Raw genomic sequence first — 144,179 nt, forward strand, 5'->3', positions numbered from 1 at the left:
AAAGTTAAATAAAACATTAAAGTTTATAAACTACATTATAGTACATTAAGAAATTACATACAAAATACATGATGCAAGTCAGTAATTGATGTCTGGCTTAATAATAGAAGAGATTTAAAGTTTCAAAACGTCAAAATTTGGAGGTTTCAATGGGAGATGTTGAAGTTAGAATTTCAGAAGTTTTAAAATAACAAGTGGAGTTGGGCAACATTCAAATGCTGTTTGTGAATTAGTCCTTTTTGTACCTCAGTTAATGCAATCGTAGCTCTGTTATTGCATTTGCATTTGAATCAAGCGACAAGCAGAGCATACTAAGGATAGGCGGAAAACCTTCTCAAAATCTTTAATTTCTCTTTTAGGTGTTTTAACTTGAATGAACAAGTATCAAGCTTACTTTCGAATTCTCTGAGAATTGTTCAAGAGTTTACTTTTTGACAAGTTTCCTTTTAGTGTCAGGGATTCCAGAAGGAACTAAATGACAGATGTGCAGATGCAGGGGAATTATCATGTGAGAATGTCTGGTGAGGAAGTTGATGAAAGGGTTTCTGGGAAACCCGGATTGTCCAAAAGCAAAATGTCATTAGCATCAGTTTCAGTAGTCTGCAACAGGAAGGATGGTCTGTCCTCAAGGCATCTATAAATGTAAATTTTTATTTTCTTTTGGTTTAGTCTTAGATATAAATGGAAAGTTTTGACAGCTGTAATATGAAGTGAGATGTATTGAACTTACTGCACAAAATCAGGCCATTCAACCTACTCCGATGTGTATTTCTTTTACCATATGCTTTCTTGCACTCTGTTTACTTTGTCTATAGGAACAACTATCCTCTGTTCCTTCTCCCTACTGTACTTAACTAGTTTCTGTTAAATGTAACAATCCTCTTAATTTCAATAATTCAATATGGTAACAGAGTGCATAATCTCACCACTTCCTAGGCAAATAGGTTTCCCTTGTTGAATGCATGAGTGACTATCTTATACTGATAGGTTGTCTAAATCTTGCCTCTTCCACAAGTAGAAGCAGAAGATCATTTTAATGTCTCCACATGAGATGGGTTTGGATCAAGTCGAAAGTAAAATAGTAAAAATTTCAAACAGAACTCTAACATCCCACGCGCTGCACATGTTTTGATGGAGACAAGATGAAAAGGAGCCAGTCCCTCTAATTCTTCCGATGTTTTGCAGTCCTCTGAGATCCATGGACAACAGCAGCTTCTGGAACTGGAAGTCAATGCATCCACACACAGATCCTCTGAGCAGCACTGCATAATCTAGAGGAAACATTACATTCAATCCACCTTCAGCACATTGGTTTGATATTGGAACCTTTAAAGAGACTTTGGGCTGCATCAATTTTTTTTTGGCTAAGTGCACGTAGCATGAAGTATTTTGGAGGAATTCTTGACAGGAGATCCAACAAGAGTTCTTGCCAAATCTTACTGAACCTGCCTGCCTCATTAACTACCTAATCCACCCCAATGACATCCCTTCTGTCCAATTATAAACCCATTTTACCTCAAACAGTTCCCACAACTTGCCATTCAACAAATATCCATTAAAAGACCAGCATCCCTTAAGCCTGCAGCGTAATTAAAAGGAGGCTGTGCATCCAGAAAAGTGTATGCAATCTGACGATGCGCCTAAGCGACAGCGTAATAGCGCAGCAGCCAAAAAGCCACACAGCTCATAACCAACATGGCTGACACTCCCTCACATCATCATTCTCTGGATTAGGATGGTGCTGGAAAAGCACAGTAGGTCAGGCAGCATCCGAGAAGCAGAAAAAACAATGTTTCAGGCAAAAGCCCTTCATCAGCATTGGAGGCAGGGAATCTCCAGGGTGGAGAGATATTCTCTTCATTTCCAGCCTGCCCTTGATCTTTTCATTTCCAACTGCCGCTGAGACATGAACTGCCTCAACCTGTCTACCCCACTCCAACCTCTCACCCTCACAATGCGTGCAGCCCTCCACTCCCTCTGCTCCAATCCCAACCTCACCATCACATCACCTCTTAACATCATTCTCTGACCCTAATCACTGTCTGACCACCAAACCACTCAGTTTACTTGTCCTTAGCTACAACTTGTCTAAATGCCCTCTCTAAATCACTGCCATTTGTTCCCCAAAATCCACTGATTACACTCATCCTGTCACTGTCTCCCATATACCGGCAAGCAATTGGACAATTCCAAACATGAGTCTACTGACAGCTAACAAAGGAAGTTGAAGAGTGTGGTGCTGGATAAACTCAGCTAGTCAGGCAGCATCTGAGGAGAGCACTGGCTTCAGGTTGCCATGAGGGACTCTTCCCTCTCGACTGAGGTGTGGTGACCATCAGTTCAAAACACAATTCGTTCCCAAATAAGAGAGCAGCCTGCTAGGACTATGGGAGACTACTTGTTTTCCTCGGATACTGCCTGACTGGCTGTGCTTTTCCAGCATCACACTCTTTGACTCTGATCGCCAGCATCTGCAGTCCTCACTTTCTCCTAGCTAACAAAGGAACTCAAACAAAAAAAGAGAGGTTACAGTTTACCTTCACAGTGCAGGTTATATGCTGGCATGATGACCAATGAATGGTTTATATTCCATGATGGTCTTCTGCACTCTCATCTACTGCAATTGGATGTCAATCACTCACTGTCTGGCTAGTAGCACCCAATGCAGCTAAACTAAATCATCCATCAAGAGAGCTTCATCCAGCTCAGTATCCCCATCTTTCTCTTTGGATGACTGCTCCCACTTGGATGATGATTCCTCAGCATCTATCACATCATCTCTTTGCTAGCTCCAATTGTGAAGAGCACTACATGTCAAGATGGTGAGGTGTACTGAGTCCAGACTATATTGGAGTGCCCCATCAGGGTACTTCAAACTGCAACAACCCCATTAACTGCTCCACCAAGATCCTAGTCACAGTACGTGCACTAACCTGGTGAAGGAGCTGCACTGGCTAAGCGATTAACGCATTACATTGAAAAGGGAGTGCCACTGCACTTTGACCCCCTTGCCATCCCAGACTCACATCAACCATTCAACTCTTCATTGCATTCATTGAAAGTCTATTGTCAAGCTTAATTAACTTATAGTGCAATGATATTCCTTCATCCATTGGCACCCGCTGAAAGTTACACAGATTTCAGGAAATTTTTGGCAAGCATTCATCTCTTTTTAAGTAACTGCCATTAATTTTTGTAACATTGCGATGATAATATTATTTTAGGTAGTGCCAACATATGGTGCAATTTGCTTTTGACCAGTATTTGATGCCTAAGCACATTCACTTTGCATGCAATCTGAAGAACTGCTTGTAAATGAAATGTAGCTGGAATTTGTCAACCTATGCTCCACATATTTGTGCTTTTAGGTATGCTGATGTCCAGCAGATATGGATCCCGTGATTTCACCCATCAAACTGATGCAAACTCTGCCACCCTAGGCATTGTTCCAGTCAACTTCCAGTTGCAGTCAGCTTTGAGAGAATGGCAAGTGATGGCAGGGACCACCATCATTGGACACTGCCTCATTGTCAATTAAACCCTCAGAGTCTCCATGTCCCTTTTTACTTCTATTTACCCAGACAGCCTGTTTCCAAAAGTCCCAGTAACTGTTCCACTTGGTCCTTCTTTTGCTCTGTCAACAGCTCCTTTTAGTTCTATAGTCATACCAGACTCTATTTCTCTGTCTACAGATGCTGCCAGACTTGTTGAGTTTCTCCAGCAATTTCTCCTTTTATTTTTGACACACTTTCGCTCTTTGTTAATGTTTATTCCTCAAGAAATCAACTCCAAGGCTTTGTTCACGCTTTTTATATCTTGTGTTAACCTTTGTTAATCATTTATCTGTTCATTTGACCCATTTATTTTGGCTTGTAGCTCCTGGCCAAGGTATTTCCATAGAAGTGGATAGGGTTGGAATTGGTGTTGACGTATATGGAAGCTAGTTAAAAGATGATTGGAATTACCGTGTGTTCTAGGAATTTGAAGTAAAAATGGAAAATGCTGGAAAAGACCTGAGAAGAGGTAAATTAACTGACCAAAATGCTTCCAAGGAAGTACATTTAGATCAAAAACATATATTCTTTCCGACATAGTTAATAATGTGTTAATGGCTTTAATGTCCATAATCATAATCATACCAGTAAACAATTTCCATATTTCAGATGTTATCAGGTATTGTTTTAATGAATTCCAAATTATAATGCAGCAAACAGTTTTTTTCCCATTTTTTTCGGATCAGCATAAGTCCAATGCATACTCTGCTGGTTGCCACTTTGGGTAGGTCAGTGGCATGAGAAAGTGGATCATTCTTGTCAGATCATGTTCAACCCTGATTTGATACCAGCATTGTTGTTTATAAACATGCCGCACAAGCTAATGTCCTTTATTAAGCTTCCCTACTTGAACACATGTTCAGCAGCAGGTAGAAGCACCCTTGCCCCTCAATCCTGCGACCCTGAGATCTCAATCCTGAGATCATCAACAAGTTGCAAGTTAGTTACCGATTGACATCTACTCATTCTGCCGAATTTGTAAAGGTGCTTTGGTGGTTTGCAGTGCTCTTTGAAGCAGGGGAAGTTGAACACAAGAGGTGGTAAACATGGAGAAGGCCTTGCTTCTGAACTCAATAATCCTGGTCTCGCTACTTTTCTCACTTTTAGGTGCTGTGATTCCCCCTTGGTCTGTAATGAGAGATTGCGGTTCATAAATGCAGAGTTTTTTTTCTGACAGAGTGTGACATGCAGGTAAATACCCCTTTCTTGGCCACAGTCACAATGCCTTTATTCTGTGTTCGTCCACTGTGCTCTCACCGTCTGAGGTATCACATTACCTAGCTCATGATCTCTAATATGTAACCCAACCACATTCACCAAGCATGTGTCCTATGATAGCCATGCTGCAACACAGAACATCATAGATCATACTATATCATGGTCATACTGTATCTTGCACAATCATATTATCATGAGAGAACAATCCATGCCACTAAAGTTAGCGTTAGCAGCTCAGGAGCAGGAGGCAATGAAAGACGAAGAGCAGGAGAAAAGAAGGAGGTACCATGCAGAGCGTTTCATGATCTCTCATCCAATTACCATTCTATTGTCACAACGTCAATTACCCATTTCATGTCAGACACTCACTGTACCATCTGTCTGTCACTGACCATCACAATATACTGTGAGAGTCCAAACTTCATAATTTTAATAGCTGTTCACGGATTGAAAAATCAACAATAATTCTGTCTGGAAAAAACTGTTGAGGTACAAGGACAACTTGTTTTACAAGAATCCAAAGCAATTAATCATGCCTGGGAAAAGACCCAGCCAAAGCTACATAAACAAAACTGTTTTAATAAATGCTTGATAACTGACATCCTTATGCTACAAGGGCAAATTATTGCCCTTCAGAAGAATTTAAGGAGTTCATTGCAGGGAAGTCATGCCTTCAACAGATAGTCAGTGCCAATTGTGACTAGGAACAGGGAAGTTACTTATGATAAGAAGGCAAGCTGCAAACTTGCAATATAGTGGATGATGTCACACCATAAACTGAAGGACAGAAAATACAATAAGAATTGTACTCCAGGATCCTTCTGTAGCAGAACTCTGGAGAACAATAATGTACAAGGATCAAACTCTGGACACATCCAATGGAAGATGCAGTTGGTTGGAAACATAGCTAAATTCCACCATTAATTGAGTAATAGCTAAGTTGGGTCGTGATGCTTAATTTGTTTGCTTGACAGGTCTTATCTGGGTAGCTATATGCAATAAAGTTTAAATAACTTTTTCAGTATTTGATTGTATGTAAAATTAATTTTGCAATTAGCCAAATTAAAGATAGCTTGTGTTAACATACACACAACATCAAAGCTTGGAACTCTATTCCATAAATTGCAACTGATGTTCAGTTAAGGGCTGAAGTTGAGTTATTCTGTGTTTATGGAATGCTAGTTAGCCCATAACACAATGCACAAACTGCAGTTGCAAACCCCATTTGACTTCACCCAGCATTTTGTGAATTATCCAAAATATCCAAGATAACAGAATGACACAGAAGAAAGCCAGGCAGCCCATTGTGCCGTTTCTTCAAATGAGCATCACTGCCTTATGTCATTCCCCTGCTTTCTGTCCATACCTTTGGATGATTATATCCAAATAGTCATCCAATGCCCTCTTGAATACCCAGTTTAGTCCACCTGCACTACATCAGGCAGTGCATGCCACACCCTAACTACTCGCTGAGTGAAAAGGTTTTCTCTCACATTACCCTTCCTTCTTCTGCACATCATTTTAAATTGATAACACCTCAATCTGGTTTCTTTTATGAGTGGAAACAGCTTTTCCTGACTACTATCTCTTCTACTCTATCATGCCCTGCTCATGATCCTGAAAACCTCCTCTTGCCTTCTTCTCTTCAAGGAGAACGATCAAAACGTCTTCAATTTATCCTCATAACTGACGTTTCTCATTCTTAGAACCATTCCTGTAAATTGCTTCTGCACTCTATCCAATGTATTCTCATCTTTTCTCTAGTGTGGTGCCCATCACTGTACTCCAAATGAGGTCTAAGAAGTGTCTTATACAAGTTCAACATCACTGCCTTATTCTTGTCTTCCATGCCCCAATTAATAAAGCCGAGTACACTATATGCTTTGTAAACTGTTGTCTCCATTTTCTCTGCCACCTTCAGTTACCTATACATATGAGCACCCAGGTCCTCTACTTCTGCACTCCCTGCAGAATTGTATACTCAATTGATTATCTCCTTGTACGAAAAGCTAATATGAATCCAATTTGCAAAGATGTCTTGGATTCCATGGGCTTTTAATCAGTCTTTCCATTTATTTTGACTGCATTTGTCTTTATATTCTGTAATTCTCTTCAGATATAGTTGCATTTATAAACCTTTTTGGACATCTCTGGGAAGAGGTGGGACTTGTGCTCTGATGTTCTGGCCCAAAAACTGAGACACTATCACTACTCAAAAATGGAAAGTCACCACCATCTTCAGGGCCACTGGGAGGGCCTGTTGCCTTCCCTTGACTGGAGGTCTTCTCTCAAAAGATTACAAAACTCAAGGACCTTCTCCTGGGACAGACACACTGTCCTGTAATGTAGACTCTTGGTCATATCAAGATGTGTCATCTTGTGCCCTTGAAAGCTTTGCAGGTGGGTATTTCCCCAATACTTGGTGCCTGCCTGTCTGCCTTGGAGATAACTGACAGTGCTGCTTCTCAGTTTGTGCCTGTGTATGCTGTAGATGAAATGGGGTTGCTCCCATTACAGATAGCAAATGGTAAAAGCGCCTTTCTGAAAACTCAGGATGCGAAGATTAAAGGCATAAGGTGCCTTTTAGACAGACTTTTGAGGTGTTGGCTGTGCTTTCCAGGGAGACCTTTGTCCACTTGCTGATGGACATTACATTTGCTTGCGGGCTGTTTTTGGAGCTTCAAAACTTGCAGCAAAGGAGTAAAGTCAGTTATTTTTCTTCAATCACAACTACTTCCTGGCTGCCACATTTCTCTGTGACTTACAATAAAGATGTGGATTTATTGGAACCAGGAACCAAGCCAACAAAAGTGTGGAAATGGTTTACTGAAACTGAACCCTGACCCCTAATGAACTGGGGAAACCAATGTCAGTTGGAGCAATTGGCATTACACACAGGAATAAGGATATAAGTGGATTGTCCAAATGTTTTTCTCTCCATTATACTAGGTTGCAGGCTGCCCTTTATCATGCCATTGAATCATTTGATGCCATTACTAATTGCAGTTTGTAATATGAAGTCAGATAGTGATGAATTCTGCAGTTTGGTAGAAACTGTATGAACTGACTAGTAACAAGCAATGTAATGATAGTTACCAGCAAAGATCATTTTGTGAAAAACTCATCTGGATGTTAATCACCTGCTTTATTGTTGTGATTTCCGGGCATTTGCTCTGTATAATGCAAACAAAAGGGAAAAAATGATAATTTCAAATGGCTGCTTGCACTTTTCCAAAGTATTAACTTGGAATTGTTGACATGGTTTTGTTGGCCAAAGAGTTGGTTGTGGAGGTGTAGGACACATTTCAACAGATCTTTCACTGAGTATAAAAATAGTATGGTTACTGACAAACTCTTTGACGCAGTGATCTATTGCTGGCCACCAGGCTGCTTCACAGGATCTATGCTTCTATAAGACATAAGAAATAGAAACAGAATAGGCCATTCTGCCCTTCAAGCCTGTCCATCTTAACAACCGTGAGGGATATGTTTCATGGACAAGATGCAATTTGCATTGTGGTAGCATTTTCAAGGTAATTGCTTGAGATCCACATGTCACCAGATAATGCAAGTTAATTGTGTACTTTGTAATACAAGACCAAAATCTGCTCTATTACGCAAGGTCACTTTGCTTTCGGGTAGTAGCTTACTTTCTGCAGTACAGAGTCAGTAACTGATGCTGTCTATAATTCCTCTCATGTGGTCAGAGTAACAGTGGCTTACAAATTCACCATAATATGGAGTCTTTGAAGTCACAATTTGCTTTGCTGTCATTAACACTTTGCAGTAATAGCACAGCTAAGCATGTCAGCTATCAATTTCATGCAGCTGTGAGATATACGACCTGAAAGTTATACTAATGAAAACAATCAACCTGTAGATACATAAAGGTCAATGACCAGATTCTGACGTGGCCAACAGGGTAATCAGTGGATCATGAGAAGAGTGCACTTTCTATTGTAGAGTTGCGTGTGCAATGTTCGCAATGCAAATTAGTGTTTCCCATTGTCCAGTACAGCATTTGTGCTCAACTTATGACAATTGGGCATGATGCAGAAGTGATTGGTTGTTCACTTCCTTCAACGCAGTGACAACCAGTCACATTTCCTGATACATCTGTTGTGTCAGCCATTTCCACATGTGGGTTGGAATGCATGAGGACTGAGTGAAGATGCTATCATCATTGCCTTTAACATTTTATATTCTGTTTCCTGAGCAATTGTTCGTTTCCATTGTGCACCTTTGTGCAATACCTTCTGAAGACACTCCGTAATCTCTGGGTGTTTAACACTATTACTGCAGATGGTATTAATGGAAGTGAAGCATCATGGTGATTTTGCATTTGATTGTGACTTTTGGCTTAAAATCCAAAATGGCCTTATGAAAGAGAGGAAGAATTGGTTTTGAACTACAAATTATGCAATGAATTTGCCTTGCTTAATAACAACAGTATTCCATATAAAGACACTTTAGAGACATGTTGAGAGCACCAATGATGCCAGTCTCTCATGTTGTACTGGAATGGCTTTGATGTTGCTATCTGCGGGTTTTATTTGAGTTCCTGTCACTCTGTATCCTAGAAAGAGCGACTCAGGTGATGTAAATGTGCATTTGTCCTTTTGGACATCAAATTATGTTGTGCAAGTTAAGTGAGCACTGCTGATAATCAGTGATCAAGTTCGACTGTGTCCATTCTGCAAACATGAATTTGTCAAGTGCACAAGACTGAAGAAAATATCTAAATTCTGACAAAGATTCATATTTGAATCAAAGTTTTAACACTGTTCTTTTCTCTCCACCACTGCTGACAGACCTTATATTTATAACTCCATTTACAAGATCCCCAAATCAATCTGCTGATGACACCACTATTGTGGCTTGGATCTCAAACAATGATAAGACAGAATACAGGAAAGCGATTGCATGCTTATTGGCGTGGTGTGAAGACCACATTGTCTCCCTCAACATCAGCAAAATGAAGGAGGTGGTCATTGACTTCAGGAGGCGAGTGGAGGATGGATCAATGGGGCGGAGGTGGAAATCATTGAAAGTGGCAAGGCCCTGGGAATGATGATTGCCAACAATCTGTCCAGGTCCACACACATCGACGCAACAGTCAACAAAGCACAACGTCACTACTTTCTCAGCAGGCTTAGGAAGTTTGACATGTCCACAAGGACTCTTCCTAATTTTTACCATAGAAGACGCACTGTAGAAAGTATCCTATCTGGATGCATTAGAGTATGGTATGGCAACTGTGCCTCCCAGGACTGCAAGAAACTAAAAAGAATCATGAACTCAGCCCAGTCCATCACACAAACTAGCCTTCCAACCATTGACTCCATCTATACTTCTTGCTACTTTGGGAAAGCAACAGACATAATAAAATACCCCTCCTACCCCTTCACTGTCCTCCGTTGGGCAGAAGATAAATAAGTTTGAATGCATGTTCAAATAGCTTGTTCCTTGTTGTTATCAGACTTTCGAACAAATGTCTCAAATGTTAAATCTGATCTCTCTGCATCTTCTCTGTGGCAGTAACACTGCAATCTGCACTGTATGGTACAATCTGCCTGTTAAGCATGCAAAACAACACTTTTTATTGTATCTCAGTAATTGTGACAACAATAAATCAATCAATTCTGATTTTTACTAGCATTTTCTATTCTATTTTAGATTTTCAGCACCTGCAGTATGCTTAATTTTTTTTGAAGAAGTGACCATATCATCTATGCTAAGTGCCGAACGAGCACTTCATGAACTGAGACATTCATTCAAAAGTCTGATAACAACAAGGAACAAGGTACTTGTGCATGCATTCAAACTTATTTATCTTTTGCCCAATGGAGGACAGTGAAGGGTGTGAGGGGTATTTTATTATGTCCATTGCTTCCCCAAGGCAGCAAGAAGTATAGATGGAGTCAATGGATGGAAGGCTGGTTTGCGTGATGGACTGGGCTGAGTTCATGATTCTCTTTAGTTTCTTGCAGTCCTGGGAAGAGCAGTTGCCATACCATACTCTAATCCATCCAGATCGGATGTTTCCGTGGTGCACCTTCTATGGTAAAATGGGACATTCTGTGGTATTGAAACATTTATATTTAACAAAAAATATTGGTTTTGACTCTTCTTCGGCCTGAAGTATTTTTTGAAATATTTCAAATGTAGTCATATCTTCTGTCAGCTTTGCAAACAGTCACTTGCCCTCTCCTCCAAAACAATATACAAATATTATCTTGTTGTATATGACTGCTAATTTGAGATTTTCCGACTTTGTAGCAGACAAAAGAAAATTGCAAATGCTGGAATGGCAACCACCCGATGAAGGATCGGCGCTCTGAATGCTCGTGCTTCCAAATAAACCTGTTGGAGTACAACCTGGTTTTGTGTGATTTTTAACTTTGTCCAGCTCATTCCAACACCGGTCCTCCAGATCATGGAATCAAAAGTTGGAGAAGCAGGAGGCTGGAAGAACACAGCAAGCCAGGCAGCATCTGAAGGTGGACAAGTCAACGTTTCAGGTATAACCATTCTTCAGGACTGGAGGTGGGTGTAAGGGGGGCTGCAGATAAAGGGGGGGGGGGGGGGGGGGGGGGAGTGAGGGAGAGCAGTTGGTGGGGAGGTGAGGTGGACATAGGTAAACACAGTAGAGGGTATGATCTGGTCGGTTAAGGGGAGGAATGAATCCGGTTGGTGGCTGGAAGGAAGTGTCGATCAGAGGAATGGAAGGACAGGGGACACTGGGAAGGGAGTCAGGGGATGGGAAGGGAGGTTATTTGAAATTGAAGAATTCAGTGTTGAGTCCTCTGGGCTGTATGCTGCCTAGGTGGAAAATGAGGTGTTGTTCCACCAATTTGTGGTCTGATTTGCTGTGGCAAGTAAGTAGGTTTTGAACCCCAAAATCTAACAATCAAAAAGGAAAAGTAAATCAATCACCCTGCAAAGAAATGAAGGGTGCAGAAATTAGTAAATTTTAACTTGACTCTATCATGCTTGATGCCAAATGTTTTGTAACTCCTAATCATATACCACGTGCCCTTCCATCCTGCGTTTTAATCAATTGTGTTAAAAATACAGCCCCCAAGTCCCCTTCACCTGCTTACGTTGACAATATTATGGCATGGATAGTTTAATACTTTGGCCAATTGACGTGGTAATAGTTTTTGGTAGTTTGGTAGTTTGCCTTTAAGAGAATTCTCCTTTAAGGATTCCATAAAATTTTGTAACTCTGCCTGACAATTAGACTACTATGGATCTCCAAGCTGTACACACTCAGAAATCAATTCTTTGTTGCAAAGCTTGTTTCTTAAATTTAATGTCTTTTTTGATGTAAATAAATTACCCAGCAGACTTACTCAATCCCTGCTAAGTGACTGATTATTAGACCATTATCATTAACATGACATGGTGGCACTGATGGGATAATATTGTGGTGATGAGCCCTCACATTTGAACAGTCAGTAAAGCACATAGTTAACCATATTAAAACATGATAAAGTGTATGAAACAACCTTCAATATCCACCCATTACAGCAATAGAAAGTATAGAAAACAGAGTTCACTGATAAACAGACAAATCCCTATCAAGGGGCCAATTTAAATCTCTCTTGAGAGAAAGTGATCAGGATATGTGATGGATCAATAGCAAGCAATTGAAAGTCAAAGGCATATTACCAGAATTTCCACCCAATAGTCTAGTTTAATTGAGGCACAACAGATCTCCTCCAGAATTTATAATGTTTAAACATCATTCAGAGGTATAGTTTCAAGATTCGTTTGTGTTCAATGCAGTAAAACAAGCCATCAAGTTTTATTTAGTAATTTGGAACAAAGGTCTATAAAGACATAATGTGTCAGGATTAGCAACTGAAGAGCTAAAAGATCCCCAGCAGATATGAACCACATAAGAAGACCAATTCAAAGCCAAATTAAGCTCCTGTATTCAACTATAATTTATGTAAGCCTACAGAATCCATAAACATTTCATGACCAGATGCAGGGAAAAGTGTTAATGTGTCATTAGTCATTGTCAGTGGGGGCTGTCATCAGTTGGGATGTACCAGAACAGTAAGTCAAGGGCATCATCCACGATCAGTCCAGAGGCTTAGACATGATCAATCAGCGCTCAGGGGAGTCAGAATTAGGGGGTCCATACCTCTACAGTCCAGAGAGCGGGCCACAGTCAGTCCTGCAGGTTCAGTTCAAACTGTCTGGGCATCCCTGGTAATTCAGGAGAGCTGCACACCAATCAGGTAGGGGACCAGTCATACATCAGTCATGACTGTTTGTCCAAGTCAGTCATTTGGGTGGACCACAGCCTGTCCTTGAGGTCATCTGAATGGACCTCAGTGAGGAGGGGTTATCAGGAGCTGCTGCTGCAGTAGAGAAATGAGGAAAGTCAATTCTGGGGATTGGAGACAGCATGCTGGGATGGAGAGAGAATAATAGTTGTGAAGGAGGAAACACAACATACAGGGGTGGGACAGGTGATAATGAATTAGAGGTCATGAGATACTGCAGGAGATGGATGTCATTGACAGTCAGTGGAGGGGAAGGGGCAGCGATGATGGGTTGTAAAATCCAGCCTTATGAATGCATCAGATTTTGTTCAGATAGCTTTAAAATATCTACCCCATACTTTCAGCTTCTAGCTTCCACCTCTTTCTACAGCTTTATTATTTTTCCTTAAATCTGACCACATCCTTAACTAAACAAGCACAGTGAGCACCAATAGTAAATAGCCACCAAATTAAATAAAAGAAATGAATAATTGAGCATGACACAGTGCAGTAAAGAGGTTACGCTACATCGTCAGGGGTGCACAGATGAGATGAAATTATTGGGTGAAATCTCATCTGCTGATTCATCTCAAAAAACTCATCCACTACGAGTGACAATGCAGGTTTCCTGGTCAACTGCCTAACTAGTCATTAATCAGTTTGCTGTTGTGGGATCTTGGCACTACATTGGTTGCAAAACAATAGTGAATAAACTTGTAAAGTCTTTTAGAACACAATACAATTGTGACAGGCACTACTTTTTTTGCTTATTAACATCCTTTCATTGAAAAATTTCAGATTTACAAATGTGATAACAGAGTCATAGAAAAAGCATCTAGATAGGCATATGAATAGGAAGTATTTAGAGGGATATGTGCCAAGTGCTGGTAAATGGGACTACATTAGGTTAGGATATCTGGTCGGCATGGATGAGTTGGACTGAAGAGTCTGTTTGTATGATAATTCCTGAAAAGATGGTCCTAAAATACAGAGGAGATTTGATAATTTTAAGAATAAAGTGAATTACTAAAACTAAATTTTTCAATTAATCTTTCATTCAGTATTTTCATTATACTATCCTTCAATATTAACCAAAATGATAGTTTTGATATGACTTCTAAAATACTCTGATGTATATTTAAATCATTAATATCTATTTAAAATACAAAGCTATGTGATTAAGTGCAATGTAAACAGCACTACTGCTCTACACAGAGAATAATCTAAGCTTTAGATTCCAGTGCCTTAATACAAAGACAGAGCTGGTTATGCCACAATAATAATTACACATATAGACAGCATTATCTAGGAGCTAGTGGCAGACAGGTAATATCACTTGACTAATAATCCAGAAACCCTAGGCTAATGTTCTCAGGATGTCACTCAAATATCACCAAACAGCGGCTAAAGAAATTTAAATTCAGTTCATGAAAACTCTAGAAATAAAAGCAAGTTTCCTTGTAATGAAAACCATGAAAATATCCTCCTGACCGTTTTTTTTTTTAAAAAAGCCTCTCATTCACTAGCATTTTTAAAGAAGGAAATGTGCCCATCATGTGACTTCAGATCCACAGTATTGTGGCCGATGCTGAAATGCTGTCTGAAAAAGCCTGGTACATTGTTCAGTTCTTGGGCAATTAGGGATAGGCAACAAGTGCTAGCCTTGCCAGTGATGCCCACATCCCATAAATAGTATTAATTGTGAATTTCAAGTGTGCACAACTGAAAATCGGGATATATTACTCATGGTATCTCCTGCAAACAGGCAAAAATCAGTGCTCTAATTTAGACCATGGAACTACATTCCTGGGTGCTTGATATTTTTCTAATGTGATTCTCTTTACCTAAGCTTTGCTTCTTTTAACACATGGTTGACAATATCAGTGAAGAATCTTACCACTTAAAGAAAATCTACATTTTCCACTGTGGAGTAGCATTCTCCTTAAATCACATTAGTTCTTCAAGCTCTCTCTATCCTCTTCATTAGCACTTCACATATTATTGAGAATTTATTGAATTTGTATTTATCTCGTCCTATAAGTCATTGATTATAGTACTACAGCCAATCGGATTGTCACTGTGCTCTTGACAATCACTTTAAGATCTGCACAGTCAGAAATGTTATGAAAAGATAAATGGAGTAATTTTTCAAGTCAGAGCCTTGCCCACTGGCAGTGTAAATCAGCAATTCATGGGGTAAACAGCTCATGTATTTTCAACAATTCATTTTATTGGTTCGCAAATTGCAGACAGTGCACCCCTGAATTTCCAATTGATGGAGGGTCTCCGACTCAAAAATGTACACCCAAACCAATGATAAAAATATTTGAATTATGAAATAGGACACATAAAAGCTAATTATCCTTTTAAATGGAACCTTTTCATGTCATAATACACCAGCTGTGTACTTCCAAAATAATTTCTTTGCCACATTCCAAGACGTTGTTGCTAAAATTTAGGTCAAGTTCTATTTTTAAAAGGTAAGCATTCAAAAAAAAAGGTATTTCCAGAACTTTTAGTACACAGTATTAAAACTGCAAATATCGCTGAAAGCTACTGTTCACATTACAGAACATGACATTAAATTGAACAAACTGGGATATACACAGAATTAAATTTAAAAGCTCATAACTTAGTATCATCTGAGTCAGAGGTGATAGATTTCATTTACAGAGTGAATCTAAAGCTGTTCAGGGTCAGTAGGATATGGACCATTTCAACTCTACAGCAAAGTCTGATGGAGTTGATTAATTTGTTGGAACTAAGCTTTGTCTTCTCCAGCTCGCTGAACAACTTCATTTCAGCTGATGAGTTCAAGTCAGGGTCAGAACAATCCGCATATCTGACAATTCAAGTAAATGGGAATTAATTTTATGAGTTAGTGCAAGGCAGCATAGTTAGAACTGAACAAAAAACTATTGTGTCAAACAAGCATCAAACTAAAATTCATGTAGCGTGTTGAAATACATACTTCATGGTTGCATTCTTCTCCGACACTCTATGAGTTGTGTGTTCACACAAATAAATATAGCTATTAATATATGGCCTGTCCTTCCAAAGCATTATGGTTAGGCTCACAAATAATTGAATCTCTGCCGATTATGATCTCACTAAATTAATAGACCTTTCTTCTGTGATGTGAATGAACAGTCTGGGCCTCCACAGCTGTGTGCTGAAAAATTAATGTCCAGTTCAACTTTTATGTTCAGATAATAGCAAACTAGAGTGCAGCACTGGGTTAGTTCTTCGATACCAGTGCACTAGGAAATGGGTAGAACTGATCTTAACAGAAACTGTCTTTCATGTGCCGACAGCATAGCTTAAGAGAAGCCCTTAGGGAACAAATTACCTTTGTAAATCACAATGCCCAGATTCTGGATTCCTCATGACTGCTCTTTCTTTTTCTCTCAGTAGTCGATCTCTGCAGAATGTGAATAATAAAGGTATACTTTGTCAACTTCAGAACACAGGAATAGTGCTGACTTAAGGCTCAAACATTTTCACTCAAATAACTTACAAAAGCTCACTGTTACTGCAGTAAACAAAAATGGAATGATCCATTAGGTTATTTGTCCTGAAATTCAGGTATTGCATCTCAATATATTCTGAATGTAGGAATATTTTTCACATAGGAAATCCTTCTGTAAAATTGCAAGAATTTCAAAAACTATTGAAAGGTACGATGCATTCTGGAGAGGGAATATCTGATTTGTCAACATTTTGAATTGTCTCAACACCCTTCTCAATATCCATCAAGGTTTGAGTCTTGTAACATAAGGAGAATGTTATTATGGCACTTGAATCACACTGATGTCAATAACAAATACAATAGCACAATATTTTGAGAGACAACTAATAGTGATATATCACTAATAAATACAAGGAAGATGTGTATAAGATACATGGACACTGTATTAATCTGTATATTACTAATACCATACAATATCATTTAAAGCAGATCTGCCTCCCCGCCCCCCCCCCCAACCCCCAACCAAAACTGCCTCCGTTCTACGTCATCGTTTGGCTCATTCAACATTTTATCAAGAAACTTAATCTCTTTGTTTCAGGTACTAAGGGATGCAAGCTGCAACAATTCAGAAGTACCCAGAGGTCTCTCTGGAATCTTCCTCCCCTTGCCTTCCCTCTGACTCCCCTTTCCTCAATCCACCCTTTGTCAGATACTTACCATACCTGCTCACCCTCCGCTCTCTGATGTTGAATACTGAGTACTCGGCAAAGTTTTATCTGTTTTATCTGGGTGGCTCAGAACTGCTGCCTCACAGCACCAAGGACCTGCGTTCAATTCCGCCCTTGTGTTGCACATCCCCTCTGTGTCTGCATGGGTTTCCTCCAGGTGCTGCAGTGGCCTCCAACAGTTCAAAGATGTGGGGAGTAGAGTAGAGTAGCTTTTTATTTGTCATTTTTACCATATACTACTGATACGGTAAAAATGAGACAGCATTCAAATTACCCATAGTGTCTAAGAATGGGTGGATTAGCCATGGTAAATTCAGAGTGACAGGTTAAGGGTAGGTGGGATGCTCTTTGGTGGTTGGTGTGGACTTGATAGGCTAAATGGCCTACTTCCACACTATTGGAATTCTATGTTTATGCCCTCCCTCATGAATATGGAGTACAATATAAATTGAACTTTTCTGCGTACATTTGTGGAATCAAGGGTTATGGAGATAAGGCAGGAACAGGATACGGATTAAAGATGATCAGCCATGATCATATTGAATGGTGGTGCAGGCTCGAATGGCCTACTCCTGCACCTATTGTCTATTGTCTATTTCTTTGGACAGGAGTCCTCTCCCAATTCTACAGACCCCATCACTCACCTTCAACATGATCCCTCCATTTGGACCACTCCGCCGGTTGCTTTGTTATACTCAACCTCTTGACTGAAAACTGTCGATCTGACATTGTTCACCTTAGTTACTCTGCTCCCCTACCCACTATAATGTCTCTCCCTCTGAAATTATTCAGATCCAATTCTAACTTTAACTCGAACATGCTGACAAGGGCGGTACCATTGTTGTCTACCTTGCAGAGGCTGACTGCCAGCTCTTGGCCACCTGGGTCTCATGGACCATGAGCCTACTATCGAACATCAAGCAGGTTGGGTAGCATCTGTGAAGATAAAGCAGAGTTAACAGTTTGAGTCAAGTGACCTGATAGTAGCTAGGCCTTTTTTCCTATTATGCACTCAAATTCCCAAACCAATTAGACAAGGGATATATCTAGATATATCTGGAGGAATGATACATCACTTTAAGTTTGTTTTGTTTTTTGTCTGTTAAGAATCGGGAAAATATAGTTTTAATTTCATCTTTGAGTTTGTAAATTTTAGTGGGAAATGTTAGATTTGTTTGTAACTACATTTTTTAATGATGATTTCTAGTTTTGGAGTAGAACTGGGAGTAAATAATGTAAAGCATTTGTTAAAACTCAACAAAGTTGGGCTGTTGCCTACCAAGAAGATATCCAATAACACTGGGGGAGAGAGAGAGAGAGATATAGATAGAAGCACATGGAAATTCTGTGACTTTGTTTGTGTGCATGGGTACGAGACAGGGAGAGTGAAGTACTAAGTTAATAAGGAGACAGGCTAGAAAACTGATAATCCACACATTTGGTCTGAAGGTGCTTAGAAGTGAGTGAGAGAAAAGCTCCAGAGACTAACCACAGCATGTCAGCTGAACAAAAGACTTTAGCATGGAGAAATTAATTGCTTTTACTGAGAGTTGTGTGTGTATAAAGTTTTTGATGAGGCTAAAAAGGGTTGAATCTATCTTGCTAATATTTGGAATGAACCTGTTTCAGATTGTCCTTGTTATTACATTTTGCAATAAAAGTATGCGTTCTTTTTGTGAAAAATACATTGGCAGCCTCTTGTGAGTATGTTCAGTGACTGACCTCCATGGTAAACAAAAAGAACAATGAAACGTATGATCTATCAAGCCAGTTGTCACTCTGGGGTCTGAATTGTCCAGTATTACAGTCAGCTGAGATCATAACATCAACATAATGGAAGCATTTGGTATAAAAATAAATTGCTGCAGAAGAAGGCTATTGTCCTTTATATTGGTTGAGTTAAAATATGTGAATAGATTAAAGTATGGAAAGACAAAAGAACCACCAAGCCTAAAACTTCCATCAGCCGTGTGCAATCTTCCCCATTATGGTTTGTTTTCATCTGCTTAATCACCTAAGAGACATTTTTGTAGAACAGGGTTCTGAAGAAGGGTCACTGGACCTGAAACATTAACTCTGATTTCTCTCCACTGAGATGTTCTAGCAGTTTATGTTTTATTTATAGTAATTTGCAGTTCAGAGACTACAATATAGATATGTCTGGTGTGGTTGTGACAACTTACTGATCTTCAAATTCAATTATATTTGATTGTATAAATTAAAAAGGGCCACATTTCAAAGTGCTCAACTTCATCCAACACTAAAACATTAGGCCTCTTATGAATGTTAGTAAGTGAAATAAAGGCTTGTTATGCCATCATTAAGTCACCCATTATTTGCAAGTGTACAATACATGGACTCCAACCAGCCAGCTCAGAGCCAGTCCCTAGAGAGTGAGGAGACTCTCCAAATCTCCTGTTTATATCTGTGAGCCAGGACTCACCAATTTGCCCTGTTTAACAACCCCAATAAAGGATCTATAATCATGTTTTCAGGCACTGGATACATCCTAGCTTGTGGCAGGTACCAAAAATGTAAGTGAATTTATTTTTAATTTCTGCAGATTCAGGAGTAGTGTAAAACTCTCGAGGTGTCTGTACTATTCCATCTACCATTTTTGGTCATGATCAGCATCCTTCATGCTATCATCCCCTTGAAGGAGTTGAGAGAAACTGTTACAATGGCAGGCTGTCTGAAACTGGATTCTTTTATCAGTGGAGTTTGACAGCTGTCAGCAGCTAACCCTGAATGTTTAGATGAGGCCTAAGGAGCAATATCTTGTGATTCTCAGTGCTCCATCTTTGATAGCCTGGTGCACACCAGTAGACCAGCATTCCACAGTTTGCATCCTGGTTCTTTCTGATTACTTTTTGATCACCTACAGCCAGGAAATCAGCAAATGGAGTTAATGGAGTTGAACAGTGCAGGGGACAAACAACGCATGCTGTGATGCGGCGGGGAAGTAATATGGATGAGATCTTTCAAACAAAAACATTTCAAAATAGACTTGTATAACATTTATTGAAAAAATTACCATTGAGGTAAGTTAAGGTCACCAAGAAATTCTTTAAATACAATGCCAATTATTGAAAGGTCGAACTTTACAATTCATAGATATTTGACCAAAAGATCCCTCCAAATCTCCGAGATAACTTTCCTTCAGGCTTGCCTTGAACACAAGTACATTTTCTATTTGACTAGAAAGCTAGCAGGGTGTTTTGTGTACATGAATGCAGTTCCTCACATTGCAATAGTTTTAAGTAAAAAGTTGCATTTCCTTTTGTGAGCATCCCTATAGTAAAAGCTCTTTAATACTTATTTTCTTATTACTCAATATGATTACCATTTAATTATTACAGTGGGTTAAATTTGACAGAAACAAAAACAGAAGTTGCTAGAGAAGCTCAGCAGGTCTGACAGCATCTGTGAAAAGAAATCAGAGTTAACATTTCAGGTCCAGTGACACTTTCTCAGAACTGAGAATTACCTCCATCTAAATCTTTTGTTCTGTACATCCTTGCTTACTATGATCTGCCTGTACCGCTTATAAACAAAGCTTTTCACTGTACTTCGGTACAAGTGACAATCAATCAATCAATGGAAACAGAGCATTAATTTTGTGCTTTCTGCTAATTAATCAGATTAAATTATTGGGTCATTTCCAGTAAATGGCTGGACACCTCAGCATGATGTCTAAATTCATGAGAAGTAATCAGTTAAACCGAGCCAGTGCTACTTTAAGGGAAGATGCTTTATAGTTGGAACAGGCACTGGAAGTCATTGTTTAACTCACTTTGACCAGGAAAGAATGTAATAATGGGACAACGTTGGAAAGAGTGGGCTCCAAGATTTTCAGATGTAGCTCTGAAGGCCTTAATTTAACAAGGTACACCCATCAATAAAGTGATGGAAAGAGTGTTTAGTAGTATTATCAAGTGATACACATATAATAATAACCTGCTCACTGATTTTGCCAGGACTACCCAGCTCCAGATCTCAATCTAACTATGGACAAAAGGACTAAATTGAAGTGAGGCATAAGGAACTGCCATTAACATTGAGGCAGCATATGACAGCAAGAAACCCTAGTAAAACTGAAATCAAAGGGTAAGTTCTCCACTGACTGCAGTCTTACTGAGCACAGAGAAAAATGGTTCTAGTTTTTGGAAGCCAACCAGCTCAGCTCCAGGAATTCCTCAGGTCGATAGCATCAGTCCAACCATAATCAATACCCTTCTGTCGAACTTGAAATCAGAAGTGAGAACCTTCATTGATGATTGTGCAGTGTTCAGTGCTGTTCCCAACCCCTCAAATAAAGAGAATTAAATTCTTTGCTTATACAGACCTGGTGAGAAGTGGCCTGTCTAACATTGCCTCCTGCATATGACATTTTCTTCCATTTTCTTCCTTTTTCCATTGCTCCTCCTCCTGTGCCTAAGCTGCTCACCGTATAGCTTGTGATAAGTATCATGCTCGCATGGTGGCAAATTTGTACAACATGGAGCAGACATCACAAGTTTTTGACACCCACTCTGCGGAGTACTTCGGAGCTTTTTCAGAGCAGACCCCACAGTGGAAGCATTGTTTCTGCATGTCAATGAAAGACTGTATCCCCTTTAGTGTGGATGCATGCTTTCCATTGTATGCATGTTGCTCACATTGGCAGGGGTTGTGGAACAGAATTATATGCCATGGCGTGAGCAGGTATTTCTTGTCACCAGTAAACCACTCTCCTCAGTTTAGTGGCTCAATAGCCAACTGCTGCAGAATAAAGGCATCAATACCTGTAGCTAGGATCCAAGGCATCCTATTTAGGAACAGGACAGCTGGATATAATGAGGAAGTGGAAACTAAACATGTGATACCTGGAAAGTCATGCACATGCAGTCAATGGCATTCTCCACCATGGTGAAGATTTCTGATGATGTCTTGTAAGAGAAAATGAGATATAGTCAGCTTCCCTTGAATTGATAATGTTAGTGGACTCCATCATGCAATAGTAAATAAGTAACGATACAGCACAAATATGTCCAGTTTCAATCTGAGACAACTGATGCATGTAAGTTCGTTGGTTCAATCGCCTTCACTACCACTGGCAAAATGGCACTTCACCTGCTCTGAGGCTACAGGTCCAGCTGCAGCAGGTTTCAGCCAGATTTCAGTGACAATATCTTTCGTGGAACTTAGACATCTCACACATTGTTTAACACTGAGGTTCAAGTTAAAAAGTAGCTCGCCAATTTCTTATCCCCAAAAACTTTGATTCCCTTGCCAACATGAATCAATCTCCATCTTAAAAATATTCAACAATCCTGTCTCCACTGCCTTCTGAGTCAGGGAATTCAAAGTCAAAAACACTTTAATCACATAATCTAATAATATCTTTATCATTTTATGCTTTATCCACTTTACTACTTACAGTACCACCCATCTTTTTGTCTTTGGGTTGATGGCTTTCTGTCCCATCAGCCAGAGCAACAATGAACTCTTCAGCCCCACGAGAGGTCATTGCAGGACATTACTTGCCACAAGCTGACTATGTGATCACTACCCATTATTAATATTCACTGTCTTATGCTAGTCAATCATTTTCTAACTAGATCAATAATTTACCTAGGCTTCAACTCTAACAGTCTCATATGAAGGTGGTTATCAAAAACTTCAGGAATTACACAAAAATAGCATCCATAAACATAATTGTTCATTACTTTAGCAACTCTTTTTTATAAAATCAATCATATTCTTCAAGGTCAAACCTTTCCAAATTTGTGTGGTTCACTCTGATCACCTAAAACATTTCAGGGTATTCAGTCACCTAATTAATGATAGAACTTCGGAAGTTTCCTAACAACAAAATGCTTAGCCAACAGATCTATAATTTTTCTCATTTTCCTCTCCCAAGATTCTTAAATAGCAGAGGGACTTATTCAATTTTCCCTCTGAAGAAGTGCTTCACGAATTGAGAACTTCGGCAGACAATAGCTAGGCCTTTCATGATGTTTTCACCTACTCCCTTTAAAACCTGGAGATTCCTGTCTCGGGGATTTGCCATTCTTGAAAACAATTATTTTGTACCTTACTGTTGTTTTGCATTCATTATTTTGCTGAGTTACTTCTCCAATTCAATGTTAGTTTGCTTGGAATGTCTAGCATGAGAACATCTTCACAAGCTGCATGTGCTGTCAAGATCATATAGTATGCTTTGATAATTTCTAGAAAAAGCTGATGAAGTTATCATCCCCCCATAAAAAGAGCTGAGTATAATATAACTGAGCAAGAAACTAAAAACATGGCTGCTACAAGTCATTTGATTATGTAACTACAGACATGGACATATGAAAACTCTGGTCTGGGAATTAGTCAGCTTCCTTGCTTCCTCATTGAGACTGTAAATTTGTCACGAACCAGAACAAAATCTAAGAATTACAGGTGAATGATGAACTGTCACGAAATTGCCAATGCTTTAAGTGAATCATGACTTGGTTTTTTGCATAGGGTACTGTGTAACAATGGTCATTTTAACTTGTCAGTTACAAATAATCGCTTAGTAGAATAAAACTCAAGTATTGCTGTAAAACATAAAGTGTGTCTTTATTTTCAGCAATACTGAAGATAAGAATGCTTTCAAAAAAAAGCAAAGAACAATTCCAGCTTTGTCCATTTGGAAGGAAACACTGTTCCAGGTAAAGAGAAAACATGAAAAAAAATGATAAAAAATGAGAAAAATCAAAAAGTGGTTATTGAAACAGCTGGTGATCTGCTCTACAATAATGAGACAGGTAAAAGTGCCACATTTACACAATCAAAGTAACAAACCTACATGTTCCCCAATATTTGCTATCCAAAGAAATGACCTGTACAAGCAGCTATTCAACTACAGAAGCCATCATAGTTCCAGGCTCTGATTTCAAATGTGAACATTTCCATTTCAGTAACAAGAAACTTAAGCAAGGCGCATCACAGAGACTTGTTGTGACGTTTCTCTTGTGAAGTTTCTCATTTTATCTTATCTGTATTGGTATTAATCTTGGAATCTGTCATTTCTTGTTAACAACTTCTTCCCCTTATTGCCAAAGAATCTTCAGTAATAACTTGCAGTAACCAAGCATTTAGCCTGTTTAAAAAGCTACAATATTTCTGGAGTACTGTGGGTTGAAACGTAACCTACAGTTCACTAACTATGTGGTGAATATATCCACTTGTTGTGACAATAATGACACAATGTAATTGTTCAAAATATCCACCTTTCCTTATTTTCTTTGACAATATAACAGTATCAGTTTTCAAGGGAAGCTCATTGATCCTGATGGATCACCTTTGTCTAATATTATTGCAGTAAAAATTGCATTGATTTTAATATCCCGTGACATCTTCTTTGAATATTCTCTTTCTAAAGCTTTTACTATCTGTTCCTTCTGAATTTCCAGTTCTTTTTGTCTGCCCCAATCTCTGAGGTCTGTGCTTTTTTTTTTGAATTTTTTTATGCTATTTACTTTAGTTTTATGTTGTCTCTTATTCCTTTGTCATCCATAACTGTCTTTTTTGTCAAATAGAGTCCTTGTCCCTTAAGGCTATAAACTGATTCTGTATGATATTAAGTTCTTTTTTTGAGCATCGCTCACTTATCTTCTGTCATTTTAACCATTAACAGATTTATCCTGTGTATAGTGTATAGTCTGTCTAAAGTCTCATCCCCTTGATGTCAGTCTTACTTCATTCTGGGAACTTAGTAGCTGTTTCATCTTTCCCTATAACAAACACTACATTGGTTCTGATCATATTATGGAGGAGGAAGTGAGGACTGCAGATGCTGGAGATCAGAGACAAAAAGTTGGCGCTGGAAACGCACAGCCGGTCAGGCAGCATCCAAGGAGCAGGAGAGCCAATGTTTCGGGCGTAAGCTCTTCATCAGAAATGTCTTGATGTGCAGGCTAGGTGAATTGGCCATGCTAAATTACCCATAGTGTTAGGCGCATGAGTCAGAGGGAAATGGGTCTGGGTGGGTTACTCTTTGGAGGGTCAGTGTGGGCTTGTTGGGCCGAAGAGCCTGCTTCCACACTGTAGGGCATCTAATCTAATCTCATCACTATTAGAGATTTGTCAATGCACCAATCAGCTGCAAATTAAACCTGGCTCATTATTCACTAGTAAATATAATATTGCACTCCCCTTTTTGTTTCCAGGTAATACTGCTACAAAAACATGCTCAACAAATTCACTACTTTCTGATATGTACTAGTCTGCTTATCCCAGTTTACATGAAAATTAAAATACCCATTAAACCTCTGTGCCTTTACTACATGCATGCCCTTTGCTCATTCTTCTGGCCATGCTGTATTCCAATCTGGAATTGGTTAAATAAGCCTCTGTGGTTTGAATTTGGTTTGTACAGAAATCTTGAAGTCAGGACTAAAGTCCTTTAGCAACTGCCACATACTACTCACTGTAAACAATTCTAAAAAGGCTACAATCAGATCAACCATGATCTTATTGCATGGAAAAGCAGGCTAAATGAGCCAAACTGCCTTTCTTGCTGCTCCTCTGCCTTGTGATCTTATTATCGAAGGAAAGCACTAAACACTTCTACAATTGTAGACACTGTCAGTCGAAATCAATCAGCAACTAAACTGGAATTGGTTGATGATGATCCTTTTAAATCATAATGTTGAGAGTTCCTTCTTGATACTGAATGTGCAGAGAGGAGATGAAGGCCTAGTGGTATTATTGCTAGACTATTAATCTAGAAACTTAGCTAATGTTCTGGGGACCTGCATTTGAATCCCACTGCAGGAGATGGTGGAATTTGTTTTTTTTAAATGTCTGGAATTAAGAATCTACTGATGACTATTGTTGATTGTTTGAAAAACCTATCTGGCTCACAAATGTCCTTCAAAAAAGGAAATCGGCCATCCTCACCCTATCTCGCTTACATGTGACTCCAAACCCACAGCAATATGGTTGATTCTCAACTGTCCACTGAAATGGCTTAGTATGCCACTCAGTTCAAGAGCAGCTAGAGACAGGCAGCGACTCCCACGAGTGAATTTAAAAAAATCAGCTATGCATGATTAAGAGACAGAATTAGCTGAAGCGTTGAGCACGAAATTAGTAGCATAGGCATTAAAATAATGTGACACAATGACTGACATCACGATTTGCTTACTCTACATAATCCTTGAAAGTGTTCACTCCATCTAACCTGATGTCCTCATCTATAAGGCCGCCAATGTAAAAGTGTGCAAGGTCTGTAGACACCCCTTATAGCACACAAAGAATGCACAGTATAAGATGACAAACCTTTTGGAAAGTTGAAATTCCAAGGTCAGTGATGCTTGCATTAATGTTAAGTACACTGAAACAAATACAAAAACAATAACAAATTCTTACTTTTGAATTTATGTCATGTCTCGTGTTGAAGTGTACGTACACCAAAATGTATCACTTAACATCCAACTCGATTGACATTGCAACTCAATTACTCTCAGAAATAATTTTGATTGTTCCTGAGATGTAACATATGAAACAAGTTGGGTTCTTAGAATGACTGTGCTGTTGTTGCTTTCAGGTGCGATACTTCTGTAGGTTTTAACAGCCATCAGCATTCTCTGATCTGTTCCACAAACACTGTTCCTTTTGAGCTTTTCTGCATCTCTAGGCACTGGTGCAATCTCATTCTTTTGTTACCTTGGAAATAAAAATGGTGCATTTATAAATTTTTAACATTGCATACTTTTTGTTGCTGATGTGTTCAGGCAAGTCACATCTGTGTCTGCACCTATGCATCTGAAGCAAGGAGGCTGACTGCCTCTATTTGTAAACAAGTGTAAAAACACAGATACATTAGTGTCACTTCCCAGCAAACTCAGTGTTAAGAAATGCCAAAGTGTATGTTCGACAAAACAGTTTGACACAGCAATAAGAGATCAATTATTTATCACAGCGTTTTATATAAAAAGTGATTTCTACATTTGCTGCTTTTAAAAGGGTAAGAAGATATATCTCTCGTCAACCTGCTGAGAAAAAAACTTGCTAAATGGCTGTATGTTTCAGCCAAAAGCTTTCAATGAAAACACTCAACTGCCAAGTAAATACTAAGATTCTAACCTGATTTGTTCTCATTTTTTATTTAATTCATATGAATGCTGCAGCTATAAAAAGCAAGTGAGTGTTGTGCAAAGTGGTGGCTGCCACCTTGTCATTGCTGTAGCAATGACACCTGACAGAATAGACTCATAAAACCAAATGGAGTCCTGTAACCTTCATCATAATGCCACAGCACTGAAAAGTGTGAGGCTGGTGACATCGACGGTGCACCAACAAAATGGATTTCTATTGATGAGTCTATCTCTGATCATAGTTCATGCCCCCTTTTCAGCACTGGCGTTAACATCACCTGCCTGATGTCAGACACTGCAATGATCACTGCCAGGAGACAGGCTGATGGTCCCAGGTCTCCTGTGCTGATGATGACTGCTTTGCTGATATGATCAACTGAATTCAATCTCTGTCACAGCTCGTTTCCATCCAGCCCTACCAATACTGCTGCTGTTCCGCCACATTTCAGCTCCATACACTTTTACTTTCATTTCAGGCTTTATCTCTATCTAAAATCACTCTCATACAAAGAATGCTACTAACACAATGATGTGGGTTAACAATTTTGCATTATAACATTCAAATATCTGGGGATGGCTAAGATGATTTTGGAGAGCTCTGGTATATTCTGAGATCTCTGTACTTGCACATTTACCAGTCTTTTCGGGAAGTCAAAGCTTATATTTGTCTTTTATGAAAATAAAACAAGCTAAACCACAAATGGACTAAAATCACATTTTCAGCTATATTCTATATTATGGCAAGAATGGGACAAAATCTAAATTAGCCAGTAATTTGCCATCTAATATGGACGGTCTAAAGTATTTTTTTGGTTCTAATGAAATAGCTTATTGCCTGAAAACATCGATATTGCTGCAATTTTCAGTTTTGAATCTCACATTTCTTCCAAGTAGCCATTCGAATTAATTTGGCATCAACAATAAAGTGATCATGCAGATTTGAAAACATAGCTGTCTCCTGGCTGTAAATAAATTCCATGAGTAAATGTAAAGTGCACACCATATGTAGTTATTTACTACGTTTTTTTTGCTATGCTTTAATGTGATGGGGACAGAAACATGTTAAAACTGGTGAACGATCAGGAATTAAGCCAAGATTGCTAATTATTCTTCTTCTTTCTCTAATAGGTTCTCTTAAAAGTTGGTGGCCACATTCCATTTTGAGGAATTGGTTGTTGAAGACTCTCAAAATGAAGCCTTCAAAGAAAGATGGAACAATTTTTAACTGGCTAAATTAAACTGATAGAGTAAGAATTGGCTGGTCTGCTCAGCTGGAGATAATGAAAAGGTGGAGCAAATAAAACCATTGGCTATATTACTAAACACAGAATTTGCTTTCATTGCTCTATTGCTTGGTTCATTGTTTTTTACTGGTAGAAGATGATTGCTGGAGAGTACAGCTAGAACTGATAATCAACTGTCTACCCTTCTAAATACCATCATATGTGCAAACAGTCCATCAGTCTTGGTCTAAAGCCTAAACAGTAAATCCTTGAAAAGCCCAAGTGTATTCCCAAGATATACATTTCATATTGCCTGGAAGTCAAAAATCCCTGAAATTTTAACTTTGTCACTTCTCTCTGTCGATGCTACTCCTAGTTCTCTGAATGTTTCCAGCAGTGTCTGTTTCAGTTTCCTTTTCCTATATCTTCAGTCTTCTATGTTTTGTTACAAAATTCTCAAGGCTCAACTGTTCTTAAAAAAATTACTGTGATACAAAGACTAATTGAAATTTAATAAAAAATACAACCATTCAAACAAATAGCAGAAGAAGACAGTTCAATCAACTTTTCGAACTTGTGTTGGCCATTTATAAATAAAAAATTTAGCAAACTCATGCACCAAGTGTAGAGCCCATCCTGAAGAGAACATGATTTGGAGAACAACGGAATAACCTCTTATCGTTGTTGTCAACTTTAATTCAAGCTTCTCTCAAGTTCTCATTAGGAACACAGCAAAACTATTATCCTTCTATTTCTGATTTTAAGACTCAAATGTTAAATTTTTATTTAAGTTCAGATGTTGCCTATTTGGAAATTAGCCTTTCAAGATCAGGAGATGTTACAAAATCAGGATGATTACAATTACTGCAGTGCTCAATTTCTGACAAATTTCCACTGTCTTGGGCTCGGTTAAAGTCTTTGGTTGTCACTTGAATGGTTACATGACCACAAGGTTATTTGAGAGACATGAAATAATCATTTGTTGCAGTCATTCTGATGAAGGGCTCATGCCTGAAACGTCGATTCTCCTACTCCTCAGATGCTGCCTGACCTGCTGTGCTTTTCCAGCACCACACTTTCAATTGTTGCAGTCATGTCCTGACTGAACAGGTCCTTCTGGTGAAGCTAATAAAATTCCACATAACAAATTCACCTCATTTTGGGTTAAAGTAATTGTATTATTTGTTGCTACTATAAAACATCTTAACTATGATGAAAATTGACATGCTGTTTTTCTAAAAGCTGTAGCAGAATTTGCATTGGTATATAGGCATATTCTGAAGACTCACTCTTCATCATGGATTTTCCATGGACAATAGGGCCTTACTGAAGCTGCGTGCAGCCTTCCCTCTTCTTTTAATCATGTTAACTCAGTGGATCTGTACCGCAAAACCCACCATTGTCAATAAAGAATATTCATAAAGAAAAAAATAATTAAGTACAATGCAGAAATTCTTTAATTCTGAAGTATCAACTGGTGGGAAAAAGAAACATACCAGGGCCTTTACAAGCTGTGATATTTACCTATAATATCTACAGACTATTTAAATGCTCAGTTGTTTACACATACATACAAAGTTGCTTCCCATCCATTTTCATTCAGTGTAATGTGTCAGTCATCAGCTATTCTACGAGCTGGGAAATAGTGTCATGTAGTTAATGAAGTTGCCCACCTGCTTCAAAGAAAAGCTTCAAATGTTGCCCACTCCAGATCAGACTGGATCAAGAGGTACCTTTGATGAGTGGAAATTCAAAGGAAATCAGTCCCATGCCAATTCCCAAGCCTCTACCATCCCAACTTCAAAGTCATAAATGTCACAAATTTTGTAATTCACCTCATTGAAGTGATTACAATATTTGTTTCTATTGTCACATATCTTAAAATGATGAAAATTCACAAACGGTTTTTCTAAATGATGCTTTAAAATCATACCATGCTTTGCGTGCATTCAAAATAATTCACAAAACTTGGTCCTTTGTTTGAGACCACATTGTAAGGTACAGAAACCAATGTCTTGTTTAAAAAAATGCTAAATGTTGTCCTTCAAAACAAATTCAGGAAAAATCGCACTAATCATCATTTTAGTAAAATAGTTATGTTTAAGATCATTTTTTAAAATCGTATTTTAATTTTAGGTCATGCCCAAAGATAACTTGTGTTTCCATTTTGCATTTGTGAGACAAGACTTTGTGCGTGGGAAATCATGTCTCACAAACATGATTGAGTTTTTTGTAGAAGGAACAACGAGGGTTAAAATAAAAGCAAATTACTGCGGATGCTGGAATCTGAAACCAAAAGACAAAATGCAGGAAAATCTCAGCAGGTCTGGCAACATCTGTTAGGAGAGAAAAGAGCTGATGTTTCGAATCTAACTGACCCTTTGTCAAAGCTTTGACAAAGGGTCAGTTAGACTTGAAACGTCAGCTCTTTTCTCTCCTTACAGATGCTGCCAGACCTGCTGAGATTTTCCAGCATTTTCTTTTTTTGTAACAACGAGGACTGATGAGGGCAAAGAGGTAGATGTGATCTATATGGACTTTAGTAAGGCATTTGTCAAGGTTCCTCATGGTGAGCAAGGTTCGATCTCATGGAATACAGGGAGAACTAGCCATTTGGATACAGAACTGGCTCAAAGGTAGAAGACAGAGGGTGGTGGTGGAGGGTTGTTTTTCAGACTGGAGGCCTGTGACCAGTGGAGTGCCACAAGGATCGGTGGTGAGTCCACTACTTTTTATCATTTATTTAAATGATTTGGATGTGAGAGGTATAGTTAGTAAGTTTGCAGATGACACCAAAATTGGAGGTGTAGTGCACAGTGAAGAAGGTTACTTCGGATTACAACGGGAACTTGTTCAGATGAGGCAATGGGCTGAGAAGTGGCAGACGGAGTTTAATTTAGATAAATGTGAAGTTCTGCACTTTGGGAAAGCAAATCTTAGCAGGACATACATACTTAATGGTAAGGTCCTAGAGAGGGTTGCTGAGCAAAGAGACATTGGAATGCAGGTTCATAGCTCCTTGAAAGTAGAGTCACAGGTAGATAGGATAGTGAAGAAGGTTTTTGGTATGCTTTCCTTTATTAGTCAGAGTATTGAGTGCAGGAGTTGGGAGGTCATGTTGCGACTGTACGGGACATTGGTTAGGCCGCTTTTCGCATGCAATTCTGGTCTCCTTCCTATCAGAAAGATGTTGTGAAACTTGATAGGGTGCAGAAACGATTTACAAGGATGTTGCCAGGGTTGGAGGATATGAGCTTTTGCGAGTGGTTGAATAGGCAAGGGCTGTTTTCCCTAGAGGGTCGGAGGCTGAGGGTGACCTTATGAATATTTATAAAATCATGAGGGACATGGATAGGGTAAACAGACAAGGTATTTTCCCTGGTGTCAGGGAGTCCAGAACTAGAGGGCATAGGTTTAGGGTGATAGGGGAAAGAAACAAGAGACCTAAGGGGCAGCTTTTTCACGCAGAGGGTGGGATGTGTATGGAATGAGCTGCCAGAGGAAGTGGTGGAGGCTAGTACAATTGCAACATTTAAAAGGCATCTGGATGGGTATATGAATAGGAAAGGGTTAGTGGGATATGGGCTTGGTGCTGGCAGATGGGACTAGATTGGGTTGGGATATCTGGTCAGCATGGACGAGTTGGACTGAAGGGTCTGTTTCCGTGCTGTACATCTCTATGACTCTAAGCAGAATTCAGTTGATGAGAACAATATTTTATATTGAACCAATTAACATACTTTCTGAGGCTTTACTGAGGCTTGGGCAGGTAAACAGTGCAAACCCCTAATAGTTGGCTCCTTTTATTATACATAATGTGTGGTCTGAAACACAGCAGATGACTGAGTCCAATTTCTTCAACTATGCCATGTGGTTCCCTCACCACCAGCAGAGCTGTATGACATTGTCTTAAACTGTATTCCCTGAAAGCAATGGAAAGAGCAGAAGTGTCATGTGCTTGACATTCAGGAAAAATATGTGCAAGTATTATTAAGGATACAAATATTAAACACACAACACTGGAGTGCAGATTAATGCTTAGGTGATAAACACATTCTCCTAGAAAATACATAGAGTATGGCTGTAAATAAAAGGGAAACATTTTATCTCAGTATAGCTACTGACAATGTGTGATGTTAGCTATGCTATAGTAATAGCAAATCACGTTGAATTGGAGCTTGAATTTTCAGGACTCCAATGTCAATTCTTACTCTCATCTGTTGTTTTTCACTCACAATAGTGTAGGTAACATTTTGCTATAAAGGCCATTTAGAAAATGACAAATTTAAATTCTAGGCAGCCCTCTGATTCTCTTTGATAACTCCATTTGTTGGGTTGTCCAATGGCTAATTTCTCAATGCAGATTTTGTGATCCAAATCTATAAACAAAATACTTGCACTTCAAACAGTCCTACACTATTTGCTGCTGTCTATCATATTGGTCCTGAACTCCAATGATATTTTACAATCATTACCTGGTGCTATGATGTTGTGACCATAACAGAGACATGGGTTTCTCAGGGGCAGGAATGGTTGCAGGATGTTCCAGGGTTTAGAGCATTTAAAAAGAATAGGGAGGGGGTGTAGCACTACTAATCAGAGAGGGTATCACAGCTACAGAAGCTTCCATTGTCGAGGAAGATCTGCCTACCCAGTCAGTATGGGTGGAAATTAGGAACAGCAAGGGAGCAGTCACCTCGTTAGGGGTTTACTACAGGCCCCCCAATAGCAGCAGGGAGATGGAAGAAAGCATAGGTTGGCAGATTTTGGAAAAGTGTAGATGTAGTAGAGTTGTTGTAATGGGTGACTTTAACTTTCCCAATATTGATTGGAGTTGAAACTTTATTGCTGGAACAGCACAGCAGGTCAGGCAGCATCCAGGGAACAGGAGATTCGACGTTTCGGGCACAGGCCCTTCTTGCCTGTGCCCGAAACGTCGAATCTCCTGTTCCCTGGATGCTGCCTGACCTGCTGTGCTGTTCCAGCAATAAAGTTTCAACTTTGATCTCCAGCATCTGCAGACCTCACTTTCTCCTCAATATTGATTGGAACCTCCTTCGAGCAGAAGATTTGAATGCAGCTGTTTTTGTAAGGTGTATTCAGGAGGGTTTCCTAACTCAGTACGTTGACAGGCTGACGAGGAGAGAGTGCATTCTAGACTTGGTGCTCAGAAATGAGCCGGGGCAGGTATCAGATCTTGTGGGAGAGCATTTTGGTGATAGTGACCACAATTGCCTCACATTCTACATAGCTATGGAGAAGGAGAGGATTAGGCAAAATGGGAGGATATTTAATTGGGGAAGAGGAAACTATGATGCAATTAGACATGAGTTAGGAATCATGGACTGGGAGCAATTGTTCCATGGTAAAGGAACTATAGGCATGTGGAGACTGTTTAAGGAACAATTGTTGCAAGTGATGAATAAATATGTCCCTCTAAGACAGGCAAGAAGGGGTAAGATAAAGGAACCTTGGATGACGAGAGCGGTGGAGCTTCTCGTCAAAAGGAAGAAGGTGGCTTACATAAGGTGGAGGAAGCTAGGGTCAAGCTCAGCTCTAGAGGATTACAGGCAGGCGAGGAAGGAGCTCAAAAATGGTCCGAGGAGAGCCAGGAGGGGGCACAAGAAAGGCTTGGCAGAGTGGATTAGGGAGAACACAAAGGCATTTTATGCTTATGTGAGGAATAAGAGAATGGTCAAAGAAAGAGTAGGGCCGATCAGGGATGGCATAGGGAACTTGTGTGTGGAGTCTGAGGAGGTAGGGAGTTTTTTGCTTCTGTCTTTATGAAAGAAATGAACTTTGTAATGAATGAAACCTTTGAAGAGCAGGTGTGCATGCTGGAATGGATAGTGATAGAGGAAGCTGATGTGCTGAAAATTTTGTCAAACATTAAAGATTGACAAGTCACCAGGCCCGGACCAGATTTGTCCTCGGCTGCTTTGGGAAACTAGAAATGCAATTGCTTCGCCACTTGCAAAAATCTTTGCAACCTCGCTCTCCACTGGAGCCGTACCTGAGGACTGGAGAGAGGCAAATGTAATTCCTCTCTTCACAAAAGGAAATAGGGAAATCCCCGGCAATTACAGACCAGTAAGTCTCATGTCTGTCGTCTGCAAGGTGTTAGAAAGGATTCTGAGGGATAGGATTTATGACCATCTAGAAGAGCATGGCTTGATTAAATGCAGTCAACACGGCTTTGTGAGGGGCAGGTCATGCCTCACAAACCTTATCGAGTTCTTTGAGGATGTGACTAGAAAAGTTGATGAGGGTCGAGCTGTGGATGTGGTGTATGTGGACTTCAGCAAGGCATTTGATAAGGTTCCCCATGGTAGGCTCATTCGGAAGGTCAGGAGGAATGGGATACAGGGGAACCTAGCTGTCTGGATACAGAATTGGCTGGCCAACAGAAGACAGTGACATACATGAGGATCAATGGTCGGCACAACATCGTGGGCTGATGGGCCTGTTCTGTGCTGTACTGTTCTATGTTCTATTAAAGCAGCATGCACAACATTCCAGGATTAGCAGAAAACTTTTTAAATTAGCTGGTCTTGATGAATGCAAGATAACAGTTATGGTAGAGTTGTACATTATACTACAGTAGCAAAAGGCTGAATAGTGCTGTGTTAACAATTCATTATCTACGCTGATAAGTAAGTTAACCTGGTAATAATGAATTGTACTATTTGGCATTTAAATACTTTAGCTATAAGCTAACATGGTGGTTTCACTAACATTGGAAAAAGGGACTAAAAGCAGATATCATTTATTTTAATACTACACCTACCATTCATATATTCCCTGAATTGCCCAACTCAGCTTTCAAGCAGGACTCAAAGTAGGAGACTAATGTTCCTGCTCAATGATGGCTGTTTCGTTAAAATGTTGAAATCAGGGCTCAATGCTGTAGAGCCCCAGATCAACCTTCAAATATGCTTGAGCAATGTGGCACTGAATGTATAAGTGCTTCACCAGGTCTTCTGAAAGAGACTACCACAGGCTGCCCTGAAAATGGAAACAACAAAAGAAAACGTGCTATTCATTTCATATTCAGGGGTAACTCAGTGGTCCCCACTTCCTAGATGACCTCTCCTCCAATTAGTGAGTATTTCCAGATAGACTCCACAAAACAGTCATCAGATTTTGTCCTCATAATTGGTGAGCACTGACAGAACAATACACTGCCTTACGGACCATCTGCAAGCAAAATATAAATCAGCCCCACTTCTAACATTTATGATGATCTTCACCTTGGGAAATCAGCAATATATTAAGTCTTTGACACCATTAAAGTTTTTCTTGCAAATTTATATTTTCCATTATTGTTACAGTGCAGCAAACCAGTCAAAGTCAATGATAAGATATTGAAAGTTTTGCTTGGACAATGTTAAGACTGTCTTTGAGACCAATAAAATAAAACAGCCAAACTCCCCTAATGACCACACTGGAAGAAATCAATGGACGAGATTTCACCTTTTACATTCCTTGCTGCATGACATCAATTCGAACATAAATTTACAAACAAGCTGTGTTCAGTAGTAACTGCTCTTTAAATATCCAATACAATAAAAGTAGGTCTCCCTGTTTTGCAGACATTCCCCTTCAGCATTTCTGGAATTAATTTTAGCTGCAAACTCCAACAAAATCCTATTCTTCCAGCTAGAGTTCTTCTAGTTTCATAGGTTAGCAAGTTACATCTGACAGGCATGACTGCCAATTTAGCACTCTCTGAGATCAACAAGTACAGTGTCTTCCAAACAATGCACCTTTCCAGATCCTTCACAGCTCTGCATTTGGAATGAATCTTCAAGATCATATTGTCAAGATACCCCATGACTGCCTTCCTTCGGTGTCCCCCAAACATTGCTCGACACAGCTGACTGTTTGAACTGTCCTGAGCATATAAAATAGGAGCAGAAGTAGACAATTTGACTGCTCAAGACTGTTCTGCAATTTAATAAAATTATGACTGATCACTTTGTCTTTCGAATTCTACATTCCCATAATTCCACACTCTACTCCCATTAACCTTTGATTTCCTTGCCAAATCAGAATCTATCCACTTCTGTCTTAAAAATATTTAATGACCCCACATACATCTGCTTCTGAGATAGTGTTTGAAAATCTCAAAACCCTCTGAGAGAAAATTAATCTTCATTGCTGTCCTGAAATAGGAACTCCTAATGTTAGAATAGAGATGTCTAATTCTGGACTCACCCACAAATGGAATCGTCCTTTCCAAAATCACCTTAACAAGGCTATTCAGGATCTTTTACACTTCAATTCAGTCACCCTCAGTCTTCGATTCTCTGGTGGATACCAACCTAGTCTGTCTAACCAATCCTCCTAAGACAAACTGCTCATTCGACTTATGCTACAGAAGGTAGAAAACCTCAATTATTCCTTCAAAGGGTGAGAAGTCAACACTTCAGTCACAAAACAGGCAGAAAACCCCAGCATGATGCATAAAGATATATGCTCCAAAGAAAGTAAAATAATACAGCTTTACTATAATACATATAATCCATACAGGTTTGTAAACAGGGACATGAAGATAAAATTGTTGTAGTGCAGAATTATCAAATCTTGGAAGCTGAAAATGTAGCAGCGATTTACTGCAAGATTAAATGTGCAAATACCAACATAGTGTAATCAGCATTTAGGTGCTGAAAATTTAAAACAGCTTTAAAAGAAAAATAGTAAATAATCTCACAAAGACAAACATGACAGAAAAAACAATGTTATCTTAAAGATCTAATATGAGAGATTGCTCATACAGAATTTAGGATTTGATGTCTTGCAAAAAACTTTTTAAAATGCAGAATAGCTTCAAAATTAAATACTAAATCTTAAGCTGAACAAGTAAATGCAATATTGCATACAATAGAACCTATCAACGGTGATTTTATAACTCAACAAAGTACAAGGTAACACACAAACACTGCTTAAGCAGTTCTTCAAACCTTTCCTAATCACTTTAACCTGAGAAGAAATATATTCGAAAGGGGAAAATAAACAGATGGTATCAACATTTAGGGAAACTGTACAGAATTTCATTAATAACAATAACAAATTTTTGGGAGACTGTGATTTTGAAACTTTGAAATCATAGGAGACAGAACCTTCTCTCAGAGGTAAATCAATCTTTATTGCACTGAGCAATTGAGGCTGAGTCAAGAATATTCAAAGTGGAGACAGATTTTTAATTAGTAATCAAGGCAGGAATATAGAGTCATAGAGTCATAGAGATGTACAGCATGGAAACAGACCCTTCGGTCCAACCATTCCATGCTGACCAGATATCCCAACCCAATCTAGTCACACCTGCCAGCACCCGGCCCATATCCCTCCAAACCCTTCCTATTCATATACCCATCCAAATGCCTCTTAAATGTCACAATTGTACCAGCCTCCACCACATCCTCTGGCAGCTCATTCCATACATGTACCACCCGCTGCGTGAAAAAGTTGCCCCTTAGGTCTCTTTTATATCTTTCCCCTCTCACCCTAAACCTATGCCCTCTAGTTCTGGACTCCCTGACCCCAGGGAAAAGACTTTGTCTATTTAACCTATCCATGCCCCTCATAATTTTGTAAGCCTCTATAACGTCACCTCTCAACCTCCAACACTTCAGGGAAAACAGCCGCAGCCTGTTCAGCCTCTCCCTGTAGCTCAGATCCTCCAACTCTGGCAACATCCTTGTAAATCTTTTCTGAACCCTTTCAAGTTTCACAACATCTTTCCGATAGGAAGGAGACCAGAATTGCATGCAATATTCCAACAGTAGCTTAACCAATGTCCTGTACAGCCGCAACATGATCTCCCAACTCCTGTACTCAATACTCTGACCAATAAAGGAAAGCATACCAAACACCTTCTTCACTATCATATCTACCTGCAATTCCACTTTCAAGGAGCTATGAACCTGCACTCCAAGGCCTCTTTCTTCAGCAATACTCCCTCGGACCTTACCATTAAGTGTACAAGTCCCGCTAAGATTTGCTTTCCCAAAATGCAGCACCTCGCATTTATCTGAATTAAACTCCATCTGCCACTTCTCAGCCCTTTGGCCCAACTGGTCCAGATCCTGTTGTAATCTGAGGTAACCCTCTTCGCTGTCACTATATCTCCAATTTTGGTGTCACCTGCAAACTCACTAACTGTACCTCTCATGCTCGCATCCAAATCATTTATGTAAATGACAAAAAGTAAGTTTAGGATTATCAGATCAGTCATGGAATGTCAGACAAAACTTGATGGACTGAATGGCCTCGTTCTGCTTCCTGAACTTATAGTCTTTTGGCACAGTCATCCAAGAGTCAGTGGACAAGTAGTGGTTCTTTATTGACAGTGTAGCTGGGGGATTTGAATGGAGGAAGCACAACAATCTTGTCTCATTGTGGAATAATCATCTGCTAATGTTTGACTGGGGAATATTCAGTGAAAGACCTTTTTTTCTACTTTTCTAATCAACATGTTCAGAAATGTTATTACACAGGTGTTGTTGAACCCATGCCTCTCAATCTAGGGATAGAGACACTGCCGTTGCTGATCGGATGTTCTGATCTGTTCTGATCGGATGAGGAATGTTGAATAAGATCCGATATTTTTAATCACCTCATTTGCCTGCAAGACAGATTGCTAATTCTTTTCAGTATTCAGCTTTATCACACTTCAATTTAAACAATTCAGTAGATCAAAAACAAAAGAGTCAATTACAAGTTTTCTTGAGTGAAAGGATAAGGAAAATGTGCTTACCAAAAGTAAGCAAAAGTGACAAAATACTGACATCAAACACTTAAGCCCAAACATGCATACACTCAAAACACACACACACACTCAAACACAGATACACGGTCAACCACACACATGCTCATACACACACACACACACACACAGTCTCAAAAACATACACACTCAAACACACGCACATTCAAAGATACACTCAAACAGACACGCACATGCTCAAATACACACAGTCAAATTCACACATACTCAAAGACAATGCTCAAAGACGCACACTCAATTTAACCCACAATAGACATACTTAACCAGGGACATGCTCAACCACACATACAAACTTAAACAGACACTTACATAAAACACACACACTAAGGAACAAACACACACACACTCAAATACACACAGTCAAATTCGGATTTAAAGTTATAAAGGGGAGCATGTCCAGTACAAGGAGGAAGGCCAAGAACTTAGAAACATAGAAATGTGGGAACAGGGGTCGGTCATTCAACTTCTCCAGCCGAGACCACCATTCAATGAGATTGTGGCTGATATATGGCTTAATTCGATACACCTGTCTTTGACCCCTATCCCTTAATACTTTGCTCAACAATTAAAAATGGTGACAAATTTAAATTAACAACTGATCCCATATCTACTACTGTTTGTGGAAGAGTTCCAAACATCTACTACCCTTTGTATGTAAATGTGCTTCCTAAATCTCTCCTGAATATTGTCACCAGAATTCTCAGACCATGCCCCTAGTTCTAGATTCCTCAACCAGTTGAAATAGTTTATCTTTTTCTACTCTGTCTTTTCCTGATAATATCCAGGAGACTTCGATGAGAACATGCCCTAATCTTCTAAATTCTAGAGAAAACTATATTCTCTCTTCCTAATTTTAAAACTTCAGTAATTTTTAGAATCCTTGAGATGTTAGGTTTATCCTGAGATCATGGTTGTTTAGTTGCTCCTCCAAAATTTGGAGATACTTTGAGTACTCAGTATAAGACATTTACCTGGTTTATTTTAATTGTCTTTTAAGAGGCAGAGACAAACCAGGAGAGAGAGAGAGTCTTCCAGCTTTGCTGTTGCAATTCCATCAATCTTCGGTCTGATTTGCCCAAAAGCTCTTGCCTGAAATGCAATTCATTTGCATATGCCCATCTTTACCTTTTCTTAAATAAAACAGCAAACTCCACAAGCAAATCTTCCATCCCAAAGATATGTGAACACTGCCTAGCAGCATCGGCAATAATTTATCAATGCAGAGAGAGTGAAAACATGTCAGCATCTCCAGGTTGAATGCAATGTTTCCTATCCAAAGAGCTGTGAATGTGTTAGCTAGCATCTCATTATTTTAAGTAGCAGAAGCATCTATCAACTGTCCCACCTCTCCCCCACTGAGGTTCAGGAGACTAGACAAGCCTATTAGATCCCAAGGGGTCAGAGGAGGAAGATGCCTCAGGCCCTTTGCATCCTGCAGCACATTGATAAATCATCATGCATCATTAGAGATAGTGCCACAACATAAAGTGCACAGTACATCAAAGTTGGAGGTTTTGAGGCACGTAGAGTTGGGTGTGACTTTGTCCCTATTGGACGATCGAGGGCATTCCATCTACCATGGCTCAACAGGATGGCAATGCAAGTCTTCAGGAGTCATGAAGCAGACAATTCTACCTGGTCAAGATATGTGTCCTCAAGTCAAAATTACCTGGGGCACTGTGAAATCATGGGATGAGGTTGGTTGAGATAATTAATATCCTGTGCTCCGCAATTTCTCAATGCTTTGAATTGAGCATCAGTGAATTGGCCAACCTCATAAAACATTATTAGCAGCATCAGTCTGAGTCGATGCAAGAGCAGGGTGCTGTGTGTGTAGAATACAGTCTTGAGCCTGAACTGATCATAAATGTTGCAAAAAGCATGAAGTGAGTGCCAGCTGCTCCCCAGCTGGTGACTCCTCTAGCAATTACAGAGTTCTGTAGAGGAACTGAGGTGCCAGCAGCTTGTGTTAAAGGGGCACACTCTTATGACCCACCTTCATCATTATCAATCTCCATGTCTGCTCTGATGGATCATCTCTTGAAATTTCACTGGGGGGGCAAAGGTGGCCCATATATTAATGTCAGGCCAGCAGCCTCAGCATGTGCACTTCTAACACTTGCATTATGTGGTTAATCTCCTTGAAAATCTCAATCTCGGTTAGGCACAGACAGAGAAGACCACAGAAGCAGTCGGTCTGCAGAGGAGGTGGTGGTGGTGAGGCAAAGGGATGCTGGACTAAGTTGAGAAGGAGATCATTTGAAGCAGCCGAAGGGTGGAGGAAACAAGAGACCTTGTATTGGGGTGGGTGACTTTGGAGTGAAGGTCAATGGGGTTGCAGGAATGAGGGGAGGCTGGCAGTGCTCAATCATGGAAGATCTCAGCCTATCACTTGGTTCCTGAATCTATCAAGTCTTCCAATCAATAAAGCAGCTTTATAATCATAATGAAAGTTTCAAGAACAGAAATTACTGGAGAAACTCAGCAGTTCAGGTAACATATGTGGAGAAAAATCAGAGTTATCATTTCAAGTCCAGTGGCCCTTCTGCAGAAATGTTGACACTGCTTTCTCTCCACAAACGCTGCCAGACCTGTACAGTTTCTCCAGCAATGTCTGTGTTTGGTTCAGATTTTCAGCATTCACAATCCTTTATTTTAGTTTAAAGCTTCACCCTGTCTCTTTGGAACACGTTGGCTGCCCAACCAACCTGCCACTTTAGTTAAACGCTAAAAATGAACAGGCAGAAGTTGGGTTTTTCAGACGTTAATCGAGATACAGGAAATTAAACTAATACAATGCAGAACATTACAGCGCAGTACAGGCACTTTATGGAACCGCTCACCAAATAGAAGAGATTAGACTTATAGAATATGGGGTATTACAGCACAGTACAGGCACTTTATGGAACCACTCAGCTAATAATGGACACTAGACTAATACAACATAGAACATTACAGTGCAGTACAGGACCTTTATGGAAATGCTTGGCTAATAAAGGAAGTAAGACTCATAGAACATGGAACATTACAGCGCAATACAGGCCCTTTATGGAACCGCTCGGCTAATACCGCAAGTTTGACAAATACAACATAGAATATTAGAGTGCTGTACAGACCGTCTATGGAACCACTCGCCTCATAAAGGAAGTTAGACTCATAGAACATGGGGCATTAGAGCGCAGTACAAGCCCTTTATGGAACCGCTCGGCTAATAACGGACACTAGAATAATACAACACAGAACATTCCAGTGCAGTACAGGCACTTTATGGAACCACTCGGCTAATACAGGAAATTACACTCATACAATACAGAACAATTTAGTGCAGTACAGGCCTTTGATGGAACCGCTCGGCTAATAAAGGAATTTAGAGTCATAGAACAAACAGCATTACAGTGCAGTACAGGCCCTTTGTGGAACCGCTCGCCTAATAGAGGAAGTTTGACTCAGAGAACATAAAACAATGCAAGCTCAGATGTTTCTTTCACATTTCAGTCAACCTTTTGGATCATCTCTCCATCCTTTTAATTTAGAAATTAACTGATTTGTCATAATCACATTATTGCTCAAATGAAATGACAAAATATTAGAAACTCATCCTTAGATTTACCACTAGTGCATTGGAGATATTCTATTGTGTATCATATGTTATTGATGCAATTTACATTTCAATTTGTCCCATTCTATATGGAAATTGTTTCTATGTAATTTAACACTTCCAAAAGGCAAAAAAGAATGCCAATCTTGAGTTCAAAACTTGTTTTTGATAAATGAAAAGGTTTGAAAGATCTGTGTGTTTAGCTATTACCATTTCAATCATTATCATGACATTGTTTTTCTTCTTAATCTTTCACAGCTATCTGTTAGATTCCATTCTGCTCCCTGAAAGACATGTCGATTGTTGTTCCTCAACATAAAAGGACTGGCTTTCATATTCAGCTTCTTGAAACCAAAAATAAAATCTTCTTTTCATTTTTTTGTGGCATAAGATTACATTTCTTTTAAAAAAAAAGTTATTGATCTTCCTTCCCACAAATATCAAAGGTTAAAATATCATTTAGGCTCTGTGAGCTAAAATAAACTATTTTAACCTTTTAAGTATTGTAAGCAGTACTTATAAATGCTCGATATGTGCTATGCTTCCATGTGACAAATGTATGTCTATTGTTAACTCAGTCCTGGGAGCAGCTTATTAAATTTTAATAATGTATATCATCTATCACATCCCTGTTGAATTATTTCTTATTCTTACAATGCTCTCAAGATTACAAATAAACAAAAAATTGTTTATGGAATGCACTTTCAAAATAATGGAACACTCTCGAAACTGAACTGGTCAGTGTGAAGCAGGTGGAAGTATAATGCCCAACAGTCTTATTTAATTTGAAAAACTGTTAATTGCAAGATGAAAATCACAGGAACAGTAAAGCAGCCTCCCTGAGGACACCCATCACTCCGGGTTTTACACGCGGTTATTCACAATGATTTGTGGCTTCTATTTGGTAACCAATCAGAAGGAAGAATGTCAAAGTAATCATAACGTTACAAAACATATTTACCCATAATTTACTAATTATTGCTCTATTTTCAGTCTGTCCCCCAATACCCAAAAGCAGGATAAAATGTACAAGAAAGTACAAAATGCACTTGATGAAATGAGGGGATGGAGAATCCAACAATTCCCTTCTTTTTCATTGTTTGATTTTTACTAATGGAGAATGTGAATCTGTTTGTAAAAATGCATGGATGAAACAATTGTCTACTCACATATGAAGATCAACATGCCAGAGTTGCTCGTTTTAGTCAGAGGGATATTGCAGAGGAAGCTGAAGTGTACATAGAAATGAGATTGAATTAATTGTACAAAAAGTAAGTTTCCTGTGCAGAAGGATATTCAAGCTTTGCGGATGCACATTAACCTCCAATACAAAAGCGGAGAACTAATTTCTTCTCAATCTGCATATTAAACTTCAGGGGACAAAAAGAAAAGGTAATGAACTTCGTGCAGATTAAGCTTTTTTCCTAGTTTTAATATTACATATAGATATAGCCCATATTTTCTCATTTTTTCCCAAAGTAATCTTGTTTATGTATAGGTTTATTTCTATTTTGAGAGAGCATATCCATTGTTGACTTCATCATGATATTTACCATGTCATGGCTTCAAATGAGGTGATATTTCCTGGATTATGAAATATCATTGACTTGATGGGGTGTTATGCTGTGGTTATTATAAATTCTATTTAATACGGCTAAAATACGAATTGCATTACTAATCAGAATGGGTTACCAACTGTAAAATTTGAACTTCTGGATTGCAACCTAAATCACCTTGCTCCTAATGGCTTGGACTTCTTTTTTAATGGTTTGCTATTGTTGTTACATATTCTATTATTAGTCACCAAACAAAGTTTCAACTGTACAAGCAAAATACTTTGGATGCTTGAAATCTAAAATAAAAACAGAAAATACTGGAGAAGGTCTGAAAACATCTGTGCAGAAAGACACTTAATGTTTTGAGCCCAATATCACTTTCCTTTAGAATGAAGAAGTCATATCAGATTCAAAACATTAACTCTGTTTCTTTCTCCGCAGTTGTTTTCAGAGCTGCTGAGTTTCTTCACATTTCCTGTTTTCATTACAAACTTTCAACAATACTCAATCATTAAGGAAGAGTGCACTTTTTGTCATTAAGTACCAAAACAATATTGTCAAGGAGATAAGCAAGTGCCTAAAGAGGCTTGTGATAGTAGAAGAAAAACAATAGGCAAATATGAGATCTTCATGTCCTTGAAACAAAATTGAAGAGAAGGATCTTCAATGAAATTAAAGCATACACATTAGGAACAGTGTAGGCCGTTTTGAACCTCAAGTCTGTTCTGCCATTTCAGAAGATCATGGCTGATTTGATTGTACCTCAATTCTATTTTCCTGTCTATTCACTATACCCTTGACAACAAATAATCTATACATCTCAGCTTTAAAAATAATCAGTCACTCAGTCTCTGATCCTCTCACGAGAAGAGATTTCCACAGACTAATAACATTCTGAGAGAAAACCTTACATTCACCTTAATTGACAGAACCCATACTTTTAAACCGTCTCCCCTAGTTCTGGACTCTGATGAAGGGATCATTTTAGCATCCACTCTGTCATGTCTTATATCATGAAATACATTACAAAACATCTGTACAGTCCAATGCAACATCTTTAACATAAATTGGCAAACATTTTGCAGAAATTAATTGAGGAATCAGAGACCCTGTGATTCCTATTAATACAAAATTGAATGCAAAGTGTGTGCTTATTTTAAAACAGAGAGATTGTATATGATGTAGTGTAGTCAAAAGTGTGGTGTGGCAAAAACACAGCATGTCAGGCAACATCCGAGTAGCAGGAGAAACGACGTTTCGGGCATAAGTAAAGAATGTAAAATTATTCCTTTTCTTTGGAACATGATGAGTATTATAAATATCTGAAATCAAGGCTAAATTCTGTTACTCCCATCACAAAAGTATGTCACACATTCCTTAATACTGAATATGTTTCACGACAGGGACAAATTAAATATCTTATGTAAAGCATTCACCTGCATGTGGAATTTCCATCACTATTTTCTGTCTATTAACTACTTATTTGTCTGTGCATAATTTTTGCATGCGCAATTTCATATGCTAAAACAAAAACAGTAATTAAATCCAGAAGCACACTGGATGCTATTTCATGCAGCTGTTTTGCACATGCTACTATCAGTTAAATGGGAGGAAAAAGAACAATGAAATGTAAGAATGATAAACAAAAGTGTACACAAAGCACATAAATGACTGATTGCAGTAAAAGAAAATGACCATTACAAATTTCCATTGCATTGATTTTAATAATTTTCCCTCCAAGCATATAAGGAATTGCATTGTAAGTTGAAAAAAAATGCTCGGCAAAAATGATGAAACGGTTTTGACGATTAATGCAATCATGATCATATTGCATTTCCAGAACTGTTAGAATAAGATTTATAAAATCTTCAATACTCCTTCTCTTCTCTTCCCTTCACTCACTAAAAACATATTTGGCCTTCAGTGGTCACACCAAATTAGATGTAATCAGTGAATTGTGGGTGAATATGTTCTGTCATTTATTTGAAACAATGCCTCCCTCCTCTTGACGGCCATGACTTCCTACTCTCTAAAACAGACGAGTAAGTCACATGGTGAGGTGCCAACCTCTAGGAGAAAGTGAGGACTGCAGATGCTGAAGATCAGAGACAAATACTGTGGTGCTGGAAAAACACAGCAGGTCAGGCAGCATCCGAGGAGCAGGAGAGTCGACGTTTCAAACATAAGCTCTTCATCAGGAATGTGTCGACGTTTTGAGCATAAGCTCTTCATCAGGATGACTCTCTTGCTCCTTGTATTCTGCCTGAGTGGCTGTGCTTTTCCGGCACCACACTTTTTGACTTTGAAGTACCAACCATGGTTAGGCTTCATCTACATCCTCATCCATCTGGCCATTTTTAACGCTGAGAAGAAGGGAAAATACAAGATGCTGAAGGAACCTGATAGGGTAAACTCAGAGAGCTTGTATCTCCAGGTGGGGGAGTCTAGAACACAGGGACACAATAACATGATAACTCTCCATGAACTAAGTAGACATTTTTCACTTAGAGGATTAGGACACTTTGGAATAGAAAGAACTGCAAATGCTGTAAATCAGAGACAAAGATAAAATTTGCTGGAAAAGCTCAGCAGATCTGGCAGCATCTGTGGAAAGAAATTAGAATTAACATTTTCAGGTTGCATGACTCTTCCTCAGAATACAGTGAGTTCTAAGGAAGGGTCACTCAAGCTGAAATGTTAACACTGATTTCTCTCCACACATGCTGCCAGATCTGCTGAGCTTTTCTAGTAATTTATATTTTTGTTGAGGATACTTTGGAATTCTGTATCCCTGAAGGGTTGTGATGCTCTTTGAGTTAAATGTGATGTGTGATTGTTACCTGGAAATTAGGAAACATTTATTGATATCCCTGATGAATTGCAGGAATGTTAACCTTTTACACATTCATAAAAAGCTGCATGTGGAATCATAGATTGAATAGAAGCGAGTCCTTTGACACTTTGAACCTATGGCAGCTATCTTCAAGAGCAATTTCTCTAGTCCCACTACCTTTTCCCACAGCCTGGCAAATTGCCAATTCCTTTCTCAAGGCCATGACTGAATCTGCCTCCAGCCTTCTTTCAGACAGTACTTTCCAGATTCTCATCACTTGCTGTATAATTGTTTTTTTTATATATGTTTCTTTTGGTACATTTGCCAATCACGTCACTCCTTCTGCACAGAGAACAGTTTCTCTTGATCTACTCTACCAGGCCCCTTCACGATTTAGAATAATCTATCAAATTTCTCCTCAATATTCTCCTATCTAAGGGAAACAGCCTTTGATTCTCTAATCTGTCCAAGCAACTAAAGTTTATCTTTGTGTGTATGGGAAATCATGTTTCACTAACCTGACAGAGTTTTTTGAAGAGGTGACAAAGATATTTAATGAAAGCAGAGCAGTAGGTATTGTCTGTATGGACTTCAGCAAGGCATTCCACAAGATTCTGCATGGTAGACGGGTTAATACAATTTGATCACATGGAATCCAGGGGAAGCTAGTCACCCAAAATCCATCCAAGATGGTGATGGCAGACCAGCAGCATTCAAACTCCTGCTCGCCCGCTACTTTCTTCCATTCATTTCTCTTTCATTTCATTTTCTTCTCTTTTTGCTGCTTTTCTTTCCTCTAGAGTTCTCTCTTACCATTTGCCCTTTGGGAACTCGGCTGTGGTGGAACCAGCAGCATCAGCGATGGCAATGAGTGTGGGCCCTGCAGTGAGAGAAGGCACTGGAGCATGGAGACTTTGATGTTGGTTGGCCCAGCGCAGGAATTGACCCAGAGGTGGTGGTACCGGCATCAACAGTGGCTCTGGTGTCAGCGCTGGTTCAAAGGGTTGACTTGCCTCTTTACAGGAAGGCTGTGGACTCTGATATTTCAACTGGTTCCAAGATGGCGGCAGTGTTAATGAGGTGGGCCCAGTGATGAGTGATGATACCAGAGCATGATGACTTTGACATTGGTGGGCCCAGCGCAGGCAATGAGGAGGTGCAGGACTCGAAGTGTTAGCATCGGTGGTGTCGAAGCAGCGATTATAGTGGTGGCAGTGCCATGGCATTGTTGGTCCAGCATAGGTGATGTTGGTGACACTGGCTCAAGTCTCATGGTAGTGATGATGAGGTTGATCTGAACATTTTCTTTTCCTGTCATTTCTGTTGTAAATTCAGCTCTAGTTTTTAATTCTAACCATTGCATTCCAAGATGGCGCTGGAGAGTGGCGACTCTATACACTTTGTACTGTACTCCTGTACTCTTGCACTCAAGTACATGTGATTATAAAATCCAGCCTAATCTAAAATTGGATGCAAAACTGGCTTGAAGTAGGCTACAGAGTGCAGTGGTAGACTGGTGTTCATTGGACTGGAGGCCTGTGCTACAAGGATCGGTGCTGAATCCATTGCTTTTCACCACTTGCATAAATGACTTGGATGGGAACATAGGAGGCACGGTTAATCAGTTTGCAAATGACAGCAAAATTAGTGTTGCACTGAACTGTGAAGAAGGTTATTTCAGAGTCCAATGAGATCTTGAGGAGATGGGCCAAGTAGAGTTGAATTTAGATAAATGTAAGGTGTTGAAATTTGGTAAGGTAAACCAGGACAGAACTTATACAGTTAATGATAGGGCCCTAGTGAGTGTTGCCGAACAAAGACCGAGGAGTGTAGATGCATAGTTCCTTGAACCTGGAGTGGCAGTTAGACAGGGTAGTGAAGAAGGTATATGGTGCACTGATCACTTGTTTGGTCAGTGCATTGGGTATACGAGTTGAGAGGTCATGTTGCATTTGTGCAGGACATTGGTGAGGCATTCGAAAAGTTTCAGAAAAGATTTACAAGGATGTTGCTGGTATTGGAGGGTTTGAACTTTAGGGAGGAAGCTGAATACGCTGGGGGGTTTTTCTCTGGAGTGTCAAAGGCTGAGGGGTGACCTTATGGAAGTTTATAAGACCATGAGGGACATGGATAGGGTAAATACTCTTTTTCCCAGAGTAAGGGAGTCCAAAACTAGAAGGCATAGGTTAAAGGTGAGAGGGGTAAGATTTAAAAAGGGCTTGAGGGGCTGCCGTTTCATGCAGTGTGTGGTGAATGTATGGAATGAGCTGCCAGAGGAAACGGTGGATTTGGGTACAATAACAAATTTAATGAGTAGGAATGATAAAGTAGGATATGGGTCAAATGCTGGAAAATGGAACAAGATCAATTTGGTTGGCACAGACAAGGTGGACTGAATGGTCTATTTCTGAGCTGTATGACTCTACCACTGAAACGATTCTCAGAAATCTTTTTTCATCCTTTTGAAAGTCATCACATCCTTTCTAAATTATGACGTTCAGAATTATACAATTAGGACTGAACCAGTATTTTTCTTGACAGTTTATTCCAATTTGCTTGCTTTTGTCCTCTTTGCAACTATTTATAAAAGCCAGTATTTTTTAAGGACATTCTCAACTCATGTTTTTATCTTCCAAGTTTGTGTGCATGTACCTCAGGTCTCTATGTTCCCACCCCTCCTGCATAACTGTATTATTCTAACCAAGATGAATCACTTCACAATTCTATGCATACAGCTTCATTTGTCATATGCACACCTAATCTACCGGGTTGTCTCTACCTTCTTGAGATCTATCATTCTCTGCAAGAAGGTTGTCATGAGATTCCACAGAGCTCAATGTTGGGGCCTTTATTTTTCCTGATATATATGAATTATTAAGACCTTAGTGCACAGGGGACAATTTTACAGTTTGTGGATGACACACAACCTGGGAGCATTGTGATGAGGACATTGTAGAACTTCTAAAAGGCCATTGACAATTGGTGGATTGACCAGATGAGGTTTGATGTGGAGAATTGTAAAGTGACAGGGAAAAGGTAGGAGACTGACACGAGGTTGAAATGTTCAGTGAGTTGGAACAGACCTGATGGGCTGAATGACCTCCTTTCACACCACAACAGTTCTGTAATTGTTCACTATACTTCCATATATAGCGTCATCCCAAAAGCATAAAATTGTGCCCCCTGCATTTAAATGTGATAAAGTATATAAAAAGACTCAGGGGTCCAATTACCAGCCTCCATAGAATTCCAGGACATACCTTCCTCCAGTATGAAAAATAAATTCACCATGATTTGCTATTTCCTGTTTTTAAAGTTGATTTGCATCCATGGTGACACTTTGCTGGCATTTATCAGACACTTTTGGAAATCCCAAAACATGATATCAACTTGACCAACCCTCTCCAAAGCATTGTCAAAAAGACAATAAATATAGTTAAATAAAGCTTGCTTTCAATAAATCCATACAACCTTTCCTTAATTAATCCAGTCTTGTTCAAATGACTCTTAATGCTCTGGATTAGTATTTCCAGCAGTATTCCCATCAGCAAGTTAAAACTGATTGGCCTATAATAACTTGGCTTATGCTTTTAAAGTTTCTGAAGAAGTTTTGTTTTTACATTCTTTCATGGCATGTGAGCAATACTGGCAAGGCTGTCATTTATTACAGTTCCCCTTTGGTAAAAAGTAAGGGTGAGCAGCTTTGCACATCCATTGATTCCATTTGGTGCAAGTACATCTCAGCGCTGTTAACAATAAAGTTTCTGGATTTTGAGTGAGTGGCAGTGAAGGAACAGCAATATTGTTTTATGTCAGGATGTGTGTGCCTTGGAGGGATACGTGCAGATGGTCTTTTTACTCGATGCTTTAGGCGAATAAGCCTACTGGCATAGTTAGACTTCTACTTAGAGTCTCTGGCCTGCGGGTGTCTACACATGTTTTTGCTAAACTATAAATTATCTATAAGACTATAAGACCATAAGACATAGGAGCGGAAGTAAGGCCATTCGGCCCATCAAGTCCACTCCGCCATTCAATCATGGCTGATGGGCATTTCAACTCCACTTACCCACATTCTCCCCGTAGCCCTTAATTCCTTGTGACATCAAGAATTTATCAATTTCTGCCTTGAAGACATTTAGCATCCCAGCCTCCACTGCACTCTGTGGCAATGAATTCCACAGGCCCACCACTCTCTGGCTGAAGAAATGTCTCCGCATCTCTGTTCTGAATTTACCCCCTCTAATTCTAAGGCTGTGTCCACGGGTCCTAGTCTCCTCGCCTAACGGAAACAATTTCCTAGCGTCCACCCTCTCCAAGCCATGTATTATCTTGTAAGTTTCTATTAGATCTCCCCTTAATCTTCTAAACTCCAATGAATACAATCCCAGGATCCTCAGCCGTTCCTCATATGTTAGACCTACCATTCCAGGGATCATCCGTGTGAATCTCCGCTGGACACGCTCCAGTGCCAGTATGTCCTTCCTGAGGTGTGGGGACCAAAACTGGACACAGTACTCCAAATGGGGCCTAACCAGAGCTTTATAAAGTCTCAGCAGCACAACAGTCCTTAATATTCCAACCCTCTTGAGATAATTGAAAACATTGCATTTGCTTTCTTAATCACGGACTCAACCTGCATGTTTACCTTTAGAGAATCCTCAACTAGCACTCCCAGATCCCTCTGTACTTTGGCTTTATGAATTTTCTCACCGTTTAGAAAGTAGTCCATGCTTGTATTCTTTTTTCCAAAGTGCAAGGCCTCGCATTTGCTCACATTGAATTCCATCAGTCTTTTCCTGGACCACTCTTCCAAACTGTCTAGATCCTTCTGCAGCCTCCCCACTTCCTCAGTACTACCTGCCTATCCACCTAACTTTGTATCATCGGCAAACTTCACTAGAATGCCCCCAGTCCCTTCATCCAGATCATTAATATATATAATGTGAACAGCTGCGGCCCCAACACTGAACCCTGCGGGACACCACTTGTCACCGGCTACCATTTCGAAAAAGAACCTTTTATCCCAACTCTCTGCCTTCTGTCAGACAGCCAATCCTCAATCCATACCAGTAGCTCACCTCGAAGACCATTGGCCCTCACCTTGTTCAGCAGCCTCCCGTGTGGCACCTTACCTTACTTGTCACCTCTTCAAAGAACTCCAACAGGTTTGTCAGGCACGACCTCCCCTTACTAAATCCATGTTGACTTGTTCCAATCCAACCCTGCTCTTCCAAGAATTTAGAAACCTCATCCTTAATGATGGATTCTAGAATTTTACCAACAACCGAGGTTAGGCTAATTGGCCTATAATTTTCCATCTTTTGTCTTGATCCTTTCTTGAACAAGGGGGTTACAACAGTGATCTTCCAATCATCCGGGACTTTCCCTAACCCCAGTGACTTTTGAAAGATCTCCACCAACGCCTCCGCTATTTCCTCAGCCACCTCCCTCAGAACTCTAGGATGTCGTCCATCAAGGCCAGGAGATTTATCAATTTTAAGACCTTTTAGCTTTTCTAGCACTTTCTCTTTTGTAATGGCAACCATACTCAACTCAGCCCCCTGACTCCCTTTAATTGTTGGGATATTTCTCATGTCTTCCACTGTGAAGACTGATGCAAAGTACTTACTAAGTTCTCCTGCTATTTCCTTATCTCCCATCACTAGGCTTCCAGCATCAGTTTGAAGTGGCCCAATGTCTACTTTTGCCTGTTGTTTGTTTCTTATGTATTGAAAGAAACTTTTACTATCATTTCTAATATTACTGACTAGCCTACCTTCATATTTGATCCTCTCCTTCCTTATTTCTCTCTTTGTTATCCTCTCTTTGTTTTTGTAGCCTTCCCAATCTTCTGTTTTCCCAGTGCTCTTGGCCACTTTATAGGATCTCTCTTTTTCTTTGATAGATTTCCTGACTTCCTTTGTCAGCCATGGCTGTCTAATCCCTCCCCGGATAATCTTTCTCTTCTTGGGGATGAACCTCTGTACAGAGTCCTCAATTTTACCTACAAACTCCTGCCATTTTTGCTCTACTGTCTTCCCTGCTAGGCTCTGCTTCCAGTCTATTTTTGTCAGTTCCTCTCTCATGCCCTCATAATTACCTTGATTTAACTGTAACACCATTACATCCGATTTAGCCTTCTCTCTTTCAAACTGCAGACTGAACTCTACCATATTATGATCGCTGCTTCCTAAGTGTTCCCTTACTTTAAGATTTTTTATAAAGTCTGGTTCATTACATAGCACTACGTCCAGAATAGCCTGCTCCCTTGTGGGCTCCATGACAAGCTGTTCCAAAAAGCCATCCTGTAAACATTCCATGAATTCCCTTTCTTTGGATCCACTGGCAACGTTATTTACCCAGTCCACCTGCATATTGAAGTCTCCCATGATCAACGTGACCTTGCCTTTCTGACATGCCTTCTCTATTTCCCGGTACATGTTGCGCCCCTCGCCCTGACCACTGTTAGGAGGTCTGTACATAACTCCCACTATGGTTTTTTTGCTTTTGTGGTTCCTCAATTCCACCACACAGACTCCACATCATCCGACGCTATGTCATTCAGTGCCATAGATTTAATTTTGTTCTATGAATAAAGTATATTCTGCCCACCTCCCTGACTTTTCGATAAGTTGAAAACCCTTAGATATTTAACTGCCAGTCCTGACCCCCCTGTAACCACGTCTCTGTGATGCCTACCACATCATAATCATTCACGATGATCTGTGCCATTAGTTCATCTGCTTTGTTACGAATGCTATGAGCATTCAGGTAAAGTGCCTTAATGCTAACTTTCTTATCATTAGAGATATTGGAAGTCATACGATGTCCTAAGTTATCCTTCCTTTTTGCTGCATTCACAGTCGGTCTCAAGTTTAAATCTGCCTGCACATATGCTATCCTGCCGCTTATCTTTCCATTTAATTCCATACTCCCTGTCGCTTTCACTTTCCCTTCCCCCCAACTCAGAAGTTTAAAGTCCTACTGACCACCCTATTTATCCTCTTCACTAGAACATTGGTACCTGATCGGTTCAGGTGGAGACCGTCCCAACGGTACAGATCCCCCCCGGTTCCAAAACTGATGCCAATGCCCCATGAAGTGGAATCCCTCTTTCCCACACCAATCCCTTAGCCACGTGTTTACTTCCCTAATTTTCTTATCCCTAAGCCAATTGGCACGTGGCTCGGGCAGTAATCCGGAGATTATGACCCTTGAGGACCTGTACTCCAATTTCCTTCCTAGTGCTCGATAATCCCCAAACAGGTCCTCCACCCTAGCTTTGCCTATGTTGTTAGTCCCAACGTGGACCACAACTGGATCCTCCCCCTCCCACTCCAATACCCTTTCAAGCCGGTCAGAGATGTCCCGCACCCTGGCACCGGGTAGGCAACACACCATGCGAGACTCCCGATCCGGCTTGCAAAGGATACTATCTGTCCCCCTAATTATAGAATCCCCTATAACAACTACTTGTCTTTTTGCTCACCCCTCTCGAATGGCCTTCTGCACCATGGTGCCGTGGTCAGCTGGCTCACCCTGTCTAGAGCCCTTTTCCTCATCTATAAGAACATCACAAAAAAATCCAGGTTAGACATTACAGAAAATGCAATTAAAAAAAATCACATTTCTCATTTGAATACGTTGCACTCTTCGGTGCGTCTATCTAAATCTAAGTTTGGAACATTAACTAAATATGACAAGAAATCATTTACTTTCTAATACAAGCCACATGAAGTTCTGTGAATTAATAAACTCAGAAAGCTTTTCTGAAAGGACTTAAATGGTGGCCTGCATATTTTTATTTTCCAAAAATATACTTTATTCATAAAACATCATAAAGTACATTACAAAACAATTCAATTAAATATTACCTAAAATGCAATTAAAGTATCATAATTCTCTGTTAAGGACTTTGAACTCTTAAATTCCTCAATCTAAATGGAACATTTTCTAAATTTGACCATGAACTATATGCATTTCCAAAAACGCTACAAGGAATTCTATAAGTTAACTGACTCTCAGCATGTTATGGCAGAAAGAGATTAGATGATGATATTTCCCCACTGCATCTTGGTAGTGGCTGCCCCAAGCTTTAGCGCCCCCCCCACTATATAGTCCGAGACCTCAGAATGTGCAAGTCGACCACACTCATTCAAGGACAACTCCTAAAGACAATGATCCACACATATGCAATTGGAGGCTGCTGTCAACTTATTCGAGAATAAGACTCTCCCACTCCTTCCTGTAGCAGTACTTATTAATGTATTTACATTATTGACCAGAGTCATTCAGATTTACAGCACAGAAAATGTAGTGGCACCAGGCAAAAACAATCACTTAACTAAGCACAGTGGCTCAATGGTTAGCACCACTGCCTCACAGCATTAGGGACCTGAACGTGATTTCACCCTCGGGAAACTGTACGTGTGGAGTTTGCACATCCTCCCTGCAGGGGTTTTGTCTCCATGCTCCGATTGCCTCCCACAGTCTAAAGATGTGCGGGTTAGATGGATTAGCCATGCAAAGTTGATCCAGGTATGTGCAGGTTAGGTGGATTACCATGGGACATGCAAGGTTACAGGGATGGGGTGGGTCTTTGATGAGCTGAATGGCCTGCTTCCACACTGGAGGGATTCTATTAGAATCCTATTTTCCAGCACTTTGCCAATAGATGTATACTTTGGCATCAAGAGTGAACCTTCAAATACTTCTTAAATATGATGGGGCCTGCCTCTACCCCCTCATAGGCTGCAAGTTTCAGATTTTCACCATCCTCTGAGTGAAAAAAAAGTTTCCTCACATCTTCTCCAAACCTTCTGCCTTTCACGTTAAATCAATTGATCCCTTCATCAAGGAGAAAAGTCACTACCTGTCTACTTTATCTATGGCCATCTCTATGTTATACACCACTCTCCAGTACTGTGGCTAAGACCCCTGTCTTTACATGCTGCTTCTAATATGATGTCTTCAGCTCTGTTGATATTAGAGTAACATTATCAGTTATTTCATCATTGCTTCCATATTCCACTACAGAGGAACCTTGATTGTCTGAATACCAATTATCCAAAAATCGGATTATCTGAAGGAGATCTCTAGGTCCCGATGGAAACATTACATCAAAGACAGTTTCCAACAATGATCGCGTCTTTTGTTTACAGTGATTAAACAGGCACTGTCTCCAAATGAGTGTCTGCCTGTCCTCTCACTGCCCATACTTTCCCTAGAGTTCTACACAATGGTGTACCCTAAAGCCCCCTTCCCCAGATTCTCTCCAACATTGTCCTGTACAGGGAAAAGGTGGAACCTGTCAAAAAGTTGCAGTAAAAAGTTGTGTGTATGGCTGTGTCAGTGTGTGTGCGCATGTATGCTATTTGGAGACTTACCCCCACAAAGGCAACAGCAGCAGTCTTGTTGTTGGTGTCCAGTCCAGCTGCCCCGGAGAGGGGGCAGGTGTGTATGGGATTGGGGAGTGGGCGGGCAGCGGTGTTGGATGGGGGCGAGGCAGGGGGGTGATGTTGGGGGCGGGAGGCGGTGGGGGGTATAGTTGAACGGGGTTGGGGAGGCGGGTGGCTGTTGTTGGGACCGGGGTTGGGGGCAAGGGGTGGGAGGGGGGCGGTGTTGGACAGGGTTGGTGGGGGGCAGGCAGGGAGTGGTGTTGGACCGGGGTTGGAGGCAGGGAGAGGTGGTGTTGGATGGGGGTGGTCAGCAGTTTTGGGGGCGGGGTCTTGCATGCTATGTGCTGGTGCTAGTCTTCTGAACAGTGAGCAGACTTTAAAAACTCCTAGACCCAGCAGAAAGGCATTTAATCAATTAACCAAATAATCAATTATCCGAACGAAATAGTGCCCGCCCATCACGTTCGGATAATCGAGGTTCCCCTGTATACTGCAGTGGTGATGTGCTCATGCTGCTGCTACACTTGCTCTTCTAAATGGCAGTGGTTGGGTATTTGGAAGTTGCTGTCAAAACAGCCAAGGTGAGTTACTGCAGAACAACTTGTAGATGGTACACACCACTGTCACTGTGCATCAGTGGTGGAGGGAGTAAACGTTGAAAGAGTTATATGGGTCCCCAACACATTTCTTAAACACTTTGTATGTGCTGACATGTAATCATTCAGAGTTCCCATAATTAACATAATCTTACACAGGTAGAATCATCGGCCAGAAATAAAGCAAAATAAAGTGAAGTTTTATTCTTTTTTGAAAAACTTTGTTTTTTTTATTTGATGTTGGCGTTGTTTTGCAGGTAAACATAAACGAAAGATTTTGCAAGGAGCTCCTCCAATGTGGAGACTGAAGGATTGCAAATATGACATCACTGTTTAAGAAAGGAGTAAAACATAACCCAGGAAACTACAGACCTGTCAGCTTAATGTCAACAGTGGGAAAATTGATGGAGGCCGTAACATACGATAAGGTAAATGTATACTTACAGCGAAATATGTTAATATTAGACAGTGAACATGGCTTTGCCAAAGGCATATCAGGTCACAAATTTGATTTGTGTTTGAATGGCAAATCAATGGATGAGGGCAATGTTGTGGATGTTATTTATTTGGACTTCAGAAAGTATTCGATATGGTACCAGTGGCAGGTTGGTTAGCAAATAAGAAATGTTTGACAGTGATGGGTCCTTGGCAGCATGAATTGGAAGTTGGCTAAAAGGCAGGAAACAGAGGGTATATATAGATGGGTATTTCTCAGATTAGAGTCAAATTAAAAGAGGTGTTGCCCCCAGGGATCAGCATTGGGACCCTTGCTTTTTCAAATTTATATAAACAATTTGCAGATGGGTATTGAGGGTAAAATCTCTAAATTTGCCATTGACACTAAGCTAGGGAGGACAAATGGGCAGACACCTGTCAGATGAGGTCGAGAAACACGAGGTAGTGCATTTTGGCAAGAAATACTGAAAGACAGTACAGGCTTAATGGTGCAACTTTGAGGGGAGTACAGGAGCAGATGGACCTCAGGGTCCACACGCATACTTCTCTGAAAGCTTCTATCCCTAGACCAAGTCTCAGACTCACCACTGCGGCTTCAGGCCTCAGGCTGCACTTGGCTCCAGGCCATGGACTGCATGCTGCTTCTCCAACCACAGAAAACTTCCCTCCTGCAGTTGCGTTGATAAGCTTACAGCTAAGTCTGCAGCAACACACCATGGAACAGAAAGGACCCATGATTATACAACAGCACATTCTAATCTTAACAACTCTCTGAATAAAGATGTTTCTTCTCATCTCACTGTCTGCAAGAGAGCTAGGAATCTTGAAATTGTGACCCTTAGTTACTGACATAATAACTGTGGAAACAAAATATCCTTCCTTATCCCTGTTAGGATAAAGGCAAGTTGCAACAGTTGTTAAGAAGGTTAATAGGATCATTGGATTTTTAGATAGAGGAATAGAGTATAAAAGTAAGGAAACAATGCTATATCTCTACAAATCATTGATCAGTCCACATTTGGAGTTGTGCATTCAGTCCTAACGTACCTCATTTAAGGAAGAATGTTAAAGCCTAAGAGAGAGTGCAAAGGAAATTTACTAAAATTATACCAGGAATGAGGGATTTTAGATACAAGAGAGATTGGAGACATTGGGCTTATTCTCCTTGGAGCAGAGAGAGTTAAGAGGTGGCTTTATTGAACTATTCAAAATTATGATCAATTTTGACAGGGTGAAGAAGAATATTCTATTTCCACTAATTGCTATGTCAGTAACTATGGGTCACAATTTCAAGGTTGTCAGCAAGCAAGCTTGGCATGAGATGAGAAGAAAGATCTTTACTCAAAGAGTTGTTAAGATTTGGAATGTGCTGCTGTGTAATCCTGGGTCTTTTCTGTTCCATGGTGTGTTGCTGCAGACTTAGCGGTGAGCCTATCAACACAGCTACAGGAGGGAAACAGTCTATGATTGGAAGAGCAGCATGCAGTGCATGGCCTGGAGCCATGAACATCCTGAGGCCTGAAGCATCGAGAAGCCTGAGGCCTGAAGCTGCAGTAGTGAGTCTGAAACAGAGTCTAGGAATTGGAGACTTTCAGTGAGATTCCGATTTAGGGAGGACAGGAAAGAGATGAGAGTCACACTAGGAGAGAAGACAATGGGAGTTGGATTGTGAAGGGGAACTGCAAGTAGGGATTCAACAGTAAGGAGACAATGATAATCAGGCTGCTGGATTGGTTTGTTAATATTTCTTTGATTTCACTTTTTAAAACAAAATCACCTTTTACCAAATTGCATTTAAGTCACTCTAGAAAGAAAAGCTTGCATTTCAGCACAAAATGCTGGTGAGGCAATAATGCTGGTGGCAATTTTTGGAATGCATGGGCCACAGATTCTTTTTGAGATTAAAAGTAGCAGAGTAAACTAGACAGAGTATGGGGGTTAAGAGACATGGGGAAAGGGTGAGAAAAAGCAAAAAAGGGATCGGAGAGGAAGCAGGAAATGGATAACAGTATGGAAGAGGAAGAGTGAGAGGGGGAAAAGGGATAGGGAAAGCAGCCTTTAGGAGGAGGAAACTCCAGGTTGAAAATCAAGTCACATCTGATCCCCACATTCATGACAAGGTCAGCTGGGATTGTACAATTCCCAAGCTTGGCCCATGTCATGTCTGGTGATCATAAACTGGGGCTGATTCTTTTTCTTTCTCTAAATCTGCTTCTTCATTATTAAGGTTTGCTGTGTGGCACTTTTTAATGGTCATGTCTATTAACTATTGATTGAAATTTTCAAATTACTGCTTTTGTATATTTACTGTATGGCAACTTTATCTTTGTGAAATTTCCCTCCCCCCTCTCCAACAAAGAGAAATATTGAAATGCTTCCACCCCTGATAGAGTGTCAGTCAAGTGGGCTGTTCGGTTTTTTCAGAAGGTGCTCAAAAGGTTCTTAGCATGGAAAGTTAAAGCACATGAGATTGGGGTCGAGTATTGACATGGATAGAGAACTGGCTGATAAACAGAAAGCAAAGAGTAGGAATAAATAAGTCATTTTCTGAATTGTAGCCAGCAACCAGTGGGGCAAGCAGGAATCAGTACTTGGACCCCAGCTAGTCAGAATATATATTAATGATTTAGGTGATGAAACTAAATGTAGTTATCTCCAAGTTTACAGATGACATAAAAGCTGAGTGCAATGGTGAACTGTGAGGAGATTCAGTGAGATTTGGAAAAATTGAGTGAGTGGCCAACTGCATGGCTGATGAAGTATAATGTGGATATATGAAAGGTTTTTACTTTGGTGGCAAAACCAGGAAGGCAGACAAATACTTGAATCCTGTGTGGACCAACTGGTGGAGGTATTCACTGACATCTTTAACCTCTCCCTCCCACAAGCTGAAGTCCTCATCTGCTTTAGGAACACCATCATCATCCTCATACCTAAGAAAGCATGTGCAATATGCCTTAAAGACTACTGCACAGAGACTCTGACGTCCATAATCATGAACTCCTTCCAGAGGCTAATCATGGCCCACATCAACCTAGTCTCCCTGCCCACCTCAATCCCCTACAATATGCCTGTCGATGTAACAGGTCCATGGTGGATGCCTTTTCCCTAGCTCTGCACTCATGCCTGGAACATCGGGACAACAAGGATACCTACATCAGACTCCTGCTCATCAACTACAGCTCTGCCTTCAACACCATTATCCCCTCCAGACTGACCTCAAAACTCTGAGACCTTGGTCTTGGCTCCGCCCTCTGCAACTGGATCCTCAGCTTCCAGACCCGCAGCCCACAATCAGTGAAGATAGACAACTGCACCTCCTTCATGATAACCCTCAACACTGGAGCCCCGCAGTGATGCGTTCTTCTAAATGAATGCCAACTACAAGTTTGCTGATGACATCACCATGGTAGGATGGATATCTAACAACAATGATTCAGAATACAGAAAGGAGGTAGAGGGCTTGGTGACATGGTGTATTGAGAACAACCTCAATGTCAGCAAAACTAAAGAATGACTCCATGACTCTATAACTGATTACTGACTTCAGAAAGAAAGGAGGAGAACACAGCTCCATCTACATTAATGAGGGTGGAGAGCATCAAGTTTCTAGGAAATATCAATAACTGAAAACCTGTCCTGGATGTCCCAAATAGATGCGATGGTCAAGAAAGCATAACAATGCCTCTTCTTCCTCAGGTGGCTCAGGAAATTTGGCATGGCCATAAGGACACTCACCCAACTTTTACAGATGCACCATTGAAATCATACTGTTCGGATGCGTAATGGTATCGTATGGCATATGGTTCGCTGCCGCAGAACAGCCAGGATCATCAAAAACCCATCGCACCCCGGTAATGCTCTCCTACCAATTTCCTCAGTCAGGCAGAAGATACAGAAGCCTGAACAGGTGCACCAGCAAGTTCCGGAACAGCTTCTTACCAGCTGTTATTAGACTGATGAATGGACTCAAATTATGCTGATCTTATCTGTGCAACGTAACCTGTATGCCTCTGTTTAGACACCTGCAAAAGTCTAACAAGTCCAGATCGGATTAATGTGGATAGACATTCTCAATGACTGGGGAGTTCAGAACCAAGGGTCACAGTCTAAGGATGCAGGATAGACCATTTAAGACTGAGATAAAGAGAAATTTCTTTATCCAGAGAGTGGTGAGAATGTTGAATTTCCTGCCATGGAAAGTAGTTGAGGCCAGAACACTGAATAGTTCTAAGGGCTAAAAGAATGAAAGGCTATGGAGTGAAAGTGTAAACAGCGTACGATGATCAGCTATGATCATATTGAGTGGTCAAGCAGGTTAGAAGAGCTGAATGGCCTATTCCTGTTCCTATTTTCTATGTTTATACTTTTCCAATATACTGGTTAATGTTGAACCTCTTTGGTGTGTTGGAACTCCACTCATTCAGGTAAATGGATAGCAATCTAATGCAGTCCTCGTTGATGGACTAAATGTGGAGAGACATTCTGTGATTGACTTGCCTCAAAATTCCCTGTCTTTGATTGCACTTATAGTCACACCATTCATATAGTGGGTCAAGTTAAGTTTCTGCTAACCCGTAACCCAAGGATTTTGATTGTGGGGGATTCAGTGATGCTAACCCATTGAATGTGAAGGGTAAATGTTTAAAATCACTTAATTGAGTTGGTTATTGTTTGCTGCATGTGTGGCATGAACATTACTTCCTATTACTTCAGCCCAAGGCCTAAATGTTGTCAAGGCTTAAATGTTGTCAAGGCTTTGTTTCATTCGGATATCATTATTTGAGAACTTGTGAGTGGTTATAAATGTACTGGAAGCAGATGAGAGAAGAATCACTGAACTGATACCTCAGATGGGGGCAATTATTTTTTGAGGAAAGGTTTGGATCAGCTGGGCCTCTGTCAATTATAGTTTTGAAGAATGAGAGCTAATCTTATTACAATGTTTAAGATCCTGTGGGGATTTGAGAAGATAAATGATGGAAGAATATTTTCCTTATGGGAGAATCTGGAACTAATGGAAACCACTTAAAAATAAGAGGGATCCTCATTTAAAATGGAAAAGAGGAAAAATGTTGTTCTCTCATAAGAACATGAATCTTTGGAACTCCTTTTCCAAGAAAGTGGTGGAGGCAAGAGCATTAAATATTTTTAAATTAGAGACAGAAATATTTTTGATGAACAGCAGTGTCAAAGATTATAAGGAGTATGGAGTTGAGGCCATAATCAGGTTAACCAATAACCAGGTTATTGAATGGTTTGAGTAAGTTGAATAGTTTATTCTTAGTTCTAATTCATGTGCTCACAAAGATATCAGTATATATACATTGAACACCAAACAGTCATTGGGCCATTTCTGACTTTATAATGGAGAAGAGGTTATTCATGAAGCAGCTGACATAATACAGAGTAATGTCTGCACTGATACAGACATAACATTTACAATTCTTCAGTCTTCACATGGAAGGAGAATTGGAATGCTTCCTGGAAGTATTCTCAGAATTTCCATTCTAACTTCCTCAGCATCCTCAACAGTCTCCCACCCATTTTGAGGACCAAGCAACTCTAAGAGTAGCCAGCTTTTCCAGTACCTCCTCATTATCTGATCCTGAGAAACTGAAAAGCTGACAAAAACTATGGAAAAGATTCAGCAGGTTGTTCTCTTCATCAATGCCGTGATTCAAATACTTTCTGTTCTGGTTCCATCTCACATGTTAGTGCTCGTAGTTAATCCCACAGATAAAACTACCTTAAGTGATGTCATGCAGTGATTATTTATCTTTCCGAGGGTATGTTTTTAGGATTTATGAGGTTCACAATAGGAGATTTTCTTATCAGTTTAGTCTCTAGAATCCAGGAATTTACTGAAAACAGGTTTCGATTAAGACAGCTATCCTTCTAAAAGGCAAACTAATTAATAAATTATGTTAATGGAGTTACACAAAGAGGACTGGAGGAAATTTGCAAGGAGCATAAATGTCAACATAATCAGGCTCTGCTGAATAGTCGATTGCCACGACGTACACTCTATTTAATAAAAAGTTTTGGGGCCAATACAAAGGACTAGTAGCCATGCCTTCTGCTGCTAGAGATTAGAGGTTTAAACAGGAAAGAAATTGTGGCAGCATCCGTAGTGGTGTTAGCTGCAAGGTTTTTATCTGTCAAAATTGACATCATTAACATTGCTGTTGGTTTATCATTCACCACTAATTACAGCCAATTAAAGAGTTACTTCAAACTACTAACAACAATTAGAACCGCGTTCCCTTGGGTGAAGTAAATTTTCAAATAGCACCTAGGTCTACAGCTCAGTTGGGAGTTAGTTAATCTCCAGCAGAGGTAAAGATACTTCTGGTATGTGTGGCTGCTCTGATTACTGCTGCCCTATATCTTAACAGTAATGGTTACTAATGAGCATGGGCTAATATGACTTGGCTAGACAGCATGATATTTCAATTAGTGACAATCTTTATTGCACATTAATATGTGTCCTACTGTGCAGAGTCCTGGTGCACCTCTGCCTTCTAATGTCACAGAGTAGATTTGGAGAACTGTGTTGATGCTCAGACGTGATTTTCTGACCAAGATTATGGAAACAGGTTCCATGAAGTGAATAGATGTGACAAAGTTAACTGGAATGAGGGGAGAAATATATAAACAGCAGTGCCTTCACCCTGCGTTTGTATAGTATCTCAAAGATAGCAAAGTGTCCCAAAATACTTCATAATAATGTTATAAAACAAAACATGATGGAGAGCATTTCCACTGTGGTGAAAAATGACAGAAAAAGTCAGGAATTCCAATTCCTGCGCCTGACCTAGCATTTCTTATTTCCAAAGGGACATGAATGGGTTATCTGTAGTTTGCACATGCACAGTTTTCAAAGGAGCTGGCCCATCCAAGCAATTAGTCGCCTTCCAGGGAAATTGGACTTTGCAGTCCCTGGAATGTGGAACCCAAAAGTTTGAGATTAATTGAGAAAAGAGCAAGTCTGTTCTCAGTGCATTTACTTTCGATGATGCTGTTGGAATCTGATCCTTGGACCCCATTAGAAGAGGTCAGGTTCCCTTTGGGAGAAGCAAGGCACTCTTTGGATTGTGAAAAATAGGCAATCTTGTACTTATAAAGTGTAAAAATGAATTTTTTGTTATCCATTCATTGATAAAGGTCTCACTCGCTAGGCCAACTATTATTTCCAGTCCCTATTACCGTAGCAAAGATAGTGGGGTGAGCTGCCTTCTTGAACACCTGCAGTTCTTGAGGTATAGGTATACCCACAGTACTGATGGGAAGGGATTCTGACACAGCTAAGATGCAGGAACAATGGTACAGAACTAATTAAGATAGATGTGTGGCTTAGAGAACTTGCAGGCAGTGGTGTTTCCACGTATCTACCTTTCTTGTTCTTCGAAGTGGTAGAGGCTGCGAGTTCAGAAAGTGCTTAAACGGAGTCTTGATGAGTTGCTCCAGTGCATCTTGTAGATGGTACACATGGCTACCACTGTCATCAATGGTAAACTGAGTGCATGATAAAGATAAAGAATGCAGTTCCAATCACAGGTTACTTCATTCTGGACAGTGTCGAGCTTGTTGAATGTTGTTGAAACTGCATTAGACAGGCAAGTGCATTCCATCACAATTCTGATCTGTGCCTTGCAGATGGTGGATAGGCTTTGAATAATCAGGTGGTGAGTTACTGTCCACAGAATTCCTAGCCTCTGACCTGTTTTTGTAGCTACACCTGATATGGCCTGTCAAGTTGAATTTCTAGTTAATGATGAGTCCCAGGACGTTAATAATTGCCAATGTCAAGGGAAGGTAGCTATATTGTCTCTTGTTGGAGCTGGTTATTTGTGCCTGGTAGTGTCTGACACAAATGTTACTTATCACTTACTGAGCATTATGCAGTCATCAACGAGCATCCCCACTTATTACCTTATGATGAATGGAAGGGCAGTGATGAAGCAACTAAACATGGTTGAGCCTGAGGAACTCCTGTAGTAATGTCCTGAGATGGAGATAATTGACTCCAATCTCAAACATCTTGCTTTATGCTGTATATGACTGCAACCAATGGACTGATTTGCCTCTGATTCTCATTAATACCAAAGGACTACAGATGGGATCTTCTCCCATGTCCTTACCCCAATTGCCACACACCAAAACTTGTCATTACATGGGCTGGTACCACAAACAACCAATTGTGAGAGACGAATGGGGGTAAAAGAGGGGGAGGTGTGGCATTGCTTGTCAAAGATAGTATTACAGTGGTGGAAAGGACGATGGATGAGGACTTGCCATCTGAGGTAGTTTGGGCTGAGGTTAGGAATAGGAAAGGTGAGGTCACCCTGTTAGGAGTCTTTTACAGGCCTCCTAAAAGTCCTAGAATCATTGAAGAAAGGATAGGGAAGGTGATTCAGGAGATGAGTGACAGTAATAGGGTGGTTGTTATGGGGGACTTTAACTTTCCTGATATTGATTGGGAAAGCTATAGCTCAAGTTCGTTAGATGGGTCAGTGTTTGTTCAATGTGTGCAGGAGAGTTTCCTGACACAATATGTAGACAGGCCAACAAGAGGTGAGGCCATACTGGATTTGGTTCTGGGTAACGAACCAGGCCAGGTGTTAGAATTAGAGGTAGGTGAGCACTTTGGGGATAGTGACCATAATTCGGTGATTTTTACTCTCATGATGGAGAGGGATAAGTGTGAACTACAGGGCAAGAGTTATAGCTGGGGTCAGGGAAATTATGATGCGGTGAGGCATGACTTAGGATGTGTGGCTTGGAAAAGTAGACTCCAAGGCAAGAGTGTAAATGATATGTGGAGCTTGTTCAAGGAGCAACTATTGAGTGTCCTTGATAATTATGTACCTGTCAGGCAGGGAGGAAAGGGTCGTGCGAGGGAGCCGTGGTTTAATAAGGAATTGGAATCCCTTGTTAAATGGAAGAGGGCGGCCTATCTCAAGATGAGACGTGAAGGTTCAATTGGGGCGATTGAGAGTTAGAGGGTAGCCAGGAAGGACCTGAAGAGAGAGCTAAGAGCAGCAAGGAGGGGACATGAAAGGTCCTTAGTCGGTAGGATTAGGGAAAACCCTAAGGCTTTCTATAGGTAGATTAGATTAGATTACTTACAGTGTGGAAACAGGCCCTTCGGCCCAACAAGTCCACACCGACCCGCCGAAGCGCAACCCACCCATACCCCTACATTTACCCCTTTAACCTAACACTACGGGCAATTTAGCATGGCCAATTCACCTAACCCGCACATTTTTGGATTGTGGGAGGAAACCGGAGCACCCGGAGGAAACCCACGCAGACACAGGGAGAACTTGCAAACTCCACACAGTCAGTCGCCTGAGTCGGGAATTGAACCCGGGTCTCTGGCGCTGTGAGGCAGCAGTGCTAACCACTGTGCCACCGTGCCACCCAGGTATGTTAGGAATAAAAGAATGACTAGGGTAGGAATAGGTCCAGTCAAGGATAGTTGTGGGAAGTTGCGTGTGGAGGCGGAAGAGATTGGGGAGACACTGAATGAATACTTTTCTTCAGTATTCACTCAGGAACAGTGCATTGTCGTCGATGTGAATACTGAGTCACAAATAAGTAGAATGGATGGCTTTGAGGTATGTAGAGAAGAGGTGTTGGAAATCCTGGAAAAGGTGAAAATAGATAAGTCCCCTGGGCCTGATGACATTTATCCTAGGATTCTCTGGGAAGCAAGGGAGGAGATTGCAGAGCCATTGGCCTTGATTTTTATGTCCTCTTTGTCTACAGGAGTAGTGCCAGAAGACTGGAGGATAGCAAATGTGGTTCCCTTGTTCAAAAAGGGGAGTAAGGATAACCCTAGTAACTATAGGCCGGTGAGTCTCACTTCTGTTGTGGGCAAAGTCTTAGAGAGAATTGTAAGGGATAGGATTTATGCACATCTGGATAGGAATAATGTGATCAAGGATAGTCAGCATGGTTTTGTGAAGGGCAGGTCGTGCCTCACAAACCTTATTGAATTCTTTGAAAAGGTGACGAAGGAGGTTGATGAGGGGAAAGCGGTAGATCTGGTATATATGGATTTTAGTAAGGCGTTTGATAAGGTTCCCCATAGTAGGCTACTGCAGAAAATACGGAGATATGGCATTGAGGGTGAGTTGGAGGTTTGGATTAGGAATTGGCTGGATGGAAGAAGACAGAGGGTAGTAGTTGATGGCAAAGTTTCTTCATGGAGTGCCGTCACTAGCGGTGTTCCGCAAGGATCTGTTTTGGGACCATTGCTGTTTGTCATTTTTATAAATGACCTGGAAGAGGGGTTAGAAGGTTGGGTGAGCAAGTTTGCGGATGATACAAAAGTCGGAGGAGTTGTTGACAGTGAGGAAGGATGTGGCAGGTTACAGCAGGATATAGAGAAGCTGCAGAGCTGGGCAGAAAGGTGGCAAATGGAATTCAATGTAGCTAAGTGTGAGGTGATTCACTTTGGGAAGAATAACAAAAAGATGGGGTACTGGACTAATGGTCGGATACTTGGTAGTGTGGATGAGCAGAGGGATCTTGGTGTCCATGTACACAGATCTCTGAAAGTTGCCACCCAGGTAAATAGTGCGGTGAGGAAGGCATATGGCGTACTGGCTTTTATTGGTAGAGGAATTGAGTTCCGGAGTCCTGAGGTCATGATGCAGTTATATAAGACTCTGGTGCGGCCGCATCTGGAATATTGTGTGCAGTTTTGGTCGCCATACTATAGGAAGGATGTGGAGGCACTGGAACGGGTGCAGAGGAGGTTTACCAGGATGTTGCCTGGTATGGAAGGAAGATCGTATGAGGAAAGACTGAGACACTTGGGGCTGTTTTCATTAGAGAAAAGAAGGTTTAGGGGTGACTTGATTGAGGTGTACAAGATGATTAGGGGGTTAGATAGGGTTGACAGTGTGAACCTTTTCCCGCGTATGGAGTCGGGTATTACAAGGGGGCATAGCTTTAAATTAAGGGGGGGGTAGATATAGGACTGAAGTCAGGGGTAGGTTCTTCAATCAGCGAGTCGTAAGTTCATGGAATGCCCTGCCAGTAGCAGTGGTGGACTCTCCCTCTTTATGGGCATTTAAGCGGGCATTGGATAGGTATATGGAGGATAGTGGGTTAGTATAGGTTAGGTGGGCTTGGATCGGCGCAACATCGAGGGCCAAAGGGCCTGTACTGCGCTGTATTCTTCTATGTTCTATTTCTATGTTCTATTAGTAGCTACTGATTCTCCTAAGCTGATCTTTGGACAATCCCTTGCCTGCCCATTTCTTTTTTTCTTTCTCTGGGTTCAATCTCCATGTATCATTGTCCACCCCTGCCCCCAACCCGTTTTCAGCCCTTGTACCAAATCTTTCCAAGATAAAATCAGTTCTGAAGAAAATCCACTGAACCCAAAATGTTAACGCTGTTTTCTGCCAGACCTGCTGAGTTTTTCTCACAATTTCTTTTTTTGTTTCTCATTAACATCAGTTTTTATTGGGGCTCCTTGACATCACACTCTGTTAAATGTTAGCTTATGTCAAGGACATTCATTTCCAACTCTTTTTTCCCCACATCTAGACCAAGACTGTAATCAGGTCAGGAGCTGAGTGGTTTTGACGGAACCCAAACTGAGCATCAATGAGCAGGATATGATGGTGAATGGAGGGCCGGATTTGGCATGAGTTGCACTAGGTTCACTTAGGGCTTATGAAGAGCTATGAGGATGACTAAAGGTATGAAGAATGCATAGGTAAATTGTAAGGTAGTCTGTGGATGTATCAGGTACCATGGATAAATGGATATAGGGAGATATTGGGATGTATCAGTGCCATGAAAATGGTTAGAAGTTCATAGGGTGGCACAGGGGATGTAAGGGTAGAGTAGGCATGTGCTAATAATTAGAGGGTTTGTATGAGGGTGTGGAACAATGGGAGTAGGTATAGGGCATTAGGTGGCTTGGATTGACAAGAATGGGGCATGGAGAATAAGAATCGAGGGTGTGTTGCTGGAAAAGCATAGCAGGTAAGGCAGCACCCAAGAAGCAGGAGGATCAACGTTTCGGGCATAAGCCCTTCATCTGGAATTACTGCTCCTCGGATGCTGCCTGACCTGCCGTGCTTTTCCAACAACACACTCTCCACTCTGATCTCCAGACCATCCGCAGTCCTCGCTTTCTCCATGGACAGGTGAGAGCAGGAGGGATGTTTTATGTGAAATCTTTATTCTTAAACTCTGAACGAAGTCCTCAGGTAGATGACCTTGGGAACTGACAGCACTTTCCTTTGTTCCAAAGCTTCACAATACTGTAAGATTGTTTATGAGGTTTCCCAAACTTTCTATGAAAATAAAACGATCAGCATAGTTATGAATTTGAGCAGACTGGAATTTCATTCCCTTGAAGCTGTTGTAATTAAATTGAGTTTTCCAAAGAATTCCAATGAAGAGACTTAATTGACTGTGTCCTAGAAATGACCAGAAACAAGGATTTGCTGCATTACTACAATATCTAGAGAAAAACAAAAGAGATGTACAGGTTACTATTCCTCTGGAGAGTATAATTTGGAATTGATCTTAACCCCATCAGGCTTTGCGTGGGGTGGATCTCAAAACCTACATATTTGTCAAATTTTATTTTCTGGACATTAACTTCACCACACTGATCAGGCTTCTGCAAGGAGGCAGTGTATGTTGGGAGGCAAAATTCAGGTGGTTAGAGACCATTGGCTGTCTGACAGCAAAGGAAGGTTCGATTGAAAATAGGTAAGTCACAGGGCGCACCTGAGGGAGAGGGAAACATTGAGAATGTGAATTCATTTCAAGTTTCCACTTAACCCGGAGGGACAACTTATCTTCTCAGTAGCTGTTGATTGAATATTATCCAATGGAATTGTCATGACAGTCTCACCCTCAGATCCTGATTAAAACACAATCAGGGTCTCATTGATATCATAGGACCCCACTTTCATAAAGTCCTGAGGTTCCTGCGTGTTACTTCAGCCACATGAGAGAGACGGGCAGCTTAAACAATGATCAGCACATTTATAAGGGATCTGAGCGTCAAGTGGCAACATTCTATTGCACACCTTGCACACTCTCAAAGAGAGGGATAGCTTGGTTAAAATCAACATCGTTCTTGTTTGAAAAAAAGTCCCTCATAATGAAATGTCCACATAGAATGTTAAGGTTTCAGTGTATGGAATTAATTTTCTTTTGTAAGTCAGAGTCAATGGAACATCAAAGCAATTCTAACTGAAAGATGTCCCTTCTAAGGAAGCTGGCATGACTTTAGGCTCTATTTTAGGTTTTCCTCAGCTCTCAAGATTCATCACCTCTCCCTTGCCTTTACTACGATGCTTTTCAATCCATATTTATTTCATCTGCTAAATGAAATCCAATTTAAAGCAATTAATATTAATGCACTTAGATGATGCTGATGATGAATTAATAAAAGACTTGGCTTGACACTAGGATGTTTGCTGGGTGTTTTTAATGATGCTTTTAGCTGCAAAAGGGAAAGGAAGCAGCGAGCTCTGTGCAGAGCCTGAAAAATGAAAACTATCATTTTTCACCACATGTTTTCAGGGGCAATCAGTTGCATTGATTTGGCTAAGAAGAAACCACTTGCAGGAGCTGTACACAAATTGTACAATCTCGCTTTCAAAATTCTTCAAATATCAACAGTGGCAAAATTAGTTTTCCCACTATTCTAAACTCTTTCCTTACTCGCGAACAAAGTCCTTGAAGTAAATAGAATAACTGTCATCGCGTGAATGGAGAAATGAGACGCAATGTGAGGTTGAGGGGGAATTACGGGATCTCAATATCAGTCTCTATGGTTTACACTTATGAGTGGCCTAAATGAAATATTTCCAACTGCTGTTTTTAGGTGATGAAAAGGACATTGTTTCATTTGTTATCAAAGCCTTTGGCTAACAGGAATTGACTTAATTTTTCAATAATGAATTTTACTTCAGAGCTCTTAACTATAATGAAAGGGAGAAACCAATCTAACAAAGAAATATTTTTTTTTCATTCAGGTTATCTTAACTTCGCTGCAGGCAAAAAGTACAAATATTTTCTATCAAGATTGTCCGCAGTGGCTCTTTCCAAATGCCAGTATCAATCACAGATGACTGGATCAATAGCGGTGTTTTGGCCCCAATCTCCTGCGAGAGATGGCATGTCATCAGTGACAGACAAATATCACAGTTAAGCAAAATATCCAGCCAAGCCTAGTAACATTTTTATTGATTTTTGTTGTGCAAATAATGTCTTTTTTGGCTGAATGAATGGCTCAGAGGCAAACAGTCATTGTTTATGATTTCAAAATGCAATAAAGAGTCTGGAGTACATTATGGCTGATGTCTCAAGGCACACAACATAATCATCCTTTGGTCATGAAAAACTACACTGCTGCACCTATCACTGCATATTTATCCCTGCTTAAAGGCACCTGTAGGATGTGCAAATCTTAAGCAAAATTGCTCTAAACTGCAAACTACAATGGCCTTTAACCCATAATCACCTCAGAGTCTGACAGGAAAGAAATAGTACTAAGTCTTTCAGAATTTTTCATAAACTCATTGGAAATAAAATGTTACACTGTCCTGTTATTCAGGTTTCATTGAGATATGCCATTGTTTTGTTTACTATCTTAAACTTTTTTAAGATAGTAATATATGTATTAATGAAATAAAATGTTGGCAATGTTTTCATTTTTAAAAATGTATTTTAATGCTACTCCTTTACTTCACCTAAAGATAGTTGGGGAGGAATTGAGTTGTGTCGGTTCCATCTTTTAGGTGGTAAATATAATGCATGCACTCACTTCTGAAGTGGGCTAAACATAATCTTGGTGAGGAGGCTTGTTCATGTGCACTTATCGATCACCAGTAACATGCAGAGCCAGCAGATGGCTATGTAAACTATTGTACAATCACCAGCAAATACCATACTGCAGCATATCATTCAGATCAATGCTGAGTGTAGTGATACTTTCTGAAATAATTCCATGAAGGCTTGTATCTTGTCAACAAGTCACCTTTTATTTACACGTGCATAGTGCATGATACTGACCCAGCTAGCACAGCTCCTAGAATGAACATATCGTCTGATACTTCTCTTTATATCTGTCAGCCAGGACTCCCTGACTGGGGCTACTAACCTGGTCCAATCAGGGAACTCATATTCTAAGAGCCCGACCTGACTGACATCATTCCAATCACTACACTTTCATTCTGCAGCAGTCCACCCATATTTGTCCCACCACAACAAGTCAAAGATTGCTGCTGAGTGACAAGATTTTCTTTCTTCTTCCATGGGATGTGAATGTTGCTAGCAAAGTCTGTATTTCTTGCCCGTACCTATTCCCTTAAGAAGGCTATTTTAAGAGAACAACCCTTAACATCATGAATCAGTGAGGAACTGAGGAAAAAGGAGGAGGGAAGGAAGATAAGATGAAGAAAGAGGAAAAGCAACCACAAATGGAACAGAACATTACATTGCATAGTCTTTCTCTTCATAGGCTGTACAAGATGAAGTAATTAATGAGAAGTAACACATACTTTAATCAAACCTCCCTATTTACCAACACTATAAAGCTGTTCAGATTCCTCTATCACGAGCAGTCACGTTGTTTTTTTCTGACATTTCAAGAATCAAATCCACCAGAAAATGCATTTTTAATCCAAATAGGTGAACTCAATTACAAAATCAAACAAAGAAAATTCAAGCATTTACCCTTGTGTATCTCCTTATGGAATTAACACTCTTTGGTGTGGCATGGGCAATTGTAATAAAATTGTAATAAACTTGTAATGAGAAAGGAAAAATCAGAATCACAACATTGAGAATATTTTTGCCAATTTTCCCTTAAAATTGAATTGGCAACTTCAGAATCTTGCCATGAGTAGCCACTACCTTACTTCCATTATTAGCTGAAGTTGCCTAATTTATACTCTACCTCAATTCTTCTCTCTTACCCTGCTGAACTGGATTGTAAATCAAGAAAGGTACCTACTGCTGCAGCTCATGGTTTGACTGTCCTAGCTATCATCCAACTGCACTTTCACTACAATGACCTTGCATACTCCATGGCCAAAGTTTTCCACAATCTTTCATTCATGGACGTTGGCAGTGACATATCACCAACCTTTTCACGCATCACGCCTGCTTTCAGTCCAATTCACATAACACAATGGCCCTTCAAAATTTACTTTGGATCACAAGGACAACCAGGACTTGCATCCTTTTACCAATGATTTGGAGGTGCCGGTGTTGGACTGGGGTGTACAAAGTTAAAAACACACAACACCAGGTTATAGTCCAACAGGTTTATCTGGAAGTACCATCTTTCGGAGTGATGCTCCTACCACCTGATGAAGGAGCAGTGCTCTGAAAGCTAGTGCTTCCAAATAAACCAAATAATTGTCTCCAGAGTCCAGGGTGTCCTTCATAGCTGACCCTGACAAAATGGAAATAGCCTTGATACAGAGGAAATTGGGGAATGCCAACAATCATACAGCCATAGAGATGTACAGCACAGAAACAGACCCTTCGGTCCAACTCATCCATGCCGACCAGATATCCCAACCCAAGCTATTCCCACTTGTCAGCACCCAGCCCACATCCCTCCAAACCCTTCCTATTCATATACCCATCCAGATGTCCTTTAAATGTTGCAATTGTACCAGCCTCCACCACTTCCTCTGGCAGCTCATTCCATACACGTACCACACTCTGCATGAAAAAGTTGATCCTTAGGTCCCTTTTACATTTTTCCCTGCTCACCCTAAACCTATGCCCTCCCGTTCTGGACTCCCCCACCCCAGGGAAAAGACCTTGTCTAATTATCCTATCCATGCCCCTCATAATTTTATAAACTTTTATAAGTTCACCCCTCAGCCTCCAATGCGCCAGGAAAAATAGCCCCAGCCTGTTCAGCCTCTCCCTATAGCTCAAATCCTCCAACCCTGGCAACATCCTTGTAAATCTTTTCTAAACCCTTTCAAGTTTCACAACATCCTTCCGATAGAAAGGAGACCAGAATTGCACACAATATTCCAACAGTGGCCTAACCAATGTCCTGTACAGCCGCAACATGACCTCCCAACTCCTATACTCAATGCTCTGATCAATAAAGGAAACCATACCAAATGCTTTCCTCACTATCCTATCTACCTGCGACTCTACTTCCTGTTTAATTCCAGAATTGGATGGCTTGTTGATGATCCTTCCTGTCCTGCTGGCAATTCAGGCCTTTGGATGAACTGAGACCTGGAGTCCTTTATTCAGTATAAAGGCCACTATTGGCCACTTAACAGAACTTCATTCAACGCTTCTATAAAGGAGGCGACACTGTACTTTCCACTGGTTGCCTAACCTCTTTGTCTGTGTTAGACACTAGCCAAAAGTCTACACAGATCATTTATAACATATTTAGAGATACCAACATTAAACCTTTCCAAGGACAATTAAGAATGGCCCAAAACTGCTTCCCTTGGCAGCCACACTCACATCCCATGACTAAAAGAAATTTATCTTGTTACACAGACCAATGTCCAAATATTTTCAGAAGGTAAGATTATGTTATAATATCAAGCTCGAGTAAAGATTTAGAACCACTAATGATACAAAATTCAAGTGAAGGCAGTTACAATGATAGTAGGCATTGAGTGAAATGCAAGACTATTGCATGGATGTCCAAGCTAACATGGGTGACTTTATCATAAGTAAAAACACTAACAATTTGCTTGTATATGGCACCTTTAACTTTGGAAAATATCCAAAAGCACTTCACTGAAAAATAATCAGATATACATGACAGTGAACTAACACATAATCAAGTAAGCTGACTAAAACCATAGTTAAAAAAGTTAAGATTTATGAAGGGTCTCAAAAATTGAAGTATTCAGAGTGAAGATTGTAGGATCTCAACAGCAAAAAGCATGGCTATCGAAGGTTGGACAATGGGTATGAGGAACGCATAAAGCGGAATTGAATAAATATTGGAATATGAAAATTTTGCAGGGCTTTGTGGAAATGGTGGCTGAATGGAATAACGTGAACAGCTCTAACAAAGAACTGACATAGGCATTGTAGGTAATTGATTAAATTCTGTGCTGTATCCTGAATGTATTGGCAAGGTCTGATTTGGAGGAATATTGAAGAGTTGGAGGAGGTACAGAGATAAGAGAGGAAAGATCATTGAGGGATTTTAATATGGGCTGGGAAATCTATATATTGCTGGACTCAGGGGCCAAAATTTCAGTTTAGGAGCAGGTTAGGATTCGGGTAGTGATGTTTTTGACGATGTCAAGCTTTTTTGAGGTTGAAAGATGGAAGGTTATCTTCAAGAATATTGAAGTAAACACATAAAATGCTGGGAATGTCAGTAGATCTGACAGCATCCATAGTAAAAGGAACAGGGTTAATGCTTCAAATCCAATATGACATTTCAAGTTCAATATGAGTGGGATAGAATCAATAGCATGGAAAATTTTGGGCTGGGAGTCAAAACCCATTTAGTTCACTAACCCCCTTTATGAAAGGAAATCTGACATCTCGGCTTAGTCTGGCCAAGATGCACCAACAGCAATGTAACTGACTCTTAATGCTCTTTGAAATGGCTGAACATTCCACTCAAGTCAAGGGCAATTAGGGATGAACAATAAATGCTGGCCTTGGCAATGATGCCCACATCCCATTAAAAAATAAAGATAAAAGGAGGAAAAGCCAAGATAGTCGATTCTCTCAATAATTGTACAGCTAAATGTTGAATCAGGTGAGGACAAATTCATTAAATAGAATGATGGGGGGGCCGGTGTTGGTAGAGGGTGGTGTGGTTAACCATGTTAAAAGCTGTAGTGAAGTAGGGAACACTACAACAAGGTCACAGTCACAGTCACACATGTCATGTTCTGACTATCTCTGATTTTGGTTACCTGTATTCCAGTACTATGACAGGGTGGAAATCTGATAGCAGAGTTTCAGTATGGAGTTGGGGGAAAGATGAGCATTAATTTGTGTAACAACAACATCTTGACCAAGGGCATCAGAGAGGAAAGTGAGTTTCAAATCAGAACAGTAAAGAATGAAAGGTGTGACATTTTTATAGTGTCTTTCATTGACTTACGACATTTCAGTTGTAAGTAGTGCATGCCTCAGAAGCATATAGGGATGTGGGAATCACTGCTACCTGGCAAACATGACCTTTATCTTGTGTTGGAGAGCGTCATTCTTGGATACTCTTTCCCTCAGTTGACCGAAAGCTAAGCTGACTCATTGGATGCAATGGTGAGTTTCATTGTCTCTGCCTTCAGTAAGGCTGTCAAGATACAAAAACATTATCCAACTGTTCTAGGATCATGCCATTGGTCTTAATCAATGGTGGTGTTTGGTTGCTCAGGCTAGTTGGAGGATGACTTCATTTTTCTGGTGTTTCAGTGAAAGGCCTAATTTATCACATGCTTCATCAATGTCAACAGGCCAGGAGAGAATGGGAAGTGAAGATGGGTACTGCAGATGCTGAAGATTACAGTCAAAATTACAGTGGTGCTGGAAAAGCACAGCAGGTGAGGCAGCATCCGAGGAGCTGGAAAATCGACGTTTTGGGCAAAAGCCCTTCATCAGGAATCTGGAGAGAATGGTGCTGACAAAGCTAATCACTGGGCTTGTGCCTTCAGGGATGCCCAGGTTTGGGTAACAATGTGCTTCCCTCAAGTGGCGATCAATTCGAGAATGTTTGCTTCTGTACATAAACTGGCCAGGCCCTATGTTGCGCTGCTTCTCTAATCGGCGATCCTGTCTCCCTCAAGCTCTTCCAATCACAGGCTGTTTCTCATTTGCATTTCCTTCTGATAGGTTCACTAATGAAATATCAACAGCAAATATGGGAGCTAATCTGTGTACAATTGGAGGAGCAGCTGAGAAGGTATGGGGATAGGGTGAGCCAGTTGCTGTGATTGCCAAGGCCCAGGTTTTAGATAAATAATTCTGTGGGTCATGCCTCAGAGAAGTGTTATCCTGGGTCAGGTCCAGAGTTTGCCAGCATGGGCCATTTCCAAACAGTGTCACTGTGGGTCAGGTCTGAGAATTGCCATTGGTTAGCTCTGGGAGTTACCGACTGCAGTAGAGATGGTGAGAAATAAAGAAGCAGACTGCAGTGAGAGAAATAAAGATGGAGGTTGCAAGTTGGGGTAGAATAAGGGGTGGGGGGGGGGTGGGGGGGGGTGGGGGGTGGGGGTAGGTGTTGTTAAGGAAGATGGTCCCAGATTGAAGCAGGAGGCTGCAAAAGTGAAATAGAAGTTTTAAACTGGTCAGCAAATGTGTCAACCTCTCAACTCTACTAACAAGAAGCCAAGATAACTTGAAATGACTGAATAAATGAATATCTTGAAAACCAATGCTGAATCTCTGGCTTAAGGCTTCATAAATTCAAGAACCACTGTAATGAAAATAAAATCAGTAGATGCTGTTGTAATATACACTGTTAACTGCTAAATTTAAATCTAGGATTGAATCTGAGAATAGGTAAGTAAGGTTAAAGTCAAGTTCCTGATGAAGGGTTTTTGCCCGAAACATCGAATTTTCAGCTCCTCAGATGTTGCCTGGCCTGCTGTACTTTTCCAGCACCACTCTAATCTTGACTCTAATCTCCAGCATCTGCAGTCCTCACTTTCACCTCAGAAAGATTAAAGTGCCTGGTGAAAATCTTCCAACTTTGTATATAATTCTGAGGATGGAGGTTGGATTGAGGATGAATATTGACTTGGAGGTCATTGAAGAGAGCATTACAGAGCAATGTATAACTGAGCACAAGGAGCCAGAGGGAACCTAATTGAAATCCACTTCCAATGAACTGGGTTTGAACTTCGTTTACTTGTTTAAGATTCCGTAGATTATTGGCAGCCTCTGGTTATTCTAGTTCTTGCTGTTGCTGAATAAATGTCACGATATTCATCTGGTTGTATAATTAATAACCGTGGGTGGTCCTACTTTCACGTATCTACACATTACTGACTGACTGGGGGGAAAGCAGCAGTCGGTAAGAGGGTGAACTAACATCACATACCATTAAGTTTAGATTGCGCTTTAGACTTCAGTCAGTGTATTACATCCAAGTGTAGTGAAGTCTCTAATGATAACCGGCAGGTGGAGAGGAATGCTGTGGAATCTTCTTTTGACCTTTCCATCATTGGTAACCCTTCAATGGTTCAGAGTGTGCAGAGACTGCTAAGTTGCCTCGAAATGCCTGAGCATCCCATAGAATAGTGTTGAATCTGCAAAAGGCTGTGCTTTGCACAACTACTATTGGCAAATAACTGCATTAGAGGTAAGAGCGGACTTCTGAAATGCCCATTGTACATCTCTCAGTCTTGAAGGACAGTGAGCTACCTTCAAAAGCTGACACATCACCCTGCTTAGTAGAGTCATCGCTGATTTCATGCTCTCAGTCAGACTGGAGGCAGTAGCTGGCTCTCGACTGTGATGTTCAAAGGTAGAATGGTGGTCCCAACTGGATTTGCAATTGTTTAATGGATTGGAGCAAATAGTGATGGGTCACATGATCAAAACAAGCATCCAAAATCTCACTCATCAGATAATTAACTTGTTCAGCTCAAGTGATTGTAATTTTGTGGATGATCTCAGTTGGAATTTACTTTTTCCATATCTTTTCTTTTATATATCATCAGCCATAATAAATAATGATTCCTTGCTGGACTCATGTGGCACAAATACTTCACCTTTTCCATCCATACTTTTAGAAGGGTCAAAGATGACTTATTTGAAGCATATAAGATCTTGAGGGGACTTTACTTGGGTGGAGGTGAGAAAGATGTTTCCTCTTGTGGGAGAATCTAGAACTAGGGGTTCATAGTTTAAAAAATAAGGGGTTGCCTATTTAAAACAGAGATAACAAAACATTTATCCCCTTCAGGCGGTTGAGAGTCTTTGGAATTCCCTTCCTCAAATAGGACTGAATGCAGGAGTGCAGTCAAAGTTAAGAACAAAATTCAGATGCAGCTGATACTATTGTAGAAGATTTAAAACAGTCATGAGCCGAAAACAATGATCCAAATCACAGAGGCATGCTTCAGAAAATCTGCTTGTTTTAATTAGGGTGGAAGTTTTTTCAGCATTCTTGAAAGCCTGACCTGAAGTATTCCTCAGCTGCATTATTTCTAACAGGCTAAACCAATGTTTCCCGGAACATGAATCTTGTGGGGAATTGCAAGTCAATTCGGAAAATATAGCAATATTTGTAAAATGAGATTCTCAATTTAAAGAAAAAGAAGCCTGACTTTGCATTCAGTGTCTGAATGGCAAGACAAGACTCACACTAGTGAGCAACAGAAGACACTTTTGCATACATTGACATTTCATTTATATCAATTCCCACCTTGTTTATATGCAATTTGCTATTCTCTCACATGATAGAGAGAAACTGGACAGTGACAATTCCAGACATGAAAGTCAGAATGGATACTTATCACCTTCAGCTCATTGCTTGCTCCTGTAGGCCTCCATCTTGCCCATCATTCCCCAAGTCAGAGGGTAGACTCCACGGGCAATGACTGCCTGTAGTCTTCATCTGCAGATGTTGACATTAGATACACACGAGACTCTTCACATCACTATGCCACATGGAGTCATAGAGTCATAGTCACACAACAAGGAAACAGACCCTTCGGTCAAACCAGTGTGTACCGACCATAATCCCAAACTATACTAGTCGTACCTTCCTGCACTTGGTCTATATTTCTTGTCCAAACATTTATGTACTTATCCAAATGTCTTTTAAATGTTGCAACTGTACCCACATTCACTTCCTCTGGAAGTTCAGTCCACACAAGAATCACTCTGTAACAAAGTTGCCCCTCATGCCTTTTTTAAATCTTTCTCCTCTCACCTTAGAAATATGCCCCTGGTCTTGAAATCTGCCTAGGGAAAAGGCACCTGTCATTCACCTTATCTATAACTCTCAAGACTTTATAAACCTCTAAGATCACCCCTCAACCTCCTATGCTCCAGTGAAAGACATCCCAGCTGATCCAGCCTCTCCTTATAATCAAACCCTCCATTCCTGGCAACATCCTCTGATTCATATAGAATGTAGTTAACCACTTTAATGCTGCCCTTTGGAGTACACTGACACTGTGCAGTATAATAAGCATAGAAAAAATGCTGGGAAAGCAGATCTGACAACATCTGTGGAGAGAGAAACAGAGTCAATGTTTTGAGTCCAGTTTGACCTTTCTTCAGAACCGAAAGACCATGGAAGTTTTTTTTATATATACAGAGGTAGAGCACAAAGGAAGGTGGTGTGGAGGTTTAGTGCAAAAATCAAAGGATTTGCTAATTAGGGTGAAACAGGAAAGAAAGGATGTAAAATGAGTGTAAATTAAAGATGTCAACAACAGTTGGTGGTGTGGGTGGGAGCAGCGGAGATCTCAGTTGATGAGAAAAGAGGTTATGTCAGAGGCACCTCAGTGGAAGGTGGCATCATAAAAATCAATGCAATGGAGAAACTGGGAAAATGGACTTGAATCCTTTTAGGAAGCAGGGTGTGAGGAAATAACGTCGCAGTCACTGTAGGAGTCAGTGGGCTTTTAATCGAACAAAAATAGAAATTGCTGGAAAAGCTCAGCGCCTCTGGTAGAATCTGTGGAGAGAAATCAAAGTTAATGTTAACTCTGACTTCACTCCACTCTTGCTACTGGACCTGCTGAGTTTTTCCAGCGCTTCCTGTTTTTTAGTATCCGCACTACTTTCAGGCTTGTATTAACCTATGACATCATCAATGTTCTGGGGAAAGAGTTGTGTGTTGGGTCATGAGTAGGATTGGAACAAGGAATGTCCCGCATTCCCCATAAGTAGTTACTCAGACCTAAGACCAACGCGGATACCCATAGTGGCACCTTGACAGGAGAAAACGAAATAAGTTCGAGGAGATGTTGTTCAAAGTGAGAATGAGCTCAGTCAGATGGAGGTGGGTAGTGCTGGATGGAGACTGGGTTGGCCTCTTTTCAAGGAAGTAGTTGAGAGCCTTTAGACTATCTTGATGGGTAATGGACATGTAGAGGGTTTGCATATCATGATGAAGAGGACTTGGTCAGAAAAGTAGGGAGAGACTGAACATGGACTACAAAATAGAGTCGTCAGAAACTAATAAGGTCAGTGAGGCAGGATGAGGCTGAAGCAATAGGTCTACCAGGGCAGTCCTGTTTGTGTACTTTGGGAAGAAGGCATAAGCAGGCTGCGTGGGTTGGGGGCCTATTTGTTGAGAAGCTTTGGAAGGGTAATCTCCAGCAGAGATGAGGTCAGTCACAATCCTGTAAACTACAGCCTGGTGTTCAGTGGTTGGGCTCACTGCATTTTAATCCTACCTTGCATTGTCATATGTTAGCCAGACTGCTTTGTATACAGGGCAGGCACTCATCTCATGCGTTAGCCCAGAATGAATCCCAGGGCTCTCGGCTTGCTCTCTTGCATTTACTTTGTGCCTAATTGATCACTCAGAGGATCTCTACCTTGCTTGACCTTGCCTTGCCTTTTTTGCAACTTGCTGCTTCCTTCAGTACTTAAAGCTTCATGATACTTCTATCCTGCCTTGGCTTTTAGAGCAGGCATCTTGTCATGGTTGCTAGCAATGATAGGCCGAGGGTTAGATGTGGTGCTGCATGGCACTATACTAGCAACTTATGTAGCAAACTGACACTTTTTCAACCAGAAGAAGTGATGATATAGTTGTATTATAATTAGAATATTATTCCAGAACCCAGGTAATGTTCTGGGGATCTGTGTTTGAATTCTGCCACGGCTGATGACTGATATGGAATTCAATAAAAATTTGGATTTAACAATCTAATGATGACCATGAAACTACTGTTGACTGTTGAAAAAAGTTCATCTGGTTCACTATTATTTTTTAGGAAGGCAACTGCCATCCTACTTGGTCTGGCCTATGTGTGACTTCAGACCCACAGCAATGTGGTTGTACCTTGTCTGTCCTTTGGGCAATTAGAGACGGGCAATAAATGCTGGCTGAGCCAACAAAGCCCACATCCTGTGAATATATGCTCGGGATAACAGCCACAGTCAGTCCTGTAGACCCAAGCAGAACCAGTCTGGGGAAGCTGTATATCACTTTAATACCTGCACAGAGATCAGACACAGGCCCAATCACTCACCATTTGGGACAGCCCATTCAAGTGGGTTAGAGGTGTGAGCAATGCGCAGCCCTGGGGTTCAGCTCAATGAAAGTCAAGGGGAATTGTCAGGGGCCACTGCCATTGTCGGAAAGCTGAGCAAGTCAATTCACGAGATTGGATGGTGGGATGCAGAGGAGACAATAATTGTGACAGGGAAGGAGAGCAACTGAATAGATAAGAATGGCACATAATAGTGTATTAAAGAACTTGAGTTACTGTGGGAGGGGAGACATCAATAGTTGCACCTGCTCCGGCTTTGATAAGGGACAGCACAGTATGATGATTAGCGTGGCTAAGCTGTAGGGCCAACACTCAGAAGTGAATTTTGAGGGACCAAGACATAATGAAAGATCTAAGTGGGAACTTGAGGAAGTTCCATACTGTTGTGGCCCTCAAGGAGTGCAAGGAGGAAAGGAACATGGAGAGTTTGGGTGTGGGAAACCCTAATTATCAGGTCAAACCTGTGACTAACTGACTTGTGTTGTCTTTCTCCTGCATACAAATAGTAAATGCATAACAGGGCAGCCATACTGAAGTAATTTTCTTTTCTGTCAGAGCATGAAGATTCTATTGGCGAGTAATGGGAAGCCCTTTAAGGAGTAATTACAGTAATCAGACATTTAAACTGTACAAGTTGAAGCCTTTTGTAAACATAGTACACTGAATGTGACACATGCAGTGCCAACTGTGTGGGTACAAATTTTAGTCATAAACAATCTTGACCATGTCACTGATCATTACAGATTGATTATAGCCATCTTTGGAAGCAGTAGTAATCACAGGCAACAAAATAAATCTCAAAGAGTCATAGCTACACATATTACAGAATAGACCATTTGGCTCATCAAGTCTGCAACACCTAAAATATACTACTACTCTTACTCATTCCATTTTCCCACACCAGGCCTTGAATGATATGAAACTTCAAGTACTCACTCAAGTATTTTTTTGAATGGTGTGTGAGGTTTCCTGCCTCAGCTGTGCTCCTAGGCAATGCATTGTAGACACCTATCACCCTCTGGGCCATCCTCTGTGGACCATAGTTCACAAAGATAATCCAAGATTTTACAGGTTGCACAAGGGCAAAGATTTCATTTCTTCTCAGCTTGAACTACAGGTTTTTGCCAATATGCTCTCCTATGTAATGCTTCCTTCCTTGGGAAATATTGGAGGGGTGGGGCAATCAATGTTTCAGTAATAACATCAAACATGCAATCTCCTCCTGTATTTGTATGATATACCTTATGCTGCACATATTTTATAAGGTCCCCATGTCAAAGCTCCAAATAGAGGCAATCCAGGATTCTCCTTCTTAGAGTACTCCATTTCCCACAGTCTGGAGGAATACGCTAAATTTATTTGTGGTGTGATGTGAATGCTGACTGCTCAAATTACTGAGAACCTGTTCTGTTTCTGATATTTCCCATACAGATCTATGCTACTATCACAAAATAGATCCAGCCACTATAGGGGTAATCGTCAAAATGGCCATGATGCAAATAAGTTGAAGAGGAACAGATATACCAGTGAGCTCAGGTAGAGCAGCAATGACTAGCTGCTGGGGAACAGTCTTTACGTGAAGAGCTTGCATTTGAAGATCCACTCAGGACATAGAAAAGATACATGAAGCTCAGATTCCATTGTTCTCGATAACAGTTCTTCCAGATAACTGAGGCACAGTGTCGGCAGAGACCGACTAAGTCTTGGGGCATTGTCACAAAACTTTGCCTGGTGCGCGTGCAGGTCTTGCGATCTGAAGGGGTGACCACACCACCCTCGTGATCATCAAGGTAACCAATGTTACCAATGTAAGTTGAACTCACTTGAAATGAAATGAATTGAATTGAATTGGCAATATCACATGTACTCAAATGAGTACAACAGAAAGTATACAAGTTGCCACTTACAGCACCATCTTAGGAATAAGATACCGATTCTTCAGTATAAATTAATAGGAATAAAGATAGAACAAAAAAATGCCAGAAGTACAGATCGTGGAAATAAATTGGAAAATCGAGAAATATTAAGTTCAGAATGACAGTCCTTCCGACCTAGATTGTGATGGCACCTGGCCTCCAGACTGCACCAACTTTGCCTCGAGAATGAGAGGCTGCTCTGGAATTACCTGGAGGCTGGAAGTTCACATTAAGGCCATGACAAGCTGTGGGCTGAGAGATGGCTATGCCGGGATGGGGAAACCACTATACCAGACTAGGAGACCACCACGATGGGCCGAGAGAATTCCACGTGCTGCTGAGAGACCACCATACTGGGCTGTTATGCGAGGCCAGGAGAGTTGTGCCAAATTACTCTTCTTCATCTAATTTCTCCAATGTGCAGTTAGTGTTGTAGCCCAGATAATAGGCTTTGCCAACAGTCCTGACTGCTATAGTCTGTACAGATGTTGTATTTAGAGTGCTACATCATAATGCAGTTGACTCTGTCAACAGAAAAGGCTTCCATTTCATTGACGTACAAGTAATTTATGATATTCAATACCATATCTTAGAAGTCTGCACCAAGTATTCTGTGAGCTGTCTATTTTCTTGAGAAATCTCACATCCCTGATACATTTCAAGACTGTTTCAAGGATGGCTGCTGAGGGACAAGGGCTATGCTCTGCAGCCATGGCTGATGATTCTGTAATGCAACCCTCTGACTGAGGTTGACCATTGACAGAGAACAATCCATTCAAAGGCAGCCATGGAGGAGAAACCATAGGGCTCCTGAAGGTACAGTCCTGATACTTTAATCAGCCTGGAGAGGATGGAGTTAGGTAAGGAAGAGCCATTGCACTAAACCCTAGACTGGGTGCAGCATAATCCTTGCATTCTGTGCTTTGCAAAAGTGAAGCGGGCAAGGAAAAGGTTATGATGCCAGCACTCTTCCAAGGAGGAAGATAATGAATGACAGATTCATTGTCAAGTGTATTTTAGTCAGATACAATAAAATATGTAGTGAAAAGTTCTCATTTGTCACCTTAATCCCGTGCCATTTAGATAGCTTAAGAATAAGAGAAAATGGAAAGATATAGCTTATGACTTCTGCGCTGACTCAGTACCGCCACCTTGCCAGAACCAACTTATGTCGACTCACCAGTGACTCAGGTGCCATCTTTCACTGCTGGCCAATTCACCTTTGCCACTGTCCATGCTGGGCACACCAATATTGGAGACTATCACTACAGGTGATGTTGCCGTTGTGCCCTCCCCACCACTGCTTAGTTGCCGGCAACGCTGGACCCTGCCAAAGTTACCGATCCTCAGACACCATCTTTTGCCACTGGGCCAACCTTGCTGACATCAGGGCTACCAATATGCTCTCAGGGCTTGCTATTCTCCATGATGGGTCACTCTCGTCTGGACTGGGCTCACTCAACTCTATGCTAGGAAGAAAGGTGATATTCTGCCTGCTTTGTGTGGTGCGATGTTAAGTGTAACAGGCCAGATAGGAGTTAATTGATATTAGTTCCAGTAGATGTGAGTTGGATGAAGTGACCATTCATTAATGATAAATTGGTTGCTGCTCAAAGCACCAGTGCACCTTATCTGTTCCCAGGAGATGCAACCTTTGTTTTTCTTCATTTTATAAGTTGTTAAATAAAAGCAAACATTTTCAACAATTTGAAGACTTTCCATTATGAGATGCTCTCACATTGGACAATGAAAAGATGTTATGCTATGCTGGGCATTAGGGAAAGAGTAGCAGTCATTGAGATTGAGCACCTATGTAGTCTGGTTCAAAGGATCGGAGTCCTTGTCAATTTTTTTGTAGCTACAGTTACAACGACAGTCAGTCAGTCAGACAGATGATGATGTAAAGTAGTAATACATGTACAAATCACACGTATTTGCAATGAAGTGTCATCCACGCCACCTATATGCCCTTAGAAGTATTTCTTTCTCTTTCCCTCTAACTATGTGCACTGTGATGGGTAGCTCCTGTTTCACAGCTGGGATTAATATATGATGCCAGCATTAGGAAGCTCAGGAGGTCACGGCAGTGGCAAGTACTTCTGCCATTTAACACTTCACGGGGAAACATTCTCTAGTGGAACACCCCAAGATTGCCACTCTTTTGGTAAAATTCAGCCCACTATCTTAAATCTGAATACATTTCTGCTATCAAGAAAAGCAGTTGGAACTCCTTATTCCCCACTGAAATTAACTTCTATGGAAACTCTACTTGCAGCAATGCATTGTTGCATGTATTGACCATTTGCATTTGGCTCAATGCCATACTGCTAATTGGACAAAATTACAAAATTGTACAATAGACAAAATGGCAGTGAACTTTTCTCCACCAGAGAACCCTGCCAGTTAGCAGACGGGCCCAGCCATGACTGAGCCTTCATTTAAAACTGAGATAACTCTGGATAGTACATCACAGCTTCTACAATTTCTGATGTAAACCACCAGAAAGTATGGCTCCATCTTGACACCTTGGGCTTGTAAAATATTGTCATTGGTGGCTCATCTTGGGGAATGTTAGTTCTCCAAGGAGTTTTGTTCCTGTGTTAGTTTATGTTGTTGTTGTAGATCCTACCTCTGCTGTTGGGTTGCAGTCGACCTCTAGAGTAGGCAGCTGATGTGTGTTTTGTGTAGGTGATACCTTCAGCTCTTCCTGATCAGCTGCCTGCAGTTGAAGAACAATCTCTGCAATTGGAGTCTATGCTTGCAATTATGACAGTGCATCTGATCATTCATTTCCGCCACATACAATCAAGGTGACAACTGCTCCTCGCAAATTCCCAAGCTGCCAACTGGACTTATAGCAATAGGGGTACAAAGCTGCTTCTTCACATTGAATCTGGCTGATTTCACACACTGTTGGAGCATCCGCCTTTTTATTTTAAATCAGGAGGGCCATTCTCAAAAGCATATCTGCATTATGCATCTGTTTCTATTGCCCGTCGGTCAAGTCCAGATGATATCTCTGTAAGCAGTGTAACAATCAATGCAAATGCTTTGGTCCTGAATGCAGTAACTTGAAGAAACTGCTTTGAAGTGGTCGGATTTGATTATCACTTTCTCTGTTCTAAGAAGGCATTGGTGAAAACATTCATAAGCAAAGACAATGACATTCTTTCTCAATTTGATCACAGTATCGCTCTTCAGTTAAAGTGAAGATGCAGCCAGTCCTTGCTGGTTTAGGGGTGCTCCAAGACTTGCCTTGCTGGCATCAAACTGCAGGATAACTCAACTTCTATGGTGGTTTTTCAGCACTGGCATTGCCATCACTATTTGCTTGATTTTAAAGAATGTTGCTTTTTGCTTCCTGCTCCAATACCACTGCACATTCTTGGCTGTGGCTCAACATAATAGTTCACACTCCAATGACAAATTGGGCAAGAAAGTTTACTGAATAGTTGACAGAACCATCAAATCTGCCGGTCATTGGAACAGCCTTCACCTTTTCAGGATTGGGAGAAAGATATTTTGGTGTCAGTACATGACTTCTGGTGAAATGGGCAGGTGGAGACAATGGTGTAGTGATATAATTGACAAATTTATAATCAGAGGCCTATGTGATATTCTGGGGATCAAATCCTACCATGGTAGTTGGTGGATTTTTTTTTAAATACCTGGAATTAAAAAGTCTACTGATGACAAGTCAACCATTGTTGATTGATGCTGAAACCCATCTTGTTCAGTAATGTTCCTTTAGGGAAGGACACTACCCTCCTTACTTGGTCTAGTCTACATGGGACTCCATACGCACAGCGATGTGTTTGGTTCTGAAATGCCCAATGAAATGGTCAAACAAGCCATTCAGTTTTAACAATCATCAGATGGTCTCAAAAAAGGAATGAAACTGGACGGACTACCAGGCATTGACCTAGGGCATTGGAAATGACAGGGGCAAACACTCCTCCATCAATCCTGCTAGGTCCTCCTAATGAATAACTGGGTGCTACTGTGAAAGTTGCGAAATCTCTCTCACAGACTGTGATTTGGCGAGTCTGACAATGTCCCAGACACTATCGTCAAAGGCATAATGTTATAGATTAGATTTATTAGATTCCCTACAGTGTGGAAACGGACTCTTCGGCCCAACCAGTCCACACCGACCCTACGAAGAGTAACCCATCCAGACCCACCTCCGTCTGACTAATGCACCTATCACTATGGGCAATTTAACATTGACAATTTACTTGACCCGCACATCTTTGGACTGTGGAAGGAAATCAAAGCACCCGGAGGAAACCCACGCAGACACAGGGAGAATGTGCAAACTCCACACAGACAGTAACCCGAGGCTGGAATTGAACCTGGGAGCCTGGTGCTGTGAGGCATCAGTGCTAACCACTGAGCCACCATTTGATCTGAGAAGCCTGAACATTGACTCCAGACCCCATGAAGTTTCATGGGAATGGGTTAAACATGGGCAAGGAAACCTTCTGCTGAACAACACTTGGAGGAAGTACTCAGGGTGACAAGGGAATGGAATGTACACTAGGTGGGGGATTTCAATGTCTGCCAACAATAGCACTGCTGATCGAGCTCATCAAGGACATAGCTGCTGGATTGGGTTTGCTGAAGGTATTGAGGGAACTAACAAGAGGGAAAAACATACATGACCTCATCCTTACCAATCTGCAGGCTGCAGATACCTCAATCGTGTTGTGTCCGAATATCACTGTGTTACATTGGATCAAACTTTGCAGATTTAGCAGCTCAAGACTGGGCTTCTGTGAGGCGCCATTGGACATGAACAACAGCCAATCTGTACTCCAACACAATCCGCAACCTCATGCAACCTCAGTCTTGCCATCAAGCGCGAGTATCATCCCTGGATCAATGAAGCATGCAGGAGACCGTGCCAGAACCAGTACCAGGCATACCTAAAACTGAGGTATAAACGTAGTGAAGCTGCCAAACAGGACTACTTGGGTCAAAAAGTATGGTGCTGGAAAAGCACAGCCAGTCATGCAGCATCTGAGGAGAAGGAGAGTCGACATTTCAAGCATAAGCTCTTCGTCAGGAATATGGTGTGGTGGGGGCGGGGTGGAGGGGATGTATGCAAGGGGGCTGAGAGATAAATGCGAGGGCTGGGGCTAGTGAGGGGGGGGGAAGGGAGCTAGGAATGCGATAGGTAGGTGGAGGTGGGGGATGATGGTGATAGGTCGGAGTGGAGGATGGAGTGAATAGCTGGGAAGGAAGATGGAGAGATAGGACAGTTCAAAAGGGCGGTGCCGAGTTGGAGGGTTCAATCAAGGTTGGGGAGGGGGGATGAGGGAACTGGTGAAATCAAAATTAATTCTGTGTGGTTGGAGGTTCCCAAGTCAGAAGCTGAGGTGCTCTTCCTCTAGTTGTCGGGTAGCTAGGATTTGGCAGTTGACCAGGACCAGGCAGTGGAGTGATAGGGGAGTTGAAGTGACTACTTGGGTGTCTTGCATCTTTAACAGCAAATGATAGACAGAGCTGAGTGACTGCACAACCAGCAGATCAAATCTAAACTCTGAAGTGCTGCCACTTTGAGTACTGAATGGTGGTGGCCAATTATTGGAGAAGAATGCTCCACAAATATCCTCATTCTTAATATTGAGAAGGCCCAGCACATCAGTGCAAAACATAAGGCTGAAGCATTTGCAACAACCTTCATCCAGAAGTCCAAATGACTGATCTATCATATCCCCTTCCAGAGGTCCTCAGCATCACAAATGCAAATCTTCAGCAGTTCAATTCAAGAAATGAGTGGAGGCATTGAATGTTACAAAGGCTATGGGCCCCGGTGACATTCTGGCATTCTTACTGAAAATGTACTTCAGAACTTGATGTACCACTTGCCAAACCGTTCCAGTACATTCACTTTAACCAAGTTTTTAAACATTTTAAACCACTGCATATAATTTGCAAATCATAGACATTTTTAACTTCATAGGCATGAAAGGAAAAACTGTAAGGATAGGTATTTTTTAACCAATAAATATTGTTACAGGAAATTGGTAAGGTATCTTTTACATTTTTTTTTAATAAGCACATGCACATCACCAACATTTGTTTGATATCATTGAGCTTCAAAAACCAAGTTTTTAAAATCAGTGTTTAAGGGAAAGGCCAGTAAGCAAAATAAAACGTGCTGCTTTTCCTTCCCCCTAAGGATTAGATCAGTAATTCAAACACTTTACCTTAAAACTCACAAATATTCAGTCACATCTCCCTGGTGTTCAGTCACCCATGAGAATTTATTATAACAATATAATATTCTTGCTAAAATAAATTCTCCTTTTGCAGCTTCTTCTACAAATGATAACTATGAAACCATAATTGATTCCAGTAATTTAGGTAGCATTCAAATACATCTGATTAAACTATTGTACATTTAAAGAATCAAGCTCAAAATAGCTTGGCAAACTTGAATTTCACGGTTGCATAACACTGATTATATGAATACACAATATTTCTTTCTCATATTTCCATTTCCAAAGAGAAAATGAAACAACTAGAATTCATATGTGTATCTTAAAGTGTAAAAGGGTTGCTTCAAATTTAAATGTCATATTGGCAACTTCCTTCAATTCACCCAATGCACTTTATGAAAAGGTAACCATATAATTAACACAATGAAGATTACTAAATTCATTGTTGACAGCATGTTCCAATTAGAACAATTTTCAAATGACCATATCATTCCAACATCAACAAATGCATTACGTATAATATGTATGTGTTTTTCCCAGCAATCCACTCTTGATTATCAATTGCTCACTTGAAATGATTCAGTCACAATTTTTATTCTGTAATGCATAAGAATCAATGGTAATAAAAGCTGGCAAAAATAATTAGACTCAAATCATTCCTTGGATTTCATTATATATCCTGAAGATAATAAAATAATGATGCTGTCTCAGATTTTGATCTGTGATCTCATTCTTACATTCAGTCAACAGTTAGAAAGGATTTGAGTTTTACCCTTGCAATTTATGACATAATCTGAAGCTTGCAACAAGACTAATGCAGTGTAATCATTCCAAAATACCTATTTTTCTCCACATAATTGAATTCCTAACCTCAACTCCTCCTTTTTAATATCAACTTCCCTCTATATTCAGGTTAAGTTACAACATAAAAGATGTAATTAATTATATCCTCTTGAGAAAACTGTCATTTATTTTTCAGCAATGCTGAGAACGGTTTTGATGAGGTTAGTATCTTTTTGAGCTACTTAACCAAATTATACTGAGCTTGAGAGCTCTGAAATTGTGCTAGGAATGCTGAACCTTGCGATGCCTGAATGCAGTTCATGATCTGAGTTACCGTGTATCACTGCCTGAATCTTCCCCTCCCAATGGTGACATCAATGGTGACAATGTAAATATCAGATCCACGACACTGAGAAAATCTTGTACAATCACCACAACATGCCTTAAATGGCAACTTCAGAATCTAGTTTACTCCCTGGGTTTTGCACTTCATTAATGTCACAACTCTCCATACTCATATCACATCCCAATTCTCCTCATCCCACAAGAAGCTAAATGGTGCTAAATCCCAACAAGTAAAACAAAGCAAATACCTAATGGATGCAGCTTGCTGAATGTCTGGCCTGGCCATCATGCAACTTCTTCTGAACAATGTCCCTGCACTGACCATGGCTATCATCCTACTCCACCCTTCATCCATTTAACTCAGTGTCGGCAATCTACCAGTATTACAACATGAGGATAAGCAAGCCAAACCAAATCAGCCTCATAATCACTGACTTTGCAATGCAGTGAAATTAAAACATTCAATGACTCTCAAAAGTGCTCAATTATTCCTAACCAAACTTTACTAATAACTGATCTTGGACACTGTTAGGATTGCCCGTAACAGAGCAGCACAAAATGACTGACAGCTGCCCATCAGCAATGCAGTAGAACAGGACTGACAGTAACACTTACTTAATGCTGGTGAATGTACATAAGACAAAGATAATAACATTTAACATTTGATTAAAATAGATTTCACAAGTAGAACAATAGCAGCTCTATATAAACATAGATAATAACGTTTCATATTTGATAACAATAGCAGTTCAAGGTTGCAGCTGACCCATAAGACATAAATAAGAACACCTCATACTAATTTGTTGTTTAATCAATAACTATAGATATAGATTTCAAATTAGTTATAGCACTAAAAGTATTAAAGGAAAAGATACAAGCCTGTTTCAGGCAGTAAAAACAACCTCCTTATCACTACAAGGAGGAATGAATAGAGATTTGCAGACATTGGAAGGTGGATTGAATGAACACAATAAGACATAACTTGTTAGCTAACAAATTCTCACATAACTTTGCTGAAACTGATCAAAAATCAATATTCTTTTGTATTTCCTGTAATGAGGAAATTAAAAGGTTCCTGAAGTGATAGGCAAATATTTAATTAATTGGCAGTTAACATGGTATAGTTGGTAAATGTTACTTGAATACAGTATCCATTGTAACTCTCTTCAAGAAGGGACATAAGAGTCTGGAAAACATCATGAAGGACTATCTATTTTTGTTTTACTGACATAAGCTTTAAGTGTATAAAACGCTGCACCAGAGACAAGACTCCACTGACCGATAGGAATCGGGTTGGGAGAGTGAGGGAGCATGTGTGCTCTACGTTTACACTATATAAGTTAAGACATTCTGAAGCTGCATGCGTACCTTTTTGTTGTGGGCCGTAACTCACAATAAAGGTCACCTGAATCCATCTCGTAATGAATGAATTGAAAGTAAATAAAAGAATCACAATTTGCCAGTTTAATAACATTTTAATAAAGAACACCAGCCCTTCATGAAATCCTCAAATGATGGGTGTTATTTCAGGCACCTTGCTTGAATTCTGAAACAACCAGTCAAAGCAAACAGCTTCCACAGGTGTCTGGAGATTTTCACTTATTTCTTACAGACTGGAATAGTTTCCTGAGAACTTTCAACAATTCAGCAACTGGAGAATGACTAGAGAGAGTAAAACCAAAAACAGCCCCAAAGTTTCCAAAACAAATTTGCCTCCTGCTCAAAATCCAGATAGAATGGGCTCATTCTTTGATTTCTCTTTTTTTCTAATGCAGTTTGTGATTAGCTGACCAACACAGGTACTTCCTTGATTGACCAATTCAATATCTAACCGGCTGCCAATCCCTGAACAGAGCAACATCTCAGTAATGGAGTGTCCTTACAGCAGTATCTTTCCAAGCCAATTCCCGATAGCAATCATGTGTCTTTTGTTCTCTCTTCTTTTCTAAAGAGAAAGTTTATAGTTCAATTCTCTATTTCAACTCATAGTTCCAAACCAAAAATTAGAAAAAAAAAGAAAACCAGTGGTTGCTGCAACACCAGTCTTATCACATCATTGTGCATGCTTTAGGCTATCTCAGACATGACATTAGGGTTTCAATCATCTGGTTCGGACAATCTTGAACTTTCATGCTTCTGCCAGGTCACTTTGCGGAATGGAGAAGCATGTAACACATGCACCTAAACAATTTTGTTTTGTGCTGACATTGGCACAAGAATCTTGAGAGTTATTGCAGCATCAAATATCAAGCTTCGCTCTGCTACTGCTGGTTTTTCACCAAGGTATGTTGCATATTGAGTTAGATCAGTCTTAGACTTGTCAACTGGCCTCAAGCAGAATGTGCTACTCATTGACCATCACACTGTTTGTTTATTTTTGTACAAATATTGCTGTCTCTTGAAGTTTGAACAGTCTAGAGTGTTGCTTGCAGTGGTACACATTTTTGTCAATTAAGTAAAAATTACTACCTCGACACGGTCCTGTCCCCATTAGTCCAAGAACTCCCCACCTACGTTCGTGACACCACCCACGCCCTCCACCTCCTCCAGGATTTCCGCTTCCCCGGTCCCCAACGCCTCATCTTCACCATGGACATCCAGTCCCTGTACACCTCCATCCCCCATCACGAAGGACTCAAAGCACTCCGCTTCTTCCTTTCCCGCCGTACCACCCAGTACCCTTCCACCGACACCCTCCTTCGACTGACCGAACTGGTCCTCACCCTGAACAACTTTTCTTTCCAATCCTCCCACTTTCTCCAAACAAAAGGAGTAGCCATGGGCACCCGCATGGGCCCCAGCTATGCCTGCCTCTTCGTAGGGTATGTGGAACAATCCATCTTCCGCAACTACACTGGCCCCACCCCCCATCTTTTCCTTCGCTACATTGATGACTGTATCGGCGCTACCTCGTGCTCTCACGAGGAGGTTGAACAGTTCATCCACTACACTAACACCTTCCACCCCGACCTCAAATTCACCTGGACAGTCTCGGACTCCTCCCTCCCCTTCCTAGACCTTTCTGTTTCTATCTCAGGCGACCGAATCAACACGGACATCTACTACAAACCAACCGACTCCCACAGCTACCTGGACTACACCTCCTCCCATCCTGCCCCCTGTAAAAACGCCATCCCATTCTCCCAATTCCTTCGTCTCCGCCGCATCTGCTCCCAGGAGGACCAGTTCAAAATACGTACAACACAGATGGCCTCCTTCTTCAAGGACCGCAATTTCCCCCCCGACGTGGTCGACGGTGCCCTCCACCGCATCTCCTCCACTTCCCGCTCCTCCGCCCTTGAGCCCCGCCCCTCCAACCGCCACCTGGACAGAACCCCACTGGTCCTCACCTACCACCCCACCAATCTCCATGTACAGCGCATCATCCGCCGTCACTTCCGCCACCTCCAAACAGACCCCAGCACCTTCCCCTCCCCTATCAGCTTTCCGTAGAGACCACTCCCTCCGCGACTCCCTTGTCAGATCCACACCCCCCACCGACCCAACCTCCACTCCCGGCACCTTCCCTTGCAACCCGCAGGAGGTGCAACACTTGCGCCCACACCTCCCCCCTCACTTCTCTCCAAGGCCCCAAAGGAAACTTCCATATCCGCCACAGATTCACCTGCACCTCCACCCACATCATCTACTGCATCCGCTGCAGTCGGTGTGGCCTCCTCTATATTGGGGAGACAGGCCGCCTACTTGCGGAGCGATTCAGAGAGCACCTCTGGGCCACCCGGACGAACCAACCCAACCAACCTGTAGCACAGCATTTCAACTCCCCCTCCCACTCCACCGAGGATATGCAGGTCATTGGACTCATCCACCGCCAAACCACAACAACCCGACGGTCGGAGGAGGAGCGTCTTATCTTCCGACTGGGAACCCTCCAACCGCAGGGGATGAACTTGGACTTCACCAGTTTCTTCATCCCCCCTCCCCCCACCTTGTCTCAGCCGGATCCCTCCAGCCCGGCACCGCCTTCCTGACCTGCAGTCTTCTTCTTGACCTCTCCGCCTCCATCCTACTCCGACCTATCACCCTCACCTTGACCTCTTTCCACCTATCACATTTCCAACGCCCCTCCTCCAAGTCCCTCCTCCCTACCTTTTATCTTCTCCTGCTGAACACTCTCTGCTCATTCCTGAAGAAGGGCCTGTGCCTGAAACGTCGAATCTCCTGTTCCCTGGATGCTGCCTGACCTGCTGTGCTGTTCCAGCAATAAAGTTTCAACTAAAAATTACTGGCTCCTAACTTGTTGACATTATGAAACAATTTCTTATGCTATTCTCACTTATCTCAATGGATTATGTTTTTATTTAAGGTCCACCATGAGAGTAGGGAGCACACTGAAATCTTCTACCAGCTTTCCTTTGATCAGATGTTCCTTGATCAGTACTCCATAACTTTACATAATTAAACTGCTTCCACCATTTGAAGAAGATTGAAGTCAAGACATGTCTCTCCACTCAAATTGCAAATTTTTTATTGTGAAGAATTTTCTGTTATTTTGCATTCCATATTTTGGAGAGTTAATTGTGGTACACCTTAATCTTGAAAGCTATACCTCTGGGACCATGTAGTTGCACTGTAGTTGGTGAGAGAGAGAGAGAGAGAGAGAGACAGACAGACAGACACAGTGTCTTCTTAGCCACAGCAATCTTGAAATTCATGAGATGATCATTAACAAAAATAAGGTCTGGATTACCTATTTTCTGCAGGCACACTTGAAATTTTGCTTCTGTTGTGGACTGCTCTACTTCAATGAACTCACTGTGCAGATAGCTATTTGATCCTGCCTGTTTGAAACTCCGTCTACCTTCTGCACATTTTCTGCAAGTGACTTATTAAATGAAAGATAAAGAATTCACTTTTAATATCTGAGTACTTTCCATACTCATGAGGTTTCTTTGCTTCATGATGCCGACAAGGACTTTTAGTGTCTGACTACTCACTGTATTAGTTTCTTACGTGTGTTGTTTATGGTTTTATACCTGAAGAATTGAATGGGTGCTGCTAATCTCCAGTGATAAAGATAATCTTTTCCTCTTAAGTTTCCTATCAGCTTCTATTTCAGTCACTGTCTGAATTGTTTTCTCAAGAGTCAAGTTTACTTTCATTCTATCAAATTGTGCAATTTCAACAACTTATTAATTCTGAAGTTGCAGTAATTGTCAAAGGCTTTCAGTCTAAACCTATCTGATGCTTCTTTTACCACTTAGTAAGCTAAAACATCATCAGGTATATTCCCTATAGTAATAAATTATCAGCAATTCCCAAAACAATTCTGACTCTTATAAATTCTGACAAAGTCACCATTATTGCATAGCTTCACTAATCTGTAAATCATTAATGAAGCCATCTATGATTCCCCTGAATGCTGAACTGTTCCATTAATTCTTGCACATACAAGAATTTATTAATTCTGGATGTTCCAATAATTGTCAAAGGCTTTCAGTCTGTAAGTATCTGTTATTTCTTTTACTGCTTAATAAGCTATAACATAATTAGACGTACCCCCCCCCCCAATAGTGTAGATGTATTTATTTTATTTAGAAGTTATTCTGTATCTGTAAAATTCTTCTCTCCAAGATGTCCAGTTTTATGTACTATAAACCTCATCTGACAAATTAAACATTTTTTGAAATATTTTGTCTGCTGTTATACTTTCTTAAATTATTACACATTTTGTTCTTGAAAGACTTTTATTCCTCAGCAATAGTAGTTCTGTGGCTTTTTGCTGTTACATTGCTGGATGCTCTGGTTTCATCCCACAGTCCAAAGATATGCAGGTTAGACAGATTGGCCGTGATTAATGCTGGGATATGGAGATAAGGTGGGGGTCTGTTTCTGCACGGCAGGTTCCTTGGAGGGTTGGTGCAGACTCAATGGGTTGAATAGTCTCTATCTGTACCACAGAGATTCTATGATTCTTAGAGATCAAATGTCAGAGATTGGTCATGCAGAATTTAGGATTTGATGTCTTGGGAAAAAAACTTCATAAAACACAGAATTGCTTCAAAATTAAATACTAAATCTTCAGCTGGACAAGTAAATGCATTATCCTTCTGGACTGTTGGGATTCTATGAAACCTTTTGTCATTGTTTGACAAAGACTGCTTAGGTTTTTAATCTGCCCAATTTTTTCTCTTTAACTACCAGTTGATGTAATGTCCCATTTCAATAGCTGTATCTTATGATGCCTGCTCTCTTTGGTGGCAAAGCTCAATTTGAGTTGTCAGTAAATTTTTTAAACTTTGTTTACCCAGCCAGGGTTACTATATTTTAAAGTTTGCCCTGACCGACTAGTAATTTTACATTTTATTTAATAGAGTTTCCAGAATCAGTTTGCTCACCGCTTTTGTAAAGGGAAAATTGGGTAAAATTACCTTGATTAACCTTGACCTGCTTACAGTACCTTTTTCAAAGCAGGCATTTTACATGGTGAGATAGACAAAGGGGACTAGAGTCAGGGGAAGGTCCAACATGACTTTATTGAACATTTTAGATTAGGTTTAGATTAGATTACTTACACTGTGGAAACAGGCCCTTCAGCCCAACAAGTCCATACCGACCCTCCGAAGAGCAACCCACCCAGACCCATTCCCCTACATTTACCCCTTCACCTAACACTACGGGCAATTTAGCATGGCCAATTCACCTAACCTGAACATTTTTGGACTGTGGGAGGAAACCGGAGCACCCGGAGGAAACCCATGCAGACATGGGGAGAATGTGTAAACTCCACACAAACAGTTGCCCGAGGCGGGAATTGAACCTTGCGCTGTTGAGGCAGCAGTGCTAACCACTGTGCCACCTTGCCACCCTTAAACAAAGAGAACAGGCAAAACAATATTTATCAGATTCTATCATTATGCTTTGATTAAACTTTATCAAATTATCAATCTCTTCACAGGACTCTTCAGTAAATAGTTATAAATTTCTAAGTGAACAGTCTCAAATCTTCACTAGCTATCTACTTCTGACACGCACTTTCAAAGATTGACTAAACCCTATGCACAGGTCCCTACCACTGTATTTGAATCATTTGTCTGAAAGGTAATACCTGTTCAATAAGGCAGAGACAGGCTGTTTCTCGATCTTCGAGGGTTAACCAATGTTTCAGGTTTTGCAGTCATCGATTTAGGCTTCCCCCCTTATCTTGGACTTCTGCTGGTTTTTGGGCGATCTCACCAATGTGGTTTTCTGGGTCTGTTCAGTCTCATGATGCTTGCCACAAGGTTACAAGGCGCTGGGGATGCTGTGTAGTTTGGTTGCTAGCTCCAGATGCTCTCTGAAGACACCATTGAAGAAGGTGCAAAAGCAGAGTGAGCCACGGTTCCAGTTTGCTCCTTTAGTTCCCCGCTTTGAGCCCCTATTGAAGATTCTGTGGCCTAGTATTGGGTGGTGGCAGGAAGATCCAACTAGGTGACTACTTTCTATAATTGGAGATTGAAGAACATGGATTTGAACCTTCAACTGTCAAGTGCTGTCCTTGTTACACTATGCCTCTGGCCTCATACAGAGCTGGGTGCCACCAAGTCTGTGTGGCATTCTTCTAACAAAGCATATTCACTGGAGATGCAAACGAATGTTCTTTTTGAAATAATATGGCTGTTAACACCTGGCTAGGTAGTTCTAGGCTGGACTGGTTTCATTCCTTTTGATCCATTGAGTCCACACAACCCTCCAAAGAGCATCCCACCTAGACCCATCCCCTTACCCCACATTTACCACGGCTAATCCACATCGCCTGCACATCATTGGACACCATATGGCAATTTAATATGGCTAATCCCTCTAACCTGCACATCTTTGGACTGGTTTAAACTTGGCTTCCACATTGAGTGTTCATCCATGTTCATGAAAGATATCTGTATTTCTGTAACAATTCTGGAGGTCATGCATCACCTGACCACATGAGTCTCTGAATGGGAGCTGCATCTATAGATCACCACTTTGCCATGCAGCCGGTGACTGTTTTGGAGTTTATTATTCTTCTTCTCCAGAGAGTTGCTAACTCTCTCACTGAAGCACATCACTCAACAGATCTGAAATGAATGCTTTTATGAACATGCAGACATACAAAATATTTGGCTTCTTGAGTCTGCTTTGGCGTTCAACAAGATTATGGCTGATTTGTTACTGCTACTGTTAGGAATTGCACATTCCCATCCAATCTGGAGAACCTTAGATTCTTGTTAAGCAAGGGAATCAATGTATTCAAAAATGTTTAATTTCTCCACATCCACTCCTAAATACAGGCCCATCCAACTAAGCTCATATGCTGTGAATGAGTAAAGAAATAAGATAATTTCTAATTTAAAACAGTGCTCCATAGTTCTGGTCTAACATGCAAAAAGAAATGTCCTTTTCACTTTGACCTCGTCAAGGCAGATAAGGATCTAATATGCCTCATTGAGGTCACTGTTCACTATAGTGAAAAACAGGCTCAGCCTATCCAATCTTTCATGTAGGAAAACCTGCTCATTTCAGCTATCTGAACAATCTCTTAAATAAGGGGCATAAAACTGCTTGCAACATTCAAGGTGTAATCTCACCACAGATCGAAATAACTGAAGCAGAACACCCTCACATTTATAAAGTCAGAACACTGCTGGAGACTTAAAATAGAAACAGGAAGTGCTGAAGAAACTCAGCAGACTTGACAGCATCCACGAAGGGAGGAAAACAAGTAAATATTTGATGTTTGAGGACTCTTCTTCAGTGAAATTGTGGGGAAGTGGTAGGTGAGGGTAAAGCCTGTTGGGATACTTTATCTGCAAAGTGTCAATGCCTAATATCTTGTAGAGTTTGAGGGTGAGGGAGTGCAGTGACCTGGATCTAGAGAATTTGCTTTCATCCAACATGTTGTGGTGTATTGAGATTGTCTGTACCTCTGGACTAAAATGGCTAGATTCAAGTCCCATCTCGTCCAGAGCTGTGTCAGAATATGTTTGAAGAAGTTGGTTAAAAATATCTAGCTTTTCATATTTGGCTCAGTGGCTAGCACTCTTGTCTAAGGCACCTGCTATAGGAAGGATATTATTAAATTAGAGAGGGTCCAGAAAAGATTTACAAAGGTGTTTCTGGGGCTGGAGGATATTAGTTATAAGGAGAGGCTGGATAGGCTGGGACATTTTTCACTAGAGTGGAGCAGATTGAGGGGTGACCTTATACAGGTTTATGAAATCATGAGGGGCATAGATATGGTGAATAGCAAACTTCCTTAGGATAGGGGAGTTCAAAACTAGGGGGCATATTTTTAAGGTAAGACTTAAAAGGGACCTGAGGGGCAATGTTTTCACACACAGGGTGATTCGTATTTGGAATGTACAGTCAGAAGGAAAAGATTCAGATACAGTTACAACATTTAAAAGACATCTGGATAAGTACATGAATAGCAAAGTTTTAGAGGGATATAGGCAAGTATAACTAGTTTAGTTTGTGAAATGTGGGTTCGCATGGATGAGTTAGACCGAAAGGTCTGCTTGCATGCAGTGTGACTCTAAAACACTCCCATCATTCCCAGCAGTAACTCACCCAGGCTCCATTGACAGCACTTTCATAGTCCATGGACAGGAAACTTTCAGGTTTCCCTCCTAGCCACATACCATTCTGACTTGGAACAATATCGCCTCCTTTCACTGTCGTTCCTTCAAAATCCCGGAACTCCCTTATGCGAGACTAGTCAATGATGAAGGGCTTTTGTCCAAAACGTCAATTTTCCTGCTCTTCAGATGCTGCCTGACCTGCTGTGCTTTTCCAACACCACTGTAATCTAGACTCTGATCTCCAGCATCTGCAGTCCTCACTTTTGCCTAGCCAATGATGTCCACATCCCATGAACAAATATTTTTAAATCTTAAGAAATGGGATCAGGAATATTCAGCCCATTGAGTCTGCTCAATAGTGATTGTGAGGTTCAAATCCACTTCTCTGCCTGCTCCCCATTTCTCTTGAAAAACAAAAACAAACTGCCTATACCAGCTTTAATTATATTTAACAATGGCTCATCTATCGTCCTCCAGAACAGAATTTCAAGGATTCACAACTTTTTGAGCAAAAATATTTCTTATCATTACAGTCCGAATGATCATCCTTTTATCTGAAAACTATGCTTGTTTTGGATTACTCAACCAGGGGAAACAATGGCTCAGTATCTACACTGTCAAGCTCCTTCATAACTTTGAAGGTGAGATCACATCTCATTCTTTTAAATTCCTGAGAATGTAGAGCCACTTTACATAGCTTTGTCCTCTCACCCCAAGGACCAGCTCAGTCAAATTTAATTGTACTGCTTTCAATACATATATAGATATCTATTCTTAAATATGGAGATCAAAACTGCATACAGTATTCTAGATGTGGTGTCACTAAAGCCCCGTAAAATTGTAGCAAGACTTCTTTATTCTTGTCTCACATTTGCCATGGAATGAAGGTCAACTTGCTATCTGCTTTCTTAATTCCTGATGAAGGGACAGCCCTCTGAAAGCTTGTGATTTCAAATAAACCTGTTGGCCTATAACCTGGTGTCATGTGACTTATGACCTTGTCCACTCCAGTCCAACAGCGGCACCTCCACACCATTTTGAATTCCTTCCTGTATCTGGATCCTAATCTTATGCATTCCTTGTAGAAACACACAAGTCTCTCTGAACATCAAATTTTATTTGCATTACACTTTGGAAAAAAGATTCTGTTTTTCTATGCTTACCACCAAATGAACAACTCTATATTTCTAACTTGCTTACTCCAAGGTTGCTTACTCCATTTGCAACCTTGTTGCCAGCTCACTAGAACTGTTTGATGTCCCCTTGTATCCTACTCACAGCTTGTATTCTAACCTAGCTTTTTGTCATCAACAAATTTAGATACATTACTCTATGTCTCTACATGTAAGTCATTAACAGAGATTGTGAATACATGTGAACCCAGCACTGATCCTTGAGGTGCTTCACTTGTCACAACCTGCCAGTTTGAAAACAGTTAATTTGCTTCGCCTCTCTGCTTTCTGTCAATTGGAAATTCTCTATCCATGCTAATATAGATCACTCAACTCCGCTGTGGTATCTAATTGAATGCTTTTGGAAATTCAAGTATTTTAGATCTAATGGCGTCCCTTTATCTATACTACCAGTTACATCATCAAAAAAACTAATAAATTTGTGAAACGGGAGTTCCTTTTCATAAAATTAGGTTGACTTTGCCTGATACTACTATGTTTTACTAAGTACATTCTTAAGACATCCTTAATAGATTTCAGTAACTAGTGACTGATGGCACGCTAACTGCTCTCTCTTTCCTTTTCCCCTCCTTTCTTAAATGGAGGTAAGTTTGGAATATTACAGCCAACATTTCCACTGTCTCTACCACTACCCCTAGATCCATAAATATAACAGGAGTTAGATGGAGGGTAAACTTGAACCAGGAATACTTTACTTTGAGTGATCTCAGCTCTATAGTCAGTTTTAGATTGCCTCCCCCAATTCCCACTCCCAGGTCACCTGATCTCCTCTCTTAAAAGGGCAAAACACATTCAAATACATAATAATCAGAATCTGTGGATTTTTAAGATTTCAATCCCTTTAGGTTTCCAAAACTATTTAGCTATTGATAAATTACACTAATTGCTTTGAGTTTATAGCCCCACAGGTAATGCTGTGATAAAGTTAGAGGAGCATAAGTAATGGTTTCCAATGTGAAGACACAGAAATCTTTGTTCAATGTCTCTGCTATTAAAAATAAACATAGTATGTTAACCATGGGCGACTTTAATCTTCATGCAGTTTGGGCAATGGGCAAAGATAACCACGGGAAAACTTCAGAGAATGTATTCAGGATAGTTCCGGAGAACGATATGAGGTGGATCCGATCAAAGATCAGGTTATCTTAGATCTGTTAAAGGTGAAATGAGACAAATTTAACTCAGAATAAAAAGATCTCTAGAAAACAGTGACCAAAATATGAGAGAATTTAACATTCAGTTTGAGAAGGAATAACTTGGGTCAGAAACAATTGTGCTAAATTTACAGGGGAATGATGGCAAAGCTAACTGGACTGGAGTTGAACAGCAAAGATGGTTGAGGAACAATGGTAGATGTTGAAGGTATATAATTTTTGTTGATTTATCAAAACGTGCTGGTTCAAACAAAGTTTGCTGTATATTTAAGGCAAAACTTTTTAGATATTTACCAGGGAAAGGAATGAAAGATCATCAGGAATAGATGGCAATGTGGAATTCAAAACACTGAACAAATCATCCAGGATCTTAAATGAATGACAAAGCAAACACGAGGTGCTGATGGTCTATATCTGCCCCTATTCCATGGGTCCATATGTGTTATCAAAACTTGTAGTAACTGAACAACATTCACATCTGGGTAAATGTTCTCAGCATACTCAAGCTGTCCTAGGAGAATTCCCATCCTTTCTGCCCACGTGAATGATAGAGGCAATACAAAAAAATCTATCTTAGCCTTAAAAACATTCAATGAGGAAGCCTCAACTACTTCACTGGGTAGGGATTTCCACACATTCACGTCCCTCTGGGTGAAGAAGCTCCTCCTCAATTCAGGCCTAAATCTGCTCCCCCTAACTTTGAGGCAATACCCTCTTGTTCTGGTTTCACCCACTGGTGGAATCATTCTCTCTGCTTCTGTCTTACCTATTCCCATCATAATTTTATGTGTTTCTAATAGATCCCCCTCATTCTTCTAAATTCTAATAAATTTAATCCCAGTGTACTCAGTCTCAGTTCATATAATATACAATATGAGATGGATTTGAATCACTTAAGATTCATCTACAAGAATGTAACGCAAAGGCTGGACATAACCAAATTAATATTCCAAAATAAAAGTTATTCAGCCAATTTATTTATTATAAATATATTTAACATTTAAAATAAAAAAAAATCAGCATTCAAGATATCTGATTACTATTTTTTCAGAAGTCATAAGATAAATATGAAATTTACAACTGCTACATATATCAAATGCACGATTTTTCTGATAGATATAAGGATTCCTTTGAATCAAATACCAAAATACTAATAATACTATTACTTAAATATACCAAACTGCAAAAACAGCACAATATCCAATGTAAGAATTTTTGAATAAAAGTTATTAAATTTTGTGTTGGTTAATACAGTTGGTGACAAAAATGTGAAGTCTATTTGTAGCCAACTAATAATGTGAAAGTTATTTCAAAGAAACAGATAATTGTAACCTAGCACTGATGTAATTCCAATTGCTTTGGGACTCTCTTACGAGAATAGGTTGAGTAGACTTGGCTCCTGCTCATTGGAATATAGAAGAGTGAGGGACAACTTTATTAAAACATACAAGATCTTTAAAGGATTTGACTGGGTAGATGCTAAAAGGTTGGTTTTCCTTTGTGTAACAGTCAAGCACCAGATGGCATAATCGCTGAATAAAGGGTCACCCATATTACACAGAGGTGAGAAGAAATTTCTTCTTCCCTCAGAGGTTTGTGAATTTGTGGAATTCTTTATCACACAGAGGGCTGTTGAGGCTCAGGCCATTAAGTATATTGAAGGCTGATAATAGAAAGAGTTTTAATCTTTAAGGGAATCAAGGGTCATGGGAAAGAGCAGGAAAGTGGAGTTGGGGGACCGTGAGATCAGCCATTATTTCATTGAATGGCAGAGCAGACACGATAGGCTGAATGGCCTACATCTGGTATCATGGAAGCAAGGAGCTTGGGCATTTCATGCCCTCAAAACATGTGTCAACACACAAGATTCTACATTCAGCACTGTTATAATTTGCAGAAAGTCTATTGTAGTGAAATTAGTGATTAAGTATTGACATGACTTCAGGAGTATCACCCCTGATTTTCTTCAAAATATCATCTGGAGTAATCTGAAATTCAGAATTCCTACAGTGTGTAAACAGGCCCTTTGGCCCTACAAGTCCACACCGACCCTCCAACGAGTATGCCACCCAAACCCATTACTCTATATTTACCCTTAACCTACACATCCCTGAACAATATGGGCAATTTAGCTTGGCCAATTCGCCTTACCTGCACATCCTTAGAATGTAGGAGGAAACTGGAGCACGCGGAGGAAACCCACACAGACATGGGGAGAATGCACAAACTCCACACAGACAGTTGCCCGAGGCTGGAATTGAACCCGGGTGCTATGAGGCAGCAGTGCTAACCATTGAGCCACCATGCCACCCTTAAATGTCAGAGATTGCCTTGGTTTAACATCTTATTAACATCTTTATCCGGGCAATGCTAAAGAATTGGCCTAGAGTTTTGCCCTCAAAGTCTCCTGGATTAGGAAAACGGTCCACAATATTCTGTCTCAGATGAAAGTGCTACTCACTGAATCATGCCTTATACCTGTATAATACTTAGCACGTGCCCACTCCAGCCAGATCAATAACTGCGACCTACTCTTTGGTGGAATATACAATTAATTAACTTTCAACACAAAGATAATTAATATTGTTTTATTACCTCACATTCTGCAATTCCTATTTGAAGTTCCTTATTTAGTGCTACAACTGAAAATTTGTAAAGCTGACCTTAAAGACAAGATTCCAGCAATGACCGAAAAGCATTGAATATTTTATATGCACTGGTTTGACACAGTGCAGTCAACAGTACAAGCTGTACATAGAGTTACAGACAAATCATCAGATGACAGAGGTTAAAAGAAACTCGTTCCTATGACAACAGAATAGAGTCAGATAACAAAATGAACAGCCACTTTTGATCTTCAAAAAATTTCTCATCCTCTTGCCCACTCTTGTTATCTGGGCCACTCCATCAAACGCCTAATAGATAACAGAGTTGAAAACCCAATTGACCTTCAAGGAGCACCAGACAAGCTGTAAAGTCCATGGACAGGTTACTATTACAGCAAGGTAAACATGATTGGCTTCCTGTGACTTACCAACAGAAAAATAAGAGGACTTAAGACTGACAACTGTGAAAGTAGTACACAGAAACGCTATCAGACTGGTTTTACTTTGATATGAACGATGATGTAAACAGAGATGTATACTGACCCCTAGTTTGAGTGCTAGGCCCTTATTATGCCAAAAATGACCTCTGGCGTTCATTACAATAAAAAAAAACACACGTTAAACAATCAATTGGAGAACAAGAGAAATAGTTGCAACTATTCCATAAAAACCAAATTATTCTTTTTGGCTCAGAAAAGTAATTTTGTTTCTATAAAATAAACAATACTGATTTATTATTGGTCGAGTAATACAAGGCCAAGGCAGAGCGATGGAACTCTTAAGTTTTTAAAATTTATGACCCACAGGAGGAAAGCAACCTTATTCGAGATTTAACAGCTTTGGAATTGCTTTTGAAATTGCATGCATACACCTAACATTATGATCCACACCCCATTTAAACTGCAGATGAGTTTAACTACCATGAGTCCCCAGGAAGCTTTCTGGTGAATTAACATCAGATTTTGGACCGTGGTATCTTCAGCAGCAACCCTCAGGTAGATCCAGAAAATGGGGGTGGATAAGCTTCATCCCTACTCCCTGCCATGGGAGTTTATTTCTGCTATCCCAACAGCAGTTCACATCCCATCCATGCTGAAGTGCAAACGTTGAAATATACATCGCTACAAACAGCCTTGAGACAGAATACCCCAAGGCCTTGTTCATCACAGCTGGTGACTTCAATCAGGCCAACCTCAAGAATGTGCGACCAAGATAACTTGTCTCTTATCCCTCCCAGAAGCCCAAACACCCTGGATCATTAAAAATCAAAAGAAGTGTGGATGCTGTAAATCAGAAACAAAAGCAGAGGTTGCTAGAAAAGCCCAGCAGGTCTGGCAGAATCTGTGAAGAGAAATTAGAGTTAACGTTTCAGGTCCACTGACCCTTCCTCAGAACTCACCCTGCACAACCTTCAAAGATACCTACTGCTCCTTCCCCATCCACATTTTGGTCAATCAGGCCAAAAGGTTGTGCTCTTTTTCCAAGCTTACAAGAAGAAACTGAGGCAAGAGGATCCAGTACAGACAATTGTATAGTGATGATCTGAGGTAACAGACAAAAGGCTCTATGTGACCATTTAGAATCGGTAGACTGATCCATATTTAAGAACTGAGTAGCCAATCTCAAGTGTGCCACTACCATCAGAGAATTCATTAGTAAGAGTGTAGGGGATGATGTGCCAAAGAAGTTACTTGGAGTGTTCCCCATTCAGGAACGATGAATAAACTGGAAGATCCACTCCCCAGTGAAGTCCCGGTATGAGGCATTCAGGTTGGGTGGCCCTAACCTATTCAGGAAATCCAGGCAGAACCTTCGCAAAGCCAACAGTGACACCATGAGACAATACCAGACTAAACTAAAGTCCCAGATGAACCACAAGAACACACGGTAAATGTGGCACGGCTTACACGATATAATGGGCTACAAAGTAAAGTTGAGTAGAATCGCTGACAACAATACATCGCTCCCTAATGAACTCAATGCATTCTATTGAACAGGTCAGTGAAATGATGCCACCTGCGCCGGCAGCCTCGGGTGCACCAGTACCCACAGTCACTGCTGTCAACATCAGATTGGTCTTCTTGAGGGTGAACCCACAGAAAGCAACTTGCTTAAATGTAATCCCCAGCCATGCATTCAGATCCTGCATGGACCAGCTGGTTGGACCTCTCTTAATCGTGTGAGGTTCCCACCTGCTTTAAGAAGACTGAGATCATCCCTGTGCCAAAAAAACATCTGTCAATGTGCCTTAATAACTACTGCCTGGTGGCTCTTACATCCATCATTATGAAATGCTTCAAGAGGTTAGTAATGATACACATTAACTCTCACCTCCTGACACACAGACCAACATCAGTATGGATAGGAAACAACACCTCCTTCCCAGTAATCGTCCACGTTGTTGCCCCATAAGGCTGTGTACTCAGCCCCTTACTGTACACCTGATGTCAAGACACCAAAATTGGAGGTGTAGTGGACAGCGAAGAAGGATACCTCAGATTACAACAGGAACTTGACCAGATGGGTCAATGGGCTGAGAAGTGACAGATGTAGTTTAATTCAGATAAATGCGAGGTGCTGCATTTTGGGAAAGCAAATCTTAGCAGGACTTATACATTTAATGGTAAGGTCCTTTTGGAATATTGCATGTAAGTCTGGTCTCCTTCCTCTCAGAAAGATGTTGTAGAACTTGAAAGGGTTCACAAAAGATTTACAAGGATGTTGCCAGGGTTGGAGGATTTGAGCAATAGCAAGAGGCTGAACAGGCTGGGTTTTTTTTCCCTGGACCATTGGAGGCTGACGGGTGACCTTAAAGTGGTTTACAAAATTATGAGGGGCATGGATAGGATAAATAGACAAAGTCTTTTCCCTGGGGTCGGGGAGTCCAGAGCTAGAGGGCATAGGTTTAGGGTGAGAGGGGAAAGATATAAAAGAGACCTAAGGGGCAACTTTTTCACACAGAGGGTGGTACGTGTATGGAATGAGCTGCCAGAGGAAGTGGTGGAGGCTGGTACAATTACAGCATTTAAGAGGCATTTGGATGGGTATATGAATAGAAAGGGTTTGGAGGGACATGGTCTGGGTGCTGGCAGGTGGACTAGATTGGGTTGGGATATCTGGTCAGCATGGACAGCTTGGACCGAAGGGTCTGTTTCCATGCTTTACATCTCTATGACTCTATGACTCTAAATCTCTCCTTAAAATAAGTTACAGACAATTCTGACCAGAATATCATGAATGAATTTACCCAGGTGTCCCACAATACCAAAGCGGGCAAATCAATATGAACAAGCCAGTACCAAAGCAAAACAGCTCCACTTTATTAGGAACAAAATTCCAATAATCTTTAATACCAAGCATACGATCCCTAATCCTATTTGGCTCCTTAAGATGACAATACCTCTTGAATCGCTTGTAAATTTACGCGGTCACTCTCTCAGTGGCTCTGGCTCCATCTTTGGGTCTGTGAAGTTGCTTTCTTCCTCTGTCTCTCTCTCTCTCTCTCTGGATGGATGGACAGCTGATTTCAAACCCTTGCCATGCTGGTCTCCTCAGAAGGCCTCGGACAATTCAAGAGATTCTGAGAGCAGTCCCAAGAGCCATTCCAAGAGAGAGCTTTGCAGGTGAACCCTGTGTTTATACCTTTTAAGATGTTTTTTTTGGTACTTCCTATAGTTCTGGACAATCAGGGAAACATACTTAATGGATTGAAACAAGAGTTAATTATTCAGATAGTTTGCTACTGTTTGGTTCTTTGTGTTGCCTGTCTGTCTGGGCCCTCCTTTATTTAGGGGATTAGTTGTTGGAGGGGCATGGCTGTCCAGATTAACTGTTGCCTTTAACATTGTGCTAACATCATTAGCACCTAGCTGCTGTGTTTGTACTGTGCCTGGTGTGTGGGTTTTGTGACTTCAGAGTTTTACTTGGCCAATGTACCCAGCATCCCTTGTTATTTGGCCAAGTCAGCAATCTGTGTTTTAGCAGCTTGCACACACCATATACACTCATGACAGTGAGTCCAAATTCAGCTCTAACTCTATTTACAAATTTGCTGATATCACCACCATAGTGGATCAGACCTCAAAAAACAATGAGACAGAAAACAAGAGATAGATAGATGGTTTACTGGCATAGTGTGAAGATAATAATCTCTCCCTCTACGGCAGCAAAATTAGAAAGATGGTCATCAACATCAGGAAGCAAGTAGAGGACACATCCCTGTCTGTATCAATGAGGGTGGTCGAGAGCTTAAAGTTCTTTGGAGTAAATATCACCCACGTTGATGCCATAGTCAAGAAAACATACCAACGCCTCTATTTCCTCATAATGCTAAAGAAATTCAGCATGTCCTCGATGGCTCTGGCCAATTTTTATAGATACACTATAGAAAGCATTCTATCTGGATGCATCGCAGCTTGGTATGGTAACTGCTTTGCCCAAGATTGCAAGTAATTACACAGAGTTGTGAACGAGCCTGGTCCTACACAAAAGTCAGCCTCTCTTCCATTGATTCAGTCTACATTCCTGCTTGCTCAGGAAAGTAGCAAACATAATCAAAGACCCCTCCCACGCTAGTTATGCACCCTTCCATTGAGCTAAAGATACAAAAGTTTGAAAACACTTACCATTAGATTTAAGAACATCTTCTTCACTGCTGTTATCACACTTATGAATGGACCCTCATTTATTAGAGTTGACTTTAGTCTGCGCCTGGTCTGCAGCTGTATCACTATATTCTGCATTCTGTTCTATTACCCCAATGTACTCATGTAAAGTGTGATTTGTCTGGTTGGCATGCAATACAAGTTATAACAATAAATCAAATCAAAATCAAAGCTATATGAAGTTGTTTGAAGGATTTATTGCCATAAAACTTAGCAAGTTTTATGACAGTATTTTACCAAATTTGCAGAATTGGTTATCCATTACATCACTTTTGGGTCTCTCACATCAGGTTTCTGCTTCATCTTGCCATGCACTGTTCCTGGAATAACTCGCCACTCAGCGAATATCTACCATAAGACTGGCATCTGTTGCACCCTTGCCATCTTTGAAAGCCTGTGGTGGTCCTGGACAAGGGTCTACTAGCATGGTTGTTACCATTTATCTCAAACATGGCAGATCAGGGGAAATTGGCACCCTGCTTTGTAGACAGGGTGCTGGAAGATCTGCTGAATACGGTGGTGCTGTTGGACATCCTCTTCAAGCAGGACCAGCAGTGGATGCCACGACACAGGATCATGCCAGCCTAGGTCCACAGTTGCCACCATATTACAGTCTCAGTCTGCAAGAATACCCAACATTGTAGGAATTAGTTCAATGGCCTTTTCCACTCTGTTTTTAAGAGGTTGACACATGTTGCACGTCAATGTCTGTGAATGTGGGGCACATGTGGCTAGTGCCCATCGAGCTGCCCCAAGATGTTGGTACCTGGTTTCTCACATGTAGGTTATTCAGGGCATCTGCGGGCTGAATCTGATAGGGATTCGTTCTGATTTGCTCATCAAGTTTTCCAGACGTTGAGTTTGTTTGAAGAGTTTGGAAAGATGGGAGGTTCAGTAATAAGGAGTCAAGTTGGGCTGCTAACAAGGTGTTTAAAAATAACCACCATCAATTGGCAACTTGCTATTGCTTAGTGAGGATCTCGCCACGCCATCTGTGACATCATAAAAGATAGAGCAAGTTGCTCCAGATGGAACTCAATACAGTAGTCACTCAATTCTGCCACACATTTTGCAATAGCCCATGCTGTTCAGACGCCTATAAGATTCTGCCCAATGTTTATCTGAATACAGTTGGTCATTGCTGTGTTCAGGCTCAACAATTCATGTCAAGGGGTCTGAAATTGTTATGGGGAGTATTTGCATATTTGAAAGATAATATGCCTGTTTCTTTCTCTGCTGTTACCCAAGAAGTTGGTGGAGCACTTCTGGGCTGGAATGTGCATGTACAAACAGCCAAATATATTGGATAATTCTAGGTCAACAGCTCTTTAATATAGTTCAATAATGTCAAGATTTGGACTAATTGCCCTTGAACAAACTTAGATATTTAACATAAACACATTTAGAGATGAACACTTACTAATTTAGAAATTTGAATGTGGTTTAGAGATGTGAATAATATCCTATATAGATATGATTATCATATTACATCCACAATTTAAGCACCAACAAGGCATTGCGGTGTCTCCCAGAATGGAGTTCAGGTGACAGATCAGCATAACACATTCGTGTGCTGCCTGATAACCACAGCTGAAGGACCAGTCCATTTTGAGGGTTGGCCTCAATAGTATCAGGCTGGTGACCTGTTGGTGCAAAGTAATGGCCAAAGGAAAACAATGTGACTAAGGGCAAAAGAACATAAGACCTGAGTTTCACAAAAATAATGTGAAGCATAACTGTCAGCTCCTGACTCAAGATAATGCTGAGTTTAACATGTACAGGTAACATGCCTTCCAATCCAGTCCTAATATAATACTGAAGCCCCTATTGACATTATGGAACCCTTTCTTAAGTCATTTTCCGGCTGGTGTCATCTATTTGCAGGACTTCAATAGCATGGAGACAATAGACATGGATCAATAAGTTATTGCACATTATTTTCAGGGTGTTAATGTTCAATTTCTCCCTTTTGCCACAGGTGAAGAATCTCAACCTTCAGCCCATTTACAGTTAAAATACTGCCCTGGATGACGACAACAACCAAAATTATTGTCTACTTGATTTCGGTCTTGCTAAATTTCTCCTCAGAATTATTTACCTTCTGACAGGATAAGACTAAGAGAAAGTACATCAGTGGCACCTAATTGTGAATTCTAAATATAAATGGGGTGATCGCAAATAGAATTAATTCACATTGGCACTAAATGCATCACTTATTTCACATCTTAATTATTACTATGTTTTATGGATTTGCCCTTAGGCTAGGTACACAAAACTGAAATTCTACCTATGATTTCCAATACCCTTTTGTTTTTAAGTGTCAATAACAAAATACAGCATAATTGTAAACTAAGCTGAATAATTGCCCAGTGGTGCAATTACTAATGACCACAAACTGCTCATATGGTAATTTACTTCTCTTTTCTACATTTTACAGATCAATAGCAGCTTTCTGTTGACATTTAAAAATGCTGAACCATACACTGTAAGAACACTCACTGCATGCAAAGATACAACTTAATATTGAGTATAATGGATCAATAAACTTTGCCATTTAACAAACAACAGCATGTAAATAGTCATAGGGATTAGAAAGTGCACTGATTTCATACAAAAGGTTCTTAACTTTAGCTTGATAAAATTAAGGGATAATCAGCATTGCCTCTCTTTGCCCTGAATATGAAAACAAATATGAATCCTGATTTCATTTAAGAGAGTGGCTCGCAAAAATCAAATCTGCCTTCCCCAATCCAAACCCTTTTTTGCAAATCAAACCTTCTTTTGGATAACAAACTTAAAAATACAGAGTTGTGGTAGATATTCCCCTGTGCTACCTTGCCCTGTCTGGCTTCATTCCCCAGAATTAGGTCCAGCACTGTACTGTCCCTTGTTGGACAATTTATATTTTGATGTACAAAGCTCTCCTGAAAATATTTCAAAAAATTCATCTCCTCTAAACCTTTTAGACTATGGCTATCCAAATTGATCTTTGAGAAATTAAAATCTCATTAAAATACTTAACTTATTATTACATACCTCAGTGAAATGTACAGTGCTCCTAGAATTAACTGCACTCAGAGCTAAACTGTTTCACTGCAAACAATAGTGTCTACAACCTTCATCCACAAACAATGTGAAAAATTGCCTAAGCATGTCCTGTCCACAAAATTCAGGATAAATCCCATCCAGTCAATTACCATAATAAGACCATAAGAAATAGAAGTGGAAGTAAAGTGATTAGGCCCATACAGTCCACTCTGCCATTTAATCATGGCTGATGGGCATTTCAATGCCATTTACCCGCAATCTCCCTGTATCCCTTAATTCCTTGCAAGATCAAGAATTTATCAATCTCTGCCTTGAAGACATTTAACGTCCCGGCCTCCACTGCACTCCGTGAATTCCACAGGCCCACCACTCTCTGGCTGAAGAAATGTCTCCTCGTTTCCATTCTAAGTTGACCCCCTCTAATTCTAAGGCTGTGCCCATGGGTCCTAGTCTCCCCGCCTGACGAAAACAATTTCCCAGCGTCCATCCTTTCTAAGCCATGCATTATCTTGTAAGTTTCTATTAGATCTGCCCTCAACCTTCTAAACTCTAATGAATACAATCCCAGGATCCTCAGCCATTCATCGTATGTTAGGCCTACCATTCCAGGGATCATCCATGTGAGTCTCCACTGGACATGCTCCAGTGCCAGTATGTCCTTCCTGAAATGTGGGGCCCAAAACTGGACACAGTATTCTAAATGGGGCCTAATTAGAGCTTTATAAAGTCTCAGAAATGCATTGCTGCTTTTATATTCCAATCCTCTTGAGCCAAATGGCAACATTACATTCACTTTCTTAATCACAGACCTGCAAGTTAACCTTTAGAGAATCCTGGACTAACACTTCCTGATCTCTTTGTACTTTGGCTTTATGAATTTTCTCACTGTTTAGAAAATAATCCTTGCCTGTGTTTTTTTTTCCCAAACTGCAAGACCTCGCATTTGCGCATATTGAATTTCATCAGCCATTTCCTGGACCACTCCCCTAAACTGTCTAAATCTTACCGCAGCCTCTCCACCTCCTCAGAATTACCTGCATGTCCACCTAACTTCGTATCATCGGTGAACTTCGCCAGAATGCCCCCAGTCTCTTCATCCAGATCATTAATATATAAAGTGAACAGCTGGGCTCCAACACTGAACCCTGCGGGACACCACTTGTCACCAGCTGCCATTCTGAAAAAGAACCTTTTGTCCCAACTCTCTGCCTTCTGTCTGACAGCCAATCCTCAATCAATGCCAGTCGCTCACCTCGAAACCATGGGCCCTCAGCTTACTCAGCAGCCTCCCATGAGGCACCTTATCAAAGCCTTTTGGAAGTCTAGATGGATAACATCCACTGGGTTTTCCTGGTCTAACCTACTTGTTACCTCTTCAAAGAATTCTAATACATTTGTCAGGCATGACCTCCCCTTATTAAATCCATGCTGACTTGTTCTAATTTGACCCTGCACTTTGAAGAATTTAGGAATCTCATCCTTAACAATGGATTCTAGAATTTTACCTACAACCGAGGTTAGGCTAATCGGCGTATAATTTTCCATCTTTTGTCTTGATCCTTTCTTGAACAAGGGGGTTGCAACAGTGATTTTTCCAATCATCTGGGACTTTCCCTGACTCCAGTGATTTTTGAAAGATTACAACCAACGCTTCTGGTTCTTCTTCAGCCACCTCCCTCAGAACTCTAGGATGTAGTCCAGCTGGGCCGGAAGATTTATCAGTTTTTAGACCTTTTAGCTTATCATGTACTTTCTCCTTTGTAATGGCCATCATACTCAACTGTACCCCTTGACTCTCCTTAATTGTTGGGATATTACTCACGTCTTCCACTGTGAAGACTGACACAAAATATTTATTAAGTTCTTCATCTATTTCCTTATCTCCCATCACTAGCCTTCCTGCATAAATTTGGAGCAGCCCAATCTCTACTTTTGCTTCTTGTTTATTTCTTATGTACTGAAAGAAACTTTTACTGTCATTTCTAATATTACTGGCTAGCTTACCTTCATATTTGATCCTCTCCGTCCTTATTTCTCTCTTTGTTAACCTCGGTTTGTTCTTGTAGTCTTCCCAATCTTCCAATTTCCCAGTGTTCTTGGCCACTTTATAGGCTCTCTCTTTTTCTGTGATACATTTTCTGCGTTCCTTCATCAGCCATGGATGTCTAATCTCCTACCCTACCCCACCACTACCACCATCCCCAAGCTGCACCCCCCCCCACCCCCCCCGACCCCAGGGTAATCTTTCTTTTCTTTGGGATGTACCTCTGTACTGTGTCCTCAATTACACCCAAAAACTCCTGCCATTGTTGCTCTACTGTCTTCCCTGCTAGTCTTTGCCTTCAGTCAATTTTCATCATTTCCTTTCTCATGCCTCTGTAATTACCTTTATTTAAATGTAACACCATTACATCTGATTTTGCCTTCTCTCTTTCAAACTGCAGACTGTACCTCCATATTATGATCGCTGCCTCCTAAGTGTTCCCTGACTTTAAGATCTTTTATAAACTCTGGCTCGTTACATAGCACCAAGTCCAGAATAGCCTGCTCTCTTGTGCGCTCCATCACAAGCTGTTCCAAAAAGCCATCCTGTAAGCATTCCATGAACTCCCTTTCTTTGGATCCACCGGCAACAGTGGATCAGTCTACTCACAATGATCAGAAAAGCGATGGAAGGTATCATTGTCAATGTTATCAAGTGACACTTACAAAGCAATAATCTTTCAACTAATGTTCAATTTAGGTTCCATCATATTAACTTAGTGACGGAACCCATTGCAGTACCTTTATAAACACTGATAAAGGAACTGAATTCCAGCGATGAAGTGAAAAGGATTGACTTTGACACCAAGGCAGAATTTGAGCAATCGTGGCATCAACAGTCCTATTAAAATTTAAAGTAATGAGAATCAGGGGAAAAAAAAATATTTCTGTTAGTTGGAGTTATACGTAGGACAAAGGACCACAAAGATCATATGGGGCAATGGTCAGAGACCAGATGTTCTAGGTTTCAGTCTCAATTCAAGACTTTGTGGTCAAAGAAGGCATATTTGTAGCATGGGTAAACAGATTAGCAGTGAATGTGAAAATCCCTCCATCACACTGAAAGCAGGCAGTGAGAGAGAGGGAGACACAGTTTTAGCCAAGCTAAGCCTCTAGCTTCAGACAAGCAATCTCTTTCAGGAAAAATGAACATTGGCCAACAGTTCAAAGCATGCTCTTTGTGTCCTTGGACACAAGGCTTTTAAGTCTTGCACAATAAAAGATGATTGGAGGCCAGTCATCTCAACCCAAAGGACATCACTGCAAGAGTTCCTCAGTCTAGTGTTCTACTGTCAGATAACCTCAGCTTCATCTAAAATTTTTTCTTAATATAAGGTCAGCGGTGGCAATGCTGTCTGATGATTGTAAAACGTTCAGTGCCATTCCACTTCTCATAAGAAAGGCCTGTACTATACAAACTGCATTCTTAAAGAACCAGGAGTAGGCAATCAGCTGTTGTAAAAATTCAACCTTCTGGCTAGGATCAGCTTCCAGAAGATGAAGCAGCCATTTTTAGACTTCGTGCTGAATCTAGAATCATAGAATTCCTACAGTGCAGAAGAGGCCATTTGGCTCATCAAGTCTGTAACAACAAAGTGAGGCAGCAGTGCCAATCACTGTGCAACCTATATTTTGCACTTTGACACTCCACGTCATGTTGGAAAACCAAGGAAGTAAGTGTTACAGAAGTTGCTAATAGAGAAAATTCAAACTCTTGAATGCCTATTTTAAATGTCAAAGATTAGAAAAAGCCAAGTTCAACTGGGGTAAACAAAATTCAGGTTAAAACTGACAGCAAATCTTTATGAGCCAAATCACAAAATAAAGTCAATTAACGTAAATTGAAATTCCCGTTGACAAGTGAATAACCCAATAGATGTGATTCAAACAAATGTCGAAAAAAATTGAAAACCCAAGACAAATTAATATTTCTGGTATTGAAAAATAATGTACAGGAATTCAACCAATGATAAGCAAAGCAAAAGGCCCATAGTACAGCTTTGTGTGAAGGTATTGTGGAAATCACCTGGCTATCTAATATCTGAAATTCTTTTAAAAAATCTTCCATTTCACGGTTTGCATTTGGAGACTAAACAATGAACAGGGCATTTGAATCACAAAATATCACAATATAAATTACATTTTAACTCTAGATCATTAAAGTGAACGTCTTTAATAGCTTTCTTTTAAAAAAAAACTTTAATTTTAACTTTTAAAAAAAAAATTTAATCCTGGCTTTTTCTGCTATCCGTAATGGAAAAAAACTTTGTTTTTTTTTCCATTACGGATAGCAGAAAAAGCCAGGATTAAAATTTCACATGAATACAGCACATAGATGAGGAGAAAGTGAGGTCTGCAGATGCTGGAGATCAGAGCTGGAAATGTGTTGCTGGAAAAGCGCAGCAGGTCAGGCAGCATCCAGGGAACAGGAGAATCGACGTTTCGGGCATAAGCCCTTCTTCCTGAAGAAGGGCTTATGCCCGAAACGTCGATTCTCCTGTTCCCTGGATGCTGCCTGACCTGCTGCGCTTTTCCAGCAACACATTTCCAGTACAGCACATAGATGTCAAATGAGGATAGGTAGGGAAGCACCCATCATGAAAAAAATGATTGTCATAACAGGATTAAAAAAGTTAGGCAATACAAGTTTCCAATTAAGGAAAACATCACATTTCTTTTTCATTACTGGACTGTTATGCTAGATGAATTGAATTATATTAGTCTTCAAAATGAAACATTATCCAAAAGAAACTGGAAAATTAGCCATTCCACGTTTAGTTAAATTACATTGCTTGTAAATGCAAGTATTAAAGATTGTCATCACAGTTACATTATACAAATAAACACATTGGTTTAATGATAATTCAGGATAACAATTTGCAGCAATGGTATCACAGATTGTGGGACTTGAGGTTATAAGATTTGCAACTGTGGTCATTGTTTAGGGGGAAACTTTTATTCTACTATTATTCAATCAAATATAATGCCAGAAACAATGCATTCTACAGGATCAGTTTTCCTCAGTTGCAGTTAAGTGTGTGTTGCCAAGTGAGTCTCATGATGGCAGTTCTAAAATGTGAGAGTTTTCTCACATAATCCTCTGCTCTTCACCTCAACCATTAAGGAAGCAAAATATTAGGTGGGTTACTCACTGAATCCCATAGAGAGTGAGATGGAAGTGCTCACCACAACTTCGACTTCCTTGCATCCGGCTCTATGTTGAAGGCCCAACTGCAAACCACTTCAGACACTGCAAGCCAGAAACAACTGCTTGCACTGTGCTACTCAACTGTGAAGTCTCAGTATGCCCAAGAATTCGAAGCAAACTGCCCACTTCATGGGCAAAGATCCTCAGATTCTGGTAGATAGGATGTTGGAGAGAGGTCAGTCTTTTACCAAGCACACTGCAGAAAGAGGCCATGTCACTACACTCAGCTAGCCTGGACAGATATAGCAGCATAGGCTAAGGCTATGTCAACTTTGGAAAGAGACTCCAGGCAGTGCAGAAAGAAGCTCAATGGTCATCTGAACTCTGCAGGAGCAAAATACACTATCTTTTGATGGTGCTACCTGAACTGAAAGTAGTAGTGGTGAACACTGAGATGGCTGAATCATTAACCAATATTTTGCTTCAGTTTTCCTGGAGGAGGACACTAGTGCCACAGTAACAGGTAACAGAGATTACAGGGAGGGAGTTACTGAGAATGATTATCACTAGGGAAAACGTACTATTGGGAGTGAGGGCAGGTATCCCCAGGGCCGGATGACCTACATCTTTGGGTCTTTTAGGAAGTAGCAGAAGAGGTAGTATTCCAAAATCCCCTGAATGCAGGAAAGCTTCCAATGGATTGGAAAAATGTTACTATGACACCCTTATTCAAAAAGGGAGGGAGACATAAAGTAGGAAACTAAAGACCAACTAGTTGAACTCCAGTATTGGGAAATTGTTGGAACCCATTAAGTAATAAGAGGATATTTGGAAAGTCAACGTGCAATCCATCAGAGTTAGTAAGGTTTTATACAGGATAAGTCCTGACCAACTAATTCACTGGAGTTCTTTGAAGATGTACAAGCAATATGGATAATGGGGATCTTGTAGATAAAGTATACCTGAACTTCCAGAAAGGATTGGATAAGGTGTTGTATGAAAGGTTAATATACAAGGTAAGATCACATGGAGTTTATTAGACTGGGTAGAGGATTGGCTAACCACCAGAAAGCAGAGATTTGGGATAAAATGTCTTTTGTTCTGGTTGGCAAGGCATAACAAGTGGGGTGCCACAGGGTTCAATCCTCAGAACTATTTACAATCTACACAAATGAATTGGATGCAGGAACAGAAAATATTATAACCAAATTTGCAGATGGAACTGAAATAGGTGGTTAAGTAAGTTGCAATACAGAACTAAGAAACATTCAAATGGATATGGATAAGTTAGATTAATGGTGCAAAATTTCACAGATTAAGTTTAATGTAGGTAAGTGTGAGGTTGTTCACTTTAGTTGGACGAATAGAAAAATATATTATCCAAATGGACATAAACGTCAGAATGCTTCATGCAGAGGGATCTAGATGTCCTTGTACATAAATTTCAGAGAACTCACATGCAGGTATAGCAGGAACAAAGGAAGGCAAATTGAATTTTGGGCATTTATTGCTAAAGAAATTGAGTATAAAAGTAAGAAAGTGTTGCTACAAGTGGGCAAGGCATTTGGGAGGTAAAAACAGGGTAAAAACAAGGACTGCAGATGCTGGAAACCAGAGTCTAGATTAGAGTGGTGCTGGAAAAGCACAGCAGGTCAGGCAGCAACCAAGGGGCAGGAAAATCGACGTTTCAGGCAAAAGCCCTTCATCAGGCATAGAGGCAGGGTGACTGCAGAGTGGACAGATACATGAGGCGCATTCGGGAGACTGGGAGTAATGCACACAATTTTGTTCCCCTTACTTGAGGATGTAATTGCATTGGATGTAGTTCAAAGGAGGTTGACCAGATTGATTCTAGAGATGTAATGTTTGTCTTATGATGAGAGATTGAACAGTTTAGTGATAAACTCTTTGGAGATTAGAAAGATGGTAGGAAATCGAACTGAAGTTTAAAAGATGCTAAAGGGGAGTGACAAAGTAGATGTAGAAGGAGTATTTCCTCACATGGGGCAATCTAGAATGAGAGAGATCATAGTTTTAAGAAAAGAGGTAGCAGATTTAAAACAGAGATGAGGAAAAGTTACTTCTCTCGAAAAGGTCATGAATCTGTGGAATTCACCATCCCAATGTGTAATGGATACTAGGACATTACATGTATTCAATGACAAGATGGACAGATTTTTTATTAGTTACGGATTTACGGAGAACGGGCAGGAAAGTGGAGTTGAGACCAAGATGAGATCAGTCACAATTGTAGCAAATATTGGAGCAGGTTTGAGGAGATGAATTGCCGTGTCCTGTTCCTAGTTCTTATGTTTCAGAGCTCCATAAACTTGAGCAAATGATGTTAATACACTGTTACTTTTACTATAATCATCACGTAAGGCAAGGTATATGTAGATACTTTAAAGTTGGATCATTTGAAGATATAATTTTTCCATTAATATGGATAATGAGACACTTATTCAGCAATACAAAAGATGAAGGATTACTACATATAAAAAAAAGTCCACTTGTTTGTCACACTAAACAGAGGCTGTTTGCCAGATTAACAAAAGAATCAAAGAATTTTTAAAAGTCTGAATCTAACTCGTTCATCCTCGAAGCAGATGGCTAGATCACCAACCCATCAGGCTCCTTTACATTGTATGATCACACACTTGCCATTTGCAATTTTCAAACAGCTTTTTGAATTACTGCTAAAACCATGTTTTATTAATGGTCACTCATTGTTACATTGCAATTTGTCCACCACTGTGCCTATTGTCTTGTTTTGTCAGGAATTACTGTGCGGTCTTGCATGTCTCGCATTTCGCCATGCACTTTATACTGGATCAGTGGTGCTGGAAGAGCACAGCAGTTCAGACAGCATCCAACGAGCAGCGAAATCGACGTTTCGGGCAAATGCCCTTCATCAGGAATAAAACTTATTCCTGATGAAGGGCATTTGCCCGAAACGTCGATTTCGCTGCTCGTTGGATGCTGTCTGAACTGCTGTGCTCTTCCAGCACCACTGATCCAGAATCTGGTTTCCAGCGTCTGCTGTCATTGTTTTTACCCCTATGCACTTTATACTGCCCTGTGTATGACTGTACTCTCACATAGTTTGTGTGTTCATATAGTACCTGGGTCCTGGAGGAATGCTGTCTCATTTTTCTGTACCAGCTGTACATGATAGAAACAACAAATAAAGTTGCTTTACTCTACTCTAGGTTGTACCTCCGACCTCATTGTTCTGCACAGGTCTCTTGAATGACCCCCGTGGGCATTGTCCGATCATCTGACACCTCTTTATCTTCAAAATATTCCTGAAGAAGGGCTTATGCCCGAAACGTCGATTCTCCTGCTCCTTTGATGCGCCTGACCTGCTGCGCTTTTCCAGCAACACATTTTTCAGTTCAAAATATTTCTGTCAATCTCCAATTTTGTCTGCATCCAGAAATTCCCTTTGCTGGTTCCAGTTGTGAAAGGAACAGCATTCACAAAGATGCAGGACACCCTTTCCAGGCTAAACTGCATGGTCAAAATAGAGCAGTCAAGGCATTGTAACCTCATCCTTGAGAGGTCTCTACCACTATTGCTCTGGCTGAAATCTAAGCAGCATAGTATGTTGTTTTGTCTCAGTCTATATGTTTCTTGAAACTCTCGTGACACAGATTTTCAGGGATAGCCTTGGTCTCCCAGCAGCCATCCTGATAAGTGCTGAAGGCTATGGAAAGAGGCAGGCACCTGTGAGTGCTCTAGAATAGGAGAGTCATAGCATAAGATATCTGGCACAGACCCCCAGAATTTGGCATTGATGGTCACAAAATATTTGAGCATGAAGGAAGCGGAATGCTTTCTGTTCAGAAACATCATAGATTGATAATAGAACACTCTTGAAGCAACATGGCTGCACCTCAGAGAAGCATTGATAATTCAGAATTCTAGTACTTCAGCTACTTGACTTTCCTCATCAAGGAGGAAGAGTATGACGAGTGGGCACTGGTGAAAGTGGGCATCAGTAACATTCTAAATGCATTTATGAGTCAAGGATCAGGAGATGCAACTAGGATCCCAAGTTGCTCCCTAAAAACGAGCTGGTAACAATTAAGGGTGTCTGCGACATTCCTGGCTAGCAGGATGGAATTGTCACCCAGTGCTTGTGAACCTAAGTCCTCATCGAACAGATGGCTGTAGGTGATAACCATTCACTGTCTATGTCTTGGGGCAATGCCTTAACCAATTTGTGCACTTGTTAATCAGTCAGCAGTCTCTTCTCATGCAGCATAAATGTTGGTTTTCCACTTGAATCAGTATTCTTGCGAAATGTCCTCGTAAGTGCAAGATAAAAAGCTTTGACAAATGTTTCCTTTTTCAGCAATATCCAATGATCTATTGTTGAGCAGGAAAAAATGGTACTTGGTACACATATTGTAATTGGTTTAATGGTGTAAAAGGAATGATTGAATAAATATTTGCAAAAAAGGCTCCTGATAGTACAGCACAATGTTAATGATTTGTATCGGATTATCTAGTGCTACGACACATAATGAAATATTCTATTAACTGACATGTGAATTAGAGAATGTCATTTAAAATTGATATTTTTGTCAATAATTCAACTCCGAGAATTAGGACATAAAGAAACAAAAGCAAGTAGTGAAGAAAGATAACAATGACAGTATTTAGTGTTGTCCACTAGGTACAATATTTACCAGGTTCAAGTTTTAGAATAAATGACAGACTCCTTATTTTTAACTCAAACTCTTGAGATTTTATCAACAAGGGAACCAGAGACACTCCAGTAATGACATCCAAGTCTCCTTTGATGTAGAAATCCATTAACTCACTTCAGAAAAATCTCCATCATGTCCATCAACACTGCAGACTCCTGAAAGACTTTACTTGACTTCTGAAAAATGTTGATGAGACTCTGGAGGAAATGGGTCAAAAGTTTAAAAAGAGTCTACATCTTTTGGCTCACAGAAGTTTTGAGTAAAAGTTGGTTGCAACTTTAGAGGAAAAAGAAATCTGAAATTATTCCAAACAATGTTATAAGTTAATACTATTGATGAATGCTGTTAAAATGCTTCCTTATCCATCTCTATTTGGTTTCCACGATTACTGTTAATGTATCAAATATAAACAAGAGAGAGTGTGTACCTTCTTATTTTGAAAGTAACAAATTTGCAAATGCCAAAATGTTATCCTTAGTCAACCATGCAGACCAGAAACTAAGATCTATTGAATGGAAAGTAAACGGATCTCAGAAAAACTACTGAAGTGGTCACAGTATTCCTGGCTTAGAAACGAAGATAAAATGTCATTCTGGAATGTGCATGAGGAAGGTTGAATCAGTCTAGGCAGTAATTCCCTTTACTACTTACCATTTATAATTCACCACTTAGCTTCAAACAGAAGGAACGATATATTCTTGAGTGAAACCAGGAAACCATACCTAGCAACAAAGGCACCTTAAGAAAGAGTGAGGAGAACAATAATACATATGAATAACATGTTAGCTTGTCACAACTGGAGGCTGAAAGAAAATGCAACTTCTTTAATAAAAAATGTGGGGCAAAATTGGAGCTCTGCTTGCACTTGCCATGTCAAATAGAATCCAGAAGTAGTCCAATTTAGGAATTTATCTCTACCACTCATAAGTAGAGAAACACATCAAATGTCACATTAATTTGGGTGGAACCACCCAAAACTAATTCCTTGAATAGCCTAATAAAGGATTCAGTGCTTAATAGGCACTGGCTTATTCCATTCAGGATTACCTGATCAAAAAGACATTTCATTGTGTAAGTTCTTCAGGTCTGAGTACAAGCTCAGGCCAGGTTTTTTACTAAACTATATTTATGACTACACTGAACATGACGGTAAGGGTACAGAACTGGAACTCCATGCTTTACAAAGTCCAATTTCTTAGAAGAACACAAACACATTCTAGCACATAACTAACACTTTCCTAACATTCTTAACTAAAACATTTAACTAAGATGGTCCCCTTAAGACTGAGATAGTGTCAATCCTGTTCTCTTCCTCCCAAGTCCAGTTTTCATAAATATGACAGGGTCTCCCAATTGTCCGAGTTTGTAATTCAAAATGGTGGCAGAGGGGTCCATTGGGGTTACTTGTCTAGACCCACTGTTATAAATCCCACTATTTTTATTTCTGTTGCTGAGACAGTATAATAAAGGTCATTGAATACAAAAGACAGGTACAGTGGGTTGCTGCATCAGGGTGAAGATAAGTGGATGCTTATCAACAGCCTACTACTTCTGTTTGACTGGACACTGGTTACTTTTATATCTGTCAAAATACCTGCTAGTGAAGAAAAGGTCTGGCAATAAAAGAAAAACAATGTTGAAGTCACACCAAAGAAGAACTGAGGAGCATCACCACTCAATTGCAAAAGCAGGATAACAATTATTGCGATTTCTGCACCACATTTTCAATTCTAGAATGAAAAGATGACTGAAATTTTGGAAAGCCATAATATTCAAGAATTCTTCTGAGGATCCTCTTGTCTTGTTACTTAATTATGCCATGTGGTTGCTCAGTCTTGCCTTATGATTCCTCGAATTAATCTAAGAGACCATCTACCTACTTTAGACTGATGTCTCCCATTGCTCCTACAAATGTTTCATTGTTTTCTCACATGGGTTCTTCTGTTGTTGATACAAATTCAGGCCAGCCTTCTTACAAACTGTTAAACCATCTTACAGTTATGCTGTACGTGGTGGCAAAGCTATAGAGCAGCATGCTCTGGGTATGGGTACCACTTCTTATCAGAACACTAAAAATTGACCATTGAGGTCACAGAGGCATCACAATTACTCTTCTATATATTCAGCAGACCCAATCAACACAAAAGTCACTAGGTGAAGCAGTCAATAAAAGTTAGTTAGTCACTTTTCCAAAATACTGTTCATCTATGCTTCAGATTTTTACAGCTGTCTTCTGCAAATCACAGCTCACTTGAACTTGCTTCTCAATTGCTGCACTTTTGTGGCACATATCAGGCCCACCCTCAGCCAGTTGTGCCACGCCTGAACCAAACCAACCCTTCTCATCAGCAGGCAGACAGACAGTCTCTAACTTCTAGACCACAATAGCAGAATGTTTCAGTATCTGTAGCCTATTACAGTTCCCCAGTTTGTGGAACTGTAAATCTTACTCGGACAGGACAAAGCAGTAATGACCTGCTCCACTATTAGAACGGAAACATTGCAGAAACACCAAATGAACTATTCCCCAGCTCGAGGCATCATTGCTACTTTCAGGGTTAGCTTATCTTGGCCAACCCGTTGATTGAGAAACTGGGTTAATTTAGTGCCTGTTTTTTGGAGCAGGACAAAGCCCTCTTAAAAGGCCCAAACTATAGCCTGCACACAAGCATTCACCTCTTGAACCAGTTGTGCCAGACATATAAAAGGTGCAGACATTTGTGCGAGAGATAGGAACAGCCGTTGAACGTAAGCAAAGCAAGTAAATCATGGCATTAATCTACATACAATACTCACTTGATGCTAGCAGTATTGATTTGAAGCACAACCCTCCAGCCAACAACTTCCCTTAAAGTCACATAAATATACATGTGTTCAGCAGTCAGGAGAACTCTTCAGTGATATTTAAAGGGATCATCAACTACTTACAGTTGAGTTGTTGATTGATTTCTTACTGTTGCTACCCTTCTACAAGTGCTTGGTGTGCACTGACATTATTTCAAGTTGAAAAGCTCCACATAAACTGTGTTGCAGCTGTTGAAGGAGTTCATCCTGATGTCAAAGATTCTGCACAAATTATTTGCTCCCTGAGATGGGTGCATGATCAGGTTCATTCTTCAGAATACAGCACAATTTTGAGAAAATATAGGCCATACGGAGCAAGACAAACAGCTGGAAGAGGAAGGAAGTGGAGGATGAGAAAGTCTTTCAATAGAATCTGCCCAAGGTGTTTTGGGAGCAATTTTCCTAGTTCCTAATTTTCAGTTTTCCTAAGCTCATCAAGGATTAATGGATGGAATAAGATGTGGACAAGCAGATGGAGGGCCCGTGAAATTGGACACCATGGTAATGGTGTCATGTCTATCACCTCCTCACTTCTGCTGGTATTTTCTCATTTCTGATACTCTGGCAACAGTCACAATGCTTTCATTTTGAGGCAGTCTATTCTGTCAGCTGATGCACCATGGGAAATAAAAGCTGATAGGGCCTATTCACTGATGTGACTGCTAACTTCATTGTACATTGTACACACACACATATATACAGGACTCATACAATTTATGGTCTCTTAACACCCTCCTTACAACACTGCTAGTATTTTACCAGTATTGAGAGGTTTCCATGATCATAGAATCAAAGAATTTACAGTCACCAACATCAAAGTGGCCACACTGCTAATGTAACGGCCACTACACAATATTTATTTTGTATCAAATTTGAAAGTGGAAGCAGGTTGTATTGCAAAAAGTGTCAACTAATTACCTTATGTGTCTCTTAATAGTCCTCCATGCAGTTTTGCCAATCTGATTGTTCCCAGGTAGCGTATCACAATAGTTGCTGCACATCTGGTGGAGGGCAATGGAATTTCAGTGGAAGAGTCTTGGAGGATGGCCTCTAGCACCTCCAGGTATAAAATATTGAGTTGGGGATGGACCAGCAATGTACAGGTAGTAACAGTCTGATCTGGCTAGATTATAAGAAGGACAAATGTTGTCATCCTGAACACGGACAGCAAGTCACTGCTACAGGGTTTCATTGCCATTCTCTTGGAATGGCACTATGGCAAGGAAAGATAGCTGGAGTGCTGTGACACAATGGAAGCCATCTTAAATATTGTAATCCACTGACTTAACAGTAGCAGTATGAACTTACAGTGACAGTAAGCTGACGTTGCATGACATCAGTCTGAACTTCAAGTGTAGATATTGGGTAGCTGATGCTTGTGCTGCAATGGAAGTTCAATATCAACCATCAAATACTGCATTGTGACTGGGAAAGCTTCTTAATGGGCATTTATTTTCTGCAAACCTTGTTTTTTACTCATTTATAGAATTGCTGGCTTAGATAACATTTCTTGCCCATCTTTAATTGCCCAGACATTAGTTAAGGGACAACCACATTGCTGCGCATCTGGAGTTCACATGTAGACCAGACCAGGTGAGGATGGCAGGTAGCCTTTGCTAAAGGGAGAGTAGTGAACCAGATGGATTTATCCAGCAATCAGCCACAGTTTCACTATGATTGTTATGTTCTTCGTTCCATATTGTTATTAAAATCAAATTCAACCATCTACCATGACACAATTAAAACCCAGCTCCACAGAACATTATCTGGGTCTCTAAATTAATACTCTAACAATAGTTCTAGTAGACTGTCACCTCCCAGACATTCTTCTTTAGATTACCTCATCAAAGTGCTCATCTAAGTATTTTATAATGGAATCTCATAGGTGGCTGCGCCCTTTCATGCATGTACCCTTACCTGTATTATCCTTGCCCCATCCTAGATGTAGCCCGCAGTGTAGCACACAGATTTGCATCTTCAACTCTCAACATTACTAATACATGTCAGGTTAGGGTTCGGGAGCAATGTCCAATATTCTGCTCCACTGTCTTCCCCCCAACACCCCTTTGAGGCCACAGTGATGACAACCATTCATAACCAATCCTTCCCACAGTATCCCATTTTCTCCTCTATCCCTTCGCAATCAGTGTCCCCTCTGCATGTCAGCATGCTTCTTCCAATCCCTAACTATGAATTCCCTCACTTCTCTACCTGATAATATCCCTGAACTGATTCCCAGGACTGAGTGTCACCCATACCACCCCGACTGAATTTGATGGACAGCCACAAGGACGAGTGATTTGACTGATTTCTGTGTAACTCCTTGATAGATTTATGTGAATCCCCTGACTGCTTGCACTGGACCTGAAGGACCACAGTGATTCCTCACCATGACTGTCTGAATGGTCATCAGACCACGGACATGCCTCTGGGCTGAAATTGAACATTACCCTAGTTTTTCTGTACTAGGACACCTGGTAAGAGCAGCTGCCTTTGACTTGACTAAGGACTATTCCCCATAAGATGCTGAGAAATTGCCATTTTGGTTGATGTATATGCAGTGAAAGTTTTCTATGTACACTGTTGGCACATGATGCAAATGTGCAATTGGCACAGCATGGTGTCACACAGCAAAAGATCCATTCTCTTGACTGATGACTGCTGATAACCATGTCACGTTGTCTAGCTTTCTACATGCAAGCAACACAAAAGTACTGAGAGTCTTAAAGGTCTGTCTGAGGGAGCAAAGTGAAAAAAGGTAAGGAGATGCTTTTACCATCCAAGCAAGCACAAAATCTGGAAGCACTTAAAGAAATCTGAGATGCTCCCTTGTGAAATCCATGAGATGGTCACTTGTCCCTGAATGCAAACTATCCTGTCAGCAGTATCCTAATCAAAGGTGCTGGTTTGGTCTACAGTGCAGTATTGAAATTTAGATCAATACGGTAAGTGGAACAGAGCTGTGCCATGAGGTTACAGAAATATTGGTATGCATCTCATGCTAAATTTGATGGATAGGGTTTGCATGCAGTCATTGTCCATGGATCTTGTTCTGAGATGTTTGTCACTGATGTCCAATATGCAGGGCTGGAGGAGTAGGGCAACCACTAACTCTCATACTAGGAATTTTCACCCCCTAGTTTCTATATGGTGGCTGTAAGAATGGAAACTGCATATTAGTGATGCAAGATGTTAATGCATGCATATTAGCCTCTCGTGAATTACTGTGACCTTGTTTCACCATTTAGCATTTGTTTGGAAAATGGAACGTTTTGCTGTTGATGTCAAGAAGCCACTCACCAGCTTTCTCATATGACCTTTCCAACTCTCTCACGGATGTCCACGTTGTTCACTGCCTGGGAAGATGCTGTTCAATGTGTGTGGGGTACACTTGGGTATGAGTAATCATTGTGTCATAAAGGTTTACTTTTGCAGTGAACAGGAGCAAAGCCCAATTTAAAATATAACTTCTGAACTCAGTTAACATCAATGAGCTAAGAACATTCCAACCAGGTAAAAATAGAACAAAAGATCAACCGGGAAAAACTACAAAACAACAGTTGCTGTTCTTTAGCAAGGATATGTTTCAGGTACAGGTTAGGTCCATTCCAACAGGAGGAAAAGTAAGGGAACCAAAGCCAGAGATTCTTGGTTAATGAGGGAGGTAGACAATATAATGAAATGAAAGAAGAGGATGCACAATGGACAATACACAACAGAAGAATTTTCAAATGAGAAGCAATGTGATGAATGGGGGAGTGAAAGAGAAAATAAGACTCACAAACAGAGAAGATGAGAATAAAATGGCAGTTAATATAAAAGTGAATCCATTTTTTTTGCCAGCAAGAGACAGTACACAAGTGATAAGTGGGATGGAGCCTGTTAGGAACAGAAAAAATGTATATGCTTCGACGTACAAGCCAAAACTAGAATATTGGTGTTTGTATTAGTGTTTACCTAAAAAAAAATTGCAGACGAAATATTGGTAGAAGCAGAGATTGTGTAGGTAGTGGATGAGGTAAAAATGATAAAGAGGATGTACCAGAAAAGGTTGGTTACATTTATAGTGGTCTACATGATCTGCATTTCAAGTTGTTGAAACAAGTGGAAGTGGAGATATTAGAAGGACTTGCCTTAATTTTCCAATCATTCTTAGATACAGAGGAGGTGTCAAAGGAATGGAGAGTAGCAAATGTGACATCCTTTTACAGAAGTGATGCAAGGTAAAGTAACTCAAGTTCAAACCAGAAACAACCTGGTTTCAGAAGCAATAATCAGGAAAAGCCATCACCTGGAGAGGTTTGAGAATAATCAAGGAGAACCAGCTTGGATTTGCAAAAGTCAGATCATGCTTAACGAATTAAAACATCTGATTAAGTTATATATTTGAAAAGTGAAGGAAAATCAATATGTGTTGTCCATATGGATTATAAGAAAGCATTTGACAAAGTACAACATAATAGGATGGTTAACAAAATGGAGACTCGTGAAATAGGAGGTCAATGACAGCTCAAGTAAAAGAATGGCTTAAGGACAAAAAACTGCGAGTTGCAGTAAATGCTTGTTTTTCAGACTGCAGGATGGTAGACAGTAGTGTTCCCCAAGGGTCTGTGTTAGGACAACTGCTTTATTGATTTATATATAAATGGCTTGAATGTTGGAAGGCAAAGTAAAATATAAAAATTTGTTGGTGTCAACAAGCATGGAAGTGTGGCAAACAATGAGGATGACACAAATTAACTGCAACAGGACTTCATTCGACTAACAGAATGGGCAGGGAAATGGCAGATACGATCCAAACAGAGCAGTTCGAGGTGATCATCTTGTAGGAATAATAGGGAGAGGCAATATTGACTGAATGACAAAGGTCTGAAAAGTGTACAGGGACTGACAGAGCTAAAGATTCATGTATGTAAATCTTTGGAGGGCATAGAATATTGTGAAAAAGCAGTTAGCAAAGCATACAAGATCCTTAATAAAAAAAATGCTGAAAAGGAAAGCAGGAACACTTTGCTTGGCCTTTATACTCTAGTTAAACCACTACTGCTGCATTTTGTCTAATTTAGATCAGCATACTTCAGCAAGAATGCAAGGTTTCTTGAGAGAGTGCAGAGGAGAAATGACAGAATGGTTCCAGGGATGAAGGAGGTTAGTGACAAGTCTGGAGAAGGCTGGAGAAGGTGAACTGAGAGCAAAAGAAATTAAGCAGGAATTTGACCTAGATAATATCCAGGTTAAGCTGGCGTGCGGCAACTAACATTTGTGCCACGTAAGAGGCTGGTAATGGTCACTTGCAACAAAAGAGAATCTCACCATGTTCCTCACCAAATCCCCCACTGTCAACAACCGGAGATCACTACTGGCTAGAAACTGAACTGGACTAGCCTGATAAATACAGTTGAGACAAAAGCAGTTCAGCAGCTTGGAAAAGTGCAGTGAATAACTCACCCTCTGACTCCCCAAAGCCTGTCCATCATCTACAAGGCACAACGTCAGGAGTGTGATGGAATGCTCCTCACTTGTCTGGATGAGTAGAGCTCCAACAATACTAAAAGTCTGATTCGATCTGGAACAAAACAGTGGGTTTTTTTTGCACCACATGCACAAACACTCGCTCTCTCCATCATGGCCTCTCAGTAGCAGCAGCAGTGCGTACTAAAGCTGTTTAGACAGGACATCCCTAACCTAGATCACCACCATCTAAAAGGACAAGGATAGCAGATACATGGGAACATCACCAGGAGCAAGTCTCCTCCAAGCTGCACACCATTCTGACTTGGAAATATATCGTTGTTTCTTCAGCGTCACTGTGTCAAAATGTAAGAACCACCTCCCTCATGGCATTGTGGGTCTACCAACCCCAAATGGACTGCAGTGGTTCAAGAAGGCAGCACACCACCACCTTCAAGGTCAAGTAGGACACATAATAAGTCCAGCCAATGATGCTCACATCCTATGACTAAGTAAAAAGAATGTTGAGAATGGGTTAGCTATAAACTGCAATGCAGTTCTGTGCAAAATGTTGGCAATGTATAATAGCAAGGATTGAGAGCAATTGGTTTATAGAGTCATAGAGATGTAGAGCATGGAAACAGACTCTTTGGTCCAACCTGTCCATGCCGACCAGATATCCCAACCCAATCTAGTCTCACCTGCTAGCACCCGGCCCCTATCCCTCCAAATCCTGCCCCTCATAATATTGTAAACCTCTATAAGGTCACCCCTCAGCCTCCGACGCTCCAGGGAAAACAGCCCTAGCCTGTTCAGCCTCTCCCCATAGCTCAAATCTTCCAACCCTGACAACATCCTTGTAAATCTTTTCTGAACCCTTTCATTTCAAATAACGTGAGAGTACTTTTTGTGTTACCATTCACCATCTTACTTTTACCTAAAATTAAATAATGCACAATTATCACTATTCTACAATTAATTGAGACAGCAACAACCCTAAATTTCAGCTATTAATAACAATGCTGCTTTTATGCCTCATTCAGTGTATAATTGCTTGAACAGCTTTACTTTATTATACTGACCAACTGTCACTCTGATCTCTACTACTCACCGGTCTTAGTCAGAAACAGCAAAGAAGATGTGAATTGCAAATAAAAGAAATCAAATGTCACCATTATTTAAAAGCAGACAAGCCAGAACAGTGCTAATATATGAATGTTCCAGTGTAATTTCCTGCTGATAGCATACGACTGATGAATAACGGAAACTGAATTACAATGTCTACACGATAACTAATATCTTTGATATCTTGTTGCCACAAATTGGAAACATTAAATAACACTAACTTGTCAGTACAGTTGGTTGTGCTATAATGAGTATTTCTTCAATGCGAATTGACTTTAATGCAATTGAAGAATGTAGACATTATTTGCAGAACACAAACTTTCCTTACCTACATTGGCTAAAACGCGATTCTGCCCCATTAGTTGAAATGTTGTGGCTATTTTCTTATACAGCAAGATAGCATGAGAAAGGATTATATCAGAGCCAGTATGTCTTTTCTGAAGTAAGAACATCTCAACTATACACAGTACTCCAGGTGTGACCTCATCAACATCCTAAGCAGCTGCAGGATAACATCCCTATTTTCAAACTCCATCCCTCGAGCAATGAAGGATAATACGCTATTTGCCTTAATTACCTACTGCACCTGTAAACTAGCTTTTTTGTACCATCTAAATAATAGTCCATTTTGCTGTTATTCCTACCAAAATGGATAACCTCAAAATTAACAAAAATTGTACTCCATCTGCCACACACTTGCCCATTCATTTAACCTTGCTATATACCCAAAAACTCTTATGCATTGCAAAGATAATTATGTAAGCAAAGGTCTGCAAATTACTAACAATTTTTTTCATTGCTATGCAGTTTGCAAAATCTCCATTTGCACTTATTGTGTACAAACAAATACAAATTGTTGGAGAAACTCAGCAGGTCTGGCAACATCTGCAGAGTTAAAACGGAGTTAATGTTTCAAGTCCTTGCGACCTTTCTTCAGAACTAGAAGCAGCTAGGTAGAGGTGGTATTTATGCTGATGACCTGGGGATGGAAGGACTGAGCAGATAGGTAGAGGGGGAGCTCAGGGACGGGGGTGGGGGGTGGAGAGAGGAAGTGTGTGTGTGTGCGCGCACGCACGTGTGTGTGCGCGAGAGAGAGAGAGAGAGACACACACACAGAAGAATGATCACTGGATTCGAAATGTTAACTCTGCTTACTCCCCACAGGTGCTGCCAGATCTACTGAACTTTTCCAGCAATTTCTAATTTTGTTGGAGCAATAAGACAAGCAGTCAAAAGGATTGTTGATAGCAGGCCAGGGAAGAAAAGAAACTAGATGTTTAATAATGGTGACTCAGTCATTGAAAGTTGGTTGGTTGTACTCAAAACAACTCATTTTTGCTGGTAAAATGTGTTCCAAAAGTTATATACATTTTTTTAAAGCAGGTAATTTGCAACCTTGTTTTAAACAACGCCTTCTGTATTTGTAATATTATGACATTATTCATCAAGAGCATGAAACCAATTAATATACATCCTGGAGTGCTACATTTACTGTCATACTGCAGTCATATGCTGAGTAACAATGTATCAGTCTACTAGTCACATGGAGAGCAACACAAAATATACTGAACAAAGCTTAAGCATTTTGATTATTTCTAACTTGCAAGAACCAGAAGCCATATCATAGCTTTACTGCATTAAAAAATAAATAAATACTATACTGATTATACTTCATGCCTTCCCAGAATGGACTTTTCAATAGCTGAGGTCTAAAATATAAAGGTCATGGTGATGTAAAAAATTAAAATAACTATCAAATTTGAAAATGTGAAATTAGGGCTTTTTTTTAAAAAAAACATTGTACATGTTACCAGTATCTTCTACTTTGTGATTGTTTAAGTCGTCATACTTTAAAAATATTGTTCAAACACTGATCTTTTTGGCTTCAGAAACAGTTTAACAGATCATTGTACCGCTTTTAACGTTACCCATTTTGTATTTAAACTGTTGTTTATTTTCAGTTATTGACCTGCAATTTGATAGTACAGCTAAAGGACATGGATAAGACACACAAAGGTCGCCCTCGTGGTATCATCATACCTTTTAGTTTCTTGAAACTGTATAAATACAGCCCCTCATAGGAAAATTGAGGTTGGTACGGATTAATTGACAGTAACCCTATCACTCCCAGTGCAGCTGTCACAAAGCCCACTGACAAATCCTATCAGCAGCTTTTGTTTTCCGAAGAAAGCTATCTGTTTGGTTTGGTGACATAAAAAACACCAAGATAGGGCAACACACGCTCAGTTATTGCCTTTTGTACTTATATCCATTGCTGTTCGATTTAAGGTGACTCACAAAATCCATCAATCAACTTGGGCTCATGTGACCTGCAGTATAAAATAGATATTCAACTGACTATATTTATAATAAAAAGGCTAGATGTTAAACTGCAGTGAATTGTAACTCATCGGCACTTTTTAAACTAGAGGTTTCAACCGAAGATGACATTTGGGAATGGGTTTTTGCCTTTGATGTAGAATTTCCTCAGGGAAGACAGGAAATTTTATGAATGTGTACAAGGCAGTAGACATTTTAAGAGGTTCTAACAAAACCAAGAGCAATGAAACTCAAACAGTCATGAGTTTCAGAATGAATTGCGTACAGGACTGACAGCTGTTCTGTTGGTTGCAGTCACAATCTTGTAGAACTTAAGAACTCAAGAAATGTGATGGCACCTCAATTAAAGAATCTGTTTTCAATGTATATTTGTTCACATCCTGTCAGGAAATGGAAAAGACTTAACAATCGGTCCTTTTCACTTTAAGTGTAATCATAAGGAACTCATTTTTCTGTGACATTGCTAGATTTTCTGCTCAATCACTGGGTAAAGATTAGATTTTAGATTAGATTAGATTACAGTGTGGAAACAAGCCCTTCGGCCCAACAAGTCCACACCGACCCGCCGAAGCGAAACCCACCCATACCCCTATATTTACCCCTTACCTAACACTACGGGCAATTTAGCATGGCCAATTCACCTGACCCTGCACATCTTTGTGACTGTGGGAGGAAACCGGAGCACCCGGAGGAAACCCACGCAGACACGGGGAGAACGTGCAAACTCCACACAGTCAGTCACCTGAGGCGGGAATTGAACCCGGGTCTCTGACGCTGTGAGGCAGCAGTGCTAACCACTGTGCCACCGTGCCGCCCATGGGTAAGAAGATGCTTGTAAATTTAGGAGATACATTTACAAAGTATGACCAATGGACAATGTTGCTCGCTACTGGCATGCTTTCAGAAAATGTAGGCTGCGAAGCACACTTGTTGAGTTGGTCACTTCCCCAGTGTTAAAAGAATGATCATACTCACCCAGGTGAGGCATGTCAGCACAGGAGATGGACTACTGTTAGGTTTATAGTTCTACCCCAGAGGGAAAAGATAAGTAAGAAAAAGTAATGCTTGGAAATGGAAGTACTAGTTGTTCTGGAGCACTCTGAGGTTTACAAGACAGGTCAGATCAGTATGTGTCATTCACAAGTTTTACTCATGTTCCCTTCAATGTATTTTATGTTTTTTGGGCGATAGGCTCATTCACATTAGGGTTCAAATGACCCATTTATTTCATGTAGAACCCTTACTGCCAGTAGACAAGTTTAAACCAGGGTCTGAGAACCGATTCATAATCCACTGCATCACTCTCTTCTTATCACTTTGAAAAACAACTAAGAACATAAGCAGGAGCTGGCGATTGAGTCCCTTAAGTCTGCTCCACCAATTAAAATGACTATTGATAATCACATCTGTACAGTTGTATATCTTTCTATTATTTCGAGGAGTGTGCTTTGTGTGTTGCTGCAGTGTTTTTATAGATTCCACGGGTGAACAAATGTGAAAAAGGTCTTCACCAAGAGAGCTGCTGAATCCTCTAGGGTGTATTTACCAAGCTTCTACTGCAGCGATTGGTGAGGGAACCAAATGAGAGCAACAAATTTGACCTTGTCCTCACAGTCCACCTGTCTAAGATGCATCTGTCCATGTCAGTGTTGGTAGGAATGATCACTTCGGATTATTCATGGAGATGAAATCCTGACTTTCCAATCAGAAACGTCATGATTGTGTAATATGGCATTACCCCAGTAACAACAAAGATTCATTCAGGACAAATATAAAAGCTCTTAAGATGGCATTCATTTGCATTAAAGGCCATCAGCAGCTGAATTATATTAAACCATTATCTATAACCTCAAACCTGGCATTCCCTATACTCTATCATAATCAGAAGTTCAAGAACTAACCTTAGTTTAGTGAGAAGGTTAAAAGAGCATGTTGGAGCAATACCGGTTATATACATAAGAATCCTATAGAGGAAGAAACATGCTATAGATAGAGCTCAAGGATTCAATAACTAATTGATCAGATCAAAGTTCTGCAATCTCAAATTCTCAATGTGGGGAGAGACCAGAAGTATCCTTACCAAAAAATGCCAGTGGTCTATCAGAGCCTCCACCTCAGGACTCCAGGCTCACACATATCAGTCTTCAGCCAATTTGATTCAAGCTGCTTGATAAAGGACATTAGTGAACCAGATAGGTTTTTCCCAGCAGTTGACAATGGTTTTATGTTCATCATCAGATTCTTAATTCCAGATTTGTATCTCATTCACATTTTAACATCTGATTGATTTGAACCTGGATCGCCAGAATATTACCTTGGTCTCTGGATTAACAGTGCAGCTACAATACCACTAGGCTATCTCTCCTTTTAACATTCCCCTGGATCATCTTTTATAATAGTCTAACATTTTTCCCAATAACAAATGTTAAGCTAACTAGTGCAAAACTACTGGTTTCTTGTCTCCTTACATTTTTTTTTAAATTAAAAGGTGCTATATTCGCAGCTTTCCAATCCTGTAAGACACAAGATTTAGGAGTGGAATTAAGTCATTCAGCTCATCATTCCATCATGGCTGTAGATTTCTCTGTCTGATCATTCTCCCAATAACCCTAACCCTTTTACCAGTCAAGAATCCATCTATCACTCAATGACTTGGTGTCCAAATCTTCTGCAGCAATGGGCTCCACAGATTTACCCCCTCTGGTGAAATTCCTCCTTCTCTCAGTTCTAAAGGGTCATCCCTTCACTCTAAGCTGAGCCCTCAGGTCCTAGTATGTCCTACTAATGGAAACATCTTCTCCACATCCACTCTAAGTCCCTTTGCACTTCATATTTCCAAACCTTGATCCATTTAGAAAATAGTCTAAATTTACTCTACTGTTCCTATCAAAATGTATAACCTCACATTTTCCCACCCTGTATTCACCCCATAACCCCTGACCCCTTTATCAATCAATCAATCTGCTACTTCTTCATCCACTCTCCTAGCCTGTTCAGGTCCTTCTGCAGCCTCCCCACATCCTCAACAATACCTGTCCCAGCACCTATCCATGTGTCATCTGCAAACATAACAATAATGCCTTTAGTTTCTTCATCCAGATTGCTAATTTATAAATAACCTGAGTAATTGTGGTCCCAACACAGAACACAGCAGAACTCCACTAGTCACTGGCTACCATTCTGGAAAAAAAAGACTCCTTTATCCCTGCCAGTCGGCCAATTCTCTATCCATGGCAGTATCTTGCCCCTAACACCATGGGCTCTTATTTTATTTAGCAGCCACTTGTGCAGCAGCACCTTGTCAAAGCCCTTCTGGAAATCCAAATAGCTAACATCCATTGGCTCTCCTTTATCTAACTTGCTCATTACGTCCTCAAAAGACTTTTAGCAGATTTGGCAGGCGTGACTCCCCTTGACTCAGCCCTATTTTACTATGTACATCCAAATACTCTGCAATCACATCCTTAAAAATGGACTCTAAAATCTTATCAATGACCAAGGTCAGGCCAACCAGTTTATAGTTTCCTGTCTTCTGCCTCCCTCCCTTCTTAAACAGGGGGTTATATTAGCCATTTTCCAGTCCTCCGGGATCCTCCCTGACTCCAGTGATTCCTGAAAGTTCACCACCAATGATTCTACAGTCTCCTCAGTACTCTCTTTCGGAACTCTGGGTATATTCCATCGGGTCTGGGGAATTTATCTACCTTCAGATCTATCAGCTTTCCCTGCATCTTCTCCTTTGTAATGGTCACTAGACTCATCTCTGCCACTGACTGTTGTGAAGTTCTGGAGTGCTGCTGGTGTCTTCCACTGTGAAAAGTATATATTCCATTCTTCTGCCATTTCTTTGTTCCACACTGTTACTTCTCCAGCCTCATTTTTCAATGGTCCAATGTCCACCCTCAGCTCTTTCTTACTTTTCAGATATTTTAAACAGCTCTTGCAATTTTATTTACATATTGCTAATTAGCTTCAGCTCATATTTCAGTTTTTACCTTTTTTTAAAAAAAAAATTATCCTCTGATGGCATTTTTTGTGCAAATATATTATTAGCAAATTTTTAAACTTTACAAACATATCAAATATCAGTATAAGAAAAAAATAACACAAATTACAATACTACTGTCCACTAACTACTAACGTACCCTATTATACAAAACAACCCCTAACACTGTGAAAGGCAACACCAATAAATAAGTAACTAATAGATCAAAAAGAAAGAAAAGTAAACAAAAACAAAAAGAAACACAGAATACAGAAGAGCTATGTTCAGTGCAAAGCCCCCAAACAAAGGAATGGGAGCATTGTATATATCTGTATTAACTCAGGAGACTCCCTCCAGGGCTCAGGGCTCAACAAACCTAACCATTCTGGTTAAACAAATGCCCTAGTTAAGAAAGCTGACAAATCCATATCCAAATAACTCAAGTAGGGCTGCCATGTCTTATAAAAATGGTATGTTTTGTGGTGCATCATGTTTGTAAAAAAGTCCAAGGGAATGTGCTCCATAATTAATTTCTGTCATCCCAGCAAGCCCGGCGGGCTCTCAGACACCCAGTTCATCAGAATATTCTTCCGTGCACAGTATGCAAGAATATTAAATAGTTTCTTCCCATGCCCATCTAAAGATGGTAAATTCGGTAGACCTAAGAGGACAAAGAGTCAGTTAGACTTGAAACATCAGCTCTTTTCTCTCCTTACAGATGCTACCAGACCTGCTGAGACTTTCCAGCATTTTCTCTTTTGGTTTCAGATTCCAGCATCCGCAGTAATTTCCTTTTATATAGGAGAGATATCGGGTCTACTTTGACTTCAGTCCTCAATACCCTCCCTATCTCTCCCACCACAGTGCTCCAATAAACATGGAAGCCATGGGTAAGAGCACCTACATTTATTTCACATTTGGAGCACACTGAAGATGCCCCTTCTGATGGCATTTTAAAGACCTCCCAAACCTTTGGCTTCCCACTAATCTTCACCACATGGTATTTTTTGAGTCTCCCTGACTTCCCTTGTCAGCCATAGTTGCCTCATCCTTCCATATTTCTTAGGATGATTTTCTGCTGTGCTTCCCAAATTACTCCCAGAAACTCCTGCCAATGCTGCTCCACTGTCTTCCTTGCCCGATTCTGCTCAGTTCTTCCCTCATACCTTTGTAGTTATCTATTTTCTCGCTCTCTCGCTCAATCCAATCAATCATCCTTCTCCCTCACTTCATTTGGCTTGCTATTTCTGATTTGGAGATTGAATTTACTGATCAAAATTATACTTCCTGCTTCAGGTTCTGCTCTGTTCATTTCACAATCCTGCAAACTGCTTGGGTAAGAAAATCACTTTTGTTCACTTGGTTTACAAAGATCTCAGAGGCCCTGTAGTGAACACTATGCCATTTCAATTTCCCATTTACACAGTAACTTGCAAATGAAAACATCACAAAAATTAATTGCGCACCAATCATTCACAAGCTGATATAGATTCATCCATGAATGTGTTTTCAGAAGTACAATGCACAAGCTGAAAGCTTTTTTTTTGTTAGCTGACGATAAGAAAATTTCAAACTCAACAAAACATTCTTTAATCTGTAGCAAAACTACTTACAGCCACTTTGCCTGTTATATTTCAATACTTTTCAATAACAAAAAAAAATGACGACTTGCGGTTTTTAAATTAAGCAGTTATCTCATGTCAAAACCAACTTCTTGGTCCAAAGACAGACCTTGATATTGTTCCTGTTATGGCCAGATAAGGAAAGGGAATCAGTTCCCCACTTTTATACTCCCCTCTAGGTCAGTCACAACAATTTACTTTAGCACTTAGCTCAATTTAGCTTATTTAACCTGATCAAAAATCAAGGAGGGCAGCTTCCAAGGCTTTCTTGAGTAAAAGAGAATGGATTTTATTTATTTAATACACGTCCCAAAAATAAGAAAACCTGACATCTAACACACATGGAGGGATTAGGCTTAGGAAGGAGAGATAGAGGGGATTGTACAGGCAACTGCAGTTTAAAGGTTTGAGAATCCCTGAGTTGCATGAAACCCAAGTCCCAACTGTTTAGCTGATGTCCCTTCTCTGCAAAAAGAATAAAACTTGCAGAAAACCTTGATTTTTTTCAGTGAGCTATTGTCTTTTCAAGTTGCTTTCTCATCATGTTAGTTTATGAGAATGAGACAGAAAGTGTGAGATTGAAGGGAAAGAGAAGAGTTTTCAGTTGCTGTTATCAATCCATGTTGTTATTTCTCTCCTTTGTTGATCACAGGATGTGACTTAATTATGTTTTATTCATTCATTCCAATTTTAACTTCATTGTCTTTTTTTCAAACTGAACATTCCACAGGTAATCTTTCATCTCTAATATGTAAAGCTATCATCCAAGTATGAATAAAAGCAGAGATGCAAATTTATTGTTGCATCGCTGAGTTTCAGTGCTTCTTGATTAAAATGGTAATTACAATGCATCCAGTTTTAGAAATTCCATATTGATTGACTGATCCCTTTAAGAGCACAAAACCACCATTTTAGGTCAGTGCTGTACTTTTTAAAAGCATTTAGTCTATGAAGATTTCAGGTATTAAAGTCAAATTCTGAAAGTTAAAGATCAATAGTCCATTTTCACAATAATCTTAACATACCATACATGGTACTTGCTAAAAGTAAAAAAGAATTCTCGATGCTGGAAATCTGGAAGAAAAACAGTAACTGCTGAAGAAGCTCAGGCAGTTCTGGTAGCATCTGTATAGAGAAATCAGAGTTAATGTTTCGAGTACAGTGACCCTTCCGGTCCAGAGCTGCTGACTCCTCCAGCTATTTCTGTTTCTTGCTTGTTCTTGTGGTCAAGATGTTTTCTTGTTGTCTCCATTGTCAGATTGTAACGTTCATACAGATAAACACCTTCAATATCTGCATATCATCCCTTTCCTCCTGATGTTTATGAACATAAGAGGTAGGGTTAGTAAGTTTGCAGATGACACCAAAATTGTAGGTGTAGTGGACAGGGAAGAGGGTTACCTCAGAGTGCAATGGAATCTTGATCAGATGGGCCAATGGGTCGAGGAGTGGCAAATGGAGTTAATTTAGACAAATGTGAGGTGCTGCATTTTGGAAAGGCAAATCAGGGCAGGACTTATACACTTAATGGTCAGGTCCTGCGGAGTGTTGCTCAACAAAGAGACCTTGGAGTGCAGGTTCATAGTTCTTTGAAAATGGAGAGGCAGGTAGATAGGATAGCGAAGGAGGCACTTGCTATGCTTTCCTTTATTGGTCAGAGCATTGAGTATAGGAGTTGGGAGGTCATGTTGCAGCTGTACAGGACATTGGTTCGGTCACTTTTGGAATATTGTGTGCAATTCTGGTCTACCTCCAACAGGAAGGATGTTGTAAAACTTGAAAGGGTGCAGAAAAGATTTACAAGGTTGTTGCCAGGATTGGAGGGTTTGAGTTATAGGGAGAGGCAGAATAGGCTGGGGCTGTTTTCCCTGGAGGCTGAGGGGTGACCTTCTAGAGGTTTATAAAATCATGCGGGCATGGATAGGGAAAATAGACAAGGTCTTTTTCCCTGGGGTGGGGGAGTCCAAACCTAGAGGGCATAGGTTTAGGGTGAGAGGGGAATGATTTAAAAGGGACCTAAGGGGCAGGTTTTTCACGAAGAGGTGGTACGTGTATGGAATGAGCTGCCAGAGGAAGTGGTGGAGGCTGGTACAATTACAACATTTAAAAGGCATTAGGATGGGTATATGAATAGGAAGATTTATAGAGATATGGGCCAAGTTCTGGTAAGTGGGACTAGATTAGGTTAGGATATCTAGTCAGCATGGTCTAGTTAGATCAAAGGTCATGGATAAGATCCTGGAATCCATTGTGAAAGATAACATATCTGAATACTTGGAAGTATATAATAAAATAGGGCAAAATCAACATGGCTTCATCAAGGAAGGTCATGCCTGACAAATCTGCTAGAACTATTTGAGTAAGTAACCAGCAGGTTAGACCAAGGAGAGCCAATT

The 144,179-nt window shown here is 40.4% G+C and overlaps 1 long non-coding RNA gene across 1 annotated transcript; it reads right to left on the reverse strand.

The window, feature by feature from the left end:
- Window positions 1-18,129: 18,129 nt before the first annotated feature.
- Window positions 18,130-106,864, reverse strand: LOC148149881 (uncharacterized). Its single transcript, XR_015757080.1, has 3 exons — window positions 106,788-106,864; window positions 30,260-30,319; window positions 18,130-18,184 (listed from the first exon to the last, which is right to left on the reverse strand). It is a non-coding gene; the product is annotated as an uncharacterized LOC148149881 (long non-coding RNA).
- Between the last annotated feature and the right edge of the window lie 37,315 nt (window positions 106,865-144,179).

The sequence above is a fragment of the Chiloscyllium plagiosum genome, unplaced genomic scaffold (assembly GCF_037043375.1).
Source record: "Chiloscyllium plagiosum isolate Xiang-an unplaced genomic scaffold, Cpla_swu_hap1 HiC_scaffold_5, whole genome shotgun sequence".
Classification (NCBI taxonomy): Eukaryota; Metazoa; Chordata; class Chondrichthyes; order Orectolobiformes; family Hemiscylliidae; genus Chiloscyllium; species Chiloscyllium plagiosum.